Genomic DNA, 144,179 nt, shown 5'->3' with positions numbered 1-144,179 from the left:
AAAATGTAGAAATACACTTCCTTTTACAAAAAAGAAAATGTCTTCCTTGATATAATATAGTGTAGCCAAGTATCTTAAGCATGCACTGTGGTAAGTTACTAACAGAAACAGACCTAATTCTTTAAACAATGCAAGCCACAAACTCTTATAATCTGATAGCTCCATTTTTAACATGGATTACATAATATGTTTGTATTACCTGAAACAAACAATGTTGTAAATGAGCAGAGGCCACAGGGAGATATCTGGCTAGATACAGAGGTAAAATTTTGTGAGATTTAACTACTTTAGGCTTGTAGTACATAGTACGTATGCGAACTGATGTGAGAAAATACACAACCTGATGTGTAAGCCACCATCAGTGGCTTGACTGGCTTCATGATACGAAAAATGAGGAAGAGTGGTCCTATTTAGATAACAAATGCCTGGGCTCTTTGTCCAAAATTCAGATTGAACTTAAATAATTTTAAGGTTCAAAAGCATGTAGTGATCTCAAACGGTATGTACCATTCTATATTCATGGGATTTCTAGCTAGAGCTAAACAGAGTAAATGCCAAAAAAAGGTTGTTCTGAATTAAGCAGCAGAAGAAATGACCTGTAGTTTTGCTGGAATGTCTCCTTGTGTTCAGTTTTGTATCTCTAAAAGGGTCGGGTAGTATGAGTGAAATTCACAGAAATATCCTAATTCTGTAAGTGTTTAACTGAGCTGTGTACCCATTGAATTTAGTTTGATCGGGATAGAAGTTAGACATAAAACCAAAAACATAATAACCAAGGTTTTCATAGAATCATAGAATATCCCGAATTGGAAGAGGCCCATGCTGAGGCCCAGTGATCCTCAATGGGGATCACTGAGTCCAACTCATACGCATTTTGCATGCATGTTTAGGTTTCTTTTACAGTAAATATTATATAAGCTTAGGACATCTGTGGAAATTACTACCAGCTTTAGCTGAATTTGTTTTAAGGTGAATATAAAATCATGACAGTCAACATAAGGTACAAATTTATTCATCTTCTAGCATATAACAATATTCAAAAGCCATCTGGACGTGGTCTTGGGCAACCTACTCTAGGTGGTGCTGCTTGAGCAGAGGGGTTGGACCAGATGACCTCCAGAGGTCCCTTCCTACCTCAACCATAATATACTAATATCTGTTATCCAATATACTGCTTGGTGGCAGTTAAACTAAATTTCATGTACATAGTCACAGTTGTATTAGTAATAAGAATAATAAAAAACATACTTCACAAATAATAATAATAATAAAATGAATTTGTGGCTGTAGATAGTAAAAGATGTTCTATACATCTTAATTGAAATACTTGGAAGTTTTTTTTGGAGGAGAGGTCTGTCTGTTAAAAGTTTCAAATACCCTTTCATTTCAGGTGGTAAAGGTCCCTTCATTTAGATATTTAGTCTTGCAAGGATTGTATACCAAGAGGGGAAAAAGGCAAAACTAGGAAACAAAGCCCAGGAAATCAAGACCCGATTATCAAATGTTCTTTGTTTTTATAAGAGGAGTTTGGAAAAAAAAATTAAAATACAAATCCATTCACTTTCTTCGTAAGTAATGGCAAACAGCTGTTTTTCTGTGTTTGTAGTTCTTCTGAGTCATTCACAAGTGAATTTCAGAACCACTTCAGATTCAGATTTATTTATTTCCACATATATAAATGTGTTGTCTATGCTGAAATAACTTCTAGAGCTTAAGATTCATTAGGACTGCCAGCGCATGTTCAGTATTTGTTACAATTTGAAAAAGAATACCAAATGCTTCTCCCTGATCCTTTAAATAAAGACTGACACCAGAGGTAGCTATGATACAAGTAGTTCTAGACTGCTACAGTAATGAATATTCAAGTTCCATCCTAGTTCAGATGTGTTAATTCACTGTTTATTTTGTAATATGCATATACATACACTTGTGCATTAACATAATCAGAGAATCGATAAATATATTCTTTCTTATTTACACAGTTGTGCATTAATACTGTCAATGTATTCCTTTGTAGGTGGTAACAAACATATCTTTTCCAAATTACTCTATCCAAAAGATTTCTAGAATTATAACTTTTAAGTAAGCTCATGGTAATTACAGCAACCAGCTGAATAAAACATTCCTCTTCTTCAGCTCTGAAATTTTCTCTCAGCTGGCTTACATGTACCATCTGAGTCAGGCTTAAAATAAAAAAATAAAAAAAAAAAAGATGTGCAAGTTCTTTGACTCGAGCTTTACAGCATATGACTGAAGTAAAGAACATCATCTCCTTTGTTCACCAGGTTTTTTTTATTATTAATATTTCTTTCTGGTCTTCTACTTTTCTGCTCCTCCAATAAGGCTAATTACAAAGGAAAAAAGTTGAAACTGGTGGAGAGAGATCCTTTAAAGCCATTCCTTTTGCAGAATGGAACAAAAGAAAGTACCAAGGGCATGGATAGGCCTTGAAAAAAAGAAAAGAGAAAAACCACCTAATGAGGATGTTGAGATAAGTGCTTGTGAAGAAAACTGGCAAAAAAGGGCTTTTAGTCTAAAATCCATAAATAAGTGGGCATTAGATGGGTACTAGAACATTTTTAACAAGAGAGGCCACCAAACTGTATCATCCTATGCAAGAGCTACAACCCTAAAAACTCTTCTTCTTAACAAGGTAAGGGTTTTTCTCTTTGAAATATTAATTTGAAAAAGAAATACTTGAAAATTAAGGAGTATTATTCATGTCTGTGAATCCATTATAGAGGAAGACACCATCAAAGCTGCTTTAGATATAATTATGAATGCTGTAGACTTTCTAAAGGTCAAAGATCCTAAACAGGATGGAGAAATTGTTCGCAGTATATGATGGGTCAGGCAGGATTTGACCTCCAATCTCTCATTGGGTCTTCTAGGCTGTGCTAAAGAAGCAGCATGTACAGCGTCAACTAGAGAAGAGTTTAAGAATCAAATCATTTGCCCATCCTCCAAACCTATTTCTTAATACTCCTGGGTAATTGGGCACTCAGACGTGCTTGATATCCATAGATGTGCAGGTCAGGTGTTTGAGACTCAGTCTAATTACCAGCGAATGACTGCCAGCTAAGCATTGTCCATTTCAGCTCTCAGTACTGCTCTTGTAACACATAAAGGAGAAAAACAAATCTGAAAGGGAGAGAAGATAAAAGGAGAGAGAAAAATAAACTATAGGACCTGATCCAAAGACTGTAGAAGTTAATGGAAAGTCCCATTAGCTTCAGAGAAGTTTAGATTAATCCCCATTTTTAACAAGCCTGGCAATTCTTTATCCCATCATGCGTTAGCTCTCCTTTCACCCATGTGTTCCAGGAAGTTTGCATGTTCTGCTGATCTGACTTTTGAACACCTTCAGTCAGATCTGATATTTACGAATCAGGCAGGGAGTGATTTACTTTAGCTTATTTTTTATTTTTATTTTTTTTTTCAGAAGTTTCTCATAATATGAAATGTTAAGGACTTTGAGAAAAGATTACAGGACAACAGTGGTCTCAAAAATAATACCCCTTCAGCTTTTAAATCACTTTGGCCATAACTTGAAATCTGATTTTTTCACTGTCTGTGGTATGTTTTGATCATAAACAAGAAAAGTATTAAAATTCTTAGTGAAGATCTATGAACAAAGTGTTTTCTAAACACACGATGTGCTTTTAATGCTGTTCCTTTCTTATTCACCTTTAGTGAAACTTCTGGCACACGTTCTGTGCTGCAGATGGACCAGCAAAATACACATGTATCTAGTGATCAGGTGTTCGAAGTTGATTGCCAGCTTGCGGCGTTTGGTGCAAGAGAGGATTCACCCACAGGTGTCCTACACACAGGAGAGTAATCTTTTGGCACTAACTTTTCCCAGCAGGCTACCTGTGTGGCTGATAGCTATTGGCCCTTTCCTGGGACTTGCTGCAGCATTTCCCAAATTCTGGATCGATGATGAGCAAATAGAGTCGCGTAATGCCAAATGCTGTGTTATCTCCTGCAAGTAATTTAGGTTTATTTATTACAGTTGACAGTCTGATTTACTGAATAGCGAAGCTGAATGAACATGAATCTTGGATGTTTTTTTTTTCTATCAGTGATTTTCCTCATATCAGGGGTTTTCCTGAAACATCGATCATCAAACTGATGTTTTATGAGTTTTTAGAGCACAGATACTATGATAGATAATATCTTCTGCACACTGATTAATAAATCTGCAACATAAGAAACAGTAAGAGTATTTTTGTGCTAGATCCAAGCCAGAGAAATATAATAATATTCCTTACTGGTGAGACAGTCTTTTATTTTGCATTATATGGTACACTCAGTATCAGTGGAGCATCAGAAGTAATTCCATAATTAAATCCTGTTCATGCTTGCTTTTAAAGCAAAATTATAATCCTTCTGATTCACACATTAAAGATTGAGTTCAGTCTCTGAACAACACAGTAACCCAGCAGAGAACACTTGATTTTCTTTATCTCATCTTAAAAAAAAAAAAAAAAATTACTGACAGTGGCAGAGGAAGTGCATATAAATGCTCTCTTATTGACATTTTGCACATTTTTCTCACATATGTTTGAGTTCAATTAACTAAATAACCACAGTTGCCACAAGCTGCAAACTTCATAGACTGAAGTAATGTCTTAAACGCATTTGAAAACTGTATATGCAGAGCCTTCCCTTATTCACCGCAACCTACGTGAGTTTGGTCAAAGCTAGTCAGTGGACCTGCTGAGACTCAACAGTTCTCTCTCTTTTCCATGGGGAAAGAAATGTAACTTGAAACAACAACAACAAAACCTTTTTTTTTTTTTTTTTTTTTTATCAAGATGTTATAGAATTTATGTCATGAGATTCAAGTTGAGGCAAAAGAGAAAAAGTGTGGATCAAGTGGATGGTGCTGATTAAGGTTGAGGTAAAATTAAAAAAGGAGAATGCCAAATGTTGTTCTTCTTTTAAATATAATTGAACAAAGAACAGGACAAAAAGGCATATTGATAATAAGCTAAGTAATTTAGTTACTTATTTCCTTTTCTTTTGTAATTTGTTTGTGTCCAAACTGTTTTTTTGTGCTAGTTGTGCTAAATTCCTTTTTGCTTGAAATGCTGTTTGTGCCATATTTCATGACACGAGGGAATACAGAAGGCTGGACTGAGACCAGTTATTATTTTGGACCTTTTCTCCCTTCGGTAATGGAACAAACAAGGATTTTTTATTCCTAACCTTCTGTCAATACATTTTATTTTTCTTCAGTAAGGACAGTAAGGTTCTTTTAGTATATTAGTATTGTGACTTTTCTGTAGGATGGAAACAGTGCCGTGAGTTGTGTAATAAAGACATTCTGAAATGCATATATACCTGAGCATTTCTCAAATGCTCTTTTTCATAAATTCATCTGCTGATTAAAAACAGGTACGAATTTTGATCTATCCACTGTGGCATCTGTTGTCTTGTTTATATGTATTGTGTCATACCACGTTTCATTCACTTCCATCATCACTGCGAGCAAATTATTTGTACCTGGTATAAATCAGGACAGCAACACATGTCAAATAAATAAAAAGAGACTGCATTTTTGCTTAGATGGCTTCTGTCATTAAGGAGAGGCAGCAACTGCTCTTGTATTATCTACCTCATATTCAAAATTATCTTGTTTATATACAAAGATACTCAACTTACTTTCCGATAGCTTCCAATGCAAGTTAAGAAAGAACAAATAATTTATTTTTTTTTCATTTTATTCTCTTTGCCATAATCATTTGATTATCTTAAAATAGATAGAAATTACAGCAATAGCAGTTCTCTTGATTTTGGCTTTATTTTTTGACTTTGAATGGAATTATTGCACATAATGAATTACTAATCTATGATTTTTCAGTGGAGGTTTTCCTCATATTTACATTTACTTACTTACAAGTGCCAGACATAGCTGTAGCCGTCTTTAGTTATCTAAGCAAAACCCTTCCCAAGTTCATCATAAGAGACTGTACTCTCACCAGCCCTCAGTTGCCTGCCTACATCAGTAAAGCAGTGCCATCCATGTTTTGAATTAGTGCAGTTCAATAGCTGTATTTTTTGAAAATGCTTCTCCCTTGGGTTTCCATTCTGTGCTCATTTGTCATTTCATGAAAATAAGGAAAAAAAATGACATTTTGGATCATTATTTCTGTTTTTTCTATATAGAAGAGAAAGTAGGAGCAGGTTGGATTGCATTTCTTATGCCTTTGTTTATTAATCTTAGTGAGTTTGATAATGCTGTCTTATTTTGGCCTCTTGAAATAGTTCGATTTAGGAAGTGTTGGTGTGATTTTGTGCACACTGATATCGAAACCAGAACAGCTTCATTAGGTTTCATCTTTTCTTGAGTCTACTTTAGAATGCTAAACTTTTACCTTGGTATTCTGGGCAGCTGACGTTTCCCTGTCTCAGTCTTGTGGTCTTGTGTTGTCTTGTGTTGCTTTCATTATATTTCAAATCACTGGCACTCTGAGGAATTTTGTTCACCTTCACCTGCACAGTTTACTTTTTCGTTTTTTTCTTTTTTTTTTTTTTTTTTTGTATGCTCAGGCAAAACAGTCTTTCAATCTCTACTTGAGGAAAAATAGTGCCAAATCATCTAGGACTCTAAAGACTCTAAATTGTAGGAGTGATTTCAGCAGTAAGACAAGTGACCACTTTTTTCCTGGATAGAGGCTCCACTCAGTAAAACATATCACTTAATTGGAAAATGTACGTGGCCGATATTTACACAGTGAATGCATGGGATATCATTATTTATCAGGCTGAAGGGTCGATTGGGGATATATGAGAGAAAAAAAAAAAAAAAGACTTTGGCAAATGACATTCAATAAATGACATACAAATATTAAATGACTTATTCTTATCTCTGAACTTGTCATGAGCAAAAAGATCTGCTTGTGTTTACAGTTGAATTGGGAAAATCTTGGTGACAGTGTGATCCTAACCATGGCATGTGACTTTTGGAAAAAAAATTGGGCTTCTTAGTGGGCCAGAGACCCATTATTTTGCCACAATATGCACTTTGCCTTCTCTGGCTTCTTGCTGAAGAGAAACTCATACTGTTGGTTGGTGCTTTCTTGTTTTCCCAGCCTTTCATACTGAAAAGATGAAGACAAAAAAACTAATAAGAAGATATATTGTGTTGTCTTTGAAGAAATATTTGGCTAAGTGCAGTAATACACGCGGAACATGGTGGCAATCATTCTATCTGAACGCTTACCACACAGAGAAATTGAAACTTGTGATACAGACCCTGGTTCTCTGCTATAGCTACAAGTCACTCAGAGTTAGTGTAGAACAGCAGTACCTACCTTTTAAATGATTTATGACTTACTATTAAGCATCAACATGAAGTATTTTAACAAGGCAGTCACCTGGAGAATACAGTATTTCTATAAGAAAATGAATGCCAGGATGTGGTGAGTCTAATAGTATCTAATATTGTGAATTTGTGTTAATTGAATCTACATATTCTCCTTAAGTGTCAGTTTTGTGACAGGTAAAATCCATGAAAACTCTTTGTTACTCCCTTAGATTGCTCCTTCTGCCCCTGCCCCTCACCCCAGTTAACCACTGGCTGTGTCTTGGTTTTAAAAATTCATCTATTAATTGAAGTAAAATTGGATGGATTGTAATGCATTTTCAGTTGTGGTTCTTGTTGTCGAAAATGTGCAGGATGTGTGGTATTAAAATGCCTGCCAAAAATGTTGTGTAAACCAGAATGCCTAGCTATTTCTTGCGTGTGTTTGGAGCAAGAATGAAGATATACAGTTGAATGGAGGAGCGACAGAAGTGGCCTTGGTGGAAGCTTGGAAAGGTGCTTGACTGTAAATGGGTGGTTAAGGGAACCTGGTCATGGAAAGAAACAGAAATTCTCTGAGAGTAAGAGCTAGACCACACTTAGTGCCGCTCTCTGTGCTGTCACAGTGGCTCATATTGCAAGCTCATGTATTTGATTGCAACCCCCTGAAGTACCTGCTGCTGGCTCACATTCAGCCTTTTCTTTGGTGCAGAACAACTGGTTCCTACCTAGACAAGAAAGCTTAGACTGGAAATGCAGAGCATGTGTGATAGTTGCCATACTTTTGTGGTTCACTTAAAACTCAAAGATGCTGCTCTGTCATCAGCCTTCTCAGGCTTATCTTGAAAGTCTCAGGAGATGTCTCGTGTTCTGAATACAATATAATGGCCTCCCCAGTTGGTGGACAGACAGTTCATAAAGTCAATCTGCTCTGAATCCCGTCTGGTAGTGAACTTCACTGAGCTGGGGAACCTCAGCTGAGCTGAGGTCAGGGTGCCCCTTTCTCAACCTCTCCTGAGAGGACTTCTACTTTCCTAGTTTCTGTTAAAATGGAACATTTTTCTTCGCCAATTGCAGAGCTTCTGCAAGCAAGTAGCAGAGTGAATCCTACAGCGAAGTATACAGAGGTCTCAGCAATCCTAAGCCTTTTGGTCAATGACTAGTGACTGGGCTCCCCATGTGAGAATAATTTATGGCCCTGTTTGGAACTTGATATGGTGCAAGCACAGTACAGATGTTACCTGGCTACTTACCAGGTAGCTCAGGCTTGAAATGGATAGCAGAACCCTTGTTAGCCTTCTATGCCATGCAACAGATGTGTTGCTTCCCCCGCTTTCTTGTTATCATTACCCAGTGTTTGTTAGCCCTCCGTGTCACTTCTTACAGAAGCATGTGAGTATACGGAACCTCAGCTTTCTGCCTCCCACCAAGCTTGTGCTTATTTAATAGCAACTGTGCTACCAGTGACGTCCAGAGCTTCTCTCTCACAACATTTTCAGGACACCCACTGCAGTTTTTTGTATGGCAAAGGCCATGTAAACTGACACTAAAGAGCAGGTGTTTAGGCACCTGAAGAGATCTTTGCTGAATCCTAATTAGTTATGTCATTGTGTTTATCTTTCACAGGGTCCTGATATGTGTGTCATCACATATCTAGGCATGTGTGAGAATGATGTGATTTCACTAGCACACACTGGTTTTCCTCCTAAAGCAAGTTTCTGCAGGTGCTTTAAAAAGCCACTGCTAATGCAGGCCATCTAGATCTGGACGAATGTGGAAGAGCCTTCCTTGCTGGGACTTTACCTAGACCTGGCAAGATTAGAGTAAGGAGCAAAGAAATTCTGGGTCCTGTAATTCTAGGGATGTCGGCTTCAAGGCAGAGGAGCCAAATGGCCCTGAAGCTTCTTGCTCGTGTCATAGATTTCCTCAAGCTGTGTTGTGCAGTACGTTTGTGTGGGCAGTTCAGTCCCGAGTGAGTCAATCTGGAGCTGAGGTTCTCCCAGAGTGTGCTGAGAGATCACAGCTCTACACAAGCATTTCTCCATGTTTAATCCGGAAAGGCCTCTCATTGCTGAGTGCAAGAGCAGATGAGATAACTCCTGGTCCCAACAAGCCTTTTAAGTGCCAGCCATGAATGAATGTGGCATGACAGTGTGGGCACAATTGGCTTTATCCATTTGGCACTGTGAGCTTGATTCTGACAACCAAGAGCTCATAGACATACCCATAAAATGCACCAGAAAGAAGTGAGATCACTAGTCACTTTTCTTGTTGATATAACAGATTTACAGTGGTACACTGGAACAGATCTATTGCACCCAGCAATAAAGAAAATCAAGGTATATTATGAGTTACGATTATAAAATTACATTCAAAGATGAGTGAGCTTCAGTCCATTTTTAGTTGCTAAAATAATCTCAGTTTTATAGCACATATAATATCATTAGCATGTATCTTGTAAGACACCTGCAGGTTTAATAACCTTAGCAGAATTATTAGACCTAAGATTCACATTTTAGTTGGTGCTGAAGGACAGCAATAAGTGCTGCTTTACTAGCATTCAGACTGAAGAATGAAACAGAAATAGGAAAACAAAAAAAAAGGAACAAAAATGAAGCTAAAACCTGGGGTGGCAAAGCCAACCAAAGGGCAGCTCTATGCAGCTCTCTTTCTACCAGTACCACAAGGCTTTAGCCTTGTTGAGTCTTTGCTTCTGGAAAAGGTTGGATGGGGTGAGGTATTCAGAGCTAGGTCTGCTTTACTTCTTTTAACTGACTATGCTGCTAACTCTGTAAATAATCACACGAGGAAAAATCATTTGTGAAAAGAAACTGTATACTCAATGCTGCTGGACCTACAGTATATAACGCATAGCATTTCTAGCAAGTGAAGCAGAAATGAGGGGAGTAGAGTTTTCTGATTGGCATTTGGCTGAAATCTTTAGGAGACATAGATGTTGTGTATAGCACTAAAAATTATAAGGTGTGTTTCCAGTACATAGTGCTGTATTTGTACAGATACTAAAAATATTTACAAAAATACAGGGTAGATTTAAAAAAAAAAGAGGTATATATGGACTTATATACTATGTAAGATGCGCTTGCAGTCAATAAATTACCATGTTAATTACACTAATATATGTAGCTGAACTTCTGTGCATATGCTTATACAACCACAGAACCAAAGGTCTGAGAATACGCTCATCTAGGTGAAGGAGATTTTCAGTGACCATCCAGATATGGCTACTTTGAAAACAGAATGATTCACATCTACATTACACAACACCACCGGACAGAAAGGCAAAGAAATGCCCTGTTCAATGGGTCTGAAGAACTTCCTCTTTTAAAATTTACCATGTATTAATTATGTATGACATTTCAGGGAGTGAGAGTTGTTTGTAGCCTATGGCAATGAGCTAGTGAAATGAGACATTACTGAGATAGAGAACAAAAATGTGTCAGCATATAAAATTACACAGATATTGGTAGCCTAGATACATTTGCTAGTTTTGAAAGCAATGTTTGATGTTGTAAAATGAAATTTTTGCGTGCTGGTTTTAGGTAGCAGTACCACACTCCTTTAAAAATAGCAATATTGAAGTGTTTGGATGAAAATAAGTTGAATTCTCATTTTGTAGCATCACTGCAAAGAGAAACCATAAATAAAATATCTTCTCTTAACCTATTCTGCAGCTAATGATGATAGAGCTACTGAAATGCATTTCAAAAGCAAAAAAAGTATAGAAACTCCTTATTCAACAAAATAATGATAAAAACTTATTTAGGATTTATATGCTGCATGTAAATATTTTCTTTGTTTTTCCCCTCATTTGGAAGAATATTTTTCTCTAGAGTTACAAAGCTCTCTAAGCTACAAAATTCAGAAAGATTTCCTTCCTTCTCTTAGAGGAAGGGTCTCAAACTTTCTGGCAATTATTAGCTGTATTTTTACAGTATGGTGGTTGTTCTTTTTATATCTTTTGATCCCATGGAAAGAGAAGCTGTCTCTCTTACAGCCAAAGACAAGCTGTTGAAATGGCTGCCAGCAGAACTGTGGTGTTAAAAAAACTACCCTGCAAACTGGAAGCAGTTGAGTCAGTGGGAAGTCTTTAACATGCCTCCTACCCTACCCACTTGGGTGCCTGTCTCCCTCCTGAAGTGTGAGCTTTGCGAGTATTAAAACAGCCACTCTAACAATAATATCTGAAGAAGAGTTCCTTCTAGCACCTCTGCTATTTTAATGACTTCATGTTTCACTTTTTTTATGTTGCTGTGATTTCCATTGTCTCTTACCAGAATTAGATGGGAATTCCTCAAAGTCTTAGGACTCACTGCTGCACTGTGCAAGATGACCCATCTTAAGGGTGTGCAAACCTCCTCTGAAGTGCCCCAACCTTTTCCTCATCTACATTGTTAAGGATTTTTGCAGTCCTACAGCCCATCTCAAAGATAAATTGATTGGAGAAAACAAAACAAAACAAAACAAAACAAACAGCCCTTATCTTAGCAAACAAAATGTAAGGTGGGAATAGCTGTTCCTACAATACCTGCAAACCATGGTTATCAGCTAGAACATCAATGTTCATCTGCATCCCTTACAGTATTTTGTTTTCACTGCTGCCCCTGTTTGGAGTGCTCTGATTTCTGCTGCTCTTATTCAGGACTGCCAGACCTTCCGTATTCTCTATTCTTATAAGGGGCTTCGAAATTTGTGGGGAGACACCACTAAATTTCATCCTTACTGACTTTTTTTTTAGACTTTGTAGAATTTTCCAGCTAATGGGTCTCATATGTTTTTAAATGTAAATGAAAAACAAACAAACAAACAAACAAACAAAAAACTGTTTGTGGCAGATTTTAATTAATTTTACAGTTTCCAAAGTACTTCACATCTGTCTTCCAAAAGTAGTGTATATTGTACTGTTTATAATGATCCAGTACTGAGATCACGTGCTTTACAGGAACTATGAGTGCTTTTAATTTCAGGGACTGATTGTACTTTACACTCAAACAACCTTTACAGAGGTTTCTCCGTCCTTACCTTCTACAATATGAATGCACTTACAGTCAATTATATTCATACTGATGTATTCTGTTCTCTTCTTCAAAGCTTTTGCCATTGTGTCCGTGCGCCTTCCATCAGTGTGTTAAGCAGTGTACAGATGGCTGATGTCTGTTGTGTTTGTTCTTGGATTCCAGAGAGGCAGCGGTGTGTTCAGCAAAGTAAAAAAAAAAAAAAATGAAATGTTAATTTTGAAAGGGTTGTATTAGAGGAGGAAGTACAAAAGTACATACTCTAACTTGAATAGGCAGGCGTGAGGTTTCTGATGGTCTTCAGAATTTTATAATATTGCAGCAGCAGTCTGACAAACAACAAATAAAAAACGCAATTTTGGAGAACAGGTCATGGTTTAGAAGGAAGGAGAAATCACTTAGTCAATTGGACATACCGTTCAAAGAGATGATATGGAAAATGTTAGTGTTAGCTTGCTGGAATACATACCAAGCTTGGCAGTTGTATAATCCAAGTCCTGAGCTGTTTGATTCTACAGACCGTGGTTTCTTTTATGATAAATGTTTATGAAATGTTTCACTCTTTAAAAATGGATAAACTACAGGAGAATTCCACCTTGTCAACTGAATACCCCAACGTATGAGAGGAATTGGAGCAGCGGAGGAAGTTATGGTAAGAGCAGGCAACTGTGAAGAAACTCTAAAATCTGAACAAAAGCAAGTGTTTAGTGATAATTTGCTCACATGGTGACATTAACTGACAGCAAATGGAATTTAGTAAAGTTATCGCTGTTAAAAGTGAAAACCATGGGGGTTTCTTTAAAACAACAGCAAAAATTGCTCATCCATCTTCAGTCAATATAAAGCAAAAGAAAATTTGAATAAAATGTTGAAGAAAAAGTGACTGCACTCTGGGCATTTATATTGCATTCCTCTGTGTCATATAGAACTTGTTACTGTGTTCTTTATTGCACGCAATAAAAAATGGAGCTCGGTTTTGACAAAAGCTAGGAAAATATCTGCAAAGGTTGTTTCTTGACAGCAAAAAGGGAAAAATGGTTCTTGCTTACTTAATCTTCCCAGTCCTTTATGTCTACAAGGACACGCATTACTTCTTTCTTGTTTCCATGTCATCTTCCTCTTCAGCCCCTGTTAATGTCTTCTCCTGGTCTTATCCTGCTGTGACCGAGCATTACAAAGTTTTTCACGCCTCCATGCGCAAGTCCATCAACCAATTAGTTTTAAGAGCACATGATACATATAGATGGCATGGCAGCGGGTTCAGACCTAGGTCAGCATCCTCCAAGCTTTCAGCCAATATGAAAAAAGTATAGGCCTACATTATCAGTTGTATCGATTTAGAGAGAGGATTTTTCGTTGTGGTTTCTTTTTCAAACTTACTCCCAGCTGTGCTCACTGTTGTTATTCTGATTTTCATCTTGGCATTCACCACAGAATTTCATAACGTAACAAACCCTGATTTTCCACAAGCACCTGAAATGTATCAAAGTATGGGTCTCATACTGACTCTTCACAGGTTTTTGTTGCACATCTTGCATGTACGTTATAAAACAGTAAAGTATTCACTTTTTATGTCTAATCAGCTTCTGTTTTCTTCCTGAAAGACATGGAAGACTTGTGTGGAAATCTCTTGTTGGCCCATGCCTTCTGTGGTGGGTCTGCCTTCAAAATACATCTTACTTGTAAAGCAGCATAGAACACAATGGGTGTTGGATTTTAATTGATCTAAAGTGTAAGGTTTTTCCAAGTCCAAATGAAAATAATCAGGGATCAATTATTACTGACTGTATTTAATATGGATTGAAACAAAGTTGAATAAAACAGTGAGACATTGTACATTGGAATGAACCCATTCGGCATTTTGATGGAAGCAGTGAATCACTGTAAAAATATACTGAGTGTTTGGGATCACATGCATCATAACAAAAAAAAAAAAGGAAAATGCCTTTCTGATAATTTAGGTGTTTATTTTTTCCTCCATTGCTATTGAAACTTTCTGTTAGGAAAAACTTTTCTGTTGAGCCCTTTGGTCTCTTATTTTATACCAAAGAGGGAGATTATACCAGCATCATCTCTTTAATTTTATTTAGTATGCCAATGTATAAATCTGTTTGTTTGGCTGTGATCTACCTCTGTCTTGCATTAATTTGGTATTTTTTCTTATATAATTTCTGGTTTGTCATTTGTGGTCACTGTAAAAATATGAAAGCATCATTATAACTGAGAAGGAAGCCAAATAGTTTAAAACAAATAGAGCTTTATATTATTATAAAGTTTTGGGATTAGAAAATGATCTAGTTGTTAAAGAAACATAAAATTGGAAGCAACTCCATTCAATGTCTGCAACTAGAAGGTAGAGCTTATGGAAGAACAACTGTCCCTCATCCTATTTCCTTTCATTTTGATTTCTCCTTTGCTTCACCCTTGTAAAGATGTCTCTAAAAGAAAGAACAAAATAAAACCCCAAACCTTCAGCCTCCACATCTAGACAGGGGCATTTTATAACACAATCTGAATCTGACTGTCTACACAGAATTAAAAGTGAGCATCCACCATCAGATACCTAGCCAACAACTCAAAAAACATCTGGGAGGCTTTTCAACTTCAATCACATTACCTTTTACTGCATATTGGACTGTTACTGTATGAGTAGCTTCAAGAGATATGAGCTTGAAAAAAAATTAAACTATAAATAAATTTTTGACCTTCAGTGTACATACCAGGAGTTAAAAGAGGAAGTTTACCAGAGATATTGAATAAAAATCATCCCACAAGTTTTCACATCCCAAAATCAAACTATCAAAACAGATTTCTATCTTTTCTGGAGAAATAGCCTCTGTTGTTTTGTACTTTCTCTGAAGCAAGTTGAACTACTGTAACTGCATATTATACACTAAATAAATGCACTGTAATATAATGCACACCTTGAAATACTTCTGATAGTACTTAAAAAAAAAAAAAAAAAAAAAAGATTTGTGTATCCTTTTCTGTGAGTGTTGATTATTAGTGACTGTGACAGAATGGAGATTGGTAAATGATGTTTCTTATGGAAGTTAAAAAAGATTGCTATCCGAGATAACAATCTTAATCCATGTTTAGCCATCCACAAATGATTTGATATTTTAGGAGTAATGCCGTCTGTGGGCAAGGGAAATGGAAGCTGCTGGGTAACCAACCAGCAGTGTTGATTGTGAGTCTGCCATAGTTAGCAGCTCAATACAAAATAAAGGTGTTTAACTTCGGACATAATCAAAGCTAAAAAATACTATCTTCTGCTTTCCCTTAATTCCCAAATTCAGTGAACTCAATTGTTTTTGCGAGTCATCTCCATGTAGTGTGAACATAGACAATTTGTTCTTTTTTGACAAAAAGAGGTGAATTTTGCCTAAATAATTGTAAAAGGAAGTGTGGAATTCTGAACTAGATAGTGCACCTTTGTGGGAAAGGTGGTCAAGAGACTAAAGTTGTTTGTTTGTTTTTTTTTTTTGCTTTCTGTTTACTTTAATTGAACTATTGACCTTGCAAAAATATTCTATGAGTTTTTGTTTGTTTGTTTGTCTGTTTTTAGAGTGGCTTTTGGTGCCTCAGCTTTGAAACATGGATGATCGGACCCAGCTTCTCTCAGCCTGCTAGGTTTTCTAACTCACCGTGCTGGAAAACACACCAATCTTGGGAAATCAAGCTAATGTCTCTCAGCTGTGCAGAAAAAGTGTGAACAGCTCTGTCAAATGAGCTACCCCATCTCCTTTTTTCCAGGCAGCATCTTATACTCGAGCAGTCACTTCACATTTGCCATTTGAGCAGTTGTGATATAACTGCTGTTTTATTGCCTATAGGAGAGTTCCTGTAAGGAATCAGAAGCTGGTCTTTCAGCTACCCTGGCCAAAAAAGGTTTTAGTCACAGGACTCTATTACTGGTGAATGAGTAAGGAGTCCTGACAGGATAACAAGAGAATATGAACACACAGCTCTGGCCTAAAGGTTGCTAATTGACCAAGTGGTAATACGAGGGGATGTATTTTCCAGCCTTGAAACTCTTTACCCCCAGATAAGTATATTAAATGCCATCGGTTAACCCTTTGAGTGCGGTGACCCAGTGCTGCTAGGGACATGTCTGGTGTGATAGACCCTTACGGTTCCGAATTGGTGGTGACATATAGAGTACAGTCGTAGGTCCAGGTCAGTGTTCCTTTATTGGATGTGAAGATGTCTCTGGGCATTTAAAAGGTTAAACACTAAATTTTAAGCATACAGCTACAAAGCACACGTGGAAAAAAATAAAATAAAACAAAAGAGCAGTCAGGCAAGAAATTAAAACAATAAAAAGGCAAAGAAAAATAAAATCTCAGTGATTTTACCTTGGAATTGAGTAGATTTTTATTTTTTTTACTTCTGTATTTGATATTTTCTCTTTTCTCCAGATTGTTTCCTTAGCAGTGAATATGCTTTCTGAGATATCTTCAGCTTAGTTTCTTCCCATACAACTTCTCTTATCCCAGGTATTACTAAATTTATGGAAAAGTATTAAAGCTGTTAGGTGAAGTGGGGACAAATTTATGAGTAAGTTAGAATTCATAAAAAAATCCAGTCCTATAAGGTTTATTTTTGTTTTTGTTTGTTTGCTTGTTTGTTTTTCCTGTGGCACCTTTCATTTAATTTTCAGGCAGAGTATTTCTGTTGTCAAGATGTTTTATTTTTAATCAATGTTTGTCCTTTGGTTAATAAATAAATAAATAAATAAAATGTAAGGTTCTACATCAATCTATGTGTATGGAAAAAGGCATTAAAGGTGTCAAAACTGCCCATCCTGGGAGGCAAGTACTGTCCTCTCGGCTTAGCAGAGGCTAGAATTTTCTTTGTACTTAGGTTATGCAGGACTTTACCTCTTGCCTAATTTCACTGATGTTGCAGGGGTTACTCATCTAATATGGCACCAGTCAAAAGATACATTGATGGCAGACTCAGCCATGTGGAAGCTGTAGTCATTTGACAAAAGTAGGCATTTAACAAAGGTTTTGTCTTGACTGACATAGAGGTATGTATTTATATTTTACAGTGTCATGACTAATTCTCTTGCTCCTGGTGGGTATCTTACAAACAATATGCACTTGGCTACCAGAAAACATTTCAGTTGCCTTGAGGCACCTTCCATTGTTACAGTCATGGATGAAAAATTACAAACTGGTTGTTTCTTACTCATCTTAAACTGTCCAGAAATGACCTTTAATGTAATAATATAAGCTTATAGTATAATAAAATATAAGTGTTGAGGATGACTACCAATTTTAAGATCATCATGTTTGGAACAGGCAAGAGATTTTTTAAAGAGAAAATATCTCATTTTTATAATTTCAGTGTAAGGTTTTTTCGTAGGTTAGCATCAAGTTTTTTAAACTTAGAAAGCAACAACTCACAAGCTACGTTGTCTAGCCTCAGATGTGAGGTGTGTTACACAGCATCCATTAAAACCCGCAATCCCCATCTGAACTATTCCAGAGAGCCTTTTGGGTAAAGCCCAAGAGCAGAGATAGACGGCAAAACTTCTCCTGAGATTTGTGGTCATGAGACATCGCAGGCTGTACGTGCTGCCTTTGAGCATGAAGGGCTGGTACAGTAATGAATATGGCACTCTTTTTAAAGAGGAACACCAAAAACTCTGGGGAAGAGAGGGAGAGACTCAAGCTGTGATTAGGTAACTGCATTACATGGCAAATGCACATCAACAGTTGTATAATGTATGGTGCATTTAAACTTCCCATTGAAAAAAAAATCCATCTTTCAAAGCACTGATCACTTTGTTGATCACATTGCACTGTATTACTCAGGCTGGAACAACCTGATTCTCTGCATCCACCTTGTTTTCAGCATCCCCACTGGATGACTGCCTGAGCTGCCTCAGCCTGAGCTGAGCCTTTCTACACATACTAAGTGGCAATCTGGCAGGTGATATTCTAGGAGAGGTCCCTCGGTTATGTGCCACCTGCGTACACTGCAGGCTTATATATGTGCTTGGACTCAAACTAAAAGACAGCATGAACCTGAAGTTTTCTCCTCTCTGCACAGCTGACAAGTTTGGATTTGAGGCCTTGCCCAAATCCTGGAGTGTCTGTAACTGTCCAGGTTGCTGCTTGTGTTCTTTTTGGTGTCTTGTAGCTTTATATCCACACTTGTAAGAAGTTTTAGCCTACCTGGAAACAGCAGAGGAGCATGGCAGCTGGGAATCCACATCTGAGTGCCCACCAACTGCAGCTCAGTTGCCACCACTATTTATTGTGTAGATGAATGCCCGTCTCCCACAAAATGCAGTACAGGTACCAAATAAAAACTGCATGTCTCACCTTCAAGGCAATAGCTCTGCTTGTGTTTCACTGCCTGTCTTGCTTACAGGATCCCACCTTACAAGCGTACATTGATGAGATACATGGTTTCCTGCCATGCAGTTGATTTCTGTGGTTGGCTTGGAGACATTCTAATAACGAAAATGAATGAAAGCATTGTATTAGTATCCATGTTAATTGAAACCTCTTAAAAAGGTACATCTCATGTCTTTAGAGTGCAAATAATTAATATGAATATTGAACGAGTCTTCCAATTCAATTTTTCATATTAAAGATATCACTTTAAATGCAACTGAAGCAACTGGTAGGGTGGGTATTTTCTAGAAGGAATAAAAATATTCCCTTCTTGAAATGCCAGTTTTTAAACAGAACCAGTTATAGGTTTGTCTTGCATACTCTGAACTCCAGAGCTACTTACCATCTGTGTTCTGCCTTCCCCAGTGTAATGCACAACCAAAGTCCCTTTCTTCCATGAGGCATCAGAGCAGGCCAGTCGGAAGTCATACTTTTTATATTTGTTTTAATTGGTTTTGGTTTCTGCATTATAATAAATTTAATCAGATTATGGTCACTTGACCCCCAGGGGCTCAAGTCTAATTTGCTCCTACTGCCTGGTCATTGGTTAACTAGATGTAGACATGAACCATTCCTGGCAGGGTTCCCTACACATTAGTTTAAGAAGCCATCATTTTTGTATCCGTCACCCTTGCCTTCATTCAATCACACCTCTAAGGTTTGCCAATTATACAAGAGGTAGAAATTCCTCCTATCAAATTCCCCTTTCCTGTGCATGCCATCTTTATCCCATCACATAGTAAACATCATTCTGAACTCCCTTCTTCCTCCTGGGGGTAGGAAGGTGTGCATTCATGCACGTACCAGCAAAATTTGCGTGCACGTACTGACTATAACTTGCTCTAACTATAGAGCTCTTTATCCATTGCTCCTTTGAAATTTATTAACACAAATCAGGACTGTACATCAAGCAGACAAACCAAGAACATTCAGATCTGTTTTTTACATCTCTCTTTTAGCCTTATTTTCTGAGGAAACAACACAGGCAGTTTCCCAGGAAATGTGTATGTGCTAGTCTCTCTTCCCTGAACCCATTGACCAGCTTCAACCAAAACTGATAGAGGTCTCAAACCATAAAATTCACCTTGTGTGGAACAAGTCGTCTGGGGTGTGTGAAAGACTATCAGCGATCTACAAGACAAAGTCTGCATTGTGAATTCAATTAATATTAGATCCCAGATAATGCATACAGGGGGAGGCTATTTAGAAAGACCTAATATAGAATAAGCTTTAATTACTGATAAAACACAATACAAAGACAGATCAGGAGATATTAGTTCTGCTTTATATGAAACTACCCATTATTTATTTTTTTGTTTAAGTAGCATACCTTTATATTCCAAATAAAGCTATGTGGGTGATCAGTAAACGGTATAATCCTCAGCTTTACCGTACACTTCTTTACGTAGAAAGTAACATAAAGATGACCTAAAATGTGAAAGAGTAATTCCTCTGCTCTTTTATTGTTCCTTGTTAAGAACATTGTACTAGAAGGAGACATTTCACTACTGGGTCCAGTTCCTGCTAACAGTGGAGATCACACCATACAATCCTTTTAAGGAACTGACCAAGCTCCACATAGGGAATGACAGTGTTTCCTGCCATGCATCTTGCTCCTCACGGGGCACACTTGATGCATTGCAAGGTCTAGTTGATAAAATGAGAAACTGCTATTTAGTATTAGTAAGGCTTAGAAATATTTGGTTCTTACTTACTGGTAATGTCTATTTAGCCCAACCATTTAAGATGGAAGTTTGCTCTGTAATGCTTCCCACACTTCACCTCTTCATTTCAGGGCCGAAGTTCAGTCACAGGAAATGATTAATGAACCTGGAGTTGTGGGAATAGTAGTGATACTCCCAAGGCACAAAACAAGCACTCAAAAAGTTTAGAACTCTGTATGAAGGGATAATGTAGAGATTTGAAAATACAGTGGAGATTGTAAGAATAAGGGGGAAAAAAGAGTTCATGGCAACCTCACACTTAATATGATAAAACTACCATTGCTTAATTCTTTGCTTGTTCCTGAATCCCTGTATCCAGAAAAAGAAGTCCAAATTTTAAAAAGCATTTCTTATTTTCATCACTTCTTTTTAACGTTTTTGTGTGTCACACAAGTTTAATTTTTCTGATATATTTTAATGCTTCCTCAACCAAATGTAATTAGCAAGCATGAGGTGCTTTGTTCTTTTGTTTTCTTTCCCTGTTGAGCAAAGAGTTGAAGAAAACATTCCTGTTTCTCTTAGAGTGGTCTGATTCCATTGCCTTAATTGGTGTTGTTCCTAATTTAAGAGTGTTAATGTGCTTATTTTCTGATGAAGTTTATAATAGATCTTTAAAAAATAATTGCCATTTTCCACTCTAATTAATGTCTGATTCTGTAATCAGAAGATAACTTTTCTATCCTACTACTTCACTCACTGTGAAACCTTTCATACTGTTCTCTCTCTTTTCTTTTCGGATGTCTCCCCTATAAATCTACTAAACTTTTAGGATTTCATTACCTCTTCCATGTATTTGTTCTCTATTTCTCTTATTACTTTGCCAAATTTGTTCCTGATTTTCCAGTATTTAATAAATGCATTTCCAGTCATACACTACAGAAAACTGGCATTATATTCTGGCCAGCTTGTATAATTATCAGATCACAGCAGTTAAGGGTTTTCTTGAACAAGTAAAAAGTAATAAAATTTTCACAGACAAAATCAATTGGTTCTGAAATCACTATTTTTCAGTAGAAGGATGGAGTAGCCCATATGAGGAAATACAATATGGAGAGAAGCAGTAAAATCTTGCCAGGAAGCTTTCAGAAGCCTTGGGTTTCATAACATATAAGAGAAAACAAAAGACATGAATCTAAAATCCAGAACTCAAAAAATGGAAAGTAACTTTCAGAAAATGTCTGCAGTGTTAGACATCTATCGAATTTGGGGCAGATCCAGTAAGCTGGTGCATTTCTAATTCATTTGTGAGTTTGTTCATATCTAAACAATGGACACAGAGAGAAGAAATCAGACAGAGATGGTTTAATTTGCTTCATTATTAAAATAACATAAATAATATTTTTTCTATATGTAATTTTTGTTCAATGACCATGACTTGTGTGGAAGTGTTTGCAAATTACCAGTACCCTACTATCCTCAAGGAACTCCACAGCTGCTTTGAGCTGTTATCAAAGAACATTTAACAAGTTGATGAATGCTATTGTAAGGCTCAGCTTTAACCTTTACTTTCATTTCCAGATGTAAACTATTCATTTGTGCAGTGAAATCACTCTTAGCTGTATGAGGTACTAACAATCTAACACTCTTAGGCCTGCTCATTCATTGAGTACTCCATTCAAAGCCAAACAAGAACAATAAGTAAACTCGGAGGAAAACTGTGAGGATGTGAGGGGCTATTTAATCACTAGGCCCACTCTCATAAGCCCCCACAAATGTTTTGATTCTTAAACATGCAGATAGACATATAGTGCTATCATTTGCAGGATTCACCAAATAACAGCATTTGTCAGGACATCTTTTCTGTGACTCTCAATTATTTGAGAAGTGAATAAAAGTACGTTGGGTGTATTAGCAATGTATCTCTCTTCCTCGAGCTTTATCAAGAGTTATCACGCATTATAGTTTGGTGACAGTGCTAGAAAAAAGTGAAGACAGAACTGACCTCTCGTAGCATTTTTGTGACCATGGGGCTCACACAAGCAGCTTGGCATCTGCCGGCACATCTTTAGCGAGTTGGCAGCCCCAGCGCCCTTTGCAGGTTGCAATCAAACCTGCCTTCTACAGCAGCCTCTTTCTGGCTGATTAAGTTTAATGTAATTTTAATTAAAAACCACAGTGTCAAAGGGTTTAGCTGCTCGAGAAATGAGCACAGATTGTGGCACAGTGGCAGCAGTCACTTGGAAAATGGAAATGCATCCTGACAATATTGTGTAGGGGCCAGATAAACAAAGCTGCAGCTACTGTACCTTGCAAAAAGCTGAGAGAGACCATCATTGCAAGGAACCTTATTCAAAAATAAAGTATAGAGCAGTTCTGCTTCTTGTCTTTTAGCAATCATAAAGTGCATCTCAGCAACTGAGTAGAAGTAATAACTGCCAAGAATTAATTTCAGCCATTTCTCCCTATTTTTACAGTTGTTCAGGGAGATATATAAATGTAGATTTCATATTTCAGTCCTTGTTTATTTTAAACAGCAAAGATTTGCTTCACGCAATAGACTAATACAACTTTTCTCCTTAGGCTATAAAGAAAAAAAATCCTGAGACCAGAGGTTTTACCAATGCTGAAAGCAGGTTCCATTTTAGGGAGTGTTTTGCTTTTATCTGTTTCCAGCATTTCTTGTCCCTTGAAGCAGATCACAAGGAGATTTTAATACTTTACATACTGCAGACATTGAGCAACATTTGGAGAATGACCAAAAAAATCACTCCACTGACAAAAGGTTGCATCATATCTGCAAGATTTAATTTCACTAAGTCCCAGTATACATAGATATTGTTAATAATAGTTTCCCAAAGAAGTATCGCTGTAATATTTTATTTTCTTAGTTGCCATATATTTCAGCAAAGAAAATTTCTTTGGAGTTATTAAACACCCTTGTCTTGGCAGGAGTTGCTAGTTTTTAAACTTGCCCTTTGAATGCATGTATTTGTGAAATGAAGGTTTGATCCAAAATCCACTGAGATCAGTGGAAAATCCCCAGTGACTTAGGCTTTGGATCAGGTCCTGAGAAGTATACAAGTAAATAGGTAGGTATTGCAGTAAGATTATTCCCCGGAATTCCTTTCAGCAAGAAGCCTTTTTATTGTTCGTAAATGCTACTGATGCTCCGGGGCCAGAACCCCAGGAGAATTCCACCTAGTGACGTCAATTCTGTAGAGGAGAACTTCCTCCGTCCCCTTTTAGGTTTGTGGGACATCTTCGAACAGATGGAGCCTATATAGGTGGGATGGGTTCCATCTGAACAGAAGGGTCACAAATGCACCGACTGAGAGGATAGACAGAGCTATGGGGGAGAGTTTAAAGGAGTGGACAGGGGGATGGGAAGTCTGTACAGAATCCAGCAGAGAGGAAGAAGCAGCTAAAATAAGCAGATGGGTAGACAAGGGGAAACAATATTAAGGACTGAAATACGTAACACACCTGCAGAAAAGAAGAAAAGAAGGTTGAGAGAGAAAAGCAGAAGACAGAACTTCTGTTGCAATACAATTAAAAGTCATAGAAAAAAACTTGTTTAAATGACACTCATAAGAGATATAATGAAAAAAAATCTTTTAAAAATAATAATCTTGCAAGAGAAGGGTTCCCCTGAGCATCACATGGTTGATGCTGGTACTAGAATGTATTTGCAAGCATTGAAATTGCTTTGGTACATAGGGGACAATGAGCTCAGTGAAGGCCTGAATAACTAAACTAAATAAATAAAAACTAAACTAGATAACTGAATTAAACTAAATAATTAAACCTAATAAACCAAAATTTACTGAAAAATAAAGCATCTTGGACATGAATATATGAAGGTATTATGTATTCTTTGCCTCTGAAGAGGAGAACAGTGAGGGAAATAAAGGAAACAGAAGGCAACCAAAAGAACATCACATCACAAAATCTGAAATTCAGACCACCTTAGAACTAAAAAGCCAGAGAAGGACAGAAAAAGATAACTGAGTATAACCAGATGATAGCAGATAACCTGCAAAGTTTAAAAGAAAAAACAAGAATAGAACTTCATCAGTACAACTAAAGACAAGTTTCACTTCCAGTTGACACTTCCAATTGACCAACACATTTAGATACTGGCTTAAAGAGGACTTTCACCCTTAGCCTGGCTATACTATTAAATGAACCAAAATTGAGGTAAACGTAACCAGTTTTGATGTAGTAGTGGTTATGGTGTGATGATAAGATTAACTTTTTAGTATAATTTCATCAAATAGAGCTCTTCTTTCATAATGCAACCAAAAATCTCAGGCTATTTCAAATTAAGAAGTGCTACCATCCGCTATACCTACTATCACTTTATGAAAAAATATGCAATATGTTGGTTTTTAAATAAATACTTTTAGTCCAACACATTTATAACTTGTAATTACAGATAATTCTGAACTACTAAAAACTCAATCAAGTCCAAGTTTCACACCTGGCCTTATAACGGACGAGAGTGAAACCCCAGAGCAGAGCACAGCTGACCATATAAGAAAGGTAAGATATCTTCAATTATTTGTAACACATTGCTATGTACATAAGAACCTTCTCCTCATGGTTGTTATCTCAGAAATCCTCGGGGTGCCAGAACCACTCAGCTTTGCTTCTCAGTTCTCTCTGTGCTTGTGAACAAGGTTCTAAGGATATTCCATATGGAAACATGCAAGTGGTGCTTTTATGATCACCAAGGGAAGATGTTTCCCTGAAGCCTTTATATGTTTTCAGGAAAAATCTGAGCATCTGCCTGGAGCCCATTTGAATCATACATGCAGTTCACCTCTACAACACAACCTGACTATGAATCTAAAGGAAAATGCCCAAAGGGTTACACTGCACAATAGCGGGATATATACAGCATTTCATTGCCATGCATATAATCCTTTTTATTTATGAATCAAGACTTAGATACATATCCATAATAGTATAAATAGCTAGTTATATGTAATGAAGCAATGCCCTAATTAATACCTTAGCAATAATAGGTATTTTAGAACTTGTGAAAAGTCAGAATATTTGACTTTGAAAATGTACCGATGAGAAATACTGTTATTGCCTCATTACACATGCTAGGGTAAAAATCAGAGGGTAATTAATAGCCTTCTTCATCCAGTTATAAAGGCTAAACAAATGCAAGATGTAACTATTAATAGGTGTTCCACAGGAGATTAGTTATAGAGCTTCCTTTCTGTCTTTCTGCAACAATAACAAAAAGTTGATACTGAAAAGTGCTTACTTTATACCATTTTTTCAGCCCTTCTAAATTAAATTAAATCCATTCAACATGGCAAAAAAGCCCTCAGGCATAATTCTACACACTACTTGTTTGCAGTATTAAATATTCAGTATTTTTCCTTTTAAAAGCATATTTTTACAATTGTAATAAACTTCCTTGCTAAATTATATTTGGGTTTGCATTTAACCTTGTTTGTTTTCCACGCTGTCAAAACTATGCTTTCCATACTCATCACTCTTTCCAATATGTAAAAGACTGAGATGATTTGGAAGGAATTTTTTGAGTAGTATTTTCTTACAGTATTGAGTTTACATGTTTTTTTGTTTGTTTGTTTGTTTGTTTTTATAAAATATAGAAGAGTGAATAAATGGGTGTCTTAGTCCAAACAGTAGCTTGAGTCTTATATTCTCACGAGCATTCACATTCACAGTTCTACTTGGCTGTTAGTTGCCTATTTAGTTCAATCTGATCTGTACATTTCATACATTCTCAGTTGACTGACAATCTCTCCAGTTTTCATATTGGAATCAAACATAGACATTTGGAAGTGTAAAAATCTTTAAATCCTAACATTAGGACAATACAATGACAACTTAATTTGGATTCCTAAGTTTTTGAGTCATACTTGATCTTTATTTGTGGGCACAGTGACTAATTTCAGTAAGGACGTTATGGATCAGTTTGCCTTCTGATTTCCTCTATTTATCTCTCAGATATTATACTAGTGAGACTTTTAGAAGTAGTCAGTAATGTACTAATTCTCATCTTTGAATAAAAAGACTGCTAAACAAATATATAACTCGGTTATAATTCTACTTCTGCTTATTAGGAGGTTGATATATTCTATCCACAGTTAGGACAAGAAAAGATTTAAGCAGTGCAGCTCTACTATCTTTTTCAAGGATACAAGTGCTGAATTTTGAAGGTTTAATGTACATCAGAATGGATTCATGGTACAGTATAAAATACATGGTGAACTCCCAGATTACCTCATTGCCAAATTTCAGTTTCCAAATATGAAGTAGGTAAACAGCAGAACTCTTCAATAAAACTTTTTCAATACCAGTAAGGCTACTTTACTTTCCCCTTAGAATTTCTTAATAAATCTTACCACTAGTCTACTGAATCAGAAATTATATTTTCTCATTAACTAATTATTCGTTTAATAATACTGAGTTCCAACTGTCAGGATACAGCAATGGCCAGGGCACTACAGGCTAGCAAAACAGGGGCCACTCCAGCCAGGTCCTATCCCTCTGCCCCCATCAATGGAGCCAGGTAGACCCAGAGATGATGGCCAGGTCAAGTGCTGAAATCACTGAGCAAGTTCATGATGATAAGGCAGGTCTGAGGTCTGTGTGGGAGCCTGGAGTCTATAAAAGACAGGCAAAATGCAGAGAGCATGGAGAAGTTTCAGCATATATGGAAAGAATAGATATTTCTGATCAAACATCAGCTGGAGCCGGAAGAGATGGCTGCTGCTGCAATGGATTGAAGAAGTCTAAGGGCAGGAGAATCACCTGTAGAATCATCTTGTAGCTGTAACAAGAAATGAGAAGGCAATGCTGCTCACTACAATGCTGGCATGCAGATGCAACCTTGCATGTTGTTTTAATAACCTAAGTATTAATAACTTGCAGCAATAATCACCTTACACTACTCTGGCTACTGAGTATAAAATATTATTGATTTTCCTATATTGGTTTGTTTGTAAAACACAGTTTGATTGTTGTTGAGTGGTAAAATTATCCTTTCTCAGAAAAGAAAAACACTCTGACCTGCCACCCTCAAAAGACTGTTGACCTGTAGGCTTCTATCCATCTGAAGCAAGGAATGGGAAATAGTGTTATCCCACTAGAAAACACAGGTACTTGAATCTTTCTTCAGTATTGGCTTACTTTGAGGTTGTTATCAATTCATTTTCATAATGCAAAATCATGAAAATAATGAAAGACATTAACATCTATATAAATACATAAAACCAAGCTGTCATTCACAAGATCATATCTATTTTAATTTCCTGACCACAAAGGAAGTTGTATAGAGGATAAATTGGTACATTTTTTCTTATTTGATGAATATGCTTTTTTGTTCAGTTCTCCTTTTAGAGTAAAATATTAACATCTGGAAGTGGAATCCTCTAAAAGGGTAGAATTTTACTATACTATCAAGCATTAAACAAGGTCAATTCTGTACAAAATAAAGAAAAACCCTCTCCAAGGATCTTATATCAGAATCCTGATCTGCAGTGTTGGCTCTTACGCCATCCAGTTCAATTCATCCATCTCCTGCCATGATCTTGATGTGCTCTGAAATTTCACCAAAGTATAGCTGGTCGCAAATTTCACACTTACCACTTCATACAAGTGAAAGGTCAAGGGCTTACAACAGTTGTGCAGCTCCTTATCAGTACCACAAAGCACAGATGGGCATGGAAGTGACTGCAGGTCAGATCAGCTGTAATTTATACTAACTATACTGAGTCTTTACATATATATCTGACTACCCCCAAACAGCAGAATATATATGCTTGGACATTTATCACTTGTCTTTCTTCCAAAGGTCCCATTAGAGCTGGCAATGCAGGAATTTATTTATTTATTTATTTATTTTATTTATTTATTTTTAATACTACTTCATTTTCAGTAAGACTACTGTTGATTACTTTAATCTTTATAAGTCACAGAACTGAGTTATTGGCTGTTTCCTATAGTGAGCAAAATAGTGAGCAAAAGCAAACTTAACATTGATGACTTAGTTTTCAGTCTTGAATTTAAAAAAAAAAATAGGAACTGAACGTAACAATATTTTAAATATATCACTTTCTGAGATGTAGGTCTTTTACAGTTAGCTTTGTCCTACAAAGGCCTCAGTTAAAGATTCACAACTACTGTCAGCCAAAAATATATGAACACCTCTTTGTCCTGAAAAAAAATCCCATTAATATACTTCATGAATTTTTAAAACTGAAATAGTTCATTTTCCAATTTTGAAATGTCATGTTTCTAAATTGATGTAATGTTTTAAAAGGAATTTGAATATGTGATGATCATAGAAAATGATTGTAAAAAAGCCCTTTTGGTGTATAACCACACTACGTTTTGTTTTCTAAAATTGACATGCAAACTAAACAACTGATTTTCTTCCTAACATTGTTTACCCAACAGCACATTTCAGCACATCCGTTCATTTCTGATTAAGAGTCTGTTATGTTTTTCATTACTGGTGGCTGATTAGAATTATATTATATATACTGTTATTCTAGCAAAGATTATTCTGTTTGTGCAAGCCATTTTGTAATTCATATTACCACACTATAAAATGTGTAAAAGTTCTTTGGAATAGCTTTTAATCATACAATATAGCAAGAAGCTAATTTTTACATATGCCATGCAAAAGCACTTCAGTTCTTTGTTAAATGACAACAAATCAGTCCTGCATATCCAAAGTAGCCCTGTTTACAGATATCAATGATACCTTTAGTTTCTAATGCCACATTTTGGTAAAAAAGTTTTGGAGTCAGTGACGGTTACTTTCTTAGTAGGCACTACGTCCAGCCTGCCCAATACATAATACTTTAAAAGTCTGTTCAAACAAGATATATGTATTTTCTCTTGGAAAAGAAAAATAGTTTGAGATTTCTTCAAGCATGATGGTGGCCTAAGCTATATCATAGTACTTTTGGACTGTTGCAGTACAAATCAAAAGTAATGAATCTTGTCCTATTATGTCTTCAGATGTATCAGATGGAATATAGAAGCTCACTTACCATGCATTGAACACATAACTGGAATAGCTGCTAGAATAAATACTAACAGAAAGCAAGCAGAAGCCATCACCAAAACTAAATTATTGGATACTTATCTGACGTTGACCTTTGGAATTCAAGGAGAACAGGATCTTTTGAGCACATCTGCCTATCTATCACATCAAAATGCTGACATTACTACATGCATGAAAATACTTCCTAAAAGAAAAGAGCAAAGATTTGCCTCAGGTTGTTTCTCCACTCAGTGAGAACTTAACTGAAATTCAAATTGTGAAATAACAAATCTAACAGAAATTAGAAGTTATTTTTCTTTACCTCCCAGTGTGTGCAGTAACTTAAAGTCAAACACCAACAAGGAAATTGGCAGCTGGCATTTTAGACTGTGAGGTGTTAGACATCTGGTCCCATAAAATAAAATATTTATTTGATTTGTCTAAAGTATCTAAGTTAGCAGATTACTAAGACTCATGAAGATTTTGCTTTCAGGAATACCTATTTGTTGTAATTTCATCAAGAGTATACATACCATTTACTACGTACATATCTTTTCTAAGCCAGATAAGGAAGTTCAAAATAAAAGTTGCCTTCAGAAACTCCCATATGTTTTTGAGTAACAGTTGCTGTAGCAGGAGCCAAGTGGCACACTCAGCTTTATATAACACTGCCTACATTGTGTTTTCTGTTACAGGGTTTCTTTCACTCATTCCCTTCTCTGTGATGAATATGCTGGTCCCATTAGTTAGAATATCCAAAGGAATTTCATTTTTCATGAAATCACATTGCTAATCATTTCTGCAGTATTCCTGATGTCTCACGACATTAAAAGCTTATTTTTAAAAGTTTGCTGTTGCTAATTTTGGCTTTAGCAGCCAGATAATTTGAAGACACTACTGCTCTATCTATCCTTCAGTATAATGCTGAAATGGTTGAATACCACCTCTTAATTGACAATATGATATCTGAAATCTGCTAATAGCCTTAAATATTGTTCTCTCCTGAGCAAACCATTTGCCTGAGAATGTTTCATCACTAGGCGATAAAACTAAAACCAATCACCCAAAATGAGACTTCATATAGCAGCAATGTCTTTGGCACAATTCATCAGTGCTCCATGTTTCTGATCATCTTGCTTGGGGATTTTGATATGCTCAGGAGAACATCAGTGGTACCCTTGTTTTCTAACACTGAGGCTTTACCACAGAGAACAGCAAGGTCTTCTTACCATTCCTTTTCACTGTTTGAGATTCTCTTGAAAGTAAAGGCTTACGTGCTCAGGTTCTTGCACGTTATGCCCTATGGGCACTGAAATGTATTCCAAGACAGTGCTGTTCTCTTAGGCTCTTATGCTCATTGGCATGAAGTCATACAATCCTAACCAGGATTTTTTCTGCTGGTGTGCATTATCAGTCAATAAAAAGCACCTCATGCATTTTGCCCATGCAGAGGAACACAGTACTTTAAGTTCATTGTGAGCAACAGAAATGCGTATATTTCAGTGTCAGTGGAAAAAAAATCTATAAGCAAATCCAAACTTCAATCCCTTCACAAATAAGTTTCCTGTAATTTACAACCACAGATATTGAAGAAGGGAAAGAGGGACAGAAGGAAGGAAGGAAGGAAGGAAGGAAGGAAGGAAGGAAGGAAGGAAGGAAGGAAGGAAGGAAGGAGGAAAAGAGAGAAAGAGAGAAAGAGAGAGAGAAAGAGAGAAAGAGAGAAAGAGAGAAAGAGAGAGAGAGAGAGAGAGAGAGAGAAAGAAAGAAAGAAAGAAAGAAAGAAAGAAAGAAAGAAAGAAAGAAAGAAAGAAAGAAAGAAAGAAAGAAAGAAAGAAAGGAAAAGAAAGAAAAAAAGGAAGAAGGAAGGAAGGAAAGAAAGGAAAAAAGGAAGAAGGAAGGAAGGAAAGAAAGGAAAAAGAAAGAAGATAGTCTTACATCACAGAAGACATTACAAAATCAGAAGGACTCCAACGGAGAAATCACCAAGTCTGCTAATACTAATGACAGTTCCCCATTTAGGGGACTACCACATAATACAACATGGCAGAATACAAGAAGGCACTGCAGAGAGACTATGATGTAAAACCTGTTTGATTCCTCTGTTTGCATGATCAAAAAAAGCTGCAGACTGGAAGGGTAGATGAGAAATAGACATGACCAGACAGAAGCATTTATAAGTCTTGGACTCAGACACTAGGGCAGGATTCAGCTGTCTAAATACAAGTACTTTCCATTTGAGCTGCCCTAGAGTATCCAAGATATCCACACATATGATCTTTGCCAACAGGCTTTAAACCAGGTATGTCAGGGTGTAGTGATGACAGGTTGCAGATAAGTGAGGGAACAGAAGTTGGGACAGTAAATATATGGGACAGGGTGATGGGAGCAAGAGAGCCCTCAGGACAGAGAAGACAGGTTAAAAGAAAGTTTGCCTCAAGTGCTTGTGCACAAAAGCACGCAGGCTGGGAAGCAACAGGAGGAGCTACAGCTCCGTGTGCGAGTGCAGAACTAAGAAATCAGAATAACAGAGATGGGGTGGGATAGTTCAGGTGGCTGGAACTCTGTGTTGTTTGAGTATAGGCTTTTTAGGAAAGGCAGGCAAGGCAGATAAGGAACGGGGGGTACTATCTATGTGAGGGAGCAGCAAGGTTGTAAGGAGCTCTTTTGGGGAACAGAAGACAGCCTGACTGAGGCTCTATGGGTCACTATCAGAGGAGAGGCCTCTGATCAGTATCTGGAAATGAATGAAGTCTTCTTTACACAACTCAAGAGACTCACCAGATGCAAAGCCAGGTTCTTATGGATTGGTAACCTAGCATTGTTAGCTTCTGCTGAAAAGGACCTGGGGATCTAGTGGGCAATAGGCTAAGCACAAACCAGTAGTGTGCCCTGTGCATACTGGGATATATCAACAGAAGCATAGCCAGTAGGTCAAGGACAGCTCTTATTCCTCTCTGTTTGCTACTTGTCAGAATCTGTCTGGAATGCTACCTTTAGTTTTGGGCCCCCCGTGACAAGAAAGATACTGATAAACTTGAGCAGGTCTAGTTACAGGGTTTTTTAGAGAAGGTAGGAGGGGACATAGCAGCAGCTTTTGGATACTTAAGAGAAGGATACCAGGAAGACAGAGCCAATTTATTTACTGAGGAGCACAGTGGGAGAACAAGAGCCGTAAATAGAAAAGCTGTAGGTTATAGATGGAAATAAAGAAAAATAAATCCACTATGGGCTTAGTTAAACATTAGAGCAAGGGCCCAAATAAACCATGTGATCTCCATCCTTGGAGGTTTTCAAGACTCAGCTGAACAAAGCCTGGAGTAACCTTATCTGAATTTGGTGTTGACCTTTCTTCACATGGAGTGTTGGAGTAGAGACCTCTTAAGATTCCTCCACAGCAATAATTATGTAATTCTGTAATATATAGGTAATATTTGGTGCAGAAACCACAAGAGACTTTAGCTCTTCTGGAATGATGGATGGAAGTCACCATGGGAAAACCCAACAGCACCTCAAATGGCTTTAAAGGCTTGTGTTTAGGCAAATGAAAGCCTGCTTGACTTTGCAAAGTGTTGAGGAGATACATCTGTCTTCTCAAGTGCAGTATATGCAGAGAAGTATATACTTGCCTCTTCTTTTTCCATCTCTCGTTAGCTGTTGTACCATTTTGGAATTCATTTCAAGAGAGTTTATCATCACGGTCTTTTGACCAGATGGATAGATTTTTCTGGCAATTCCTAACAAGTAAAAATCTCTTTCCAAAATGCCACTCAAACCAAGGCTCATGTTTCAAGGTTGAATCAGCACATTCTTGATGGATTTCATATCCATACTGTAACAGACACCACTGAAGCTAAAAATAGGGACAGAAGTAAAATAGATTTTAAGATGTTCAATAAAATAAATAGTAATTACGTAGTAATGAAATATGATGTGACTTAAGATATTATTGTGGACGCTACACAACTAAGTCTTTGTTCTGATTTAATTTAAGTTAATGAGACTGTTTCATATGCCACTATATTAAGGGTGTATCTCATACAACTTCGCTGCCACTGGCCTTGTGAAGGCTAAGATTTTGTGTTCACACATATACCAGTGAGATGGGTTATTTCTTTCAAATGATTTTTGTTATTTATGAAAGCTTTGGAGAAATAAGATGCAGAACAGGGATTTTTTAACTTCACCAACTTAACACAGCTCAGAGCAGGCCCAAGTTTTGTTTCCACTATCTATATATTATGCTGTAGTGTTGCCTATTAAGTTCAAGCCGAGCAGAAGGAAAGGATGAATTTGCATATCCATTTCCATTCAAGTTATGGACTTTTAAATCCACGTTGCTTGTGTCTATAGACTAATGAATGCACCATTATGGACGAAGCTTAGTATGTCACTGCACTTGGCATGCCCAGGTTTTTGCTCGGCATATAATATTTTGAGAGCCATTTTTTTCAAGCATAGCGTAATAGGCTTTAACTTTGCTAAGCTTTTCTGCCAGGCCTCCAGTGCCCTGCTGTTCTATTATATTGAACTTGTAAGCAGGACGCTCTGCCAGGCTCACCCAGATTACTGCTGCAATAAGGGCCCTGCTGAGTGACTAGTGTCATGATAAGTGCTAGGGAGGGAGTTCACCATCTTGGCATACTGTTCTCATCTTATTAAATTCAGCTTTGTGGAAGCAGGGAGTCTGCCTCTCGGCCTCACTGGCTCTGGCTCAGTCCAACTGCTACTGTCAGACAATATGAAAATAGGAACCACCACAGCTAATGGCAGGTGCTGCACCACCACAGCTGAGGAAAAAAAGAGAGCTTTCTCTCACTCTCTCTCTCCCCCTTTTCATTTTATAGGCACTTGACTGGATTGATTTGAAAACATTTAGCTTTTTAATATTATTATAGCTCTCCTACCCACAGATACTCGCTGAGTCACTGTTTGTTTTGAACACGTTTATTCTGTTCACTTTGCACGGACTCTTTTGTTCTTGTTTACCTACATTAGGGAAATGCACTGTAGCAACAAGCCTTTGGAACAGGACTGATGCCATCCAGATTTGGTGAAGGATGGCATTCTAAGGATCCAGTCCTGACATCCCTATTCAGGCAAAACTGGGTGTTTACCAGGGAAAATTTCTCAAATTCCAGTCCTGGGTTTGTACTGGGGGTGAAGCAAATTAGCCATTCAGCCTCCCCCAGAACTCAGTGGCACCTGCTTCCTGAATTCTCATATATTGTTTTAAGATCTAACCCTTAGTTTTGGGTGGAGGTTTCAAGCAGCTGATCCTTTGCAGAACCCCAAAATGACCAGCTGTGCTCTGAGTGAAAGCTGCACTGCTGAATGCAGCAGGAAAAGTGCAACATTCACAGAGAGGAGTGAGAGAACAAGGGACTGATAATGTGTTTGCAAGCCACCCCTATGGAGAGAAAGAAAATAAAAACCACTGGTTTTATAGTATGAACATGCACAGTATTAAGGGATGGCTCCATTCTGAATATCAGTTTCTAAAAGAGTATGTGCCCTTTATTTTTGAGTCTAAAACTCTTCTCAGTTAAGAATAAAAAAGCCCTTGGCAGGGGTTTGAAGAAGGCTAGGTAAATTACTTCTGCACTTGCTGGTACCTCAGCATTTCTAGTCTTCCTTGACATCAGCAAATACTTGTTTCTCACTGTTCACTGGTAAACTTTCAAAGAACCCAATTATTGTCACTTCAGCATTTTGTAAATTGAAAATGATCAACACATGCAGTGTAACCTTTCTGACAGAAATATTGATGTGGTCCAGCTACAGAAGTCACTGTATTGCAAAACCAAGTTGGGATCGATAGAAAACCCAGATTTTCAAATGCATTTATGGCAGGAGTTGCTAAGTCTGGCAGGTTGCAGTTCAGCAGCACACTTGTTGGCCACGTCAGTCTTCATAAGAGTGACAGGTTTGATTAAGCTCTTTGAGAAGCTGATGTAAAAATTCAGACAAAATCAGATCTTTCTGCCAATTTGCAATATCACATTCACAATCCATTCCAGACTCATCAAAGGTAAGGAATAAAGGACTTAACATTTTAATCCCCCCTGAGAAAATGAATAAGGAAATTATGTTTCCAAAAACTGTGATTTTTTTTTTTTTTGAATTAAAAACAAGAGTGGAGAACTGTTAGTGAAGCTGACTATCATGAATATTGTGTCACAGACATTTCAGATCCCAGGCAATTCACATGCAGGGGAATTCTTGTCAAAATTCAAGGGCAAATGAAAGGATAAACCAAATCTGTCTGGTAAAGTTCATTAGTTGGACAAATCCAATTTATATATACCTGTTCTTCATTTCTGCATCACATTCATGAGGCTGTCATTTGCAAAGGCTTTAAAGTGTTCCTTCTAAGCTATGCTTTGTTTTCTGTATTTTTTTTCTTTCTTTCTTTGTGTGTATATATTTGCTTTTGTTTTGCTTTGTTTTGGTTTGGTTTGTTTTTCCTTAAATATTTTTATCCTTATTTACTGTGATGGTATTGGGGAGAGGGGTGAAGATGAGGGTGAGCAGTTGGTTAGGGTTGTGTTTTTTGTGTTGTTCTGGTCACTGTATGGTTTACAGAGAGCAAATTTACAAGAAAAAAAAATAAAATATGATTGATTTTGAAGAGATTTTAACTTTAACTTTTCTCTTTTTACCTACCTCTTTCTTTATAGACTTAAAAAGTTTACCTAAGGTCAGAGCAGCTGATGAATGGGTTACAGTGGAATTGCTGCCGGAAACCAGAAATGTAACCAAGGGGTAAGTGAAGAAAGCTAACAAACAATATCAAATGAAGCTCTGCATTACGTGAAATTGGTTTTATTGGTTTTGTTTTGTTTTGTTTTGTTTTTTATTATTTTTATTATTATTATTATTATTTGTTGTTGTTTTTTCTTTGAGAAAACACAAGGATTCAGGCTTAGATCTTTGCCACTGAATCCAGGCTTGGAATCAATAAATGGGGGGATGATTGTGGCATGATTCAGGAAATATTTTATGAGGAGTGCATGGAATCGACTCCAGCCTAGAGCTGACACTGATGTCTAGTCCTTGTGCCTGCAAGCGTGGAACAAAAAAGGTTGTAATTTAAGTGGTTCAATGGGAGTTTCTCCTTCTGTCAGATTCTGAGTGATTAAATGGCCTTGGGATGTCACTGCAACAGACGTCTCTTTGCAAGGAAGGACATCAACTCAGGATTCAGTTGTTTCCAATTTTTCATCATTTTTTATTGAAGAAGAATGCCCCTGAGGTATTCCAACTGTACAGCAAAACTGTACAGCAAAACTGTAACAGGATAGCAGAGCTGGAAATGGTGTTTTCTGGAGTAAGTCTGGATTTTGAAACTTGTTTCCGTCTCCAGTGACTCTACGCTGAAAAGTCTAGTACTTTTAAATTGCGTGAATTGGATGGGCAGGACATTCTGAATGGAGGCAGGCTTAAAAAAAGTTTTTGCATTGTTCTTTCATTCGTTGCATAAGGGTAACACAGAGTGCATTACCAAAGACAAGTGCCAAAGACTGTACCATTGCATTTCACGTATCTTTTGTCCTGGTTAGCTGACAATCTCTTTTTATGAAAAAATTTGTCAAGCACAACAGGCATGTGTTAATTGTATAAGCCTAGGAATGCCTGTGCTATGTTGGGAAAAATAATCAACATGAAAATTGAAAAAACGGACCAATCATTTAGTTATTTTAATAAATCAAATTACTTGTGTTAGGTTTTCTATATATGTATATGTATTTCTAATTATATGAAAACAGCATATTTTGGATATGGCACTTTGGAGACAAATATACCCTTACAGTATTTGTAACTGAAAAACTGAATCATTATACTAGCACACGAGAGAAAGAAAGAAAAAAAAAAAAAAAAAAAAAAAGGGGAAAAAAAATCTATTTCACTGTCCAAGTTGAATGAAATGTGAAAAATAAACAAACAGCACAGATGGTAGAACAGTTTAAATTTTTAATACTCTTCCAGTGTTAATTATTTCCGATGTTCATAAGAGCATCATAGCAACATATATTAAAATGTTATTTCATTCTAAAAAACAGCAACAACAAAACAACAACAACAACAAAACCTTTAAGCAGATGAGCAATTCACAATTTTCAGCAAAGTCATATTTAAAAAATATTTTTGGAACATAATCAGTTCAAGTTTTCCTGGATAAATATTAAACAGTCTGCTCAAATTCTTCATTTTTGGCAGGATCTTATTTCTGTGTACTGTGGTAACATATCTGAAAACTTACAGTTCTGTATGCTCATTTCTTTTATTAATTTGCAATGTCCAGAAATGAAAGAGTAGACAGGCAGAACTTGAATTCTCAGTAACTCCTGTCATTGTTTTTCAGTATTCTCACAAACAACACAAATTTTGGAGAGAATCCCAAATGGCAGGTGTTGACACTAAGTAGAGACAGGAACAGCCTTCTTGTTAACATATTATCTACTCCTCACCTACCACTGCTCTGTTACGAAACTCATTGACAATGAAAGCTAAACAAAGTATCTGAAAACTAATTCAGTAGTGTTACAAATATTTCAAGGCAGCTGCATAAACCTTTCTGCAGCTTAAATGCAAACCTCTGAAGCCTTCTCTATGCCTAGCTACATTGGATAACATCCAGGCAAGTATATTTTCTTTCCAGAGCAAATTTAAAGCATTCTTTGCAAAAGGTGGTGTCCTGGAGAGATGAACTGGGAAAACAAAGACAGATGGAGAAAAGCAAATGAATCAGGTACTCCTGCTTGTGCAAGGAAGTGAATGAGGAGGACAAGTAGTTGATATTACCTCAGCAGATCCACATTGCTGTGTAGCAGACCCATTAATAAATTATACAATACTGGAGCATACTACACATTAGCATTTGATCTAAATAGTCTCATCTCAAGTCACAGGAGATGGAGTCTCCTATGAGCCACCATTTCTTTCTTTCATCCCCATGAGAGGTACTGTGACTCCTAACCAAGAAATATACTAGTTTATGCAGTGTTGCAAGTAATGAGTGTCATGGTATTTTAACAGTTTTTCAAATTACTTTTTCTTTTGATAGTAAAATATCAAATATGGAGAAAGCAAACATTTGGTCCCTTAATTAAGAGAAGAATACAGCTTTTGCAGGCTTTGTTTTTGCATTCAGCAGTTTCCCTCAAACCTAGAGAAACAAGCACCCTTTCAGGTCTGTTACTGTCCTATTGTCCTCCAATTCTACATGTGGCTGTGGTAGATCTTGACAGCTTGGTAGGTATTGACAGGTTTGTCAGGAATGTCATGGGCTCAGTTCTGTGGAGTTGAACTTTTCTTGCCAGAAGGAATAGAATGGTTGACTGATTCCACATTAAGTGCATGTATTATTTATAGCAAGAGTAGCCAATCTGCATTGTTCAAAGGATTTTTAGGGGAGGTGGGAATTACTGGACATTTCTTAAAAGAAGGGTAATTTTAATGTTCTTTTCCAACATCATCTAATGTGGATTATTTGTTTTTTGCAGTGAGATTTTTGATTTCCTTTTTCCATATATGTATTCCTCTTCCTTTTCTTTCTTTCCCATTGGCAAGAAAAAGAAAGCAGGGATAAAAGAGAAAATGAAAAACAGAAGCTGTTTGAACCAAATTCATACCAATGACAGCTGTAATTGGAAAGAAAGGAGAAAGGACAAAAGAAAATATCTCAGTCAGTGCCCTACAATTACATAATCCTTCTCTTAATTGTTCCTACCTTTTTTTCTTTTTTGCATGAAAGCCCAGAGCACATCTCTTGTTCTCATAGACTGAAGAGCTGTAGAACTGTTTTGCTTGAGATCAGAGACAGGTATGAGGCACAGACTATGCAGGATATCTTTTTATGTAGAGGACCCCAAGAAGGATCATCCTCTGGGAGTTACTGACTACTGTCAGTTTGATAGGGCTTTCTTTTTTCTTTTCTCTTTTAACTTGAGGATTGTAATTCTACATTACCTAGCTGGATATTGATGTTCAACTCATCCTAATCACTCAGCTATTAAGGAGGTGCTATACCTCCATGATATACCTTTCCTCTCCTCCGAGGGAGCTAACATCCACATTTTCCATATTCCTTTTGGAGACTATAACCAAGGTAACAGATAACAAGATTACAGTTAGATAAGTTTTGCTGGGTAAATGCAAAACTGTAGTTTCAGCTTGTTTCCAGGCTACTCATTCAGGGAGGAGAGGATGCTTCACATGTACCCCATTAGTGTGCTTTAGCTGGTGTGTGCCCCAGCTGAGATACCTTATAATGAGCCTGATTTTTTGGAAAATAGCCTTTGAAACTAGGCCTTTAGCAAGATACACTACTCCCTGTCAGATGCTTGACAATATGCTGCCTTGTTTTCCTCTGTAATTTCTACAGACCTCACTGGGGACTATCTCTGGTGACTATCACAAAACCCTTCTATATTAAATGATAATTTAACTGCTACCTGTGATAGATGCACATCCTTTACATATCAGCCACAAGAGGGGGATGTGGAATACTCACTGATTAGTAGGTTTTAGTCCGGTGTTTCTGACACTTGTCAGTGTTATTGGTAGCTTCTATGATTTTTACCATCCAGCCACTTTTAGCACCAAGCTTATTTTCCTGGGGAACATGGCTTTCAATATTCTATTTTCAGCTAGGAGCAACCTTTAGACAGGGTTCATATGGAAACATTCTGTCACCTAAATTTGACCCCTCCTTTACTCCTTGAAAGAACAGTTACAGTTGTTTAACACTTTCAGAGAACCATGCAGCTATCTCAACACCGAAGAAGGAATTAGTGGTACAATAAGATTTTTTGAATAAATAAATCCTAATTGATATGTAGGTTCTAATTACAGGGAACCAGATTTAAAGCAACTGTACTGTGATAGTAGGATGGTGCATACTGTAGAAAAATCGTACATGAGGGCAAAAGAAATAGACAATTGCTTTTGGGGACTGTGTAGATTAGTACATCATTGCATACTAACAAAGTGCTAATTGCTCCTTTTGACCACAGGCCCAGTTTACAGAGCTTTAGCACAAATGTGCCCTGTACACTAAATTACAAAACTAACACTGCATTATTTCTCAGTACAGCTTGCAAATTCTTGTAGGGCAGTATGCATTAGCCTTAATTGGATGCAAAGAAAAAGGATGGCATAGACATACTCACTTGCAATTTAGAAAGAACAGCCCTGGTGCTAATTACTCATGTTGCAAATGTTGCATTTGCTTTGTGATGATAGTACTAAAAGCAAACAGCACACCTATATTTGTATAATGCCAGGATTATGTTTTAGTATTGTACATGATAACTACACAAGCAATAATTTGTCTCTACTTGATATGTTAGCTAAACAAACAAACAAACAAAAAACCAAAAAGCGTGAATTACTTTAAAGAGGTTGTTGGTACTGACCTTAGAGACATTTTAGAATAGCAGCAGTTTAGAACATTTGCCAATTATTTAATGACCATTTTGCAATAACTGAGAAGGTAAAATGGAACTATGTAGAATAGTCTCTTTATCTTGAAGATATCAGAAAACAAGATGTTTTAGTTTGGAAAAATGGCATCTCATCTTTTTACTCCTTTTAAAAATTCAAGAATTATTTGTTCACAGAGCTCTTTCCACCCCTCAGCCAGGATAGGAAGAAGCATCATGACTGGATGAAAGAAGAGGCAGTAAGAGACACCATTGGTTTGAAAAGACCTAAATCTACAGGTGTCATTCCCATTCTGCTGCACATCACATACACCTTTCCTGCAACAGACTCGGCCTGTGTCATCCTGCTAACAGGGAAATTTGAAGGTTGGGCTTCCTTCACATATTTGTTAGGTCCCTCTCTTCTTATAGGCTTGGACTTCTTATAGTGTCCTTCTGACTTCTGATGTGTCCTTCTGACACATCTTTAGATATGCAATTGGGCACTAACTCAACTTATTTTCTACTCTCTTTTAATTCCAGCACTTTTCATTTGGTATTTGAAGACCTTAGTACTAGAGGCCCAACCTGACAATTCAGGCATGCATTGTAATGTTTTAGGGTAGGGCATATATGACAGTATTTTAGTAAGGAGACAGTGTTCGGAAAAGTGAAGATGCTATAGGGATTAATTCAGACTTGTGAAAAGAATAGACAAAATATTCTGTTGGGTTTCCTTTCACCATTGTTAGAACAATGGTAATACTGAGTAACAAAACGTCTACTCTCTGTCTTTTTCAATAATTAAGTTGATAAAAAATATATAAAATGTAACTGAAAAGGACAGGTATGTGTCACCATAAGGGTGCTCTGTGTCACAAAGCACGTATGTGTTAGCTCCAACCAAAACAACCACCCACTCAGGGTACTGAAGGGTAGGCATGCTGTTATGACCCAGATTCAAATGGTGAGAGTAGGAGTGAGAAAGTGAAAGTGTTAATAATACTTCAAGCACAGAGCTAATGAGAGGGGAATTTCTGGGATTCCCCTTTCTTTCTTGTTCTCTCTCAAAAGAAAACTACAGAGTTCCCTCAGAAAGAAAAACAAGAAAAAAGAAAAAAAAAAAGCAAAAAAAAAAAGCATCTCTGGGTTATGAACAAATACTGAACTTGAAGACTGAGTGATGTGCAGCACAAATGTGTGCCTATCATGGCTGAAAATATGCATGTGAATACTGAAGAGGGGTAGATGAACGGAGAGGTATAATAACCTCAGAGGATTAATGACATTTTGACTAGTGCTGAAACACTTTTTGAGAATGGAAAAAGATGGGGAATTTAGCATACTGACATACTTCTTTGTTTGCTGCAGCTGACATAAATTTGAAATACAATAAATCCGTTGCAGCTGTCAACACCAAATCCAGCAGCCTGCCCCACCAAATAGCTTGCACAATGGCTTTTTGGAGAGGATGGAGCATATGCTTACCATACTACTGCAAAAAAAAAAAAAAAAAACTCCTCTTCCTTGCTCCTTCATCTTCTTAACTCGATTCATTCTGATTAGAATAATCATGGTTATATTGCTGAAGTATTTAATATTTGGTATCTTACAAAAATGTTAGGAAACCTACCAGCTCAGATAGGCTTTGTATCCACACGGAATGTGGTTAAGCAAGTAACATTAGCAAATTCAAGCATTTTACAATGGTTGCTCTTTTCGTTTTTAATGAAGTTTAAAAATTAAGGAATTAAAGCTCGATCAGACTCTAGCAGCTTCTGTGCTGAACAGCACTCCTTGTGGATCCAAATTACTTGCTCCATCACAAGGAGGTGACTCATGGAGGTAGATTCTACACAGCAGACACAAGAATTGCAACATTGAGGTCTCTGCAAAATTCTGTTCCTCAGGAATTCCTGTATTCAATGTATTTTCCCACAGAAAATGTAGAGCAGTAAAGATAATCATGTGGTAGTTCTCTCTTTAACCTGTTAAAACTGCATCGGGTTAAAGGGCTACCACTATCTCTTTCTGTTCATATTTTCTTCTTTTGATGTAAGCAGCTTTTTGGTCAGTAAGAATGAGAAATGTCGGTATGTGGTTGCTTGCTTACAATATTTAAAGTGACTCCAATAAAAATGACTCTTGCAAAACAGAAATGATTTATTTACATTATCAGTTGTGCTTGTAGAGAGACTCCCCTAAGGTAGAGCATAAATGAATTAAAAGTGGGGAGCAGCGGTGGCCTGCCTTCCTCTGAAGCTTTCCTGAGGTGCTGGAAGGTTGAGGAGGAGAAGGACATTATCTCCTTTTGTGAAGGTTCATGTCAAGGCTTTTTCTCCCAGTGACTGAGCACAGATATTGAAAGTCTGTTCCATCTCCCCAAAGTCTGATGTCAACATCAGATGTCATCCTTAGCAGCAGCAGCAGCAGCCGCCGTGACAGTAAAAGGCAAACAGTGGAAGACGTAGCCAAAATGTTGAAGTCCCTGCTTCCCTCCTCAGGGCTAACAAAGCATGCAGAGACCTACATTCTGAGCTTGGGACACAGCTGTTAAAAGCACTTTAGTTTTCCAACCTGTGTGTCTGGAAAACTTCGTGATTGCAAGTGATTCGGACAAGTCTGGCTTTTAGAGCAAAGCAAAACTGGATTCTTAAAGTTTGAAGGCGTAACAACTGAGCAAGAATGGCAGAATTTCACACCTCTTATTTCAGATTTTCAAAACAGGCAAAATAATGTGCCCGCTGTTTTAACTCAACTTTGGTTTTAATAAAAAACAATATATGGCAATATATAGCTATATAGATGGAATTAAATGAACTGTACTATATACCCCAGAAACCATAACAAACTACACTGGTATAGAAACCTTCATTCTAAGGAGCAGTTTGAAAAGTATTCACTTCACATAAAAGCTGTTCATTAGTCTCATCACATTTCCTGGAAGAGTGGAACTGTTAGCAATATAGAGCAGTATTGGAAAACACTTTAAAATGACTGTATCCAAGAACTGGAGTGAGTTGCCTTACAGTAGGTTGTCATGCTGTTTCTTTTTCTTTTTTTTTTTTTTTTTTTTCAACTGCCATCTGTGCTCCAGCATTTAGGCTTTTATTAAAGCAAAAATCAGCTGTAAGGTTTTGGTCTCTTTCACATTAAATTCAGAGTTTAACATTCAAAATTGTTCCCTCAGAACAACTGAGAACTTGATCATGTTGTTTCAAAGAAAAACTGAAATTCCATCCTCTTCTTTTCCAGATTGCATGTGATCCTCATCAGTTTAAAATGTGAGCAGTTCTAGAACTACATGGAGTCATCTGGAGGCAAAACCAGAAATCAAATACAAAATGTTGTAATGAAGCTTATTCGCTCTTCTGCAAGCTTACCATTGCATGCCTGAGAGGTCAGGATTGCTCCATTAATCTTAGCAGTACCAACTTAATGACAGTAACTGAACTGTAAATATTATTAACCATTTCATCTTTGATCAAATCATATGACGTTAGATGTACAGAGATTGACATGAGTTTCCCAGTGCAGTAAACATGAGTAATTGAAGGGATAAATTACTAACTGTCTGAACTGCTTGTTAAGAAAACTTCTGAAATTTCCTGTGATAATTTAAAAAATATGTTTTAAATTCTTGGGTAGTTTGGTGGGTGGGTTTTTAGAGCAACACTATTTTTTTCCATCCTTCCGTTTGTATCATTTTAAACTGTAGAACAACTCAGGTGGAAAACAAAACTTGCTAATAATTATTATTACTATTTCCATCATTATCACTGTCCGAAATATTGAGGAAACTGTAGTGGTTCAGAAGTTGGTTTTGCACTTCACAGGAAATAAGCCACCTGGTGGTGCTGGTATCAGTGTATCTCCAACTTGTCAATGGTGCTCAGGAAGTGATGCCATCACGAATTGTTGCAAGAACATCTGTAGATACAAAAACAAAATAATCTGTGAAGTAAATTGCTTTCCATCCCCTTCTCCCTGAACTGATCTTTTTATTTTGGGGGGGAACAGAGATTCTTTTTCAAACATTTTAATCAAAATTGTTGTTATTATTTTTGATGACAAAAATACTTACTGGCTTCTCATATAAAACTATGGTTTTCTTACTGTTTCAAGAAACTCTTCAAAATGTCATTGACAAAAACAGGCTCAGTATAACCCAAATTAGAGCCCTTTCTGGAAGTTTTCAATCTGAAATTCTTACCCCTTTTTCTGTATAGCACTATCCATTGGATCTCTCAAATATTTCCCTTCCAAAACTCTGGGATTTAGGGAGACAGGAGAGAGGGTCTCCTATCAGAATACTAGCCAGTCATGACCTCATTTAAGTTGTAAAAACTGAGATTTGTGAAACCTAAATTAATGCTTGCACAGCCCTTGAGAAGTACAAGGTGCAGTATAATTGCTGAGTGCAACATATTTGTTAATTAATATGATATGGCTTCAGGCAACATGAAAACAGCAGTGTGCTCACACCCTTCTTCTGCAGGAGTCACCAGAAATCACAGGATTTAAAAAAATACTGTATTGCTCTGGCCAATTCACAGGAAAAAAAATGGTGTGGGGGAGCAAGCCTAGCATTCTGAAACACGACTTTGCTAAAACACACAATTTCCTGGGATATTTCTATCAGATGTGATACTTTAAGGTTAAATGTTTACCAGTAAACTTCTTATTGCCTTGGAAATAGGAAATATCAGTTCTGTTGGCATTAAATAAAGTGAAAGAATGCAAGGCTGGGCTCATGGCTAGAAAACAGTATTCTGAAGATTGCTTTTCTTTTACTGATACAACACAGAATGAGGCAGTGCTGATAAGAAGCAAAGGAGAACTTTGGGAACCGAGGAGCCAGTGACTTGACCTGGTGGTGGTGTATTTCATGCTTTTTCCAGGTAGATTCCTTAGAAATCTGTGTACCTGGTAAGTAATGTTTTATTGAATTGTTCTCTTTAGATCGTCAGTGGAACAGAGTGAGAAACTGCAGTGTGCAACGGCCAGCTGTGTGCTGCAGCTGCAATTCTTCCTCAGTGTAGGTCTAGCTTCTTGCTGAATGAAGACTGGAGAGATGACAGTGGCTTAAACCTCCTGATCTTCTTTGCTAACCTGCAGCAGAGATGTCCTAAGGTGAAATGCTGATTCTGTTGTCAGTGGCAATGCTCTTGGTGACTTCCAAGGAGCTGGGTTTCACCCTGATTTGTGCTCTTAGAAAGGTAGGCTCTGTGAGAATGGTGCTTTGTTGTGGTTGCAGCTGGGGAACATTTAAGCAACACAGAACTATGTTTTTTACTTGGAATCAACAGACATTTTATTTCAGGTCCATGTGTTTGGCATCTCTGTTTCCCTGCTTCATGGCCATGATAGAGCTCACGTAGTGTGAGAAAGCCAGAGCTAGCTGTTCCGTACATCTTTATGGGTTCTGATCCATAGAGGTTTTAAGGATTTTGGTGACTACGCTTGCCACTGAGCCACAGGAACAAGCAGCTGCAATTGCAAGTGCTGTGCACTGTCAACATTGTTTTGTTACATAGCTCAGACTGCTTCAGTCTCTGAAGGTTTTTTTTAGGTTTCAGTAGATAAATAAGTGCAGAGCAGAAAAAGGTGATATGAAATGATGTTCAGAAAATATGATGGTTCCTCATCAACACATATCAGTGCAAAATCAGATAGTAAAGAAAAGCTATTTTCGTCTAGCCAGTGTAAGTGAAGGAGAGTATCATTTCACAGTACAAAATAGCTCTGGAGTTACCAAGGCCTTATATTAATTTGGCTTATATCACACAGACTGGTGTGCACTAGTAAAAAATTAACAGCTGGGTATTTTGAAAGGAATGGTACATATTACTTATTTGTGGGTTTCATAGTGGAGACATTTTTTCTGATATTGGAGGTACTTTTATATGCAAAACTTCACCCACAACAAATGACTCAGACCTAAGAAAGCAACCCCTGTAAGAAGTCTGCTTGGTAAACGATGAGCTGGCAGAGACATACTGATTTTATAGAGAGAGCAGTTTGAATACATCTTGTATGACTAATGGGATATGTTATCACTGTCAGTCTCTCTACTGAGTATGGCATGTGTACAATATAAAAACGTTATTTTGCAAACCTTTTATGTAGATATTCAGCAATGCATTTACAAAGTTGGTGGAAGTCTCCTCAGCTATTACCTTTATTACGTTGTAACTTGTTCCACTTATTAATACAAATGCAACACAACAGTGTGAGGATTAATATTTTCAGCTGTTAATACATATTTTTACATTAGATATGCTTGTCCTTACAAGTACAAGCTTTGTGGGGACCTTTTTCTTAGCTACATTATGTACAGCTAACCCCAGCTGTTCTGTGTCATGACAATACCTTTACAGATTACTGCATTGGAGGAACCAAGGGGAAAGTAGCTAGAACACTGAATTTCTGATGAGTTTAACAAAGTGTGATGTTCAGGGGTGTTTTAGATCATCTTCTCTGGTTTTTAATGTACAGAGGAGTTTAGAATATTTAACTCTTACTGTGAGTATCTTTATGTTAAAAACAAAACTTTAGTATAGCTCTTTTTAATCAGCCTTTGACGTAGGCTGACTTATAAATGATTCACATCAAATAGCTATACAGTTTTAAGTAGTGCTGAAGTCAAATATGACATAGTAGCAATGTCACCTAATAGTCAATACAGATCAGAAGGTACGGAACAAAAGTGACTGATTGATCACATTGAATCCCATGTTAAAGAAGCTGAAATTTCATTGATGATTTAACAAGCAAACAAACAAAAATAAATTGAGCTTTAATTATGCTTACCCATGAAGACTGTGGTGAATTATGTAAAACAAAGAAAAGTAAGTGCTACAATAGCAGACATTCATTTGAGAAATATAAACACCAAAAATAATCACATTCATATCACAGATTTGGAGCATACATGTTAACTCCAGAAGGGATGATGCATTTCCAGAGACAAGGGTTTCTAACGTAGTGAACTGAAAACTCTTGGAATTCACTATGGCTTTAAGTAGGTAGTATTACTTATCATTTATAAAAAATTCCCATGGATGTTTTAGAAATGTGATAAAAACCACTAGCTCTCCCTGTGAAGGAATACACCGACCATATCAATATATCAATTGCAATGGCTCTTTTAAATTAAAAAAAAAAAAGCTGCATTTTTGTATGGAGGAAAAATGTGTCAAGCAGAGTAGTTATAAGTCTTATTTAAACTGTAAACTATGATTACTTTTCTCTATAACCAAGTATATCTCTGCTGTTAATAGAAATACACTGCAAGTGGGTAAGTCTGTTCAATTATTGCATAAAACATGGAGTTCAAGTTACTGTGTAAGGAGCAGAAATTCTACTTCTATGATGGGTTTTTATTTTATTTTTTTGGGGGTGGGGTTGGTTTGTTTTTTCTTTGGTTCTTTCCTCCTGTATTCTCTTGGGATGTGATTGATGCCATCCCAGAAAAAAAGAAGCAGCGCCAGAAATGGCACGGTTCTAAGGCAGTTGAATTACAAGCCAGGAAAAAAGAAATGCCAGTTGGACAAACACAGGAAGTGTAACCGTCAGCTTGTTAGTCATTGTATCTCTGTCACAAATGAAAGTAGTATAAAGAAAGTCTGTTGTTTCTAGCTTGTGACTACATTGAAATATTGCTCCCATATGATAATGCTGAAATCGTTATCTCTGCTGTGTTGGTGGTAGGATATTCATTTGATTTCATTACTATTTCACGTGTAGATTCATCATTTGGCATTCCAGCTTTGATTACGGAGAACTAACATCTAAGCATGCCCACCTGGCAGGTAGCTGTCCAGGCCATGTTACCCTACCTGGCTTACAACATTGTCACAGAAAATAGTGTCAAAATAGAAGTGAAGGTTAAATATAGCATGGGTGCTATTTCTGTCCTTGATACAAGGCCTGTTATTTGTCATAGACAGAAATTAGGTTGGCCTGACCCGATTTAGTCTTAACAAATGTATCTTGACTGTTGCTTTTCTTTTTATTATATCCAGGGCTTGGAAATATCTCATGTCATTATTTGTAGAGCTGAGTTAGGCTGACCAGCTGCTGAGTATGATTGTGTGGTTATGTTACCAAAATAAACTTGGAATGGAGTGTTTTCCTCCTTGCACCTCATTTGCTTGCTCCCTTTTCCTTGTGTGGCTTTGATGCCCACACAGCAACACACGCCAAGTAAAATTAAGGATTTGATCCAGCAGAACTAACCCAGCCGGGAGGAGAGGGGTAGAGAGGGAGGTAGGAAGAACTTTCAGGCAAATCAGTTCCTTGACCCCACTTAGCACACAGATGCACAAACACCAGTGCTGACACTAGGGAGATGGCCAGAAGTGTAGGACTAAGCAAAGCTGCCCTGCCCATTGACTGCCTGCACACATGTAGGGTTAAAATAATCAGCAGTCCTCTTTCTCTCTGTGCATGGTGGCTACCTATTTCCAGTCTTTTCGAGCCTCTTGTATCCTCAAGGTTGTAAGCAATAATTGCTAACAGCTTTAAAGTTCCTTATCCAGTTCCCCATGAGCTCTAGGCCATAGCAAACTTCATCAGGTGTATATGATGTAAAAACCTCTAATTTATCAAAGTAACCTCCAAATTGTTCTCTCCTTTTCATAGCCAGAGTACTTGTTTTACATCATTGTTTTAGTTCTCTGATCATTGGTAACCTCCTGAGGCTGCAGTTTTGTGTTTGTTGACTACATGGTATTCCTATCCCAGTTGCTCTGGTGTTTGTCATGGGACATCACCCTCCAAGTTGTGCTGGTGCAAGTGGTTGGGAGTCAGTTTTTGGATTAAATCATGGAATTGATCCAAGTTGAAAAGTCATGTTTTATTAATTGTTTTATTTTAACCCAAGTCCCTGAGGGGACAGCATGCCAACGGAAACAAGCCAGGGATTGGGAATACCTTAAGCCACTGACCACTTTCTATTGTGAAAAAAAGCCCCTGCAAAGACTTCAGCAAAACAGCTTCAGATTTACATGATTGCAGCTGAGATTAAAATCTGGCCTTGATGCATGAACCATCTGTTTCCATCCCAAGAAAAGAGACTCAGCAGGAATATTTGTAATTCTGAGGACAGGATTCTGGTTTAATTCCTGTAGCTGTGTATCACAAATAACTCTACTGGTGATGCTAGAGTTGTTTTCTTGTTTATTCCAGCATACTTTGTTTCTGAACTTTCTCTCCAGAAAATTACAGAACGAAAGACATACTGTGGGACTGACCTGGATTTCAGTTTCTTCATGTTTACACCAGCATAACTTCAGTAGAGTGCTCTGGATTCATACCAGTCTAGCTCAGAATATAGATTTTTTTTTAAGCAATATGAAATGCATATAATTTCGTCTCAGTAACTTTGGAGTAATGTACCTCAACACTGCTGTCTTGGCAGTCTTGATTAAATGTGACATTTTTTCACTCCTTGAATTTTGCCCATACTTGAAGTGATCTGCACAGGGAGAGTATTAACTTTGTGAAGTAAAAAACACATACATGCCTATATTTTGATTTTCTGTAAATCAAATGAGAATGTATAAATATAGAAATGAAAATATCTATAATAAGATGCATTTCAATTAAAATGATCATCAGTCAGGGATCTCACCTTGCTGACCATTGTGTTTGCTAGCAGGTATGGAAAAAGTTTTACTCTTAAAAGGAATAGTATAATTTATTGAGTAATAATTAGTGAGTAATAATTTAGTGAGTAAGCATTTTACTATGTTACTCAGTTTTCTGCTGTTCTTTTTTATCTGTTTCTAATACTTACGTCTGGTTCCCAGTGGCACCCATTACTTAACGTACTGCTGGTTAGATGAAGTATGCACCTCTGTTTCTTGGTAAAAATAAAATTAACTCAGATCCACAGTGTTCATAAGACATGCTGAAAGAAAATGTTATCCATTGAGATAATAGTTATTATCTAAAAGACCATAGTAAAACATATGAGAGATGAAATGCCCTATACTTTCATGTATATCTATAGGGTCATGTGTGCACATAAGAAGACTTACAATTTGGAGTGCCAGAAAAAAAGTTGTCTTCTGGATTGATGTGCATACCATACCTCTTTGAACTTGAACATAGCACAGGATATACTTGTTCAGTATTCATTTGTTTTAATACTGTCTTTTTCTGTCACATCATTCCCCCTTCCCTCCTATCAGAGTCCTGACTTCCTCCATTTCCATCTTGTACCATGCTCCTTGCTGCTGTTGAGACTTTAGATTTGCCTACAAAGACAAATAACAAATACATCACAGAAAAAACATCAGGTTTTGGGGGTTCTCAGCTCTGGAGCCCAAATACTGGGGATACTTACAGATGTTTCTCTCTTTACATCTTCTCCACTTGTAGCCTAAACAAGTCTTGACACATTCCTCCTTGCATGGCCATGCAGGAACCATCTGTCTCATTTCCAGACTTAGCTTCAATCTATCTGTTTCTGCAGCTTCAGCACACATATCCTTCTTCAACTTGCAGATTTACAGACCTGATTCTCCATTCAGGCAATTTTAAGTTGGTCCTCAGGCAGGTAACTTATATTTTTCTACAAATTTATGTAAAAGTTGATGAAGATTATGAGAGAAAATATAATGCTTTCCCTCCCCCCCCCCCCCCCCCCCCCCCCCCCCCTTGCAGGTCTCTATGATTGCTGTGATATTTAAAGCAGGGCACAACATAAAACTTAAACTGTTGGCAAAAATCAGTTGTACTGATATTTTTTATATCTCTATCATTATTTTAAACTGCATTGTGGAGCAAGGACTGGAATTGCTGAATGCGCTACCTCACTGTATGTGGTGTGACCAATATAAATTTATATATGACTTCACAGAAGAGTGTCCTGAAGATAGGACTGGAAGAAGTTGGACTATAGGATGTACTGTACAGCAGAAGTTTTGGTTAGTCTTTAAATATATGACATGAACACATCTTTCCAGAGAAAACTTGGATATTTCTGTTGCAAAAGTGCTCCAACCATTTCAGCTGATTCTTTTCTTCTCTGGCTTAAATCCCCAGTTCAGTAACACATATGGGGAGAGCAAGTTTCCCAGCACAGTAACAAGAATTTGGTGAACAGAAATGTCTGTGCTAACTCCACATAAGTCTTGGCACAAAATTAAATGTGGGACTGATTGAATCGGTTTCTTCTCATAAACCTACACAAACTGTAGATATCAAGTATCTACAAACCAAAGAGGGGAAAAGTAAGTGCTGAGAAGGTTTCCTTAGGATAAGCTCTGGAGAATAGTAGTCATACTGAATTTGCAAGCACTAATTAATTTGAGACACCCAGAGTCTGCTGAATCAGTACAAGAGTACTAGCACACACTGGCATCAACACTGGGTTGTATAACTTGGACCACATCCTGGAAGGCAGTGGCTATTCTATGAAAAGACTACAGGATTACCTGTACACCTGATAAAACAAAGGACTCCCTGAAGGACTTTCTGACCAACTACCTAGAAGCCATTGGTGCTTCAGCATGATCCTCTACTTCCAAGAACACAGTCAGTTCTTTTCTAAGAAATGTTGGTTATAGCCAGCATCTGTGCCGGTCAAACCCATATCAGGGATAAGGGAATTTACAACACTTCTACACAAAGTCAGAAATCTGGTAAGGCAGAAATGGGTTCTATTCTGCTGGTTTCCTTGCTTTTGTTTTCCAGTTAAAATAAGTGGAAACAAATGAAACAGCAAAGTTTGAATGTAAAACCATTCAATAGATAGATTCAATTATAATACTTATTCTATACAGTACTAATCATCTCTATTCCAAAAATTATCCATAACAGTGTCCAGAGTAAATCAGATTCAAGGCATGTTGTCCTACCTTGAAGAGTAGCTAATACTAGATACGTTAAAGAAAGAGCAAGAAACCTGGCAGTATATTGCTAGGCAGTTGGTTGTGTAGAAGAGTGTGCTTCTAAAACCTCTAATTGCTGGTTGATATTTATATCTGAAATTATTATCTAAAGTTCAATATTTAACAATGTAATTCTGTAGTCTCATTGGTCCCATTTATATCTAACATTTTTGAACTTTTCTATACCTTTTGCTGTAACGATATTCTATGATAAGGACTCCATAAGGCAATTTTGCTTTGTGTGAAAGGTTTCCTCTTGCCACTTGACAATGCCACTGAATTTCAGTTTGAGTGAATGCTCCCTTGCTCTCATACCAAGAGCATATTACTTATTATTGGGATTCTTTTCTTGTGTCCTCCATTATTTGTCTTCTGTTTAAGGGAAACAATGTATAGTCTTTCAGTAGGTTTTTACTAATTTTTATTTCTGCTAATTCTTCTCTACCCTTTTTGATAGAGTGAATAAGATTGTGCACAGTATTCTGGATGACAAGTCACTTATTTAGTTAATTAAATTACAATATGCAGGCATGCATTATACTTTTTATGTTCTATTACTGTTCTGTTTCTTGTATAGCCCAGCAACTGTTTACTTCTTCCACCACCAAAACTTCATAAGTAATGGTCTTTTTTGATGTGTGCACAGTTTTGGTTGAGTCTTTTTCTGAGATAGAGTCAGTTTAGAACCCACGAAAGTGAGCAGTTCCAGTGATTTCCTTTAAAGTGTGCTTAAGAGATTTGCCAGCATCTGGTTTTGTCTGCCATCGTATTTTCTATTCACTCAACTTGCTTAAGGCCTCCAAAGTTTTTCACAGTTTCTCTGGTCTTGATCAACTTAAATAATTCTGGAACGTCAGTAAAACCCTTTCCAGATAGTTGATAAACAACAGATGGCCTAGGATGGAACCTTGTGGCACACCACGGATAACCTCATACCATAGCAACCATTTTTCTTTCTTTTTGTTTCTTATTACTTCATCATTTTTTTGGTCTGTGCAGCTACTTTGTCTCCTCTTTCTCCTCCTCCTCCTTCTCCTCCTGCATGTCTGCTTAGCTTCTTTCATTGCTCTGTATGAAAGAGTTGGACAAAGTACTGTACACTTGCATAAACATGCAGTACCATCACATGTAATGCAACAAACACAGCACACCGCTGAGGTGCTGGGTTATACTGGTATGATTGCATTTGTTGGCATTAACCTGTACTCTTTCCATTTGAATCTCACAGTTTCCTCCGTTTCTTCTCATATTGTTTTCATAAGAGCTTTATGCTCTTGCAAACTATCTGTACAAATGATAACACCCGTCTTAAGTTATACCAGTCAGGAATTTACAAGTGCTGGTTTGTAGCTGAGTACAATATATTCAACCACAATGTATTCCAAAATTCTTAATCCTAAACTAACCTCTCTATGATCAGCTCCTGACTCACAGTTCCTTCTGAAGACCACATTGCCAGCTCATCCCTTACCACTTGTCAGTGTTTGCTTCTCTAGCGCAGGTAGTGTAACTTCCAGTCTCTCCTGGCTATGGTGTTTAATCTGTCTGTCAGAGAGCCTTATGTACTGTATATCAACCAGGCTGTACTGACTTCAGTGATGTTAGATTAGTCTACAGCACCAGATGGCCTTCTGTCTTTTTGGCACTCTTACAAAATGGCCAGTCTTTCTGCTCCTGGGATGGTGAGTGTTTGCACAAGGAGGATGTTGGCTGCACTTAGAAGTCTTTCATTTTCTTCAACAATGTTTTGGATTTAGAACAGGTAGAGTCATGGATGATGAGGTAGCACACTCTGACCCAGTCTACCCCTTTCAGATCAAAGGAGCATCCCCGAATGCTCCCAGTAAAAGAATCTACCTTGACTTGTCCACTGCATCTGGAAATTATGCTGTAGAGCTTTCTCTTCTGGGCGCACACAGGAGCTCAGAAAAAACTGAGATATTGGGAATGCAGGGTAAGCAAAATAAGGAGTAGAAACAAGAAGAATTTGTCACAGACAGCTGGGGATTGTTCACTTTTGCATGTTTGATTTGAGAGTAAATTACTAGCTGAGCCAAATCTTCAGTAGAAAAGTGACTCTTGAATAAGCAGATCCATCCCCCTGGAGGATCCTGTCTGAGACACAATTGCTGTGAAAGCTCCCATGCAACTCTAATTACAACACCTGTCTAGGAGGACAGGAGCACAGTGCATAGAGCATCGTCCCCTTTGGCTGTCCAGCTACTGCAGCAGCTCTTCCATTTGCTGCGGTAAGCAGTTAGCACAGGCTCCAGCGGCTTTGAGCCTCTCTAGTCCAGAAAAGAAAAGTGAGCTTAGCTCTGAAGAACACAATTATATACAATAGTTATAGGCAGTCACAGTGTCACCCTGCACTTACATCATACATGTCTCTAAGGACAGCTGCATGTCTTTTTGCAAATGGGCATACTGGAAAGCACGAACATATTGGAAAGATTCCAACAGAGGGCCACCAAGATGATCAAGGGACTGGAGCACTTCTGCTGTGAAAGGAGGCTGATAGAGCTGGGACTGTTCAGTCTGGAGAAGAGAAGGCTCAGGGGGGGAATCTTACAGATGTGTATAAATACCTGAAAGTAGGGTGCCAAGAGGACAGAGCCAGTCTCTTTTCAGTGGTGTCCAATGCCAGGACAAGAGATGATGGGCAGAAACTGGAACAGAAGGCTCCATCTGAACACCAGGAAGCACTTTTGTACCGTGCAGGTGATGGAGCACTGACACAGGCTGCCCAGAGAGGTTGTGGAGTTACCCTCCTTGGAGGTCTCCAAAAGCCATCTCAGCATGGCCCTGGGCAACCTGCTCTGGGTGTCCCTGCCTGAGCAGGGGTGTTGGACCAGATGACCTCCAGAAGTCCCTTCTAACTTAAACCATTCTGTGATTCTTGGAAATTTTGGACATTTTTTCCTATCCACAAAGCTAGGGAGAGATGATCTCTAGCAAGGCACACAAATGGGCTAAAAAGGTGGAGATATAAGTTATGACAAGGAATTTATAAAAATGTAGAAAACAGAGTGTAAACTTTGTTTTTCCCAGGAGGCAAGATCCTGAACTCTTGCACCTTGCCTTTTGAATGACCCTCACCTCAGCGGTCCTCCTTTTTTCAAAAATGACCTCACACTCGTTGTCTGGTCACCTTCTGTCGAACCAAAGTGAGAAAATAAGATGGCATTAGATCTATTAACACATTTGCTCTAGTGAAATGGAGAGATGAGGAGTCAAGGCCTTTTCATGATCTGTGCTGAGCTGATGCAACAGGCTCTGCTGGGGCCCTGAGGTATGGAGCAGTACCTGGCTAGGAACACTCAAAACTTTGTTGTCCCTATTTTTTTGGCACCACAGTCAATACAGATCATTTTGTAACTTCCATCGTAAATGACAAGGCAAATTATTTGCAGTGAGCTCCTCCTGTACAAGTGGTCAACACACATTTCATTGCAGAGCCAGCAATGAGTATATCAAAAGTGAAGACCTGGTACTTCATTAATTCACTTTCCTTCTTTTTTATTTTTTTCCAGCTGTTCTGTTTTCAATATGTAGTCAAAAAATCATCTTCAAGGGAAAATCACATTTTTAGAAACATGTTCATTTCATACCATACAGCAAGGCAGTGGTAGATTTCTCAATTGAGTTATCTGAGAAAACTTATATTCTTTTGGAAACAAATCACTTAATCCTGAGGACTGTCTAGGCAAATTCATTCATCATCATGTATGGGAATTTCAACGTGACAATTGGGAATTAGTCACCCAAATACAGAGAAGTAGATCATCCTTAAGGCTCTCTTAAAAACTGCAGCCAATGTCATCAGAATATTTTTTCCTTTACGAATAGAACTTAACAAATGTGTTGTTCCTATGTTCTGAAAAGTCCACTGGGTTATTTTCCCTCTGTAGGGGCAAAGGTGCTGTAATAACTTTAATACCAGTGTTCCCTATTTTATTATTCCAGAAGGATTTTTTTCAAATATCCCATTTGCCTATTTTATTTTATTTTATTGAATTCATGGCAGATGCTAAATTCAGTACAACCTGAGAAATCTTTTCTTTCTAATGTGTAAAAGCAGCTGTTTGAAGCTCATTATTATATGGCCACAGCTCACATAGTGTTCATAATCCCTGTAAGAGAATGTGATCTTCAAAAATGGCCAAAAAAACTTTGAACTACAGAAAAGCTACTCATCCACAAGCAATCCTCCAGTCTACACAGAAAGGTGATCCTAATTCTCTGGACTGTATGCTTGAATGTGGTTTAAGCAAGTCTCTTTCTTCAACTATGTGTAGAACTACGTAGAGCTTGAGCTACAGCAATCTCTAAACAAATAAAACAAAACAAACAAACAAAAGCCTTTACCAAAAATACCCATCTTTTACAAATATTATTTCCAATTAGCAAACAAACGAGGACATTAGTATTTACTACAGATTTTGATAGCAAGAGATAATGATTGGTACTGTGAAACAGGGTTACAATATGAAACTGAGAACTGGTATCATCCATTTCTACCATGAAAATTACTCCAAGCAATTGGGGAGTTAAAAAAAAAAAATAGAAAAGTTTACACTAAGAAGCTGTGAAATAAAGAATTAATTTATTCTTCTGTCAGGCAGACTCTTCCCAGCAAAGGCTCCTTTTGACTGACTGAAAGCAAAAGGGATCATGTTATTTTGCCTTCAAATCCCTGTTGCTTAGATAAAGCACAGCACTGAATTGAGAGGATGATGTTTGCTTGTTGTAAGATTATGGAAACTGTGTGCAATAGAAAACTGGATGTTAACTGGGTGAATGAGTAGATTCTGAGCAATAAAGCATCAGTGTATGACAGCAGAACACAACACCGAAGAGGTATCATAGCACATGGGCTTCTCTAGACCAGAAAGGCAATGTGGATTAGATAAAGCCAGTCAATGTTCTTTGCTTGTTGTAGCCTCAGAGGGAAGTTGAAGTAGAAGAGATTTTTTTCTGAAATACTCACAAGCTAAGTTATTGATTAATGCTAGATATCCACCTCTTCAGATGAAATCCCAGTTTGCTTTGCCTGCTTACTAAGCAAAAATTGAATAAAAGGTCACTTTACTCAAATCTAGCTAAATAAATATTTTTAAAACTAAATTAATTATGCTCCTATGCTGAGATTTTTATTATTTATTATTATTTTTTTTATTTATTTATTTTTATTTGAGCTTTATGGCCAGCCAAGGATCACCGTCAGTAAGAAGACTATCCCTATTTAGATCAACTGGCAAACATAAAACCCATCTGTGTGTTGCTTAACAGGTGCCATTTTAGATCCATGGGGAGCAAAGCAAGCTTTGTACAGATGGACAGTCATTCATTGGACCTTTGCTAGCAGCAGAATATTTATTCAGCTATTGCCTACCTACTGGCTCAACATTCGAAATATCCAGTGAAAAATGTTTCTGGTGGAATATTTTCATGAGGCAAATAGTAGGAGGAAGTTGAGGAAATTCCATTAAAACTGTTGGCTTACAATCACTAACACTCCCATTTCGATCAAGAACTACAAATTCTGGCAAATGTACTGGGCAGTCACAAGATGCTACCTAAAGGCTGTCATTATTAATAGGAATACTATTAAACTGTATACTTTTCATGGAAAGGAAGGGAGTTCCTTCCTTGAAAGCAGTTGTATAATTTGGAATGGAAAGTGGCAACTCCCAGACAGTATGCCAGGTACTGAGGGACTGTTGGGTCATCACTTCAATTCTTTTCTTTTGTTTCTGTGCTGGATGGAAATTACTATTTCTGTTGTTGTTATAGTAAAGGTAAAAAAATTATTAAAGGAAAGTATTTTTTAAAGCTCTGGGGTAAAACAAAAGCATAAACTTTTGCCAGTTTTGTGTTACTGTGATGAGATTTTTTATGCAATATCTGCAAAGACAGCATCCTGGGAATTTGGAAAAGAGATATTTTGCATATAGATTAAGCTAGATACAGTTTATAGAAATACTACTTGCAGGTAAAGAAAGGGTCAAAGCTATATTTACAAAAATGGAAAGCACATAAATATTCATATGTTGGAAGGATAGAAATATTTTTTGTTATTTTGGTTAAAAGAAACTTCCCAAAGTATCTGGAGTGCATATAGTATACCAAGTAGTTTACTAAAAATGAAATAGTCTGTATATTATCAGTCTCCTGAGATGGAACTCCTAATACAAAAATGCAACAATCTATTTAGTTTAATGAGCTTGATTGCAAGTCCATGGAGATGCACCCAAATCAGAGTAGTCTTAGCCTCATGTCGTGGTTCCGCTCGAGTGGGCAGCCGAGCTCCACCACAGCCGCTCTCTCACTCCCCCTCCTCAAAGAGGAATGGGGAGAAAATATGTGAAAAGGGCTCAAGGATTGAGATAAGGACGAGAAAATCACGCAATAATTATTGTAACGGGCAAAACAGACTCGGCATAAGGAGATAGTAAGATTTATTGCCTACAACTAACAAGTGAGAGAAGTGAGAAAACAAAGGAAAAAAAAAACAAAAGCACCTTCCCCCCCCCATCCACCCTTTTCCACCTCCTCCCCCCGAGCGGCGCAGGGGAACGGGGAATGGGGGTTATGGTCAGTCTACAGCACTTCTTCTCTGCCGCTCCTTCTCGGTCACTCTCGTCCCCTGTGCTGTGGGGTCCCACCCACGGGATGCAGTCCTTGATGAACTGATCCGGCGTGGGCTTCCCACAGGCAGCAGCTCTTCCAGAACTGCTCCAGATATGGGTCCGTACCACGGGGTCCATCCCTCAGGAGAAAACTGCTCCAACCTGGCTCCCCTACGGGCAGCAGCTCCTGCCAGATCACCTGCTCCTGCGTGGGCTCCTCTCCACGGGCTACAGGTCCGGCCCGGAATCTGCTCCGGCAGGGGTCTTCCACAGGCGGCAGCCTCCGTCGGTGCAGGGCCACCTGCTCCACCGTGGTCTCCTCCACGGGCTGCAGCGTGGAACCCTGCTCCACCGTGGTACTCCATGGGCTGCAGGGGGACATCCTGCTTCACCATGGTCCTCACCACAGGCCGCAGGGGACGTCTGCTCCGGCGCCTGGAGCACCTCTCCCCCTCCCTCTACACTGACCTTGGTGCAAGGCTGTTCTCCCACTCCCTTGACTCTCCCGGCTGCTGTGTGGTGCAGCGTTTTTTCCCTGTCTTAAATATGCTCTCACAGAGGCGCAAAACAACATCGCTTATTGGCTCGGATCTGGAAAACAATGGGGCCCTTCCCAAACATGGGGCAGCTTCTAGATCTTTCTCACAGAAACCACCCCTATGGCTCCCTGCTACCAAAACCTTGCCACGTAAACCCACTACACCTCAATGGATCATTATTAAGTTCTGGTACTTCTCCTGATAGATAAACATTAACATCTCTGTCTTCTAACTTCAAACCTCAAGAATTTGCGCTATGTTTTCACACTGTTATAAGGGTTGCTTTAAAGAGAAGTAAAACGGCAGATACCACAGACAAGGAAGTGTGTGGAAATCAAAAAGGAAAAACAGAAATAGAAACACCTGCAGAAATCACTTTGTGCCCTTCCCTGGACACAACAGGATGCACTGTAACAGACAACCATAACAGTGGATTTCCATAGTAGGTATGACTAAAGCAAACATTTAACAAATCAAAACAAAAACCCCTAAAGATATATATTTTACATATTTTCCAATAATAATAATAATAATAATAATAATAATAATAAAAACAACAATTTTCTGGTTGTTTCCAAATATAAACAAAGAAGAAAATTAAACCACAGTAGAAAACAAATGGCAGTATATAGCTCTTATTTAGGATACAGATTCATTTTCAGAAGAAAACTTTAAGGGTTAAGTTTTAAAAGCGCCCAGGAAGACATAGTTCTCATTAGCCTGTGAAGAGCTGCCTGTAGTAAAGTCACTGCACTTACAGATGTGTTTGCACATAGATAGATAGATATGTGCTTTGTCCCTGGGTTTAAAAGAAGACCCTGATGAGAATTATAGCCGTTTATTCAGGAGGGAAAAGGAAAACAGGGAACAGGTTTCTTTATATGCCAGCAAGTCAGACCACGAGGTAGAAAATAAGGCACAGCTAGAAGAATTAATATTACGTTTTAGAAAATTAACTTCTGAGATTACCTGTAGAGGACTTCGCTATGGCCAACATGTTTCTGAAACTACTCCACTGGGCATTTCTAAATTATAAGCATCCATTGCTCAGACATAGTAAGGAAGAAGTTCAAATCAGCAATAAATCTACATTATAACTACAACAGATCAGTTTTGATGGTGTTAGCCATGATTTTTACTTATGGCCTTCTCTAAGGCATTGTAGCTTGCCAAGGATCATGCCTACAATGCAAATACAAAGTAAAGATGACTGCACAAAAAGATATTTTCAGGTAGTTCTGTCTTCGTTATTATGAGGAAGAATGCTGCTTCAGATCAGCGTTAGAAAAAAACTCAAGAGACTGCTGGTGGTCCACAGCTGACCATTGCAAAATACCCTTTGACATTAGCACCAGAGAGTGGGGCCTCTGCTCTCATCCTGTTTTTAATGGCTGCCTCTCCTGCCAGGAGTCCTCAGACTTCCCTTGTGTCCTGGTAAGCACCAGCCATGCAGCCCTGTATTCCTTTTTCTTTGCTGTTTGATGATCAGCTATACACCACCATGCGTGTACTGGGGGGTGGCTTCTCTCATGCCCCCTCCCCGGTCCCCCAGGCAGGTGTGAGAGAGCCCTGATTTGGTGAAGGCTTCTCTTAACCATCCTCTTCTTTCCAAAGCCTGATCTGCTTCCTTTTCCTTTAGAGACCATATGAAGCTTTCTCAATATGTTCCGTTGTATTTTATATCTAAGTTCACTGCTTATTTTGCATTGCAAGTTCATTCATTTTCTTTGGGCTTGCTAAGTGCAGCTAGTCTGTGCATGGCTCATTGAATTATTTCTAAGCATCTACAGCCAAACCTCAGCCAGAAGCCCCTGCTGAAAAAGTGGTATTTTTCTTGCTTGCATTCTGTGCATAAGGAAAGTAATCATATTTGTGTAATTCATGCTTCGAGTTCATCCAATAAAAAAGGAGGTTCTTCAACCTGTTGTGTTTTTTGTTTTTTGTTTTTTGTTTTTTTTTTTTGTTTTTTTTTTTATCCTCCAAGTGTGAAAATTAGATTTATCAGTTATTAACTTGTTTATTTTTTTAAGGTATCTAGCTTTGTGTCACTGTTGATTTCAGTATTTGCAAACTGGCTTTGTCATTTTATTGATAGCACTTGAGTGAAGAACTCTCTGATAATATATGCAAACTCACAGCTCTCAACAAGCTTTACAGCTCCGTTAATGAGGGGATTAACAAGAGCACTGCAATGTATTTAACCTGCGGCACTAGCTCTGTTTCAATAAGACTTCAACAGCCTATTAAATGGAGTGGGGGCTCAATTAACCCAGACAAAGGCCACTCTACAGAACATGGCAGGGAGGACCACAGTTAGCATCTGCCTAAGCAGCTTGTTCCGAGCTGGAAATAAAGAGGGTGACATGTTCTCGCCCCAAGCTATGATATAACTGAAATGGTGATTCTAGTTCATCTGGGCTGACTGAATAGGTGACGGCATTGAAACCCACCACTATCTCGCCATATGACAGTTTGTAAAATCAGAGTGCACTCAACGGTCACCCCAGAGCCTCCTGTGTGATAGGATGGAGGTATTGTTCAGGGCTTGGTGGGAGCTTTCGCTACCGCAAGGCTGCAGTGCCGGCATGGTGTTACGTTTGGACAGTCGGGGAGCATCACGTCAGTAGATCTTTCGGGGAATGTTATGTTTTAAGTCTCCTGCTGGAGAGGGACTGGACATAGAGGTGTTGTTGGTCTTTGTGTAACCTGTTATTTCATTGGGGGTTAGTATACAAACTGAAAAATGACACGTAAGCAGGGTGGGAGAGAAACATAATTGGAAAAAAAAAACGCAAATACAGTAATAATATACATATGCTTCTCACTAAGTTTTTGCTTAAATTTCATGAGTCTGTTTTAAAAGGTGCTACTCACACTTATGGTTAGACTTGTGCTGAAAATGCTTTACTGGTTAAAGATCTATTTTTTTCCCTTGTTCAGGGTAAGGGAAGGAATGCTTTTTGCTGTACCTGGGACAGGAACAAGCCGATTTATGAATACCAGGTATTATTCTATTTGGTAAATCTAGGTTTAGTTTTCTCAATAGATAATGTTACAAGCCACAGATTTTATCAAGAAGTGGTCAGTGATGAAAGAAGGTACAAACAGCATTAAGGTGTCATTATGATGCCCTGGTGAAAGAATCTAGAAGCATAGTGTCATAATAAATTGAAAATAATGCTAAGTGGTTTCTCTTTCCTATTGGATAAAGTAGAAAATAACAAAAATATTTAGTTAACCACCAATCAGTTGCAAAAATGCAACTAACTTGTAATTATCTACTGCAGACTGCACCAGAGATACAATAACTAGCTAGGGGAGGACCATTTGTTCCTGGATTAAATGTTAAGTCTTTCAGAAAACATGTTACACATAGCTATATTTTTTCTGTGTAGTGAACCTATGCAGCAAGTCCGATCAAAAGGGTAAGATAAGTTTTTTGTTGTTGTTTTCATCTACTCCTTTCATTAGGAGTGCTGTGTGTTCCTTAGAAAAGTATATGCTTGTGAACATACATAAAGCAATAGGCCTTCTGGTAGAGCTTGCCAGAACCTGATGACAATGGCCAATAAAGATACCTGTGTTATCAGCAGAATTAGTTGAGGAGTACCAAAATATTTTTGAATAATTGTACTGACTTTGGAGAGTGCAAAGTTGAGTATTAAGTCCATGGCTAAGCTGAGGATAAAAGTATATGAAATTAACTTATCCATTTCTAGTTTGAGCTATCCCAAATCTGTTTTTCATAGATATCAGGCCCGTGAATTTATCTACCTTGTATATGGTGAAAAACATACATACTACCTTTTCCCATGGCTGTTTATTCTAATGTTCTATATATTTGACCATCTGTGAGATGCAAGCACACAGAAACATAAGAATCCTTCCCTTTTCTGCAAGTTACTTCTGGTTTTTCGATTCTTGTGAAATCTTAGGTCTCAAGTCATCCAAGACAGAAAACATCTGCATTTCTAATGTAGGGGAAAAAAAAAAAAAAAAAAAAAAGACAACTTTTTGTATCCCCTCCAGAGGTAATTAAGAAACACAAAAGAGCAGAGACCCAATTACTTTTGCTTTGGGGTCAACTTTAAGTACTTCTGATTATCATAGTAAGGACACGTGCTGCTAATTTTATACTTTTTTATGGAGAGTAATTTTCTTTGCTTGGATCTGAATGTTTTTACGCTTTGATGATGAAATAGGTGAATTACCATAGCAATGTATTGATTTCCAGCAGAGAAAAATAAAGGGAAGTTATTAAACGAACACCGGTTTTCTGTTGAGATGTATTTGCTTACTTTTTTAAGTCTTATCTGATGTTGATAGGGCGTTATCCTTTCTAAGCACATCTAACTAAACATGCCTCATCAGTAGAATACATATGTTATTAAAAGTTCTAGATGCAATGTTTATAAAAATAAAAGAAAAAATAAAATTGGAACAACAAATTATATTGTTAAATAATGAGGAACTACATTCTGTTTTCAGCAAGTGTGTTATGTAGTTTCTGCAGACTTGTGCATATCTTACTACTGTTTGTTTGGATTCCTTGGATCTTTGATTTGGAGAGGTCCCTGTTGTGCTGGGAATGGCACAAGCATATAGAAATTAGAATGAAAGGATGGTGCATGCGTGATGGCGTTTTCTAATTTCATTTTCCTATCCAATGTGCTCCATCCCCAACAGTGACAATAGCAGATACTGTCTGGGAACAGAATGCAAGCCTAGCTATTCGCTGTGGTCCATTCCCTTTGTATTTCCACAGCATCCACAACTGCTGGATAAGGGATGTTAGAGAAAGCATCCCGTCTATTTTAGTGCCTGCTTATGGACCTGTTGTCTGTGAATTTATCCAGTCCTCTTTGAACCTGTTGATACCTTCTGCCTCCACAACATCCTATAGCCACAGATTCCAGAAGCTCATTACAGTTGTTTTAAAAACAAAAAGAAGTGCTTAAAAATACTTTTTAGAATAATTTCTTATTTGATGTGGAACAACTAGTTCAAATAGTGTGGGATTTGCTGCATAACTGCTCATCTTGCCCACTGTCAACATGAGCATCTAAACTCATCATTCAATGCTCCCCCATCTTGTCCAGCTTGACAAGTCCCAGCCCGTTCAGTCTCTCACAAAGAAGTAGCTCATTCTACTTAATTATTTTATTTGCTATTCTTCATGCTTCCTCTAACCTTGCCACATCATTTTTAGGTACGGAGACTGGAACTGCAAACAGTACTTAAAGAAGGTCCACAGCTACATCTTGCCTATCACATGCATCTTTTTCTACTCATTCTTGCCTAGGAAATTCGGTCATTGAACGATAGTAATGGTTTAATCATAAGAAGACAATAAAACATTAGGTAAAGTGTTATAATGATAATTAAAAAATAAAATCTTAGTACATGTTGCTCTTGCTCCTCTTCAAAATCATTTTTTGTTACCAGGAAAAGCATGCACTATAAAAGCAACCCATAGATCTTTGCTTTCTGTTAGTGCCATGCTAGGTATACTGGCTTCCAGCCAGGCCAAGTTAACTGGAACTCAATTAGCATCTTTAACACTTTTAGGCAGTTATTTTCTTTACTTTTATTGGCAAGTAATTCCCTGTGAATTGAGCTGCACAAGAATGAAGATGTATGGTAATTTCTTTAACTTATACATGGCATTTAGCAGAAGACAAAATCAGTGTGGTATTGGAAGTGATGTGTGAACAGAAAATGGATGAGTTTATGACAAATAATAATATTTCGGAATGTCAATAGTATACATGTAGAAACCAAATGAAGTTTGAATCAGAGGAATAGCCATTAGTAAATGAATCAGATTCACTGCTATGGAAAAATAGAAAGTGTTTGGTTTAAATTCCGATCAGGAGTCAAAGAACAGAAACACTCTGTAATGTGGACACTTGAATGAGGGGAGAAAAGAAAGAGGGTGAAAGTGAAACAGAGGATGATATTTGAAGGGAAGTAAGAAAAGAAAGAAAGAAAAAAAAATGAATGAAAAAAAAATAACACAGCAACAACAAAAAGAACAATAAATGAAGATATACCTCCCAACCAATGTATACTCATGATTAATAGTTATGGTTTGTGAAGTTAAACCAACATTCCCTTATTTCTGGCCCTTCAGGTGAGAATTGTTTCCTACAAAGGATCATCAGACCTGGTGTGAGGTTAGATTGTGCAGCTTTTGCCTGTCACAATAAACCATGAGCTCAGGAAGAGACTGGGAAGGCTTTGAGCAAAGAAAATGAATATCTTTCTGAGATACTTGGACAGCTGCCAGCTCACGCATTAAGCTCTTTTTCCTTTTTTTTTTTTTTTTTTTTTTTACAAACCAATTGTTCTGTTGTTTCAAGTGCAAATAGATTTCATCCTCTGCCTGGACTTCTTGTTTTTGACAAAATGAAATTGCCAGCCTAAACGTGTGTTTTGTTTTGTTTTGCTTTTTTTCCTATAACCTCCTGAAATATCATCATTTACCATGATGTAAGTCATAGAGGAAGAGAAAGATGACAGTTATCATTAAAGAGAAACTCAGATACCGAAGAATCACTGCTTGATATGTTTTCTGTGCTTTTTTTTTGTTTATTAAACAGTCATTTACAACAAACATAATAGCTATTAATTATTAGTTAATAATCATAACACTGCAATCTGTTTCAAAGCTGAGTACTGCTAAATACTGTTAAATCAACAGTATTCATGTCTTCAGAGAGTTAAAGCTATTAGTCAATATGAAATCTGAAATTTTACTATTAATCATTCATATCCTGAAAAATATTTGCAACAGATGCCAAAGATGTTATTAGGTATGTGCCAGTAAAGCTTGTCTTGCTGATGGTTTTCAAATGTTGTAAATTACTTTATTATTTTCAGAAGGATATGCATATGAGAAAATGTGTGAATGATCTTGAATCTTTCAGCCAAGTAAGAAGTTGCTTTACTAAATCAGACCTGTGGTTAGAGTACATCCAGTATGACAATGAGTGACACTAAGATGGCTCTTATTCCTTATTCTCTAATCATTAAGTTTTGATTAACCAGGTTTAGCATCCCTTCAAGGCTTTTGTTATTATTTATGGTGGTATCTGGATTCTCTTGATATCCATTTAATAATTTCCAATCCCCTATTGAATCTTATTGTGTTCTTGTTTCCCTGGGTTCCTGCAACATAGCTCTACAGTCCAAGCAGACCTTGTGTGGATAAAGAGAGAAAGAAAGAGAGAGAGAAAGAGAGAATGAAAGAAAGAAAGAGAGAGAGAGAGAGAAAGGAAGAAAGAGAGAGAGAGAGAGAGAAAGAAAGAGAAAGAAAGAAAGAGAGAAAGAAAGAGAGACAGAGAGGAAGGAAAGAAGGAAGGAAGGAAGGAAGGAAGGAAGGAAGGAAGGAAGGAAGGAAGGAAGGAAGGAAGGAAGGAAGGAAGGAAGGAAGGAAGGAAGGAAGGAAGGAAGGAAGGAAGAGAAAAAAATGACTTTTTGCAATTTTGGATATCTTCATAGGTAAATGAATGTCTTTTCATTGTAGAGTAGAACTTTCCTTTACTATACATTCTGTAAATACACTTGCACTTTTATTTTTATTTTTTCCTGATTTCTCCTGTCACAAGGACCTGAATAATAGGACCTACATGTAGATAATTCCCTGTCTGCAGGTAACAAGAATGAATGGATTAGGCTGAATGTGTCATGGTTGTTTCTGTCATTCTAATCAGAGAATTTACATAGGATTTTATCAATTAGCATTGTAGTTATAGATAGTTTATGTTAATAGGACCTAGATCAGTGGTCATTGATGACCTTTGTTTTTGTGTCACATTTACAACTCAAGTAAAATTGAGTTGAAAGAATAGAGATGGGAGAAAACCAAGAAGTATGTTCTCCTCAGCTTCAGCAAACTATTTATGATCTTTTGTCCTCATTGAACCTTTATCCATTTTTTGTTAAGAAAGTTTTGAGTGTTTGAAAGCATGCAAATCCTGAATATTTATGAAGAGAGACATGAGGTCTGTTGTACTTATGATCACATAAGTGATTTTAATTCTTTTAGCCACATGTATTGAATGTGAGAATAGATGCTAGCCTATGTACGTTCAAATTAATACCTTAATTAGGCTTTGGATTGTTGAGCATAGTAACAATAAAAATGAATAGCTTGCAGCTAACAGTTACCTCGGGTAATTTGATGGAATGATGGTAAATTGGTCCACTGGTTTATAAAGTTTTATACACACATGTATAGACAGGTACATTGAAGACCTTTTTAGACCACCATAGATGGTGGTAACAATTCTGTAACAGTTATTGTGCACAGAAGCATAATAGGCCTGAGTCTCTTGGTCTCCTCTTATACTGTGAGGATCCAGTAGTGCCTTGTCAAGACCCAGTTACAGATGAAAAAACCCTGACTCTGTTCAGCTGAGTCTAACTCCTGCAATGTTTTTATATTGACCAACTCAACTGCGATTTGACAAAGGGGAAAAAAAAAAAAAAGAACAGAGACAAATGTTCGTGTTTGTAGGGAGAAAGTTCGAGTGGCCAAAGCACAGCTAGAGTTGAAGCTGGCTGTGTCTGTGAGAGAAAATAAAAAGGGTTTTTTTAGATATGTAAATGGAAAAAGGAGAACTAAAGAAAACATAGGGCCGCTCCTTGATAGGGAAGGTCTCCTCACAGACGATGACGTAGGCAAAGCAGAGACGCTTAACGCCTTCTTTGCCTCTGTCTTCAATGCCGATGATGGGCTTCGGGACCCAGGGTGCCCTGAGCTGGAGGACCGGGACGGTGGGGATGACAAACTCCCAACTGACCCTGAACGTGTGCGGGATTTGCTACTCCACCTGGATCCCTACAAGTCCATGGGTCCGGATGGGATTCATCCCCGGGTGCTGAAAGAGCTGGCGGATGTCATCGCGGAACCTCTATCAATTATTTTTCAACGATCCTGGGAATTTGGAGAGGTCCCTGTAGACTGGAAGCTGGCAAATGTTGTGCCAATTTTCAAGAAGGGTCAGAAAGAAGACCCTAGCAATTACAGGCCTGTCAGTCTCACGTCAGTGCCTGGTAAAATCATGGAGAAGTTGGTTCTCGGACTCATTGAGGCGCACCTGGGGGACAAAGCAGTCATTGGTCCCAGCCAGCATGGGTTTGTGAAGGGTAGGTCCTGCCTAACTAACCTGATTTCCTTTTATGATAAGATCACCCGTATGGTGGACCAAGGGAAACCAGCTGATGTGATTTTTTTGGACTTCAGCAAGGCTTTTGACACGGTTTCCCATAGGATCCTACTGGACAAAATGTCCACCATACAGCTAAATAAAAACATCATACGATGGGTGAGCAATTGGCTAACGGGCAGGGCCCAAAGGGTTATGGTAAATGGAGCTGCGTCAGGCTGGCGGGCGGTCACCAGTGGGGTCCCTCAAGGCTCCATTTTAGGGCCGGTACTTTTCAATATTTTTATAAATGATCTGGATGTAGGAATAGAGGGTATTTTGAGCAAGTTTGCTGATGACACCAAACTTGGAGGAGTTGTGGACTCAAATGAGGGCGTAAAGGCCTTGCAGAGGGATCTGGACAGGTTGGAGAGCTGGGCGATCACCAACCGCATGAAGTTCAATAAGAGCAAGTGCCGGGTCCTGCACCTGGGACGGGGAAACCCTGGCTGCATGTACAGACTGGGCGATGAGACGCTGGAGAGCAGCCTAGAAGAGAGGGATCTGGGGGTCGTGATAGACAGCAAGTTGAATATGAGCCAGCAGTGTGCCCTGGCAGCCAGGAGGGCCAATCGTATCCTGGGGTGCATCAAGAACGGCATCGCTAGTAGGTCAAGGGAGGTGATTGTCCCGCTCTACTCTGCGCTGGTGCGGCCTCACCTCGAGTACTGTGTGCAGTTCTGGGCACCACAGTATAAAAAGGACATGAAACTGTTGGAAAGTGTCCAGAGGAGGGCTACGAAGATGGTGAAAGGCCTGGAGGGGAAGACGTACGAGGAACGGCTGAGGTCACTGGGCCTGTTCAGCCTGGAGAAGAGGAGGCTGAGGGGAGACCTCATCGCAGTCTACAACTTCCTCGTAAGGGGTTGTCAAGAGGCAGGAGACCTTTTCTCCATTAACACTAGTGACAGGACCCGCGGGAACGGGGTTAAGCTGAGGCAGGGGAAATTTAGGCTGGACGTCAGGAGGGGGTTCTTCACAGAGAGGGTGGTTGCACACTGGAACAGGCTCCCCAGGGAAGTGGTCACTGCACCGAGCCTGTCTGAATTTAAGAAGAGATTGGACTGTGAACTTAGGCACATGGTCTGAACTTTTGGGTAGACCTGTGCGGTGTCGAGAGTTGGACTTGATGATCCTTAAGGGTCCCTTCCAACTCAGGATATTCTATGATTCTATGATTCTATGAAATAAGAAAACAATGAAAAAGAGAGAAAGAAACAGCTGTAATGAAACTTTCATTTTGGCTTTATAGTTTTGCACTGTTAGTACGTATACTGCGGCACTTTCTGCTTTTCATGTTGCATACATCACTGGTGAAAAGTGGAATTTTATTTTTTCACAAGGGTATCCTACAGGCCAGATCTGTGCATGGGCTATTAAGGAGCAAAATCTTAGTACTTACATGTATATTCTCACTGAGAAAATATGGCTGCTGCTTCTTGAATTTAGATAAAGTTCCTTGCCTGATGTAACAAGATTTTGTGAATAACTGTTATAAAGATCATTTGCATATGTAATACTACCTCCAATCATTTATTTTCAGGGAGGATGGATTATAGTGCTTTGGGTTGTCCATTCATGTTTGCCAGAGGCCCCGCTCAGGCCTTCAGGAGCTGCTAACTGCCAGTGTAATTTTGAGTAGAATGTCAGAAATTTAACTTGCAACTTCCTAAATTTGAGTAATCCTAAATGTTGTTTTGAATTGGTTTTGACTAACATAGATAAATCTTCACCCCTTTTTACCAATGAACATCTGCACCTATAAACATCTCAGCAAGACACAGTTACTGATGATGCCAATGTGAAGACCAGTAGGGGGTTTAATATCCATGGGGGAAAAGGGGGAAGTTTCTATTTCACTTCAGCTCATATTAATACAGTCTCTCTCTCTCCTCTAAGACATTAAATTCTTCCCTGCAGAGGCAGGTGCTGGGGACAACCTCCACTTCATAGCCAAGCTTTTGGCTGAACACAAATCTCTGAAGATGAAATGCAACTTTGCTCTGTCTGCATTTTGCTAACTCAGTCCTTTCAGTCAGTTAAAAAGAAAGGAAGAAAGGAATCTCCTAAATATTATTTTAATTAAAATTGTTACCTATATCAGTTTCTACTGGGTGGAAACTGTAGCATTCATTTGGCTCATCAGGAAAAAAAAGTACAATTATAAACTGTTATTTTTCTTTTGTATTCCTGGCAACAGCAGTGATATACCACCATGATCCTGAAAACAGTGAAATAGTGACCATAGCAATAGTTTTCATATCCCTTTAGCCCTATAGAGTGAGGAAATGCAGATGGTATTTCTTTGCCATCAAGGGAAAAGAGACTGACACTTCATAATGTTAAGACAAGACTGTCAGACTCCACTGGAAATAATGAAGCTTGACAGTTCCTCGGTTAATACTGCAACTACCGATCCTGTAAATTTCAATTAGCCCTGACAGCAGTAGGGTTTAACGTGATGTTTATGTGAAGTGGTATGTTGGTAGCTTTCCTTCACACTTACAAGGAAAAGGATCTCTTTATCTCTCCCCTTTCTCTCTCTCTCACACACACACACAGGGTAGGGTTCAGCCTTCATCCGTTTAAGTATCTCAGACTATACACTGTATACAAAATTAAGACTCTGGCTATTCAGAACATATCAGTCCAGCTTTGCTGCCTAAAACTTGCCACAAAATATTCACATTTTAGTATCTAAGATTTTCACAGATTCTCCACTAACAGAGCTCTGTGGAGCTTTGCTGATGGCAAGGCATCAACCTGAGTTCCACCTTCCTGCTTAAACCTGATGCTGGTGTCCCACTGCTGCTGACTTCTCCCCTAGGAGATGCAAATTCTACCACGAGTAGCTTTGCTGGTGAGACCAAACATGCTTTGTCCCCCCAGTCCCTTTCCCTGTGGTGTGAACCAGTACAAGACCTGTGACACAATGTGATCACAGCTGTGCAGCCACTTTGTTTAGATCACTATGAATGTCCACCCTAAATTCTATCAGCAAAACACATTTTTTCACTGTATTTTCTATCAGTTCCCAGAATGAAATAAGCTTTTACAGGCAAGAAGCACTTTTTTAACCGTGTCTGTGCTAGCACTCATGCTGACATTAGCGATGCTGCACTAAAATCACACCTCTAACCAACTCTGTGCTACCCGCTGCTTTACCAGCAAAAGTTTCTAGTGCAGTCCTGCTGTCATGTAGTCCTCCATGTCAATTTGGTGCTAAATATAGGTGTTATGTGTGAAAATTTTGGCCTACCTACCGTGCTTAAGAGAAGTCAATGATAAACCTCAGTTTGGCTAAGGTTCCTCTAGCAAAGTGCAAACACATTACTGACAAAAACAATTCATATCTATGCTTTAAATGAGCACAGATATTATTTTTTTAAACAACATGCAGACACCGCACACATAAAAGTGTGGGACAAACTGCACGTAGTAGGTTTAGACGGCATTGTGTAGTGTGCTTCCATTGGTGGCGTCCTTGCTAGCTGTCAGGAGAGATGTTTTGTGCATGCGATCACTGAGAGCTCGGCCTGCTCTCTGCTTCCACTGAGATTAGCAGGAGATGAAGGTGCAGAGTACATTGAACAAAGAAAAACTAGCTCTAGGACTACGTTCTCTTAATAGACCACAGCTATTAAGGGTAGCAAGAGCCTGAAATTGAACCAAATTTTCAAGTTACATGCTACCACCGAGGCTGGCCTCTTGGCACCCTTTCCCTTCCCCTGTGCCTGCTCTGGTGTGCCTTTGATCCCATGCTACACTGACTGAGCTCCCCAAACCAACAGAAAATTATGCAGCAAAAGAATCAATAGTTTAGCGCTTAATTTGTGAATCAAATTAGCTCCAGAGCTGGTGTCATGGAGTGGGACTGTGAGGCTGGGAGAGGTGATACAGGGGTGGGAGATGCTGGTAGTGGTGGAACAAGGGGGAAGCAGAGCTCTCCTTTTAAGGAGATAACTTTTGGCAAGTTATTTGTGCAGCGTAAGTTTCACTGATGTTTCCAGCAACTTTGTATGTAAGTCTGCTCAAATCTCATTTTGATATATGATTTTATCATCCACAAAATCAAGAAGGAATGCATAATATTTTATGATAATACAATGAACCTAGTTTGTATTATCAGCGTTCTGACTTTTCCATAGGTCTTAGACACCTAATGCAGCTGTAGGTAGAAAGATTATTTGAGTTGTTCGACAATTAGGATTTTCATTTAACTGAAAAGTTTGCCATTTTAAAATGACTCTTGCATCAGTTTAACATAATCAGAATGAGATTTTGAAATTTAACAAATCCTGAAAAGTCACAAATGCGAAAAGGCAAGCATTTAAATCTTAAATAAACTGACATTAAAATAAAAACTAAGTTTAAGGCTAGCATAGAACATTTTATCATTTCAATCAAGTTGGAAATGAGGGAAAATTAACCAAAATCACTAGTTGCATGTGGAAACTATTAAAGAATTGCATACTTCTAGAGGGAAGAAAAAAAAATATTGATGTACATATTCGTTATTGCATTTTGTGTGTACTTTAATTTATCCTGTAGTCTGTCTGTCTTGTATCCTTCCTTTCTTCCTCTTCCCACCTCCCTTGTAACTTGTTAGGTGATTTACTTAACACTTTGCAAGTGCCTCTCCTGTGTTATGCATATTCAATTTATCAGAGCTTCTCAGAACAGGTGTCCTCAAGAGAGGAAGTCTTTTCCTTCCTAGCCACACTTTCTCTATACAAGCAGCAAACTGCAGTAATTGTCTCAAGAATTTAGAGAGTCAGACAGTGAAGAAAGTCCTCCTTTTTTGCCTTGTCTAGCAAATGTGCTGATTCACTACCATTACTTATTTCAGAGCATTTGTTCCTCTTCAAAAGCAACTCTGACAGTAAGAAAAGTGTGCGTTTTCCCTCGCTGTTTGATTGAAGACTCATACTGCCCTTGCAGTCTTTAAGTTGAATTTCTTGTAAGAATCAAATTTTCAGAAGTACGCAGTTCTGTTGCAGCTTTGTTCTTCTGAATTAATGAAGGTTTTATAGGTAGCTTCAGTGGGACTAAGTCACAGCAAACAATGGGTACACTGCAAAACACAGTCCTGTATCTTGCATTTTTGTTGTTGTTTTCCTGCGTCCCTCCCCACACCCCCATTTCTGCAGACAGTTTCCAGGAAGAGACAGCTATCAAGTGAAGTTGTGTGATAGCGTGAGTGTTGAGCTCAGAAAGAAGTTTCCCTTTCTTTGAGACATTTTATTCTTCCAGCCTGTCTTGCACCAGCATCATATTACTTTGCACTGCAAGAGTATTTGCACTTTTCTTCCGTGTTTGCACTTTAGCATCTCTTTACGGCATTGCATAATGAATGTCAAAATAGCCCATGAAGGTTCCTGGCTCAGAGAAGCTTAATATTCCACCTTCTGATTCCAAAGTGTGCAGTGGGGCATCTCATTGGAAAGCAAAAAGCTGTTCTGCTTTCTCAGGAGTTTTTGGTACCTTTTAACTTCAGATTCTCAGATTCTACTGTGGTGTCACCTGGTTCCAAATTTTAGTACATGTGGATATCTGAACAGCATGGAAGTTCGTTGTTTTTCTCCTTTCCCTTTTCCTTTTTTTTTTTTTTTTTTTTTTTTTTTTTTTTTTTTTTAGTGATTCCTTTTCACCTTTATTGTACATCAAACCCAATGTAATAAAGATAAATGAAAAGCTAGTATGATGGAAATCGATTACAAATTTTGCTGTTGAATGTAACTGAGTCAGGATTTCACTCTTTCCAGTTCAGACGTAAGTGTACCTATTTGTACAGATACAAGTATGTCTACCTAGAGAGCTGACTAGCTGTCCACAGTATTCTTGGGTCCTCTGTAACTAGTGGCTTGTTTCCTTTCTTTTTTTCTTTTTCTTTTTCTTTTTCTTTTTCTTTTTCTTTTTCTTTTTCTTTTTCTTTTTCTTTTTCTTTTTCTTTTTCTTTTTCTTTTTCTTTTTCTGTTGTTATTATTTTTATTTTATTTTTTGATTAGTGAGCTGCACTGAGAAAAGGAAGTAGAACTTTCCTATTAAACCTAAAAGTGTTGTTGATAGCAGGGAACTTCTATCTTTGTACCATGGAAATGTTTTTTATATGTTGATATTACAGTGGTCTTATTTGATAATGCTTTTACCTATTTGATAAGGTTGAACATGACATTCAGATAAAAACATTGCATGCAGCACATTGTGGGGCTATTATGGAGAGCTAATGAGCACAGCTTGACATTCAACAGACAAAATTCAGAGATTTTGATCTGATGGCTTCTCGCAGCTTGTGCCACACTATGATAGTTTCCCCTGGCCAACCTAACACCATGCAGACAGTGCTACCTTCTCTTCTGCCCTTCACAACACAAATGCCATGTGTTGCAACATTGGTTTGCTTTCACTGCAAGAACACTTTTGTACTAAATAGAGCTCACATGATGAAGACAAGCCTGGATTTTTTTTGTATTGCACCATTTTATAAAAATCTCTCACAGAGCACGTATAACTTCTTCCAAATAATTTCAGGCACCTCGTAGTACCATGGTAGCTAACATCATGAGCAGTCCTTCTGTTTGTGTGACTCATGTTTAGAGGGTCCCATCAACTTAGGGACCCAAAATTAGACAGTTAACACTGCTGCTTTGAGAATGCACCATACTGCAAAATACATACATGTATGCATGTGCTTAGCTTGACACAGTGTAAGTTCAGTTCTGCAAAACAATGAAACTGTGATCTTCTGGTCCAAGCAGCTCTGTCCCAAAGCATGTATGTTAATAACATATTTGTTATCTACGTGTATGATGAAGGTTTCATTCTGTGTGAATGCCTGGACTGGAAGAGGAACGTTGCAGACTACAGGATCTGGGTAGCAGATGGTTCTACTCAGAGCTACTGTGAATGAGCAGCTTTGAGAAATCAGCCCAGACTTCCAGATTTGTGTGTGCACAAATTTAAGCATCAAAAACTAGAGATACTTGTAAAAAATATGGACCTTGACTGTGCCATGATTTTCTTTGTGCTATCTGTCAATGGGAAAAATACACTTCACATACTGAAAAAGAAAGCACATGTTTATAAAGTCACAGAAACTTCTAAAAGTTTGCTTATCATAACTGTGAGAACATTGAAAGTAAAAATTGGTTGCATTTTCTGTCAGTGATGGCCTGTACTAAGACATAAAAATTGAAAGTAACATAACTTTAAGGCAGTGCAGCAGTTAAGAAAAATAATTTTTTTAAAAAATAAAGGTATGGAGAAATCATGAGACTTCTTGAGAAGTGGGCTCTGATGATTTACCTGAGATGGTTGAAGACATTATTGACACAAATACCTGTTCTGCTCATTGACTGGAGTTCATATCTCCATTTGTAGGGACCAGAAAGGAACTCTTGCTTGTACTTCAGCACTCTAAGGCCTCATTTCTGCACAGGACTGCCAGACCACCACTTCTGGGAATGGAGCAAACGGGAAGGATGAGGGTAAGATTGTGAGGTAGGTGAGAGCTATCAGGGAAAGAAATTTAAATGACTGTTGTCCTAAATCTGTCAGAAAACAAATAAACAAAAGATATTGTGCTGTAAAGATGAACAAAAAAGGGTCTTAGTAATTTTCTTTCACTATATAGGGTCAATATTCTTCAAAGAGTAAATGAGCAATTTAATAGGAAGAAGTAAATGAAAGAATTAATCCTGTAATACAATTTTTTATTTTTTTTTTTACTTCAGCACAATCTGAAGTAAACAGCACCATTGCAATAATGCTGATATCTTTTGATTGACCATAATATCAGTCACATTGGAGTCTTGCAGAATTAAGGCCCTTTTTTATTGTTATTTTTATTTTATTTTTATTTTTATTTTTTTATTGTGACTTGGCTATATTCACTTTGAGTTCTCTTTTTACTGCAACACAAGACAGGATGAAGTGACAGGACTGTGTTTTCTCATTTATTAAAAAGAGTGGGAGGGAAGAACAGAAAAAAGGACAACAAAGACAGACACCTGCAACAGGCGACATTGTGTGGGATAAAAAAGTCATGTTAAATGAGGTTTCCCTAGTAATGTATTTGCTCATGCTGGAATATTTTCTGTTACTTATTTTTCCCATTTATATGCCTTTTGTTTGAGTTTACAAACTTTGTGCATAATAGGTGGTACAAAGACATACCTGTCTTGTAAAACCAAATTGTAAGAGTGTATCCTCACACATCATTTCAATTAGGTGGGTTATTGTAAATATTTGGTTGGTTTTATTTGTTCTTGTTTCAAATGTCTGAATGAGGTTTTTCAATCCTCCCTTTCATCTTAGGAGGAGAGAGACAGTTACTGATATTATGATAGCATTACAATATATTGTATATAATTTTAATTATATATAATATAATGATATTATACTAAATATAATGATATTGGGAGCCTTAAGAAGCTCCAAATAAGTATCCATTCTGTCCTTCTTAGACTCCTGATGTTAGAGGGACTTAATGCTAAGACAAAAGGAAGGTCCCTTTGGCATAAAGGACTTAAGTTAATGTTTCTAATGTAAGGTGGTCAATGCCCACTTTTGGCAGTAAACAACTGCCAAGTGGCAAGAGAATTGATCACTGCATACATGCAGAGAAGCGTCTGTGGCTTTTCAACATGCCCCAGACACTGGGGTTTCACAGCACATGTGGAGTAGAGTGCCCTGACCACGGAGAGCATGTCTAAGAGTGCTGGAGTCCATGCATGCATCAGGACCGATTCATGGAAAGCTAAACGCATACTGAAAAGTGTTAGCCTTAATGCAGCAATGCCTGCATAGTAGGTCTTTCCCAGATATGATCAGATTCCTATCATTTTCTTCCTGATGGACATTGGCAGGTGTGAGTGAGTTCATTTGGTCAATGTGAGTTCCAGGTTGACTATACTTATCTGTACTTGTTATTAACATCCAGGATTAATGTTACTCTGGGGTATAGACAAAGTTTTAGTTGTCCTCTTAGCTTATGCAATGGTTAGGATACATTAGTGAGCAAGTTGAGAGAATTGAATGGGACATGTTTTTCCAGCAATGAGACAGCTAGATGATTTCACTTGTAAATAACAATCTGGTATTCTTTAAAAATTAATTTTAAGATGAATGGAAGTTCACAGGGAAAGTAAAGCATCTGACTACTTAATTATTTGTTGAGGAAAAATAAAATGTTCTAGGGTACCTAGTTTGTTATACAACTGTTGACTACAACAAAAATTTAGGAACTATTCCTCTGACAGTAGTCTGTAGAGACAAACTGAAGAAGGAAGAGCTGGGAATGGGTGAGAAAGTGAGTGAATGCTATGAAGTCTAAGCCTCACTTTATGTTACAGAAAAGAACAGAGGATTATGAGCACCAAGATTAATTTAGGTAATCATCCAGATTGGAGGAAGAGTGTTAAAAGGGGTACAACCCCTCCTCTGAATCACTGTCTCAAAACCCAGTATCAAAAACCTTACAAACCTTGAAAACAGGCAAACCTTCACCCTTTCTCAGTGTGAGACTTCTTTAAAATTTGTTGAAGTCTCTGAATTTCATAAGGTGGTAACAGAAGGAAAATAATTTGTTTATGCAAGCTAAATAAAAATGTCTGTTATTTGGCAGTAGGTTTGTCCCATTCGCAAATGTTTGTCATTTTATGTCCTGATCTGTAAGTCCTGTTTCCAGACTGCAAACATGTTGATGCAAAAGTTCCTCCTGACACTATTCAGTCTTGCTTGTTCCAGATTGTGCTGCATGGAAGAGACATTTTCCAGCACCTGTGTTCTCACTGGTGCCTTCAGCAAAGCCCTGCAGATGAACCATTAGAAATACATGCTGACCTTAACAAAGAAGGAGCCGACATACTTCACTCATAAAACTCAGAGAGCAATCAGATGGCATCCCAGTGACATTCATCACAGCTGCTGGCAACAGCCTTTAATTCATCTGGTATTTAACCAGGGTGAAATGCCCTGTAGCTATATCATGTTTGTTGGTGTTAGATGAACCCAGCTCATCGCTTGCTCACTAAAGTTCAGGATTTAACACCAATCCATGGTTTACAGGCAGTTCATCTCCTATACAAAATACTTCTCTCCTCTTTGTCCTTTATTATATTTTCTGTTCTCTGCAGCTTGTTTTCTAAACTCACTTCTGCTCACCTCCAACATCTAAATGAATAGTTTTGTCTTGACTTGAGAGCTTTGTTACATTTTGGCACTGGTCACGTATGCAACCCATCAGTGACATGATTAAGGGTGGCAATTACAGGGAAATTTTCCAGCTTTCATCATTAAAAGGTAAGAATATTCAAGATGTGAAAAGCACAACTGTGTTTTTAAGGTTGAATACTTAATTTTTAAGTGATGTGGCTGTAGCAGCCTTTTAAATGATGGATGGGAATGGTAGCTAATTAAGAACAATAGCTCAAATAATTAATAGTTTTGCCTCACATACTCATTGACTGCTGAGTCTTTCAATAAATTAATTGGACTTATTTCAGTGTGATTCTGATTCAGAGAAGTCACTAAAAGCTAATGCAGTTTTCTTTACTGGGGTCTAGAACAAAATCAGTGGGTATTAAACAAGGCCAATTAAACATGGTTGAAATCCTACAGGAATATGTTCCCTGATTTTGTGAGATGTATGTCATGCTCTAATGCATACAGGACTTGTTCTAGCTGAATGCTCTAATGCCAAAAACTTAGAGAAGGAAAACTTTGTGGATGAAATCCTGGTTCCACTGAAATCTAAAAGCTCCTACTGATTTTAGTAAAGGTCAGTTTCATGTCCTGTATAACTCTAGGTAAAAATCACACCAGAGGCTCAGTGATAAATTTGAAGGAAAAAAAAAAATAATAATAATGTTTGTAGGCCATCTTTACCCACTTCACTTACACTGTTTCATCTGCTTTGAATGTAATATAGCTTTCAATATCTCTAAAAGACTTTTTAATTTATTTTTTTTTTCTCAGAATTCACAATCTGTGTAAAAACTTATTATTAAAGACTTCTTCTTCTTCCAAAGGCCATCTTCATCACCTTCATTAGGTTAACTGGGAGCCCTAAACAAGTAATCTTAGAATGATGCTGGGGGCAGGAGAGAATCCATGTTGCTCAGAGATGGATCTGAGGGTAGGGGCTATATAAAACGTTAAAAATAGTGAAGTACATTTTATGAATCTCAGCATTCAAAAAGCTTGACTGAAGGTACCCAAATCGTTAGATATTAAGTAATAGTAAATTTGAGTACTTTTACAGCAACAGAAGACTTGGCTTCTGTCCTGAAGAGTGGAACTTGATTTATGTAAACTGAACATCAGTTACTGTAAGATTTGTGTTAAATCTATAACAGATAACACAACTGAACATTGTTAAAATTGTGGAATTAATTTTGGTAAAGTGCCAAGACAGCACAAAGTGGAAGATGTAGGAAAGAGAGAAATCAAATATATCTTTGAAATGACATGATGCTCAACTTAAAATAGTTGACCAATTTATATTTCATATAATTATATTTCATACAATTGTGTTCCTTAAGATCATGCTCATTTTATTCATAATAATCTACTGTGATAAATTTAGCATTTTGCCATTTTTTGGATTAACAGCAAAATTGATTTTCACAATTCTGTTTATTTTTAATAATTGTTTACTGTGTTGTGCAGCTAAGCATATTCCTTCTGGTGCTGGAGTTTTAAACCAAATTGCACCTTGACATTTCAAATGTGTCTTGTGGTTGACTCCATATGAATGTGTTTCAGGGACTCAGATGAAACATCTCTGAGAACTGATAGAAGAAACATTCACAATTGCAAGCTATGGCCTTTAAATATCTTAATGCTATGTGCCCAAATTCCAGGAAATCTTAGAAGCTTTTCTCTCTTGAAAGAATGGCTCTGTGTTTAAAAAATGAGGGAATTATTTATGTTCTTCTTGCTCACTGACAAAAATATCCACAAAGCAAATGGAGATGTGACTACAGAATATTCTATAGTTCTACATATTCTATATCATAGTAACTTTAACTTGCACAAGAAAGCACAAAGAGGACGTGCATCAGCTTCAGTGCAGATTGCCAACTTCATTGCTGCTGGACACCCTGCTCTTTAGTGTAGGTGCATCTGCTTGTGGTGCAGTTACTTCCAACATAGACACATAGCCATGTTTTAACAGCCCTGGTGCAAAGGGTGTGTTTTTGTGTTCATCGGTGCTGATCATCGGTGTTCATAAGCAGATCACCTGACACCGCTGGATCGTGTATTTTCATTCTTAGGCTGAATTAACTGCAGAGTAAGGCAGAGACTTTGTGTTATTCATGGACATCAGGACAAATTTCATACTGAGTACCCTGGAACTCCATGTACTGCTTTGTGGCTGCTTGCTGGGACAGTTTTGAGGGTAGTAAAAGTCCACTGGTTGGTTGATCTTTGTATACAGCAATATAACCATGGCTAGGACAAGTACTTTAGAAACTGCTACTTTAGAAGAGATACTTACCTGGATAGACTGTCATTATCAGTAAAACTCCTGTGGTGTGAACGGTCACTCATATAGTGCTAAAGGCCCGGATTGACACCCCCAAGGTGAGTCAGTTGTCTTTGGTGAAAGTGTCATCATTACCCTTGCCTTCCCATTCTTCCACCAGAGACTAGATCCCAGAGCAGGAAGAGTAGAACAGAGTTTGCTCCTCAGCCTAATTCACAGCCTGCTGTATTAACCCAGAGCAAAACCAAGGGTGGGTTGCATAAATACGACGGCCCCTCTTCCAAAGTGTCTGTGCAAATTTCTACTTGACCATTCTGGCATCCATGTGAGGGGGATTGTAACCTCTGCTAGGAGGGCCAAATGGGCAGGGCGGTGCGATAACTGTGGGGTAGCTGATCCACCAGAGATAGAGACCAAAACCTTTGGGCCTCAGCCCTTTCGATAAAGCACTCTTTCCCCTGATAAGTCATTCACACATCCATAGCAGGGTAAAATGACGCTGTTATAGGCAAGCTCTCTGAATCTATGCATTGGTGTGTTCAAATAGGCCTGTGTGTGATGCCCACACAAATTCATACTGAGTTATCAGATATGACTATTTAACATAGTGAATGTGGAACAGATAAAAGAGCTTATTTGCTGGTACCAATTCTCTACTGCCTGTGTGTTGACACTTCCCACACTCCAGTATTGGTATTTTATTAACATGATTTCTTTTCGGTCTTGCTATTCTGCAATGACCCCTTTAAACCTAAGTAAGGCTGGCAGTGCATAAAACAGTATGAAGTGCATCATGGGTTTCAAATACACATTTATTCTCAATTGTATACAATAGGTGAACTCAGGATGAGAGAAAGACCTTAAAATATTGTTAAGTGCACATGTAAAAAGTATGTATCTAGGTATATGTGTTTCCTACACATACAATAGTACATATGAATATTCTGAAGGTGTCCTATAAATAAAGGGATGTGAATGCAATGAAAGATGCTGTTCTCATGGAGATGAAAATGGCAGGTAAAGTGGTGAGTGAAGCAAGAGAAACAAAACAAAACAAAACAAAAACTAAATGTCAAACCACCTGTCTGGAGTTTCTGAAGATGTATTTTACATTTAGACCAGAATTGGTGATGAAGGAATCAGGACAAAGGATATTAAAATAAGTTTGTATAGGTGATTCATTAGAAGTTCATGCTCAGATCAACTCCACAGTGGTCATACTCTATCTTTGTGTGGAGAGGTAAATTCTGTGGTTTTGAAATATCAAGAGTTCTGGAGGAGTTATCAGTTTGAAGGACCTTGCAAGGAATATCAACAGAAAAGATATCAGTACATTTGTCATTCTTATTGTGATTATAGTCACAGTGTAAAGATGAATTAAGACAGTATTTTCCAGTAATTACTTCTCTTCCATCACTTTTGAGCTTGACTATTGTATTTGCTTTGAGTTTTCTTGGGTTCGCTTTTGAAAACTCTCCTTATTTGATGTTAAATTATTATTTTTTATTTCACTTTTTTTTTTTTTTTTTTTTTTTTTTTTTTTTTTATAGCCAGAAGGCCAGTTAAGCCAACTGTTAATTTTAGAATTCTTTACATAAACAATCTGATGAATATTTTTGAATCTGTGGAAATTATTTTGTAATCATATCTGAATAGGAAAATGTAGCTATGTTCACAAAGAATGATAGTCTCAACTATTAACTCCAGTAGCAATTACTCTAAATAATACAGTATCTCTAACAAGAAATATGAATCATACAGCTTGCCTGAATTTATAGTATTTGCAGATGCAATGACATGCATTGCTCCATGCAATGACAACAAAATATTTTGTCTATCAGTGAATTCTTTTTTTTATTGTCTATTCTAAACTTTCACTTGAGTATTTCTCTTTGTGCAAATTCCATACCATTTTGCTGATCCTGAGCTCAGGCAGTATTTGCATATGGTGTCTCCAGTAAATTAGATTATAACACTGCCAGCCCTTGCTGTGCAGTGCAGCTTGCTGCTGCCTTCGCCTCTCAAGGCCCTGGGACGTCAGGTCTGAGAGTCACTGAGCAGGCAGTGCTGTCGCTGCTGCCACATCAGCTCTGATTGAGTCTGATTCAGCCTGCTGCTACACAGTCACTTGAGGGGAACCTTGCAGGGATACCAAAGCAAAAACGCTTCTTGCATCTCAGATGAAGATTTCTATTTTGGACACAAGGATCTCTCCTTTCCTCCTGTGGGATTCTAAGCAAAGACCACTGCCTGTTATACCACCTGCTGGATGGAGCTGCTCTAGGCTATCATCTCCCCAAGTCCCCTTTTGTGCAGTTCTACTTTAAATCTGGTGTACTGTATATATACAAGATATGTTCCCACAAAACAACAAAATCATGGGTATAATTATAGATAAGCAACATTTTACTTCATGCAAAGTCAGCTGGTCAGATCATTCCAGGAAGCAATCTTTTTAACCAAGGTGTGGCACATGAATATATTTTGCCCAAATTCCAGGCTTTTGATGTCTCTTGCATTCCTGCAAAATGTCCTGCATTTCTTTCTACACTGGAATGCAGAGCTACATCTCCAGACATCACCATCAGCACCAACCTACCAAGGCCAAAATGACCCATCAGAGCTGAAGCCAGCACATCACAGCTGCTTCTATGTATCAGAGCTTACAGATCTATAGGCTAAATTGTCAGTTGTCCAAACTTCCCAATTTTGGGTGCAAATTTCACCCCTGGAAATGTACCGGGTGTTGTGCCTTTAACAATGGCAGGCAGAAGAGTGTGGTGAAAAGCCAATTTTGAAAATGAGTCATTTGTAAGGTGAAACTTCCAGGCTCTCCCCTTTGAGTTGTGATTCAGTTCAAATATCAGGGCAAAGGAATTGGAGTTGATCATTCGGTTATGTTTTTGTTTGGTGATAAACAAGCTGGCATTTTTGACTTAACTGTTTAAAGTTTGTTCTTCCCGGATGGACATGCCTCCAAGGATGGATATCTGTTGCCTTTGAGGTAGATTTTGCAATTGTCATTGGCTGAGTTCTTGATTAGTGAAATCAAGAATGGCTCAGACCCTGTTTGTCTTATCTAAAAAGTGCAGGGCAGAGCGCAAGGTAAATGTTTCTTATGTTCCTTCTGCTGGCCTATCTCCATTGCAGGACAGGGAGGGGTTTGTTTGCCTCATCAGCCTGTGATCTGAGGGTTTGTTTTGCAAAGGAGAATGTGGGGATGGTTTCCTTGGGTTCCCAAGCCTGAGGCAATAGTGCTGGGAAACATGCAATTGGGGCCCATTCTTAATATTTGCAGAGTGCCTCTTCTTTTTGTTGTTATAAGCAAAGCCAGACATGCAGGAAGGCAAAAGTATGTGAAAAATAGGTGTTTTATATATAACTCCCTGCATTAAAAACAAACAAACAAAACCTAACCCAGTCCAGGTCGACCTTTGTTTTATGTTGCCATATTGTACTTGCTCTTCCTCTTCTCAAGATGACAGTCCTGGGATCTCGATGCCGACCTGTGGAAGATGGGTTCCCAGACACAGCATCTGGCTCCTTGTGTGAGTCCTCAGGCAGTCAGTTGTGTTGGTGGCCGTGGAGTTGCCTCTGGCTCTGACATGTGGTTGCGTTAGTCGCTTGATGGGCTCTGTGGCAGCTTTGCTCTTCTGAGCACTGCCTCATTCTGACTTTTCAATCTGAGTCAGTTTGCTCTTCTTGATTATTTTTGTAGTGATCGTTCTCTTTAGGAGTTATTACTCTTCCCTCCCAGTCTCTTGTGTTCCTAAGGCTGACTGGAATAAGAACAATTTCATAAACCGCATATACAGCCTGCTGCCAGACACAGCCTTTCCCATTGTCCTGGTCCTGAGCTGTCTAATAGACAGAGTAACTCTTATTTTATTTTATTTTATTTTATTTTATTTTATTTTATTTTATTTTATTTTATTTTATTTTATTTTATTTTATTTTATTTTATTTTATTTTATTATTTTCCTTTACTTAGCAAGTTGAAGCACAGTTCTTACTCGTCTTTCTTGTCTGAGCAACTTAGAGGAACTACATATGGGAGTAAGGAGGTTGACATTGAAGGTGTGGGGATTTGTTTGTGTGAGTGAAACAATAGGGATATAGGGGGTTGACTCCCAAAAACGCTTGCACAAAAGGCCAGAGGAAGAAAGCACACACTGGGTGCTCTGTGCCCTGACTTCTGCTGATCCTGGTGTGAGAGTGGTACACAGTCCGGATACTGCAGATAGATCCACATTGGCACAGAATTAAACACAAGCCTTCTCTTTAGTAATTGATATGCAACAGTTCTACTTGCTAATTAGATTAATGTTGATGATTTATCTCTCTCTTATTGGCAGGCCCTAAACTGACCCAAGAACAGAAATTGTAATCCCCTTCTGCATCCAGCCTGAGCAATTTACCATAGATCAGAGCCTATAGCCATTAAAGCTGCAAGTGCACAAGGCGGGTATGTAACTCAATTACAGGAGGGAAAGCTATAGCTGTCTGAAACTGATGTGGAAATTGGGTATGGCTACTGCAAATCACTGTGGAATTATTCAAGCTGGTGTTAAACAAGCAGCAGGGCAAATTAGCCCTGCATTGAGCTGCATGCTGCTGTGCTTACACAGCTACTGGTGCCTAAGTTAACATGTTTAAATGCAGCACAGCTATCCCTTCATAACCCTGTATCTTGCTTGTAGCTATACCCAGTTGGAGACCAAGGAAAAGGAACTGCTTAAAATAAGTTGTCTGCATTTCTGCAAGTTCAGTGCCTTGTCTAAAAGCCCGGGAGCCAAATGTGAAGCAGGGAAAATCCTACTTGCTATTAACCAGTCCTGACTTTTGTCCTTGAGGCCACCTTTCTGCAGACTGCTCCTCTGGAGCTAGAGCCAAGCAGTGCTGCATTAGTGCTTCAAGATAAGCCATGCCATGGTTGAAAATGCTTTGTTTTTATTTGGTAGAGGGTATGCAGCACTGCTCCATGAGTAGTGGCATGGGACCCAGTAGAAGGCAAGAATTTCTTGGACTGGATTCAGTTCCAGTTGTTGAGGCTGGTACATGTACTGAAAGCATGAGAGATGTGTGTGAGGTAGCTAGAGAAGGTCTGGGTAGGGATGAAGATGAGAAAAAGGGTTTACAGGCAAAAGCAGCTTTATAAAACAAATATCAGAATAAAGAAATGCAGTAGGTTCTTTTGACACCATGCAGGCAGATGATCACGACACCCATTTTCCTCCATGAGAATTCTCATGCTTTGTGTCATGAGTAGTCGTGATGTCTGTTGTTGGCAGTGAGACGGAGATTTACTGAACACTTTCTGAAATTATACATCAAATACTGAAAGTTGGATTTTCAGTTAGAACTATACAAACACAGCCTGTTTGGTAGAAGTCACAACTAATGTTAAAAGTCTGTTTATGGCAAAGCTTCTTGCCCTGCTGTAATTAGCACTTGTGTGGTTTTCCTTTTTGCTCCTTTCTCAAAAATCAGCTGCTTCAGAAATAGTTATAAAAGGCAGAATGTAAAAGAACTAATGACCTTTCTGTATGATAATGATTGCTGGCTAGTAGCTTGAAGCTTAGATACACAAAGACTTTATTAAGCACCTACTTTGGGTCAGGCTTGAAAAATATACTTTACAAATGTATGCAGATTCTTTGTCAAATGCTACATTTTCATACCATTTTTGACTGAGCAGAGAAAGACCATCTTTAAGGGGCTGGCTTACCCATCTGGGGTCAGTGTGAAAGAGTGGAACAGATTTTTTTTATAATTATTTATAAGATGTCTACTTTCATAACACTGTTCCTTGAGTGTCTGACAGGTCGGGGGCCCCTGCCCTTCCCTCTCCATGTGTTGGTCATCTGTAATGATTCATTCCCAGAAAGAGACAGAGCAAATCTTAAATCCATGTAGGTTCTCCTCCCTCCACATGACATCCAACCAAATTGCCAAGGACATGGATTTTAAGGCTTGAGGGTATCGGGAGCACAGCATTTTCTCAATTCTCTTTAAGAGTCAGATGTTGTTTTCAAAGGAAATATCATTTGCAAATTATTAGTATTGTTTATATTGATCCTATGTCCGCACCCTGACAAAAGCTCCTCAGAGGTGTATTCAGGTTTTGATACACCTCACACACACTCCTGTGACTACTGCAATAATTCTTATTGTTTGATAAAGCTGGTGGCCCCAATCATTGAGCTAGGTGCTGCACAAACCTTTAGTGTTTATCTATAAAAGATTTTACATTCCTCGCTTAAACGGCTTGGCTGATTGACTGATAATGAAACAATATGCTAGGCTGCAGAGACCTCTGATCCTCAATCCAGAATTGAAATGTTAGTGGCTCTCTTTACATTTACTGTAAGTGCTCCAGAAAAGATTGTGTCCTGGGAGAAAAAAGTGCAGCATTTAGCTCTTCCAAATACATTGGGAACAAACAACCTCAGTTTAAAAATGTAATCTAAACTGCCAATCTAGTTATATCTTCCAAGAATTGATAAAGTTTATAGTCTAAGACCATACTTAAGGGTGCTCTTGCAAAGCCACCTGAGGTAACATCACCACACCATCCATACATTAAAACCCTGTGCAGAATTTGAATAAGCAACTACACTAATGTTCCTCTTCTGTTTCACAGTGCAAGTTGAGTCAGGTTCATCTGAAGAATAACTTCTTAAACTGCTACATATATACTTGCAAGAGAACATCTCACTATGGTTGGACAGACAAGACAGGATCAGAAAAAAAAAAAAAAAAAAAGTGATGAGACAGGATCAGACAAAGATAGACTGGTATTTTTATGGTTTGTTTTTTTTTTTTTTTTTTTTTTTTTTTTTTTTACCAAAGTTGCTAAAAATTGTAATTAACACATTTCGTGACTATAGTGGTTCCTCTGTAAGCACAAAAAAAGCTGCTTCCTGAACATGGTCTTGTGAGTGGCACCTGCATGCAGTAGGTGAAGTGAGGAGGACTGGATTTTTTCACTTCTATCCACTATCATGGAGCGATGATAAGTTAAATACTGGATGAACACATCAGATATGACTCTGTGTCTAGAACTGTAAACTACAGTCTGCTCTGTGCTGCTTGGAACAGATAAATTCATTGCCTGTACTTAGCTTTGATTATAATATTCCCCAGCTGCTCTACAGGAAAATAGAGACAGACAATAATCCCACACAGGGGCTGACCTATAACAAGGGCATGTTGAAAATTTTCCATCAAGTTCCCTTCTTTTCCATTGCTAATGTTTTGACTAGTTGGCATTAGTTGAAGATCTCCTCAGACCTGGCTCTTTCACAGGGGAAAACGACTTGTTCCCAATTCTTGGCAAAGTCAGTATATTCTGGCAGCTGATGAGCCTCCACTGTCGGTGGTTGCTTCTCTTGGAGAACCTGTCAATGGAAAGAGGTCAATGTTGGAAGGGAATGGCTAGGCAAAGAAGGCAAATGTTTGTCAACAAAGATTGAGGCTGACAGGAAAATTCATCCTTTTCTGAGGATCTAAAGATGATGTCATATTTGGTCATGTTGGATGTACTTTTTATATCACGATGCCTACTGGTTTGAAAGGGCAGAATGTCTGGAGCAGGGTTCTCTGGTTTCATGTCATGCCTCAACCTTGCTTTATGCAGTTCAAGCGATATATGCCACCCTCTTTCTTTTCTGTCTGTAGTGGTTTTTGGCTCTCATGTGCATGGCATTGCAGAGGGAGGCACTTGGTCTTCTATTTGGTAATGTCTTTAGGGCATGGCAGCACAAAATTCATAGAAACATGCCACTAGAGGGCATCTGCACGTCCTCACAGCTGTAAACATGTTCACAGTTGCAAAGGAAGATATTGAAATATTGAAAGCCAAAATTAGGAGGTACTGGAGCTCAGAGCCAGTACCATGGCTCCATATGGAAATTCCACACACAATTTTTCTAATGAACACACCACTCTGCTTTGCATCCTGAACAGAAAAATTCAATGAGATATTTTAGTCAACAAAGTTTAAGATGGTGACCTTCAGAGGTGACCAAGGAATAAAGTTTGAGAAAACTCTTATTACATAGAAGAAAAAAAAAAGGTGCTTCATTATTTTCACCATGGAGCAAATTAATTGTTATTTTTTAATAAAGCAATAATCCCAAACATCCAAATTCACAGTCTTTCATATGTGAGATAGTTAGTCCATAGCAATTGCATGTCTGGTTTTCTTGTATTCCTCATGGCACTGTGAAAATGGCCAACTGTAAAATTGCCAAATGTGTCAAACTGGCCATGTGTACAAATGCATCCTTAGTTCATCTGTGCAGTCATGGTAGCACAACTTTAAAATCCAATCACAGATGCATCTATAGGGGTGAATGAGTATAAATTCTATTTAAAGCCAGGCCTTAGAATAATGGATAGGATTAAACAAGCAAGTTGCAAGGGGAAAATATCCTGTCAAGCCAACAAATCATTCTGCAGCTCTACAGAAAATAGAAAATGAATTTCAATGACAATAATTTGCTACTAGAGGTGCTATCTGCTTTTGTATCAGAATGGTAAATATGTTTTTCAAAGAAGAACTGTAAAAGAGCTTATTTATTAATGTGTTTATTCACATGAACATACACTGATTGACACTGTTCTTGTAGTTAAACGTAGGGATATTCTTATAATATCTTTCCGAGTCAGGCCCATAGTAAAGAACAATTTATTTAATGCATTGAAAGGAATTTAGTGTTGGAATATTTTTCTTCAATTGTATTAGTATACCAAATATGGGTAGTTTTCAAAAGAGAGAGAATATGGAGTTCTGCTTTCTTAAAGCTACAGTTTGCTTTGCTTTACTTTAGAATGGTGTTTAAGTGTTACATCTTATTTTTCAATGGTTTGGAATGTGCCTCATTAAAATTATCCCTAGTGGTAATAAGTTTAATCAGTTTAGTTTAACTAATAAAGTTTAGAGTTTTACATAAATGAGCTTTTGAACAGAGAATTACACTATTTCAAGTTAGAAATACAATAAAAGGGATGAATTTAACCCAAAGTTGATAATTTTGTGTAAGTTTGCATTGTTGAATAGCCCTAAAACACCAGGTGTGGGGAGGATGCCAAGGAGACTAATTAGCATCTTCAGATCCTGTTGTTGACATTTTTGGTTGTAACACATCACATCTTGCCCAAGAGTGAATTTCGCCACGCACCGTGAGCAATTCTGTTCTCATGGTAATTCCAGTTGCTCCCAGGTAAAGCTAGGATGCAGCTGCCACTAGCCTGCTACACCCTGAAGAGACTGGGAGGAGAGGCAGGTTAAATGGCCTTTGAGAGAGAAGGAAAAACTAGTTTTGCCCAGGTCCCCCATGAATACACCTGGAATACATAGAGATGGTGAGGGAAGTCAGGAGAGCATTCCCATTCTCTGATGTGGTGGCCTTTTTTGCTGTGCTTCAATTCTCCCCTGAGAACTAAAGATTTACATAACTTACAAATTTTCATGTAGGTAGGCTCCCTTCACAGGTTTTGTTGATTTGCCTTTGTTATTCCTTTGCTTTTCCAGGTGCTGCACGTAGCTGTAGCTTCAGCGTGGTGTGTGAGGTTTTCTAAACGCTGGGGAGCTCAGCTGGGAGCTGCAGAGTAGTCTCTCTGCCACGCTGCAGCAAGAGGACCTGACACAGCCAACAGCAAGTTAGTTGGACACAGTCCACAGCAGGTCAGTGTGGCTACAGCTTCACACATATTGAGTTGTTTTCCTGTGTGTGCAGATCTTTTCTCAGAGAGACAACCCCACACAGGGTGTTTCAGTCCTCCTCATACTCTTCAGTGCTGCCATCTCCAGAGAGATGGACAAGGATTTGAGTTCAAGTATAAAATAAAACCTGAACGGTCTCCACCTTACAGATATGATTCCAGGTTAGACGATCCAAGCCTTCCCATCCAGAGGTCCTCAGGCTTGCTCTCTGCAGCTGAGAAACAACATAGTCCTGCACTAATGCAGGCCAAGCCTCATCCCTTCCTTCCCACATTTCTAAGCGGGGATCCTAAGACGGGTCATACTGTGCCAAATCCTTTACAGTGGTTTTGTGATGTGAGCTAGTATCTGCTGGAGATGCCGAGCTGAGATGTGAACTCGTTTCACAGAGGGCTTGACCTGAATTCCCTGAAGTGAGAATCTAGTCCTTTTACTCGCTGAGCTCCCTCTTTCTATACTTAATCAAATCCTAAATCCTCTGAAGTGAAAAAATGCACATTTTGTTTTCAATGACTTGCTGAAGCTGAATGCTTCTCACAACCAGCAAGGCCTATGAAACTAGTATTTATTAAGGATGAGTGATTTCTCACACTTATTCTGTTTCTATCCAAGACTGCCAACTTGGTCCACCTGGGCCTCAGAACTGAGATATCACATTTCCCACGTCTCATGCCTCCTCTACACTTGCCCTGCATTATTTATTACAGCACTGAGTGCTCCTGGGGTCCGCTGCCAGGCAGGGCCAGGCTCCTTCAGGCTCACCTCTGCTGTAGCCGAGTGCATGTCTCTGCTGCAGGCAGTGCTGCATTCGACACTCTGCTTCTGGAGCAAATGGGAACTTAAAAAAAGCTGCAAGCACTCAGTGGAAAAACTCAGAGGAAACCAGGAGTCAAAGCAGCAGCCAGGGCCTCCAGCTTCTGACTTCTCAGGAAGATAAGAGGGAGTTTAATTGGTAATTGGCATCTCCCTCAGAGCTGTTTTGGCTATCGGTCCTCCCAGGGCAGGCGGGGGTGCAATATCTCTGCTGGCAGTGACACCCATAAGGACTGAGTTGATCACATCAGTGTAATCCAGTCGGGACTTTCTGGACAGGTTGGGACCACTGTGTGTAAAGGGTTTCAGCAAAATTTTGCTCGAGGGGATTCCTAAACTTGCTTGGAGGGGGAAACAAAATAGTGCTGTTTAGTACAAATGATGTGTTGCCATTTCTAAGCTGCTAATCAAACACCCTCCCTGAATCATTCCCAATCAAACATGTATGTGGTTAACTAAGGCTCTAATTTGGATTTTTTTTTTTTTTTTTTTGTGCTGTCTGTTGTCTCAATGAAATGAGAGAGGTAATGACAAGATCTGCACAGGCACTTTATTTTCCCTGCACCTATTATATTTCTGTAGATTGGGAGGAGCAGTGGCTGGTTGCGATAGAAGGAAAAGGTAAAACAAATGCCTGCAACTTGGGAAAATATGCTCTAGAAAAGGTTATAGAGGTGTTAATTTTCACAGTGTTTATTCCAGAATAGTTCTGAGAGACACACAGTGCAGCCCCAGTCTCTCTGTGACTGTGATGAGTGTGAGCTGCTCCATGAAAACTGCTGCTGGGATAAGACCTTCAACTACTGCTGGCAACAAAGGAAGATGTGGGCATGTGGTCCATCCTTGGACTGCAGAAGAGGGGCAGACACTTCCCAGATCTCTCAAGGCAAGTTTCATATTTTAAAGTTTTGGGTCACTTCTTTAATTAAAAAGTTATGATTTTAAAAAACGTTTCCAGTCAAATGCACTGCAGCACTGGGAGATGGGGTATTTTTTTGTCTGAAATTTGTATCATCTATCAAAACGTGCTGCATGAGAACAGCTGGATCTAGTGTCTGAGTCTTCATAACCGAACTGAACACTTAGACTGTCTTTTTTCATCAAATGTGTGATTTAACAGTGCAGCAGTAGATGAATCTAGGACAGTCTCTGAATTGCAGATTTCTGTACTAGCCGTCTGCAAAGTAGGAAGAAAAAGAAATGACAGGCTGTTGGCAGAAAAATACGATGTTACTACAATAAGCACACACCACAGTTCATTTGATGGACAGCAGTGCCTACTCCCATAGAAAAGGGTTGGGATTCATGTAGATTAGTTCCTCGTGATATATGCATAGAAATCCAAATATTCTCTTCTCAAAAACACTGGTTGCTGTATTGTATTTCTCTGGTCATTTACTAATATTAGAAGTGACAAACTGTGAAACCAAAGTTGCAGGAAAGGCATTGTATGTTTGCAAAAAAAATCAGCTTGCATGAGTCCATCGTGCAGTCTTTCCTCCTGCAAAGCTTCCCATAGCTCTCTGTGTGTCTGTGTGCATGCCCACGCACGTGGGTTCCTGATTGCTACAAATGGCTCTGTCCCTTTTCTTTTGGATCTGTCAGAATGTGGGTCTGTACAATGTTCGGCTCTGTGCTTGACTGAAAGCTTGAGAAGTTTAAAAGCTTTTAGAAGAGTATCAAAGAAACAACATACACACATAACTGAAAACACATGAGAGATGAGAAAAAGAGAAATAATGCAGCATGCAGTAACATTTGGAAGCTTTCTCTCTTTTTACCAGTGTCAGAGAGTCTCAGCAAGAAAGGGACCCCTGTAATCCACAGGGCCTCCATAAGAAACACAGCAACAGCTGAACTGTGTATGAGAGCTGAGGCTTCAGGGAAAACCTCCATGAAAAATAAAAGGAAGGGGAAGAAAAAGAAAAAACACACTTTTTTTTTTTTTTTTTAAAGCTTTGTACAGATGCGATGACAATTTGATGAGTCCTCCTGCTTTTTTTTGCTTTCATGCAAACTGATAGGCTGCTCTTGGGAAAGGTCTACAGTGCTTATGAGGATCTTATTGTTTGCTTTAAGTTACAAGCTGACTGAAAAAGATAAGAAAAGCAGCATTGTGGAAAAGGGAAAAGGTGCTTGGCAATGTCGGGAATTATATGTTGCTGGTGGCGCACACACTCAGAAGTAAGGACCACAGGCAAGTTCACACTGTTGAGCAAAGCTGTAGTGGAACCGGTGTCTTGCCAGTGCCCAGCACTCAAAAGACTGTAAGACTCTCCCAGAGTCGTGAGATTGTTATAAAACTACATGTTTTTTTCAGGCAATGATGTACGGATGTGATTTGCTTTCTGGTTTTTGAACCACTGTGGGTTGCGCTCTCACAGTTTTCCCTGCAACCACAGAGATAATTTTTGTGTTTTTTACATGAAAGCTGTTCCTTTCTTTTGGCTTCTTTGAGAAGAAAATGGAGAGTGCAGCCTTTTAGAAAACTAGCAAATGTGACAAGTGTTGCAGTACAGTCACAAACACTGAAACTACTTCTATTATGATGATTCAGTTTCTTATGGATAAGAGGACTCCTTTTACGCTTCTGTTTTGCTTGCTTTCTAAGGTTTCTCATATATAACATTCTCTTCCCGTGCTGTACCAGCTCCACCCTGGCCCCAGTGAGAACGGCTAGGTGTGACAGGCCTGGTGCGGTCAGCGTTACCTCTTCTGCCTTCCTGCCAATCAGTATGGGAACGGACCTGCAGCAGCATTGATGATGTGGATGAACATCTGAGTTTAAGCTGTTTTAGGGGGTGAGCAGTCACAGTGCAAAGCCACACACAGTCACTGTGTGCATTGCAAGGGCTTCTGAGGACTTGTCTCTTGATATTTACGAGTGTGGTAAGCTTGAATGCTCTGTGATCCTTTCCTAGTCTTAGACAGGACTTATCTTCCCTCTTATCTCATCACAGGACTGTGGAAGATGGAGAACTACTGGCCACGTTGAACGGTTTCATGTTCACAACCACTGCAAAATGAAGGGGTTAAGAGCCCTCCACTGAGAGTTTCACTCAGGATTTCATACCCTAAGGCAGGCCAGGGTGGCTGGACTGAACTACTCCAAGTGGAATGAGGTAGGAGCTGTATTGCAGGGGACACACATCAAATTAGAGAGCATGTGTTAATTCTGCAGCTAAGATATGTCCCTGGGAAAAAATCACTAGTGACCAGATTTTGCTTTTTACTTGTACAGCTTCTCTGCTACAGGGTTACTGTATAAATAGCAGAATCCTGGAAAATCTATGGAGAAAAATTTTTGTTGATTTGACTTGAAAGAATACTTCGAACCTGGCCATGCAATAATGTACCTTAATCTTCATGTTTTAGTCCAAAGCATGTTGGGTCTATTTTCTTGAAAAATATATTTATTTACAACAATTTAAAGTAAGTGAAGGAGGGTGTAAAACGTGACTGCTCTCATGTGGTAGTGTTTCACACCCACAGGTGTAACAGGTGCAAGTGACTATATGCAGGACAAGAAAAATCCAGGCCAGTTGTTGTTAGGTCCAAGCCAGGACCTCTGTCAAGATTCTTGAGCTTGTCTACCATTGAAAATACTAATTGGTGGAAGTGTACAATAAACCCTCAGTGGAAACTCAGATTATATTAGCAAAATGCTTTTGCAAAACAGCCTTTTTGTAAATCTTCCATGGACAACAGAGACAATGAGTTTGGTCTGGGGACCTGAGTGGTGACCCATACTTAAAACAATATTAAAATAATTAAAATAATTATATATATTTTATATATATATACTTTTTTAAGATTAAAATAATCTTAAAATAAGATTAAAATAATTTTCTTTGAGGTCATGAATGAATCTGCTACTAGGTTTCTCCTATAGCCACACAACGTGTAAAGAGTGCAGGTTTTACTGTCAGTTTTCAAACATGGAAGATAGATAATGTGTGGATAATGTTTGCAAAGATTGCTCCTTTGTGAGTGTGGCTGTACATTGAAATAAATAAGCTACAATAGCAAAGGGTTAGGAGTTTTACCCTTTGACAGCATGGGTTTTCAACTCCTAGCCAGCAAAGCTATACCAGCAAAACCTTTCAGTGGAAACCAAAACACTTTTGCTTAGCCTGTGTAGACAAGACATCAGAGAAAGGCTGCAATCTTTTGATCAGCAGTATAGCAGCCTGAAAGTTCACAAGGTGAGAAGTGCTTCTCACCAAGAATATACACTGCAAACTGTATTTAGAAATAGCATTTTTAATTAAAAGCAGCATTTCTGATCCTGTTGGCAGTAGCTATGGGGCATAAGTGAGGATATCTTTTCTGACAGGAGATGTTTGGGATCTTGATGTAAGAGACTGTAAACCAGTCTCAAGCCTGCTTGAATAATCAAATTAAGAACTTTTCTTCTTAGGCATACATTTCTGAAGTGGCACGTGCAGGTTTGGCACAGAGCACTCGTTATTACCAATAACAAAGCTGACATCAAAGACTTTCCTAGGTTATGGAAATTTGTAAAGACGCAAATACAGAACCTTCATGTAGATCCTGGCTGTGGCTTCACAAGATGTTGTTTGTGGTGTCGTGACCAGCTTTAAAAGTTCCAACTCCTTTTGGTTCCTGGAGCCTGTTCCCATCTTTGTGCTTCTGTAATCCCCCTACTGTGCTGCCACGCTCACATAGGATCCAGGTGAAAAGCAAACCAAATACTGTTATTTTTAGTTGGGATAATTTTACTGATCTACTTTGCAGTGCTGCCCTGTACACGGTGATAAAGATAAGGCATGTGTGATAGCTGCTGAACTACAGCATGAAGATGACAATACGTCATTAGGAGTGGGGTTGGATGTGGGTGGGACCATCTTCCACCAGCTTCGTGTGGCCAGCAGAGCCATGTGAGACTACACAGTAGTGGGGAAAGCCTATCACTGAAAACCTCATTGGGATGGCCTTGCCTCTGGGACTTGCACCCCTGGCTCCAGAAACCACCATACAGGACTCTCTGGCTTCCATCCCCAACTGCAATCTGATTTTACCCAATCTTACTCAGTGTTTTGCTTGTACAGAGATTTCAATGGCTTTGAGGACCTGCAGCATTAAGAGAGGATAATGGAAAAGCCCCCATTTTGAAGAAAGACATTTCTGGTTCTTTTTTCACCTCTCACTCCAGCACAACCACCAGTGGAACAATTGGATCTGCTCTTCTTGTTTAACATCACCGATTTTATTGGGAATTCATCTCACTACCATCACTGTAAATTAGAGACTGGTTTATTCCATTCAGCTACTTATGTCCAATTCAGAAAAGCTGCAGTAGTCACAGATGAACCTGAAGCTCTCTTTGCTCGTTTCAAGTGTGTCACCATAGATCATCCCAGCTGAAAGGCCATATGCCACTTTGTGATACGTTCTCTCAGTTACTAAAATGCGTTAGAACTTAATGCCTCAAGGCAAAAAGATGAGTCTTATGGATCATGCTTAATCTATTGCAAAGCACCAGGTAAATGGACAATTCTTCATAAATTATGATTGCTTTAACTTAGTTCCCACTAATGAGCCACTGAAGAAGAAAACAATTTTTTTTTTTATTGGTATTCAGTGTTTTCAGCCACTGGCTCAAAAACAATTGACAAAGGATATTGAGTTCAATGTCAAAACATTTTGCATATATAAAGGCAGACATTTCCCCCTCAACACATAAACACAAACATATTTACAAACCAAGGAGGAGTCTTTCCCTGTGCTTTTTGTTTTTTTGTTTTTAAAAAAAGCTTTTAACATTAATTTTTTTCAAGCTATATTTACAAAACCTAGAAAAGTTATTTAATTAAAAAGAGCAAAAGGAGACCAAAATCTCCATTTAATCACAAGACTTGCAAAACTAATACTTTAAAATAACTTCAGTTCAGCCAACAATACCAGAGCTATTATAAAATTACAACATTTAGAAATCTGGTGCTACAAATAATTCTTATGTTTTCATTTTGAAAAGTGATTGGGGCAGAACTTGTTTGTGTTGTGTGCTGTAGAAATATAGAAGGCTGGTGCTGCCTCAAAAAAGTCTGCTGAAAGAGATAAGAAATGCTATTTTTGGCAAAAGTTAGGAAAACTGGGATCCTCCTATTAGCTCAGGAAAAGCAGACCAGTGTGCAGGATTGTTCAAAGACACGATTCCTCTTTCAGTTATACACTAACACATAAGGCAAAGCGAAAATGAATTTTGGTTCTCCTGACAGGATTAAACAAATGTCTTTCTTATAACAGTAGGCTTATTTTATTCCTGAACTATTAACCAAAATAAGTGGCAGAGAACAATTAAACCATTCGTCTCAAATTATGATTCTAATGCACACCCATGGTCAAGCAGCTCTCATAAGTTCTTCATTTTCATCAGCATTCATTTTTAAATGGTTTAATGCTGCCTCGGATTGCCAAGTGCTAAAATATGAATCTTCACACTTCTGAGTCACTGATGTAACTAAACTGTGACTTCAGCATCAGAGAGTTTCCTGGGAGTAATGCAAGCTGTGGCCACGAAAACATCTGAGTCACGATTTCCAGGGTAATTCAAGCCCACCTTTGTCAAAACTGAACAAACTCCCACGTTCCCCCTCTTCACCTCACCATCAACCCTCGGCAGCTCCCTTCAGTGGTAGCTGGGTGGTTGGCACCTCGGTTTTGGGCTTTTTGTCAGCCTGAAAGTTACTCACTGCTGCTGCCTCTTCCGACAGCATCTGCACTGGCTTCCATAAAAGTGTTAAAATACAGGTTTTCATCAGAAAAGCACATTCCTCTTGACTGAATATCCTCAACCCATAGGTGTCCATGGGAGCAGGTAGAGCAGGAAAGCCATTTTAGGTGTTGGGCCTGTTAGCTGAGCACACCTGGTGTCTCACACTTTCCCAGCTAGACATGTGATGTGAAGAACCACAGCTACATCCTCAGCTAGACCTTTTTGAAGCAATGGGCTGTAAATAAGAAAAGATGGAAGCTATAAATCAGTAGACGAAAAATATTGTTTCTGGTGTCAGTGTAATGAGCTAACCACTACAGCAACCACAATAACTGGGAGAAAAATGAGAGGATATTTTGTCACATTGAAAGAAACGTGCAAAGCATCCTTTATCTTTCTTCCACTCTCCTCCAATTTAGCAAAATAAAAGAAATTAATCTGTAAAGTTGAAAGAAAGGTCTTTCATTCTTTTTTTTTTTCTTTTTTTTTTCAAGTCTCTGCTTCTGGAGTCTTCTAGGATTGTCTGGGCTATTTAGATTGCTGTCTAGTTGTCTTTGTGATAGGTTTTCCTTTGTCTTAGAGCTCTGTAAAACCACATAACGGGAGGATACAGGAAGTAGAGGTGCAAAGAGGTGGATGTTGTCCTCACAAGGGCCTGTCAAACCTCAAGGTTGGAATGCAACACATCCTTAGGTGAACCACACTCCTGGCACACTTTCTCTGGGGAACCCTTCTTCTGCAACAAACATTGTACAGGTTCCTTGAGATGATACTCAGACCTGGATGTCTTATTAGTTCTCACTGGACGTTCTTAGGCAAGACAGACTTGAATTGTTCACTGACTGTCATTCTTGCATCGGAGCCTCTGTTCCTTTGGCAGGGATGTGGCTGCAGCAGGGCAAATAAACATTCCTTAGCAGGAAGGAAAATTAGGGAGGAAAATGCTTTTGAAATGCCTTCTCACCTCATTTAAAGAAGTATCTAATTGTCGTTAGCAGTTGTAAAGCACTATCTATATTACATCAGTTACTCTTCTTTCTTCCATTTCTTTCCCCTTTTCATATCAAATATATCTGATTTACAAAAAGAAAGTGAACCTAATCTCTCCCAACCTGTCCTGTAAGTCAAGCATAAAACAGTTGTATTTGTACTAAACCCACTCAAATAATCGCACAGTTCTGGTTATGATTATTTTCATCAGAACCTGAGACTGTAGAGAGAAATCTGGAATTAGGGTCAGATGCCAGAGAAAGAGGCTCCTCATGTCGAAAATAAATCACAGAGTGATCTGTGTCTGATAAAGGGTTAAATAGTCTTGATGACTTCAGTCAGACCAAGTTTGGGTAAGGAGATCTGGTTTCGTAATACACAAGATAAGGACCAAAGAGTTCAGTAGAGCTTCCTTCAGGAGCAATTTGTAAAGTACACAGGTAAACCTGTGAGTCAGCTGTTCTTTTGCTTGCACAAAACAAGCAGAAATCTCTTACGGAGGCCTTCAGTGATCTGAAAAAATCAGTATGAACTCCTTTTCTTCCTTCCAAAGGGTAGCACATAAGTCCTTTTTTGGTACTCAACTGCTTTCTTTAACTCAGATAATTCATTATATATAAAAAAGTAGTTGTAAAAAGAACTATTAGTCTGGGAGATTTAATATTTTGTACATCCTGACACCTAATTGTTCGCTGGGCAAAGGGTACCAATAAATATTTTTGACTAATGCTAAACAAAATGTATGTCTAACACCAAAGCAGTTCTTTCTCTGTGAGGGCAAGCCATATCCAAAGTTGCCTTTTGTGTTTCGATTGGTGGCAATTTGTACACTAAGTACACTAATAGGACAATTAAGCCAAATACACAACTATAAGAAAGTGAAATACTGGTTCTGCTTAGATTGCAAATGAAGTTATTCATTTCTTCTGTAGACTTCAGGTGGGTGCCTAGATTTGCTAAATGGTTAAAATTCTTCAGGTGGAGATGTTGGCCTTTGGCTACAATGAAAGTGGTGCAGGCGAACACCTGGAGAACAGTGAGAAAAGCTTTATCTGAAACAGGGGTGGGTATTTGCCCTTTGGAGTTGGCTGGCATGATCTCCTGGAAAAATGAGAGAGCCTTCATTCCTCTGAAACTCTCCTTGTGCTTACTGCTATGGAGCTGCACAAGCAGGTAAGTCTCTTTTCAGTGCTTCTGGTGGAAAAACAACGTATGCATAGTTTCTTGGCTGCTGCTTGTATGCTGCAGTCCCTTGGCGTGTGACTGTACCATCGTTTCCTGGTCAGCTTCCTGGCCCTTTTAGAGTTACTTGCATTTAAATGGTCCTAACTTGGCTTTGAAGTTAATATTTCTTTGAGGGGAATGAAGTGATGTACTTACGCCTTCGATTGTTTGTTTGGTGATAGTTGTTTGCAGGCCTGGCTTAGTGAGGAAATGGAATTCGTGGAGTTTTACATCGGCAATAATAACCCGTAGCATCACTACAGCCTCTTCTGTCTTCAAAGCCCTGTGCAAATACGAGCTGATTAATCACACCTGAGCGCCTGATAGGCCATCGTTTTGAGAAGAAAGCGTTTTGTTCCGCACAAAAGCAACGGTAATGAGGAGCTATTAAAACACACTATCCGTTTACTCCCCCAGTTTCTAAATAGACTGAAGCTTCACGTAACCTACAAGCAAAATCGGAGGTGCATAAATTGATGATTTGAGGAGACTTTTTCCCTCGCCCTGTACCGCCGATGTCCAACTATTTTTTTTCTCATTGTCTTTACGTTTCCTAGCATTTGAAAATGAAGAGGGTGTAAACCAAAAAAAAAAAAAAAAAAAAAAAACAACCTAGGAATTCAACTTGTTATCCACCTGGCCGTTAAGGTAATCACTGGGAAAAGGCGGTGTTGTTTCGCGAGGAGAGCCAGACAGGGACAATAGCCCTGCGTACAAACTTTCCCCATTCACCTCAAAGGGTCAGGTTCTAACACCTCATTAAGATGGCTTAAATGCTAAAGCTGCCGTTCTGACGTTGATTATCATATCAGAAACCTTCACCGAATGTATTTAATTAGTAAAGCTACAAGCCCTGGCATGTCTTCATGGAGGAGCAGGTTGCAAATTTAAGCTATCTAATAACCGGAATCGCAAGTCAAGTAAGGCTGGTCCACAGCTGGTTTTGTCAATGCTACGTCAAGGCACTGAGTTATTCTTTCTGTTCTACGTTTTCATGCTCATGTTCTGTAGATCCCATTTTCTCTTATCCCGTGTTCATTTTTACCCACAGAATGCTCATCATTAGGAACACAGCTGTACCCCTGCCAGAGGTAGCAGTTAAAATTTCATGCAATTAGGTGTAATGTACAATTTTGAAAAGCAAATTTCTCCCTCTTTCTCTCTCCTTCTGAAGTCTCTTTGCTACAGTTAATATTAACTTTTTCCTTTGCATCTTGTTAGTGTGATTTCAGCTCAGTTAAAACGAGGCTTTATTGGCATGATAAGCTACACAAGTGTCACCAAAGTGCTAGGGAGGAAAGAATCATGCTACTTACTCCAAGCGTTAACCCAGAGTGAGCAGCACAAGGTTGGAGAGCCAAGCCCTGTTCAGTTCCCAGCCCTGTAGACTTGCAGGGGACCAACCTGACCCTTGTGAGAGTTAAGCTGCTCCCAGCAGTACTAGGATCTAAGGTGGAGAGGGGACGAGCTGTGTTGAGCAAGGAAAATGCCAGGCCTATAACACCTGCACTGTAGCATTTGAACTCCCTTGAATTGCAGTCAGGTGCTATTGATGTCAGTGTGTTACAAATGCCTAGGTGGACAGTTCAGGAGACTGAAATTCATTAGTTGCCTTTAAATAAGCAGGTGGACAGATAAGATCTCTCTTTTTCTACCCCATTTGCTTTGCCCATCCCGTAAGTGCTCTCTTTCAGGTGAGCCTATCCATCTGCATTTCTACAAAACAGCACATCTAAACTAGCATCTAGGTGCTGTCTGAGAGGAATTATATATGATAATGCTAGATTTTTTTTAGCACAATAACTTCTCATTTTCTCTACTTGCATCTCCAAATCATTTAATTTGCATTCAAAAACATGTAGTGCCTTACCTCTACCTGTAAATAGCACTTTACTAAAATTCAAAGACATCCCCTCCGGCTCAGAGAGTCGCTGCACTGCAGGTTGGACAAAGGATGGCTGTCTTGTGATGCTTGTACGCTGCGTTAGGTAAGCACTGTTGGCCACTGTTGGAAAGGGGACACTGGGCTCAGTGGATTTAGGTGTGAGCTGATAAGAGTATTCTTACTTATTCATGCAGTAAACCTGAAACATCAAGGTGCCCAGCACAGGTGAACAGTCTCACCATGTTACTGAGGTTGGTCACATTTGGCTAATGCCAATTTGGCCACGCCAGCTTCTGCCTATGCTGCATGTTTGAAACAAAAGGGCTTAGCAGAGCTTCTTGGGGTTTTTGCGCTAGCACGAGCTTTTTCCCATCTACAGGCACCGTGGACACCTGTTGTTAGCACTGGCTAGTTTATCTAGTGTAAACAGAAAGTAATTCTATTCAATCTAATTGTCAGCTTGTCTATTGACTCTGCTAACAGAGAAGCCAAATAGTGTCAGTTACTAAGAATATTTTTAGGAGAGAGAAGTGGAAGGAGGAGGAATGAAGCAGACACGTGAGGATGTATGGGGACTGCTAATCCCTCTGACATTGAACAAAAGCCAAGCTTTAAATGCAAATGATCTTGTATGTAGCTGGTTTCTTGCAGTGGAATCTTTCTTTACTGGATTATCCCATCTTCCTCTTCCCCTAGGGGGAATGTCAACCAAAACCAAAGCTGCTGATAGGCTACCTGTTGTAATGGTCTCATAGTCATATTTTCTCTTGTTCCAGCTCACACTGGCTGACCATGCACTTGAGTTTAAGCAGTCAAGTACACGTGCATTCACAGGCATGGGTGTGAAAGTTTGTAGTATATGGACCTATCATAAGCCATTGATGTGGCTCTTTGAACTGAGTCATGTGGTAGCTCCACTGCTGAAATGAGCTCTTCTTTTTCTTTTTTTAACTTGAAAATATTCCTTCAAGCTCACCCACATCTACAGGCTGTTCATGTTTAATTTCCATTTTCTCTGCATTGTAAAATATATTTTTTATTTATTGGACTTCTGCAAAGAAGTTCAGAGTTCCAAGCAAAGAAAATGGGGGGAAAAAAAAAAAAAGTCCCAAACAAGCCAAGAAATTTGGTTTCTTTAGCTGCTGTCACATGGTTCACCTATGACAACAGTTCTTGAGGAATAACCCAAGAGGATTTTAATTATAACTGTATATGAGTTCAGTGCTTCACTTAACCCCCATGGACTCTGAAATAAAGTGAAGTTAAAAAGAACAAGCACTTTGACGTAAGAATTGCTTGTTTGTGTTCAGACATGAGCTTTTTCAGAACAGATCCGAGATACAGTAAGACCATGCTTAGATTAATTCCTAGTCATTAACACTTAAGATACAAATTTCCAGTCCTTACTCATGTTGGGGAGCACCTATGTGAGTAATACGTAGTTTGAGTAGAAGAGCATCCTTGAGTGACTCAGTGTTCACCAGTGTGACTAAGAGTTACAGTCAGGTCCCTAGACACTGAAGAAAGAATCTAGTATTCTTAATGTTTCAGTTGAGTATGCACCCCCCATCGCATTAAAAATGTTAAACAAGATGTGCCTGTCTTCCACTGGGTAGCTGACCTCTAAGGAATTGCTCTTTTTGTGGGGAATTGCCATTCCCTGTGCACTAACATATGGGTTTCACAGATTCTTCTGAGAAGGAAAGCTGTTCCAGGAAAATTCAGAATATCACATTAATTTATAACCTGATAACAGAGCAGGCAGAGCTGGGAAGTGCAGAGCAAAGACTTATAAGATACATCTTCTCTAGTATAGAAAGTAATTAAGAAGTAAGTAATGATGTAGATATGGTTTGTTGAGAGCAGGAATACAGTCAGTGGAGAAGACATCTTTACACATCAGTTACTTTAAAAAAAAAAAAAAAAAGATTTCTTGTAAAAGAGAGAGGAGGACTAAATTTGCAAAGAATCAAAAGAGAAACTAGACTGAGCAAAAAGATGGGGAGGAAGGAGAGGGTTGCGGTTACAACACTCAAAGAGGACTAACTTAGAAGATCTGGGTTCACTTTCTTGGTCTCCCAGAGGTTTCTTGTGCACATTTGGGCAAGTCACTTAGCATCCTTGTACTTTGGTTCTCTATTTGTGCAAAAGGGCAGAATATTTCATTTGGACAGAAACCTCTTCTGGTCTGGGTTTACCTCTTTGTCACCTGTGCATATCCATTACATGTAGCACAGTTATATTACACAAGACATCCTACAATCCTATAGAGAGATTTGATAAGCGTGTATGTGCTTTAGTACAATTCCATCTCCCGTAACAGCCTGAAGGCATCATTTCTCTTGAGCCCTCAGTACTAAGTCTCTTGTATCCAATGAAAAAGGCCAACTTCCACAGAAAGGCATCCATCCTGAAACAGATGAGTAAACACAGGAGGCAGAGTAATTACAAACTGATCAGCAAATATATCCAATTTTTGCAAGGGATGACACATTTATGCTTCTCCTGCACTCCCTGGAGCAGTTTTTTCTAGGTACCAATACAAACCTTATCACAGTAATAGCTGTGGCTTATTCTTTTGCAACACTCGTCAAGGTGTAGAAAGGAAAAGCAGCATTCTCCTTTAATGAACAGGTAGAACTGAAGCAAAGTCTACATTCAAATTCAAATCACACTGGGGACTTGTTACAGAAACAGGAATTGAGCCTATATCTCTTCAGTCTGCATATTACTTTATTTTCTTCATATTACTTTATTTTCTTCAGCTCACCTGAGCTTAGACAAAATACTAGAGAGCTTAGCCTCAGTAGTGAATAAACAATGGACGGAGTCATTTCCCCTGACATCTAAATCACCATTGCTGGAGGAGCATTCATCTCTCCACTGAATATACGAAGAACCCTGATCAGATGCTTGAAATTAAGTTATATAAGTACTTTACTATACTGTTTACTTATTCATTGTGTGATTCCTTTTTCTCCATAAGCATTCTTTGCCACAGAGCAGTGGTGTCCAAAACCTCAATCTTGCCTTAGACATTGCCAAGAGACATTCTGAACTCAGGATTCCGGGCAAGTGAGGGAAAAGACTTTTGAAATATTCAGATTCTTTTTTCTATGAATGCTAAAATACTCTGCTACAGATCAGGGGTTATAAACATGTTGCTGATTGTGTGAAGCTGCTTTAAAATTCATTAATCATTAACAAAAATAGGGTGGCAGGAAAAACATCCTGGTGAAAGAGAGAGGATTTGACCTAGCATTACCAGTACTGGGGGGGAGAGTAGAATGAATCTGTATGCTATGCACTGTCTCACACCTCCGCTGTGTTCTCTGGAGCTCTCTTGGTTTCAGGGTAGTCTAGTGTAGATAATTCCTATTTCTTCTTCTTTCTTTTTTTTTTTTTTTTTTAAATGTTGTTTTTAGCTAAACTACAGTCCATCTGCTATCAAAAGCATTTAACTTCATTTTCACTTTGTAATATCTTGAACTAGACATTACAAAATGGTTCTGAATTACTGAGGGCACATGTGGATTGTTTTCAGCAGTACACAAACACTCTATTAAAAGGTGAAATTATGGTGTAACAATATTATACCTTTGTGTAGCCTTTGACATCACTCTCATCCTCCATCAGACTAGTTTTGTTGCTTGCCGTGTACAAAATAAAATAAGAAATAATGAAATTTCCTTGAAAGACTTTCAAATGGAGAAAAATCATTGCTGAAAAATCATAGCAGAAAAGTGAAATCTGCACTGTATGCATATTGTCATTGGAAGGATATTATACATGTAACCTTGGGTATTTTCTAAGACAAGAGTTAATAAAATAGCACACTTCCAACAGAATTCCTTCTTATATTTAAGACAGTGCTTTTTTGTTGAACAGATTTTTTTTCTAACAAATGCTGGTGATCAGAAAAGTAGCCAATAAGCAAACTCATCTCTCTATTGATATTAAAATCATGATGAAGGCTAAAACATCTTAACAGCAGTGACTCTTCACTACTCTTACTTTTAACAACAGCTCTTCATATAGGCTGTATTTTTGTTTCAGCACAGGTTGACCCAAGCATGGCTTCGCAGTGAAGCCTGTTGTGGCCAGCTGTGATCTTAATCTGAGCATTGGGCTTGATGTTGCTTATCTATGAGCAGTCACACTGTAAAAAGAAAAACAGGCAAACAATTCACTGCTTCCTGTTATTGCAAGGGTCCTGCTTGGTCCTCTGGGGCTCATCTCGTGCTTCTTGGCCCTGAGGAACATGGCCTGCACTGGGAGTCTTTGCTAAGAAGCTGCCATAAAACATGCCTGGTGCTGACACATTGGGAAAGTCATGGGAAGGCATTAGAGGGCTGTTAGCATTCCAGTGGGTTAGCTGGTGGCTTTGCTGCAAAGCAAACAGGTTGCTAACTGGAGTGGGACAAATACATGCAAGCCTTAATTTCTTGAGTGAGATTGGTGGCTGGAGACACCGAAAGCATAGCTAAGCTTAGACCAGAGGTTTCTGTGCATTGACAGGGGGATGAGTTAGGGATAATAATGGAGCACTAAACTTGATTAGTCTGCAACCAAGATACTTGAATAACACCTACCAAAAACCCCAAATCTTGTCCTTGTTGACTTTAAGCATTATCTGGCCCTCAAGATGGGGGTGTGGGGTTGGAGACAGAGAAGGTGAACATAATGGTTATACTGGAGATGATGTTCTTGATGATGCTCTTGTTTCATGTGAAGCATGTAAGGGAAAACAAAATTACTCTTCAAATATTGCCACATGATTCATTTAGTGAAAATGGAGTGTCATGTCAGTACTCTGCCAAATTTAGGAGACTAAAGACCCACAGGAAAACCTTTGGAGTCCCCAAGGGCACTAAAAATTGTAATCCAACTCCTTGTGGTCTTCTGTTGGTAGAGCTGATTTATCTTGGTCCGTGTTATGTCTAAACAGGCTTTTGACATGGTTTCTCTGGCAAGTGTGAACTGGGTTTCCCTTCCCTCCCTTCCTAACTGTGTTAATGAAAGCCTACTAATGAGCCTGTCCTTACTTCACTTTAATTTTAACGAACAGTAAATCCAGTTACAGGACTCCTTGTGTGAGATCCATGTGTTGTGCTCACTCCGCAAGGTTCAATGTATTTAAAAAAAAAAAAAAAAAAGTGTTGAAGGTAACTTCATTCTGACAGGTTTTATGCCAGATCAGGTGTTGTCTGTTGTGTCATGGCCACAGTGAAACCAGTCATAGGGCAGTTTTACAGGCATACTGTGAACCCCAGTGTCCTTAGGAAACCTGCTTTGAATTTACCATGCAGTGAGGGTATGGACATATATAGCTGGAGCTTTAAGTCTGCACCCTAAATTAGGCTCACTATTTCATGCGTCCAAGTCCAGTATTTCATAACACGCTATTTACGTTTCCATATGACAAAGTGTTGTATTCAGTGTAAGTTATTCTGTCTAGAATCAATGTAAGAATTTTAGCTACTGTATTTAAAGATGTGCCTTAATGAAGGGCTGGTTTAGCTTGCTGGAAGTTGGTAAGAAGCAACTTGACCTCCAAATACAGTGCGAGTATACCCCACACTAGAATACTACACATTATTCTGCTGCCTACATGGGGAGAATACAAAGGAGGCTGGAGAGAGCACCCTGCAGTCAAACACTTTAGAATCAATATTTTATTAAAGAGAAAAATGAGGAGCTGCTTTGGTGTAGTGTGTAGGTACAGAAGTCTTCAACCTAACAATCAAAACACAAAGACTCAGTGGATGAGAAGGAAAGCCAATTACATTTGCACTGGAAACACAGCGGGGTTTTTGTTTGTTTTAATTGTGAAGAGGATTAATGACTGGTGGAAACCAGCAGCAGCAGTTGTGGCCGTTCAGTCTCTTGGTGGCTTCATAACAAGGCCGAAAGACTTCTTAGTCAAACACATGTTCCTGGTGTCAATTTAGGGGTAACACTGAGATGCTGAGCAGTGTGTATGTGTCAGTGTGTATGATATGATAGCCTTAAGAGCAATAAAGAATCTGTAGAAAATACTAGTCAGCTGGATAAATAGCCTCATATTATCTTTGGCACTCTGCAGGATTGATTGTGTGTAGACAAGCCTAGGCCTGTCTGGCTACATCTGTGTGAAAAGACCTCACAAATACGTTTCCTTCAGACCTGTATTTGGACCATGCCCTCTGCAGTTCTGCTGCAACCAAGTCTAAATTCTTATCTACTGCATGGAAACTGTTAAACTGTTGGATTGGATCTAGCTGACAAAAAATTAAAACAGATTTAGGATGGTCCTGTTTGTGTAGCTGTAACTGTTTGAGGACCCTATGAACATTAGTATAGATGTGGACATCACCGTTGATTTGATTTGATTGACAAGTGTGTTACAATTTGCTGTGAGAGTGTACAGACATGTTCCTTGCCATTTTGCTGACAGATACACTTGGGAATTGTTTTTTGCTCCAGTCAGGACATGCCGTTATAACATGGAGCATCACCATGTGTACGACTAGGCAAACCTTTGTCCCCATAGGCAATGTGTTGCACAGGGTGCTAAATGGATATCAAGTGTCTGGTTTCCCCAGTCATTTTAGGGAGATTTGGAACTATAATCTGTCTCTGAGACAGAAACTTCAGCTATCAAAATACTTTGCTTTCATCTGTACCATGGTCTTATTGACAGTCATTGGTGTAATGATCAACACAAAAAGGATGCAGTGACGAGTAAGGGCCCTGTGTTCAAGCTGGGCAGTAAAAAATAGGCAAATGTTGTCTCCAGGGAGTAGCTCAAAGTAGAAGTGAGACTACTGTTTGTCATAACTCCGGCATTGTCCATTGTTGTGCCTCAAGGAGCTGACAATACAGCCCTTGGTGCAAGCTTACACAGTGCAAGTGTAACTTCTTAATCATCTTATGCTTCTTGTCCTGTACAACACAAAATGAGAAAGCAAACTCCTGGCAAAAGCTATGGAGATGGAAAATTACAATAATCAAGCCTGGAGAAGACAAAAGTGTGAATAAGACTTTCAGCAGAAGTGTGACTGAGACAGTGTTGAATATAGGGCAATATAGTGAAAGTGTTAATAAGCAGATTTACAAAGACAGGAAATGTGAGAAACAAAGGTAAGCTCAGGATCAAAAAGAGTAGATGGATTTCTTTCTGCAGACACAAAATGGCATCAAAGACTTAAAATCACCAACACAAAAGTTAATGACTTTTCTACAGTGGCCACAACTAGGATGAAATGGAACAGATAAGTTAAGGTAATAATAAGATTGATCCTTGCAACAAGGCAAGCAGAACCTGCTTAACTTAAATCAATTTACAGCTAATGGATATGTACCTGCCTGTAATTCTCATTGCTCAAAGAAAGTTGACAATTTCTGAGCTGAAAGCTTCAGCAACGTGGTAGAACTCCCTGAAAAGTTTCGTGTCAACGAATTGGCATGATGCACTAAGAGGCATTTTCTAACGAATTCCTGGCTGGCTCTTTTTTCCTGGGTTTTCAAATGCTGTTGCATTTTCTGATCCATTTGCATTGCTTCAGGTCAGGGCAAAGCTGCTGTGGTGTACAGAATTGTTGCCAAGGGCAGCCTACACCTTCAGCAGCAGTACCACTGAAGCTGTCCCCACTTTGAGCACCTCAGTGCCACTCCTGTGCCAGGGATTTCACAGGTATGGCTTTGTGTGCAGCAGTATAGCACCTAGATAAGGCCCCAGTACAGCTGATACCTGCAATTTTAATGTGGGATCAGTTGCACTGTCTGGTTCACCATGTTACCTTACAAATCTTATGTCAGTTCAGGTGTTGGGGATAAGAATTATGGAGCAGTATTTCTCCATTTCCAGACAGTAAAGAAATTTCTGCTCCCAGACACCCATATCATGTTTCTAGTGGATATTTCTGCATTTACCCAGGCTTCTGATTTTTTTTTTTTTTTTGTTATTTTTTCTTTCCCCCTAGTGGCAGTATATTCAGTATACCCAGTATATTCAGACCAACCAAGGCTGATGTGCATCTATTTTAGTAGTCCAAAATGGTGCTTCAGGAGCTCACCTGTAAGGGGACCAGATGGCTGTGTTATGAGAACACCAGCACACACTGGTGTAGAGTGGACTGTTGAGCAAAAACAGCCCTGACCATCCCCTTTAAATTCCCTCCCCATTGTCTGTCATCATTCTTGGAGAGGAACCATGGCTCCTTCTTAACTGTGGCCGTGATACATCTTTCAAATAGCACTTCTTGGTTAGGATGAGAAGCACGGCTGTGATATCCCAGCTGTCCTTTAACAGAGGGATTGTACAGGCACATGAAAACACGGATGGCCACTGCAAAATTGAGTTAAATGTAGTTTTGGAGTTTCTCTATACTCAAAGTTTCACCTGTCAAGGTTGGGACTTTGACAGTCACAGTTTCCTACTTTTAATATATTTTTCTCTCCCCTGCTGCTGTGTGAAGCCACACAAACAGTGGGCAAAGCTGACAGAGTGGCCGGGGTGGGGGAACTGAAGCTGGTGGTACACAAAGTGCTGCCAGGTGCGCAGCGTGCAAAATTGGAAACCTTGCGTCTAACAGTTGTTCCCACCCTGGTCAGGCTACTATTCAGTATTATCTTTTATCACTATAAATAAAGACTTGCCTGAAAGAATGTGAGCTTCAAGTTTCACAGTGCTTTTTTCAAGCGGCATAGGTGGAGATCACAGAGGAAGTCTGTGGCCCTGGTAAGACCTCTGGCCTTGTCAGCAAAAGCTATCAACCCAGATAATACGTAAAAACGGGCTGTGCAGAGCCTCCCGAGATCCTCACAGTGAATAAGGCTTCCAAATTCAGAACATGGAGCTTCGGCACAGAGAAGGACAAGTGAGGAGCATTACCCTGTCACAGCCCTGGATAGCCCTGGCACCCCTTAGCTACTATATGAGAGGAAGTACGAGTGAGTTGTGGTCAGAGTGAGGGGCAGATGAACCGCCACAGGCAATAGATCTGATCCTATTTCTCTTTGAGTTTAATCATAGAATGTCCTGACATGGAAGGGACCTGTAAGGATCATTGAGTCCAGCTCCTGCCATGACACTAGAGCCCTAGGAGCACAGAAATTCATAGGAAGGTTCGCTTTTTAAAACAGGCAAGGTGAGACCAGTACCTAACTGAGTCAAGTCGCAGCGAGGTGAGCAGTGCCATTGCCCACAGATTCCCTCTGAAATGTTGTGGTTCTCAGACCCAGCTCAACACTTGCCCAACCCATAGCTATTTGAGCAACCTTGACACAGTTTTCTGCCCTGGGGACAGAAGGGACCTGCGGTGCTGTCTGAAGCCTTCTGTCCTTTCCGATTTCCAAACTGCAATGGTCCCGAAGGTTTCTTGTACCAAACCTTGCTGGCTGTGCATATGTGAGCTGTCCCAGAAAACAAACACATACACAGGCATTTTCTGACTCCCTAGGTTGGATTATTCTCCCCAGAGATTTCCAGCAACTCTGTTTCCATCCTAGAATGGCTGTGACAAAAAGAGGATTTGCTGTGCCAATGAATTCAGAAGAAAAGATGAAAGGGAGGGCAAGCTCTAAGATTCCTTGTGGATGTTTTCCTTCTGAAGCCTCTCTCCCCCCCTCCTCCCCAAACCATGAAACAGCCCCAGTTTGGTTTCCAAGATTGTGTAGCTGCTCATGATTTTATACGAGTTCCTGAATGCAAAGCAGTATATCTTCTCGGTATGGTTTATACCGAGATGGCTGGCGTAACACCTCTGAGGTCCTTCTATCTAAATTGGCCTTCATGGGTTTCCCATCAAGTTATCAATTGTTTCTGCGCTGTAGTTGCGGGATATGCTCGCTGAGCCAACAGGCAAACATATATGCTGTTTCCTGTTGAGTTTAGCTCAGCTATGGTAAATATGACCACAAAAATGTCTATATTCTGCATCAAAATAGTAACATTGAGTTTCCTACTAAACCCACAGAAGCCAGGAAATTCACAGCCTGTTCTAGGTTACAGAATTGAAAAAAAAAAAAGGCACTACAAATACCAGTATTTGAACTTCAGGACAGAATTATAGTTAAATTTTATTAATAGCAATTTAAAGGGAAGGGGGCAGGAGGAAGGATTCCCAATAGCCACAGTAAAATATGACGCTGCCTTTTATCTTCCACCTTTACTCAGGAAAACTCTGACTGAAATCAACTGCAGTTTTGCTGGCGGGTGGGCTGTGGGGGTGAATGTGGGGAGAGCTGCAGGATGGTCCCAGAGCAGCACTGGAGCAGCCCATGGGAGGCTGGCACTGCTTTGTTTGCTGGGCCCTTGAGGAGACGCAGTCAACACTTAGTTCCCACTTCTGTCTGCAATTTGTTTGCTTTTGACATTTTGTTGTTACAAGAGCTTAAAGAATTTTTTTTTTCTGCCCTTCCAATTCTTTCTGTGGGGCTGTTGACAGCCTTTGGTGCATACACATTTCCATTGTTTTCTCTGCATAACCAGTTAGTCAGATTTGCCCATTTGTTTGTGGGTTCTTCAACTGGCAACAAAGAAGACTTTTTTTTTCTTTTTTTCTTTTTTCTTTTTTTTTTAACATAGGAAAATGTGATGCAAAACCACAAACAATATTAAGGGGGATTCAGGGACAGGTGTAGTAACCAGGGCTGCCACTTAATTTGTTTTTGAACTGGCCTAGATTTCAACTGTTTCTCTGTTCTTTTAAGTGTTGCCTCAGAGTGTGGAAAATCAGGAAGGCACTAAGTGCTCTGCATGTTCTGAGCATAAACAGGAGATGAACAAAATTCCCGAGAGGTGAGCAGGAAAAGCATAAGGAAGGGGGAAAGAGGAAAAGACAGCCAGTGCCCCTTCTTTCCAGCAGCGATGGAGAACTCCTTGGGGGCAGCCCTTCCAGCACACTGCCTCACCCACATTACTCTGGGCATGCTGGCCCATCTGCTAAGGTATCACTGTGTTTCGGGGTGGGATGGTGCCTGGAGACACCTGCCAGTGCTGGTCAGAGGTAGTGCTAGGGGAATGTGTGGGATAATCTTGGAATAAAACTGGCCCTCCAGCCTACACAGCCTGGCCAGCCCTGACCTGGGAGGCAGTAACAGCCTGCTCCCATTTGGAGCCCCTTCACATTAAGGTTTGGAGGAAAGCACCAAGCTTGTGTTGATGTCCCTGGTGCCAGGTTATCTTCAGCAGGTGATGCTGAGGTTGTGGGAGAGTAGTGAGTATCTTGCCCAGTGATTTTTTTCCGCAAAAGCAAGAGCAGGGCTTTGGGACAGTGGTGAAGGCATGCAGCAGATTGAAAACTGTGACCACTTTATTGTCAGAGGTGACAGAGCTGGCAGGGTGACTTGGAGCATGCCCTGAATTGCCTCTTTTGTTTGCTGGTCCTCAGACTGCAGAGCTCAGGCACACCAGGGCAGTCAGGCTCTGGTATTGGTGTTATTTCTCAGCTGTGCAGAGCTCTCCCTGCCGATCCTGTTGAGGGTAGAGTGAGTTAGGAAGATCTCACTTTAATATAGTTATAGGCACGTGTTTGGGTGCGCTTGCATCTGTGCATGTGTATTAGGCATAAATGAATTCACACAGATTTAGGAGAACCTCTAGTGACACAAGTCCCATTATAGAGCTAAACAAGTCAGCCAAATACTACGGGGAACAATACAGGCATGTGCCACATTTTCTGCTGTATTGAACTTGCATGTGCTGAAAAAAAGACACATGCACAACCGCATCCATTATTTAAAGTGCACAAAATGAGTTGCTACCTAAGCCACTGATCTGCGGGCAAGCGTGCTGGCTGTGTGCCTACCAGCATGAGGTGAAAAGCAAGGAGGGAATAAGCAGCGGAGGCACCAGGGGCGTACACAGTCATACGTTCCTCTTTTTAACCTCAGTAACCTCTTTGCTCCCACTCGTAGCCCACATACCTCCACCCTCACCCCAAGCAGCCAATGACTCTCTGAAATGACAACCCTGTTTGTTGGTTATATGGTTCACGATGACTAATGGAGACTTGGTTTAATGAACTACAGCATGCTTTTTTTTTTTTTCTATTGGTGGTAAAAGTAAATGAAGAACTACTTACCAGCTGCAAACAGGGACTGTTTGAGCTTAATATTGCAGAAATCAAGTGTATGAGCCAAAATGAAATTGATCATTTGGAATCAGTATTAATATGCAGAATTTAAATCTGACTGGCTGTAAGCCAGCTTATGCTAAATGACTGATGAAGTATAGTGTGAATGACTAGTTCTAGGAATGTGAGTAAACAGGGAGAAATGGGGAAAACTAGGGGATAGGGAGGGAGAATTCAAGTAAAAAATAAAACAGTAAAATATTTGCACAGAAAACTATGGTGCTCTTCAGGGAAGTGTTCCTTTTTGTTCAAGTAAAAAACACATTGCCTTTTTCTCTATACATCTTAAAACTTTTTTTTTTTTCAATTAAATAGTAATCACTATTCTTTCCTATAAAAATTAAAACATATACATGATGAGGGGAGATGGGAAAGGTTAATGATTTTTTTTTTTTTTCAAAAAAAAAAGTTTTCTTTTTTTTTTTGAAAAAAAAAAAAAATCAGTTTTCTTTTGCTGTTCCCTTTTTCCCCCAGAACCTCAATTATTTTTCCAATCACTTTTGGCTTCTTGCTATTGACAAAATTTTGCAAATAACTGGGAGAAGCCAGGGTTCAAACACTACATTGATTGTGTGATAAATATTCTGAGCTATTTAATTGCATGAGTGAATAAGGATCTGCTTGATTTTTCATTAAAAAAGAAAAAGCCAAGAAGCTGCAAGCAATGTGATTTCAGTATCTAGGACTTCAGAAGTGCCATATTTATGAGGCTTACAATAATCTGTGCAGGCTGACAATGCTGAAAGTGAGCAGGTACTGACTGTGATACATAGACCCTGATGTACCAAAATGTTCATTTGCAAATTTACATTTTTTACAGAGTATATATACGTTTGTCTCTTAAGCAATGCTTCAATCCCCCAGAAATAGCTCTAGTGCATATATTTGCTTGTAACACTTCATAATCAAGGGGAAAAAAAGTGTCCCTCCTCGGAAGCACATACTACAGGAGCCATTAGCTGAGTTCCTTGAAGCCCTGTGTTGAGGAACTTGTGTACTGACTGGGTTTCAGTTAAGTTTCTGGGGAGCATTTCCTCCTAGTCTGGAAGTGGAAACATCGATGTACACAGCGAAAATCTGTTCTCGCAGTATTTCCTGCCTATCTCACAGCAGCAACTCACAGAAATGGTATTCACTTTTGTGTTCGTGTGTTGTTTAGAAGCTGTGAAGGATTCAGATAGCCCTTCGGACAATGCCCAAGTGACCCAGCACTCAGCCAAACTGACCGTAATCTTCTATCAGCCCTGATCATCAGGTCTTTAGGTGAGAGAGGAGTAAATGTGGTTTTTGCTCTTAAGTCAAAAACTTCGTGTCCTTGTGTTTCCTTTTTTATATTAAAAAAAAAAAAAAAAAAAAAAAAAAGAGGTGATGGCAGGGTGGGGAGGTTGAATGGGAACTGTGTCAAAAACAATTGCAAGCAGTGAGGCTTGCATGAAATTTCTTGGTAACTGCAGACATCTTTGCATTCAACCAAGGCATTTGGTTGTCAAATGGGCATTTGACAAACAATTATTTCAAGTTCACTCATTTCTCCTCCAAGGTGTTTGTTCGGGGAGTGCAGCGCTGTCTGTTACTCGTGCACTCTTCCACTTTTGAGGCTCAGAATTGTGTTTTGATGTAATCAACTGAAGTTCGGGTGATCTGGAAACAGTCAGCGTTTCTGAAAACCAGGCAGCAGCTGTTGGGGCAAAGGGACAGGCTGACTCATTTCTGGATACCGGTTGCTAACCCTGGTGTTGCATCCAGCCCAGGCAGGTGTTGGGAAGGAGGAGGAAGAGGAGGTGCGCGGGCAGGAGCTGACACCAGAGGGTTGAGATTGCAGCGGGGAGGAGAAGGCGATGAACTCTTGGCAAGGAGGCTGGCAGTAGATGCAGCTTTGGCATAGCCGGAGAGGTCTGTGAGCAAGGATGGGCCTGATACGTGCTAGACAAAAGGGCTGGCGGGTGGCCAGGGGCTCTGCGAGGAAGCAGCGTGTGCTTGTCCTTGGGGGTGACTGTCCTTGGCACCCAGCCTGGGGGCCTTGCCATTGTCAGCCTCTCCTTGATTGCCCAGCGGGCCTGGCCAGGGATCTGTTGTGTGTTTTGTTTGTCATCTTTTGTTTGCGACTTAAAGCGATCCTGCAGAGGGTAATTGCGCTGTTTGTTTCTGACAGCCTGAGCAAAGCATCCTCTGCTGTTCATCAGCCCTTGCTATAGCCTGTGTGGGAACCTGCCAGGAAGCCCGCACCGGCCTCAGGTCCCATGGCCCAGACCGAGGGGAGCCAGGGCCACGATCAGGCCGGGCCCTGCCTCCTGCCAAAACTGCACAGCCATGGCTGGCTCTTTTCCCCAGACCTCCTCACTGGGTGGTCCCTGGGGAAGGGCAGGGGAGGACCCTGGCAGCTGAGCGTAGAACAGCCCGAGCTGCCCAAGGAACAGTGTTTTGGCCACGTGAGGCTTTGCAGCCCTGGCTGGTGCACCCTCTTCCTCTGCCAACCTGCTCATCCAGGAGCCAGCCTAAGGGCTGGACCACCAGCCTGGCTCTGCCTTGGCACCTCCCTGTCCTGGATGAGGAAGAGGAGGAGAAAAAGTGTAGTAGAGGAGCAGCAGCCCCAGGAGGCTGCAGCATGCTGCATTGACACTACCACTACCACCAAACGCCTCATGCCATGAAGTCACAGCCACAGGAGGTGTGTGGTGAAGCTGAGACCCAGCTCTGTCTTGTCTCATGGCCCATACAGCACGTTACGGTGCCCTTGGCCTGCTGTGTGACCGTGTGGTCCCGCCATGTGCCCACGGGACACTCTAGCCCTTCCTGAAAGAAAAGAGGTGCTGAGATCATTGTCCACTGCCCCAAAAACATGATGGCCTAGCCATCACCTTGGCCCTGGCAAGGTGAAGAGCTGCTGCACCTCTAGGCTGGTGGGCATCACGCTGACCTTGCAGACCCCTTTGTGATCAGCTGGCAGAGACCGCGTGGGAAACCTGTCAATGCATGAGAAAGGGCTGAAATCAGTCACGTCCTGAGAAGTACGAGCTGCTTTCCAGTTTGCAAGCAGCAGCGTCCCCGTGGTGGTTCGCACCTCTTCGAGTATTTTTAAAAACTTTCTGATACGCTGCCAGTTTATAGAGATGTGGTTTCTCTCAACCCTCTGCTCTTTTTAATGCAGGGATTTTTAACATATTGATGTAGAAATGCTTTGCATTTTGATTTAGTAACTTTTCTACCCCCCCCCTGCCCCCCCCCCCCCCCCCACACACACACTTTTCTTTCCTATGCCTGTTTCGTGCACAGCTCTCGCCCATGCACCCAACCCTAGTGATTTTTAATCTATATGAAAGGCATAGAGAGCACTGCTCTCTCCCCATAGCAGGGTCTCTTGGTGATATAGCCCCACTAATGCAGGGACTGTGTGTGCCCAATCCTGTCCACATCACCTAATCACGAAACCAGATCTAATTCAGAGGGATTTGGCACGCATCATCTCCAGCACTCTGGAACCCTTTTGAGCTTACTTTTCCTGCATTAGAAACTTTTTTTTTTCAGTTTTTGTTTTCTGATGTACTAACCTCTAGCCATTTTTAAGCCATTTTAGCTATGAAGAGTTGAGCTACGTGATGTTTCCAACCATTCTGTGATACATTAAAATGACTTGCAGTTTTCCCAATTTTCCTATTGCATTTTTCTCCTCAGAAACACGGAGGGTAATCTGTTGGTACTTGGTTTCACTGCAATCTCTCTCACCTTAATCAAAGTGTTAAGACTGGAGAAGGAATGTCTTTCTTAGGTTAACACTTTGTTGCATTTCCATCATTAAAGCTACATAACTATTAAAAATAAAAACATGTCAGGCTGTAGACCTTCCAGTTAAGGTCCTATCTGTGAGAGTCAGGTATCCCCATTCTCCTGTGAAGAACATCCATAATTTTCCAGCCTGAGCAGGGACTAGAACAGTGCATTCTGAATGCAGAAAACAATCAAAAGCCTTACTTCGTTTCTTGATACATATATATGTATGTATATATATATACACGTGTATTTACAGATATATATATATGTATTTACAGATACATATATGTGTGTGTGTGTGTGTGTATATATATATATATATATATATGAATTAAAAACCCCTCCAGGCTCTATCTGTGCATGAAAAAAGAAGCTTTGTCTTCTGTATTTTCATAAATTTACTGATCACGATTAATACTAGGTTTGTAATGTAACTAATACTAGTAATGTAACAAATGCTAGGTTTGTAAAGTAAATTACGTCATTGTTTTTAACAAACTCAAAGAAAGAAAATAAGAAAGTGAGAATAATAGTAGCAGGTCAAACTATATTCAGAGATTTTTTTTCAGACAGTATTTTGCACTCACCGTAAATTATTGTGAAGCTGTTAACCTCCATTATGGCATCAAGTGCTAGTTTGTCATAAATCAGTGATGAGAAAAGTGTGTGAACACAGTAAGCATATGTTTATACTAGTGATAGAGTTCATTGTATGTATACAGGGGGAGAGGTTCTTTTTTGCATGATTTTCAAAGGGGAATAGGCAGATTTGTGGGATTTTAACTCACATAAGGCTACTACGAATTCCCTGAATCTTATATTATTGGAAGATGGGATGATAGTCTCTGGAAGTATTAGTACAGTACATGTTTTTCCTCTTTTGATACACTTTTCTGTCTGCGTGAGATGAGAATAAACGTGGTCTAACCCAGGACAGGCTTTCTAATGTTCTTATAATATTTTGTATAATTTTTCAGGAAAAACAAAACAAAAAAGCACATTAAGCTCTTTGCCTCGTGTATCTGGTTCCATTCATTTCCCAGTGATCCTGTAGTACGAAAGCATGAAAGAGAACCCGGTATAGTCTTTCATTCTTTTTGCTTTCTCTACAGATTAAAAAAAAAAAAAAAAAAAAAGTGCAAGTGATGATAACGCACAATGGATTTGGAAAAAAAAAAAAAAAAAAGCGATACTATTACTGATAATTTTATATTCTAGCTAATACAAGAGAATGAAATTATTTTAAAGTTACTTTAAAAATCAGTTACTTTCTTTTTGTTGTTTGTTACTAATTTTGTTGTGGAAGAAGGCAAATTTTTGGCATGGTCTCTATTTTAGTTGGACAAAGAGACAAAATGAGAACCAGTACTCTGAACTTCTTCGAATTTCTAAGTATTGTCTCTGAGAAAGTGGCAAACTGGTTTGGAAACCTTCAAACAGTTTAGGAATATTAAGAATCTACTTTGGTTTAGAATCCTTTAGGCAAGGGATCAATTTAAATTAAAAAGACTGACAATGGGTTATTTGCTGGTTTAATTCTGTTTCCACATCTGTTTGGGTCATGTCTTGAAGCTTCTGGGAGCTGAAGATGCTTTCAAACTAAATTTTTTTCACTGTGGTTTTGATTTTTGGCTTAAATGCAGATTTAAAAATAAATAAATATTTTGCAAATTTTCCTTAAGATATAGGCTCCATTTTAACTGAAATCGTTTTGAAGTTGCATTTATGTTTTCTAAAGCGACTACTTCACTGTTTTCACTGTCTTTTGAGCCTGAAAGCCTGTGGGAACAGCTAATTCTGAGCCCTGATTTTTGAATCCAGATTCCTGTTTAATGCTAGCCCTGCCATCCTTTCAGCCTGTCATCATGTTTCTTTCTGCCTGGGTGTGCTTTTTGAACATCCTTATATCTTTGAGGAGGGAGTGGTGATTGAAGTTATCCATAGCTCTGAAGAGCTTTTGGAATGCCATTAAAGCTTTGTCTTCTTTTGATGAAAACTTCACTTCGGTACAAAAGCAACCTTTTCAGACGCAACTGAGGAAACTTCTCCTCAATGAGAAGTCATGGGATCTGGAAAGATGACTTTCGATTAAGTAAATATTTGCTATTGTAGAAACACCTCGCTGTGCTTGACACTGTTGGAAAGTGAATTACTCAGTAAGGGAGCTCAGAAGTTGCAAGGGGAAGGTGGAGAGGAGCAAAGGAGAAAAGCTGGGACTTGCCTGGAGCAGTGACCCAGAGCAGAGCCCAGTGTGAGTTATCTCAAAGAGAAAGGGATGTGTGATCTATCCGTCTATTTAGTCTCCATTTCATTCTGGTCTTTTTCCATTACTGCACTTTTACAAATATGAAGTTCTTACAAGTTTCAGAGTCTTCTATAAACCAGTTCAATCCTACTGGTTATTTTCAGCCTGATTAATGAGAGAAAAGAAAAAGGCAAACCATCTTTAATTTAAGTCCTACACCCACTCGTAACCTTTTGACTGAAACCAAGAAGATACCCCATGAAAAATCCTGTTGTATGAAAATCCCTCTGTGCTACCCACATGCTGCTGGGGTAGTTCAGTTTCTGAACTCTCCACAGGTAATTTTGTTCAGCCTTCAAACACTTGAGCTTTGCACCAAGTGTTGGTTTAGAAGTCCAGTACAGAAATGACTTTGGACGGTCTGAGGGGAATCTGAAGCGGGGAAAGTTGTACTTGAGTTGTTTGGTTTCTTCTGAAAGGACAAGGTAGAGCAGTGTTAGACTCATTATAGTTCATGGATGAGCCTTCTTGGTCATTACTTGCAAAATTGCAGTTGCTTTATCAAAGCTTCTTCAACAAACATATTCTTGATGTTGAAGTAACTGCTCTAGCACCAGGGCAGTAAGGTTTCCTCATACCTGCTGGTTCCCCTTAGATTAATAGATGTTACATCAGAAAGAATATTAATCAGAGATTAATATTAAACAGATGCTATCTTCGTGGATTTCCCAATGCAGTTCTAGGATCTGTTTGAATGAGAGCACATTTTTTGGATGTGTTCTTGACTTAAAGCCTTGAGGAGAAAAACTGAGTGCATGTTTAGCAGTTCATTACCTTCTCTATTGCAAGGCACAAGTCTAGACTGAAATAAAGCTAATAATTTTGCCTATGGGCTGAAAAAGAAGCAAAGGGGGGGGGGGGGGGGGGAAGACCTGATTTAAGTGTTCCTTCTTCTCCCAGTCTTTCTCTAGTGGTTTGTACCCTTTTGGTTAGCACGTGGCTGCACAGAGGGTTGAAGCAGGTCTTGGCACAACCAAGGGAACAGCAACTTTTGCCACAGCAGTTGGGTCAGCCCCTGCCCAACCAGCTGGGGCTGGAAGAGGGACCTCTAAAGATGATGAAGACCCCATTCTGCAACCTCAGCTCCAGCTGGGCAACAGGGAGGAGCACGTGGCCAGAGGGCTCTTAAAACTGGCAAATTGGCAAGTGATACGTACCTTGAAAGTGAGCATTGGCAATCCAGTCTTGTTCAGTGGTATTATCCAAAAGCACCTCCCCTCAGCTCTTAGCCATAGCACAGTGTCCTCCTTTGCAAACTAAATTGAAGAGCCCTCTGCTGCCAAAATTCTGGTTGACAGGGTGCTTAAGCTGCCCAAGTGTACTGAGTATAATAAGGCCAATTTGTCTACTTAAACTCGTACACCCCCCTGCTGACACTCAGATCAGAATAAAGGTTATAGAAATTCTGTAGCAACTCCCATTGAAGAAGGGAAATAACATTTCCTGTACAAGATGCTTTTATATCAACTTAACTGCATTTGCATACGAGTTCTTCCTGGAATGTTTCTGAAAAAACAGACTCCTCTCCTGCGTGGTTAGCACTTCCAGTTTCTGACCAGGCTTCAGAGGAATCGAAAGAAGAGCTGGCTGTGCAGCCAACTGCTGATCTAGGTCTCAACATCAGTCTCTAGATCCTGTCATTTTTCTGTTAGATTTTCTTTCTTTTTCCCTACATTGTGCATCCCTGTATCAAAATGGCTTCGCACAACAGTGAACTAACTTCTACTGAAAATACATGGCATAGCCCAGGGGCGGTTTCAGGATGTGTTTTCTTCTTTGGTTGAATGTAAACCACATGAAGTGACACCACGAGTTTAGAGTTGAGTTCTGCTCTGGTCTTATTTCAGCTCACAGATGTCAATCGCCTTTGGTAGTTGCATCATGTACTTTGGGCCAGACTCCTGCCCCACTTTGCTTGAACTATACCACTGGAGTTCAAAAGCACAGTCATGACAAAATAGCCTAGACCAACGCAGTTATGGTGACTCGTGTCACTGCTCCGCCCTCTCTGAAACCTGGTGGTTGTATACTTCCCTGGAGCAAAATAAAGAGAAACCTGGTTTCTGCCCCCTTAGGTGCTTAAGGCAAAGTGTTGTCTTGGAACAGGGATAAAAACAAAATCTTCTCCCAGCAACATCCCCTGGGAGGAGCTGCCTCTGTGCCTACCAAGGCTGCTGCCATCAGGCAGAGACAAGGACAGCATCTGAGGTGGACTGCCCAGGCTGCACCATGTCTGCTAGGGGCTGTCAAACTGCTTTAGCCGTGTTAGTAACACATTATAGTTTAAAGCTTCTCGCTTGTGCTTTTCAAATGTCAGATCAGAAATCCTCTGCCAGCAGCATTCTCACCAGAAGCAAGCTCTGCGGTTTAGATAGACAATAGTTATACCAGACCTTGAGGTGACCATGGTTTATCTCCGTATCTGCACTTCTGTCAGTGCTGTTGGTGCTCTGGGCCTATACTCAGAAGAGATGGAGTGGAGCATCTGACAGCAGTATTTTACCAGGACATGTGAAAATGGTTAAATATATCTAAAGAAATTTTTCTTCTTTTATCCAAATAACATGGGAGCTGTAGATAAAGGTAAGTCAGTGGAAACGGTGGATAATTCCTGATTCTAATTATATTTTGAGGAATCAGGAAAAATGAGGCATAGGTGGTGGAGATATATGTGGTTGTATCCAACAGGTGGGAAATAGACTGTACAGGGCAGGGTGTTATGGGGAGGGGATTCAAAGGAAGTTTCTTCCTGCTTCTCACAAGCCCAGTACAGCAGTGTCCTCAGTGGTGTCTCCTTTCACATTCCTCTTCCATCTCTTTTCCATGAGGTGGTAAATTGTCTTTAACAGCACAAAACCCACACCTGTGGTTTTGTGGTGGATTAAAAATCAGCCCAAGCAGGGATGACTTCAGCTGTGCCATGCTGGTGGCAATTTCTCCTCCCAAATGTGCTGAAGTGATGATGCAGTCTGTCCCATCCATTGCTTTATCAATAAACAGTGATGGAAAACTACAAACACTAAAGCAAATGAAGTACACAAGCAGAAGGAAAGCCTGAAATACCTGAAATTGGGCTCCTCTTTTTTTTTTTTTTCTTTTCTTTAGCTGTAACTGAGTACTCGTGGCAAGCAAACGCACACTTGCCTTTCAAACTCAGTTAAATCTGTGGTTGTGACGGTGGCTTTCACAATTTCACCACAGATTGAGTTGGTTGGTAGAAAGAGTACACCCTCCTTCATGCTGCTGGAGACCCCCATCCGTTTCTTTATTCTGCCCTGGATTTCAAAGTGCCCGAGTATTCTAGTATGGGCTTGTTCTGTATTTCTAACAAAAAAAAAAAAAAAAAAAGAAATTTTGTCCCCTGCAGTTAACTTTGCAAACAACAAAAGAGAGAGGTACCACCCAGAAGAAGGGAAGCCTCAGCATCAACATGGCCTAATTCTTTGGTTTCCTGTTAAGAAATCTGCAAGAAGAATTAGCAGTTAGGAAGCTGATTGGATCTGATCTGTCTGCAGGATTAACCTGAGGCTGCTGTTGACTTGATTGAATGGCTCCATTGCTGGACATCAGTGGTGTTTGGAGAATTCATTTTCCTTTTGCTTTTTAAATCATGCCTGAGCTGATTTTGCAATGCTGTCTCACAAGGTAGAGAGGGAGGAACCTGAGAAACTTTGAGAGATATTCTAGCCCTGCCCTTCATCTCCTTTGCTGTGTGCACATAGAATAGTCACCTCCCCAGGCACAAGCAATAGCGAGTGGATGAACCTTCAAGACATGTCTTAGTTAACTCGGAGAAGTTTTAGCGGGGTGAGGAAATGGGGGAACAGAAGAATGAAGCTATTATAGGCACATACACTGCAATTAAAATTTTTGAGCTGCACTAGGCTGAAAAAACTTTCTAGCATATAAAGCAGGTTTCTATGAGAAAAATCCATGTTCCTACTTCCCCTAATGAGCAGAGATGCATCCAGTTTGCCCTTTTCCTCCACTTTTCCTTGAATGTTTCCTTCCATGAACCAGAGTAAGAATGCTGCATCCCCTCTTCACATGCACAGAGAAGAGTGAAAGCCTCCAGGCCTGGCAAGGACCTAAAATGTCTGAACAAGGACATTATTTAAGCAGGAAAATAAAATAATAATAATATAAAAGAGGAGGATGAGGAACCCTGTTATCAAATAACTTAGACCTCAGCACTTAGTCTGCGTAATGCTAAGCACAGAGAAGTTAGCTGTTGTTCGCTGCTGCATTTTGACTTTTAGGATATGTGAAAATCATGTCTCACAACCTTCAGAGCAGAAGCAGAGCAGCTATTTTGGGTTGGGAACATTATGCTGGTGTTGGTTTTGTGTGGTGCAAACAGGTAACCATATCCTGAGAGAGGAATCATCGTGTTCAGAATGTATTTATTTTGTACTGTGAGGCTCTTTAAACATGCAGTGTTTATTTATCCCTTAAACTGCTAGTGTATCTCTCCTTCCCAGCTAAAAATTGTCCATGTGACATTGTCATTTAGCACTTCCAACAGAGTTGGTAATACAGTACATCTGTCATGAACAGGATTAAGATTTGGTTTCACACCTCACTTACCTCTTAAATCTTTAACAATAACAAAATCACAAACTGTAGGCAGCATACAAAAGTATTTATGTTTTCTAACCAGTCAGGATATTTCAGGGCTTCCTAAAATCTCAGCATGAGAGCAAGAGCCCTGTCAAGAGATAATAAGGAACCCATCTTGAATTAATTCTGATCTAATCAAATATGATTTGATCTGATCTAATCTAATCTCATGTCTACCCAACCAGTAGGACTTCATTATGCTATCTGCAGGCCCGATGCTCACACAATGGCTTGGGAAGTTACTCCTTGCTTCAGCCATGTGTCTTTTGATAGCCGTGCTGTTAGTCTTTGGTTGCTGGTTTCAGGGATTATACTATGAATCAGGGAGGCAGATCACTCTGATACGGGTACGAAGAACTGCATTGTGTTTAGAAGCAGCAGATCTAGTTCTTTTAGGTGCTCCTTTCCATTGTAGAGAGCTGATGCAAAGTAATTTTAACAGTAACAGCTGGTCTAGTCTAAGGAAAATAGCAAGAAGGAGGTAATACTGATACTAGCTCAGGAAGAAAGAAGGGATAAGCTTCTGGCCACATCAATATTTTGCTTTTTGTTTTTAAGTCTGTTATTGCCAGTTGTTTTTATTGCTCTAGTAAAAAGTATGGCTTCAAAACAGCTGTGGCTGTTGCACTCTTCTGCAGTTTCCCTGTTTCTTCCACTCTGAAGCATTGTCAAGCAACTAGGGAGTGATGTCAGGTCCCTGGGGAGACTGACAGAGCTGTGGGACAACTGTCTTTGTGGTCGAGGTGGGGCAGGTTCTGGGTATGTGCCAGGTGGACGCCGTGACATGGACCACATGTATGCTGCATGGCTACCAGAGGCATCTGGAGAAACTGTGGTTTGGGCACATGCTGTGAGCAGGGAAGGCTGGCTGCTGCTGTTGTGCGAGGACTCCTGACTCCAGCAGTGCCAAGGTGCAGTAGCATGACAGAGGAGAATCACAAGTGTGAAGTGCTTTAACATCACACGCCAGCAACTTTTGCCAGAAAAAATACTCTTGATTAGAAGTGTGATTTTTTTCAACAGCATACTACCAAATGTCCTTTGTGGATGCAGTTACGCTAAGGAAAAAATAATAGCTTTGGCTACTATAGCTTATTTTATTCTTTTTGAGGAGGGCGTAGGTATGCTATATCTTACATAGCTGGTACAAAGCACACAGGGCATAAGGGGAAACCTCTTCTGTAAGCAGATTTGCCAGCGTTTGGATCCTGCATTAACAGTGCTTCGTGACTGAGTAGTCTACCGTGCATGCAGGAGATAGTGCCCAGCAGGGAACCACAGTGCTGGCACTTAGTGAATTGCATGCTAGCCTCTTCTCAGTGGGCTTTGCAAGACCATCAGCTACAGAGATAGAAGAGAAGGGATTTTGCCTCCTACTGAGAGGCTGTCAGAGCAAAATGAAACTACATGAATGCTTTTTTCCTCTGCAGTAGACAGGCTGCATGAAAAAGGAGTCTCAAAGGCAAAGGGTAATGGGACCAGTTACCTGCTCCATGTGAAATGTTCGTCCTGTTGAGCAGCGTAACAAAACACTTCAGTGAGGATTAGTTGAAAGGCTTTGGGCAGAATTCTCTTCTTCTATGTGTTTTCTGTATAAAAGATCAAGGATGTGTCTGTCCTGCTCACAGGTCAGGACTCTGTTATACCAGAAAACTGACAGATTCAAACCAGAAAGGTGTTCCTCATCTCAGAGAATTTGTGGTCTAACAGCTGGGCAAGAAGCTCTGAATGGACACCCAGTTTTCCAAGTGGTCAGAAACTGAGAGATTTCTGTTCAGTGCCTACTCACCTAATAAAGAATAGTGGGTTGGAAATGGTGGTGTTGCCAGTTAGCGTGCTTTTCTGGAAATGCATCTCATCAAAGTGCAGAGCTGAGAGAAGAGCAATGAGGGCGAGTGCAGGGGAATTCATTAACCTGATCACGTTAAGGCACAAACTGTGGCAGCCAAGGGGGACAAGCCTCAGGGGGAGATGGTCACATCTCTGTGGGGTGGTCTCAAATCCCTTTTGGACATGTCTCTGGCATTTGATGTGGTATAAATGTACCTTTGTGCTGAGTGTGGGGAGGGAAGATGACTTTTGAATAAGAACTGTCACCTTTGGCATGGAAACCTGGTCATGAAACCCATCATTGAAAGTGCAAATTACAGAAGGGACAGCTGAAACTCTAATCTGAAGAAGGCTGCACATCTGCAAGGCTGCGAGCAGGTCATGTGGAGCACAAGAAGAGCTGCACAAGCGCCTACATGGCAGGACTGCAGTACTGCAAGTCCAGTGAGCTGCTCCGGATCTCACCTCTCCTGGCCATAACCCCCTGAGATCTGATTCTTCTGGCTTTGCACTCTGTGTGATCATTAACACTGCTGCCAAGAGCTTGGTTAGTGGGTGTAAAATGCTACCAATTAGTAAGGCATCATTTTACCACCACTTCACACCACTTTGAAACAGGAGTGTGGGCTATGGAGCAGTCAAGAACCAAGCCTGGGTGTTCAGTTCATTAAAGAATGAGTTGCTGTGTGAACAGGAAATAACAAGGATATTCCACCCGTGCTGGACCTGCACAAACTTCCTGAGCTTGAGCCAGAAGGGTTAGGAGAAAAGGAGAGAAATAGAATAGGGAAAAAAAATATATTCATTGCCAGCAGAATAAGAGTAGAGAGTAAATTTTACTTCCCATTTTCCTGCTCCTTTGCAAAGCTTCAGGCAACACCCTTCTCTAATATATTTAAAATTTGTGTAGATATTATTGTAGATGTATATGCACACACAAACGTATATGTAGGTATGTGTGGGGATAGAGCAAGCTAACACTCTTCTCAGTATGTTTTCCAGGGCAATTCTGTTTGAAAGACAAATTCTTTTGCCCTTTCATATGGGTTCTCATGCTGTTTGCATGCATCTTGCATGCAGAAGGTAGGTACTTAATTTTTTCCTAGTTTAGTTTGGTTTTGGGTACTTTTTTTTTTTCTTTTTTTTTTTTACTTTTTTTTTTTTTTTAAAGGTTTGCTTTGCCGTAGGCCCTGAAAACAATAATAAAAACTACTCTGGCAGTTGCTTCCATGTGGCTTGCCAAAGGGGTGTTAAGAAATTTTCCTGGTTGTTCTGTATGTGTGAGCTGCAAAGAGGTGATAAATTGCTGAAGGAAATTAAAGTGGGGGGTGGAAGCTTAAGTTTTGTACTCTTCTGATTTAGGCAGCCTTGGATTACAAACTGCTGGTTGTGTTGGAAATCAAAAGGTTATTTGCTCTTGCTGACTTACCCAGGAGTGCTGCAAAGACAGATTAATACATAAAAACATCACGCAGCCTCTGGTGCTCTCTGTGCTTGGTGCTCAGGTGCTGCTAAAAGAAAGCACGGTACAGCAGAGAGGAGCAGCTGAAGTGGTAATCGTAGTACTTTGGACAAGCAGTCATATCTTGTGGAGATTGCCACAGCTTTATGCCACCCTCCTCTTGCTGCAGCATGGAGGCACCAAGAACCCCTCAGGAGCCCCACAGCTCTTGCTGGGCGGCAGTGAAAGTGGTTTTAGCAGCCCGAGAGTTATTTCTGGGACTCTTTTAAGGCCAGGTAGCCACTGGTGCCTCTCGGTAAGAAATGTTTTGCTGTGAGTGGGAACTTGCCGATGGCAGGGAACTGGTCACAGCTCAGTTATTTCACTTTATCTTACAGTGCCCTCAGTGCACCCCTTGTTTCCAAAATGAAAATCTTGTCATTTATGCAATCATCTGTGGTGCTGTTTCATGGGTCCTCACAAAGATGCAAAGATGTTTGTTTGTTTATTTCCCCTCTCCCCTTCACCCAAGTCCCCGGCTGTTGTTTTGCCTTCAGCAGCAGCATCTGAATGGTCTTAACGCTGTTCCTTTGCTAGAGCAAAGACATTTCAGACTTTCTGCAGTGCCTTCAGAAGGAAGAGAGGTCAGTGGGGACACCGAGACATGGGGCTGTGGCAGACATAACCCACTGTTTCTCAGCAGCCTGCGAGGACACCTGGCCGGCTGGGACGAGTGCTCAGGGCAGCGTGTGGCTGCACCGCAGGTCAGGGCCTTCTGGCCTTAGCTACGCTGCCTTGCCTCAAACCTGCCCAAAGTGTGCTTCAAACCTGCCCAAAGCATGCTTCAAACCCAGCCCTGGTGCTCGGCTGAGAGTCAGGAGGTGGGAGAGCTGCCCGCAGCCCCACACCATGTCGCGCAGACCGCTGCCGCCCTGCCCGGCTCCCCGGGGAGGCTTCTTGGAGGTCAAGGCCAGTGCCTGCGGCCGCAGTTCACAGTTCAGCCCCTTTCTGCGACCTGTTTTTCTCTGCCCTCGGTTGTGTAACCTGGGAGCTGGTGAGGTACAAGCCGGCATCCTGCTGCCCGCTTTTGGGGTGTTGGTGGGGGCAGCAAGGTGGAGGCAGTGTCACCTACAGCCTTCAGCGTGCCTCAGGTGTCAGTAACTCTCTTCAGCCTGCCTTACGCAGGTTTTCCTAGCCTTGCTGCCACTGGCAGGACCGTGGTGGAGAGGGATGAGCCTGCTGAGGTTATCTTAATGCAGTGATGTGAAGGGGCAGGGGTTTCCCCGGCTGATATCCAGACTAGAGCTGCAATGCTGATGTCCCACGACTGCCACTTCCTTGTGAGACTATCACTGCTGAAAGGAACCATCCTTTTTCATCGTTTGCAAGGCTGTGAAAACATACACATGCACAAACACGTATCCGGGAAGAGGCTGGGGTGAGATGCTAACGCTCACCTTCCTGCAGACGTGTGCGGAGCGGAGGTGCTGGCTCAGCCTGTGCTGCCTGCCGTGGGGTACAGCAATGCAGCCACCAGCCCCTGCTGCCCAGGGGGTCCCAGCTCCTTTGGGCCAGGTCCAGGCTAGAAAGCTGCAGAGACGGTGAAGGAAGAGGAGGAGGATTGCATCCGCCCTTTTTCTCTTGTTTGCCTTGGCCCCATGAAACACCCCAAAGTGAGACTGCCTGGTAAGGAGTGGGCTGAATGCCAGCCGGCCAGGAGCAACCTGTGCTGAGGCTAGACACCAACACATAGGAAGGTATCTTCTTCATCCATCCCTCCGGGAAACAGGAATTAACTTGGGGGAATCTCCTTTCAGCCTGTCTGCCAAAATCCCCTTGTTAAACTAAATATTGCCCTATGACAAAGAAAAGGCGAGTGTGCAGAACTATTCAAAGCAGCAATGGCAAAACATTAAAACTGAAAGTAACAGCATGCTGCCCTCAGATCTGCATCACTGGCTGTTCGCTTCCGAACCATGGGCCCCTGTGCAATGCTGGCAGTGTGGGGAGGATCAGGTGGGAACAAGTGGGAGTTTTGGGGTGTACAGGCGGTGGCACAATGCCATGCACAGTGCTGGATCTGGGCATGGGACATCTCAGAGTGTCTGTAGAGACTGGTTCTGTCCTGAAACATGGAAAAAGAAGAGTGAAAAAAAATGTTGTCCCATCAGATGATGTCTGGTCAACCAGCATGAGTTGTGAATACGTGCGGTAACCGGTCTGCTGACACGACAGAGTTTTGCTTGCCAGCAAATATACCCAAAAGCTCAGGTTTCTGTCACAGCGTAATTTATCTAACAGTCGCGAATAGCAAACTGATATAGCCAAAATTAAGTTGTTCCCTCGAAGACAGAAGGAAGGGAAGCTTTGTTTTCTTAATGATTTATCACAAATACTGCACTCTGCCCTTGCACAACGCAGCGTAAACTCACTTGTAATTTGTGCTAGAGGGCGAAAGTCAGCTCCGTGTCTCTGCTTCACTGTAAAGTTTTAGTGGAAATCCTTTCTGTGCATTGATCCCATGTTTTTTATGCATTAGTGAGCATTCATGACATCAACGTTAATACGGAATGAGCTTATATTGATTTGTTATATTAGATACTAAAAAACAGTCACGAGACCGCGATTTGCTAGTGTTATCTCAACACCTTGCATGGAGCTGCAAGGATGGCTTGGTGACATATCATCCTTGACACATGACACATAGAGGCCATGCTTCAATCAACACACCATGCCTCCGGGCAGCGTGGTGTTGCAGCCTCTGCAGGGGAAAGCCACTGCCTGTGAAACCGCCTCCCTTGCAACTAGTGGTGATGGCAGTGCTACGGGGACTGCGGGAAGCAACGAACCAAGCCTGGTATTCAAAAATCGAATACAGCAAAATACAGCAAGTTTCCTGCATGATTATTGATGTTTCATTATCTGCAGACAAGTCTAAGCAAGTCAGAATCTGCTTTTGTTTTAATTATTTATTCTGCAAGTGGTTTGAGGTGTAATAATCCTAGTAGCTCTATCAGCCCTAGGTCTGGGCATAAACCTATCATAATTTGTGTCATTTCATCTTAATTCTGATGTAAATCACTTTGTTTACTTGAATTCTAGTTACCTTGATTTACTTGAGCATGGTATGCCCATGCGATGTACCTTAAACCAAGTGGTGGTAGTGAGCAAATACTAATGGGGTGATGTTATAATTAATAAAATTAGTCAAGGTGCTAAAAAAAAACTGTATTATTATTATTTGCTTAGAAGTGGGGTCAGGCTGTTTTCATAAGCAGTAGCTGAATCTGGTTTTGCTGCAGAGTCTGACTTTAAGTGTCCATTGGCACAGAAACGGCAAATTTCATCGCTGCCCCACACACCTCTCTTACAAGGAGAAGGCGAGGTTGACAAAACTTTCCTGATGGTGTGACTTGTTGTAAGCCGAGCAGGAGATGCTGGTGGAGGTGCTTCTTCATGCAAATGAGACTGCAAGCCCAAGCTCCCCTTCCTCCTATGGAGGAGGTAATGCATGGCCGTGAGCTGGAGGTGCCTGTCTCGTGAAGCAAGCGCTGACTTTTGGCCATGCCAATGGTAACGAAGGGTTACAGAAATGCTGAAACTCAAAAATACAAACACAAATATCAGACCTCCAGCCCTCCCACGGGGTATTTCTAATTGTCAAGTGAATGGATGAGAAGTGTCATGATAAATGTCATGTATCTTGTGGGTTGTTACACAACAGTGATGGGGGGGTGCAGAAAGGAGAAAGTAAAGCGCTGTGAGAAAGCCAAGGCTGCTCGTCTCTACTTGGGAAAATAACAAGCCTTTCATTAGAAATGCCTCTAATAAATGTTGTCTGAATGTGTAGGGAGGCATGGCTGGTCCCAAACATGCTGGGTGACTATAAGGGCTTTGCACCCTCCAACTCTTGCCCGTCGTGACCTTGTCTGGGTGTAGCGACAAACAAGCAAGAAGCAGGGCATGGGGCTCCCCACGCTCGGGGAGCTACAGCTCTGTAGGTGCAGGCAAGCTTTGATTTTGTTTGGTGACTGCGGTAAATGGCAGCAGTTTTGCTAACACTACACACTGCTGCATACCTGGCGTGGGAGTTACCCTGGGCTAGTGCCGAAATTTGCAGTGTCATGAGTAGTAGTGAGTATGCGCTCTTCAAAGCCCTGCCTACCAAGGGAACTTTCAATGGTTTGACTTAAAACAAGTTTCATACTGGGGAAAATACTGTACAAGCACTTGGTTTCAGTTTAAACACAGTTTATTTTAATGTCATCTCAGGGGAGGGAGAAGGGTGGTTTTTTGTTTGTTTGTTTGTTTTTTAACCGAAATAAGTGAAACCAAATATAGGGTGTCTGTCTACCGGCAATGTGCTGGAGTAATTTCAGGCCCTGCAGTGAGACCCAAGCAAATTTTTCTGGAGTAGTTTCTGAGTTTCAGCCGGTGGCTGTCTGCCTTTACCCCTGCCAGCACCTCCAGCCCGGAGACAGGCAGGGCAGCTCTGGGTGCTGCTGCACCAAACCACTGCAGCTGCTCATCGGGGCCCCTCGTGAGCATGGAGACACTGATTACAGGTAAATCCTGTCTGTTAGTGTGCTCAGAGGTGAGTCCCAGACACCCTGTGATATAAGAGTGTATTTTTCCTCTGGGGCAAGAGCTGCAGCTGGATTCATCAGGAGGACTGGGATGTGAGGGCCTTCCTCAGGTGGGCTGCATGGGGGATTCACTGCCAGGTGAGATGCCTCATCTCTTGCCACATTGGGTGATAACGATGCCATTGACACCCACTCCAGCTCTAACCTGATCACCTCTTCTGGGTCCAGCTGGCTCTTTGAAGATACCTCCTCTCCCAGCTTGCTTTTCTCCCCGGTTCCCCTGTGGTGGGATGTGCCAGAGCCTCGGGCTGGGTGCTAGGGGTGAAGGGTCTCTGGTGGGACACTGGTCTGGGGAGGGACAGAAATGAGCTCTGGATGACTTGCTTCTCTTGGTACTTCAGGCCGAGGTAGACCACAAAGTTTGAAGGATTTGGTGCTGGATAGCAGGTGAAGTGGTCAGGCTACCAGAATCTCCCTCAGGCAAGGGCAAGAAAGATGTCCCCCAGTGGTTATGGGGGTGTCCATTCAGGCAGAGAGTCATGTAAGTTAGGGCTGGAGGACAGAGCTGAAACATGAGGGTGTTTAAGGTGTGCTGGAGTAGATATCTCTGCTATCATCTGTTTCTCACTGCATAGTTCAAGTCTGTTATTTTCCAGCTGGAGGTCTGAATTTTCTATAGGCCTTGGAGAACATCTCCCATGAGAAGGAGGAGGAGATGCCTCCAGGCTAGTCCTCTGATGCCTGCAACCATTCATGTCCTCTTGGAGGGTGTTCACCAGTGTGGTGCTGCAGTTCCCTGCTGTCCTAATGGGTCTGTTTATCCAGAAGTCTACAAACCACTGTGTAACAGACAAAGTGGCTAGAGTTAGCTCTCAGTAAAACAAGGAAGGAGGGGGTTTGTGGTCCCCTGCCTCTGTCATGCGGTATTGCTGTGGTGGGAAATCCCATAGGGAGAGAGGCTGTAGGGTTGGGGAGCAGGGCACAGTCATCCTGCTGCTTTCTGAGGGAGTTTATCCATGCTCTGTACTGGCTCTTGCTCACAGGTTCAGAGCCTGCCCTTGTTCACACCTCCCCTTCACTTTGCAAACAGCAAAGCTGAGACAATGACGACAGCCACTAAGAGAGGAAGGGCCAAGTACAATGTTAATATTGCCAACCTGCTGCATGAGGAATGAACCATGCTTGTATGTAAGTATGCACTTCTGAGAAAATCCACAAATTCTTTCCTCATACGTGATGATTCTTTTTCCCATGTACAGCATTAGTTTATCTTTGTTTTGTTACTTCACACATAAAAACATAAATTAGTGGATTCACAAAATGTCAAACAGCAAAGTAAAATCAGCAGCTGAACTAAAGACCTCCACCTTGAGTGGAGGTATGGTCTTCCAAACTTTGACCATGTGTTTTTTTAATGTACACTTTTCAATGTGTGTTTTAATGTAACATCTTAAGATTTTCTCAATATATTTGGACTCATTCCATAATACATACAGTAACTGCTTTTCAGTGAGGTCCTGGGTATGTGAAAGATTCAAAAAATATAAGACCTTTCATCAATGGCAACTTTTAAAAAATAAAAGCTGGATTATGACTTGAAGGAGATAAAAGGCCATGAAACAGGTATTTTTACTTCAGCAAAAGAGAAGATTTTTAGCTTCTAAATATGCAGAGACACTATATCAACTATCACAAATGTGTGCTGGTGATGCAGCCAACAACACTTAATTATCAGTTCTACAGGAAAATTAGGTGAGAAAATTACTTGTCTTTTTATATTTATTTTATTTATAAAATCCCAAAGATGATGACAATTCTCTCACTACAGCATGTTAGACATAGATGGCTTGTCTGTCTTATTTTTCTCCCTTGGTGATACAGACTGATAAATTCCTGCAGTGTGCACAATTTAATTTGCGTTACTCTTTTACAAATTTGTACTGTGCCATTTTGAAGACAGCTGTTCTGGTAGAGATGATGCAGTCTCATCTTGTGTGTTGTCTTAGAAATGTTTGAGATAGGGGGGAAGGAAAGCTATCTGGTCCACTGTATTGACCCCCTCTGCAATATGTGGGGTCGTTGTTGTATGTTGATATCGATGTGCTTCTTGCTTTCTTCCTCTAGGAATTAATTGGGGTCTTAAGCAAAATCGAGGCATGAACATGCTGGTCTTACTTGCAAAAGAGAGGAGGCAGAGAAAGGGATCCCAGAGGTACTGCAAGCCTGTTTTGCTGCTGAGCATTCTGTACCATGAAACCACAGCCCCATGGAGCACGAGAACAACAGGAGGCACTTGGTGCTTTCAGGATTAAATCTAAATTTGATAAATTTGACTGATGCTATTTCACCCCTTTATGATTGCTTTTAATACATGATCAGTTTCTTGTCCCAGATGAGGCTTTAATTCCTTCAAGCCAATATATCCTACACCAACAGTGGCTGTCCGTTCACTGGTGGTAAGGGGGAGGATGCCCATGGAAGTGTGTGGCATTTCAAGGAAAGCAGATCACGAACTACATCCTTTAGAGAGTGGCTTTGTTTGTCCCCTGTGTGAAATACAAATCTGCAGAGGCTGAGCAGGAACATAGCATTCCCAGGGTGGAAACTGAAGTGGTTTAGAAAATGTTAGCATGTCAGTTAGAAGGAACATGTTAATTTTCCCTTGATTTCCATCAGGTGCCAAACCATTAAGGGCATATCTGGTGGTTAAAACTGGAAGAGGTGAGAGAAAGAGGGAGAGGGGCAAATCTGGTGAGGGAGGAAGCAGAAGAAAGCCAAGTATAAGCAATCTTCTCTCCAGGGTGCTCAGGCAGGCTCATTCATGATCCAAGGCTGTTTCTTGATTGTTTCTTAAACAAGATGCAAGCAGTAGTCTGGCTGTTGGATTTGGTACTGGTGTGCCCAGCCTATTTCTGTGTTTTCCAAGAGTGCACATGCCATTGCAGTCAAAGAAATCATGCTGTCCAAGGACTCGGATCTAGTGGTGTCTAATAAAAGGCCAGGTGAAGAGAAATTTCTGCAAGATTTATTTTCCCCAGGGAAATTAACCACTGTATACCACAGCACATGTGGCATATAGCTGCCTGTCCATGGGAACAGTGAAACCAGCCCCTGATTCAGCAGAATACTGGAAGTGGTGTTTAGTTGTGATAAATGGGACTCAAGAAGAGGTCTGAAGTTGTGCATGGCATAAATGAATCAAAGCCATTTGCCAAATTTGTGCACAGACTGATGTGAAACAGAGATTTGTACTGTGACTCAAAGCTATTTTTTTCTTAGACAAGCACCAGATCAAAAAGTGGCAGTGAACGTGATTTCCAGATTAATTCCATTTGTTTTAGGTGTGCGTTACACTGTTTTTTCATCTGTTGGGCATCATGTGAAAATGAGAAAAGGTAGGCATACCTTGATATGCAAGACCAAGTGTACAATCAACATAGCAAAGTGAGTCTTCTGTCTATTATCTTTATTATGGCTGTTATTAGATCATCCTGCTCTGGGCACAGAATACAATAGCCATATAATTTGTAGTAGACAGCTAAGAAATTGTCAATCAATCAGGCAGATTTCTTTCCACAGCTGATCATGTACAGATTTGATTATGCTCTAAGTGTCCCTATACTCGTATATCTTGCAGTCTAGGAAGGACAGCACTGACACTGGCTGCTACCATGGAAGTGTCTAGTTCTTTTCTTAAAGTTAAGTCATAGCAGATAGTCCTAGAAGATTTTAACTTCTAAAAAACAAGTCTCCTTGGGATTTTTAAATCATTTGCTTCTCAGTTACTTTGAAAGTTTCCTTACTTGAAGAAAAGAAAAAAAAAAAATAAGAACTGGTAAGTCATATCTAAATAGCAATACTTCCGGAAAACAGAAAAACAGAGACCTGCTGGGTGTTGTTCTATGTTCTCAGACATCACTGTGTTTCTGTTGGAGGTTCAGAAATTGGTGTGCAAATACCCAATACCCTTTTCCATTAAACCCATTAAGGTCAATAAACATTTCTCTTTAAACAGCAATGCTCCCAGATGGGAGAGCTGAAAGTCCAGCCTGCTTATCTCTTTTCGAACTGGTGAATCCTTATTACCCTCTGAAAAACTGGATTGTAAGTCAATCTCATCTGTAGCTATTTCATCCTTTGACAGTGTGGTTAGGGCTCATTTGTTTTCTCTCCCTTTACTGCCCAACAAATTCAAACACACTCGTTCACCCTCTCACATGGTCACACTAGAATCTTTTTTATTATTGTTGTTGATGTTTTACTAATATTTATCTAATATTTCTAGCATTTGCAGTAATTTTCTTTTTCTCCACTTCACAGTTGGCACAGAAAACTACAGAACCACCACAGTGAACAAGAGTGACAAAGCACGGAGCCCCTGGTCCCACCGGGGTCAGCAACCACCAGGGACCTCTTGGCTGGTGCTGACTGAACCAAAAGGAAGAATCAGCAGGATGATAATTTTGACAAAATGGAGGGCAGAGCTCTGGGAGGTGATGTTCTGGCCTTACTTGTAACTGCACCCTTCCTGTCACCCATTAATAAGCAGGTTTGGTTTGTTTGTCCTTGTGCCATATTTTGGTTTGGTAACAATAGTCTGGGTGGTGGTAGAAACACTTCAAATGCTGGCAATGTGCATCTTGCTATAAGAGGTAGAACTATGCTATTGTTGTTTATTATTGTTGTTTATTATTGTTGTTTATTATTGTTGTTTATTATTGTTGTTTATTATTGTTGTCAATTAAGATTTAGAACCAAATCACCACATTTGATGGGAATTCCTCCTCTGGCTTCAGGGGGTACTGAGACTTTGTGCTGTTTCAGCGGCTCTCCAGAGAAAGCTTCAGTTTATTTCCAGGCATGATGCATCCCAGTTGGTTTAGCAGGAAGCTGGCAGTGGTGGATCTTTTAAAACACACATTGCAGGAAAGAGCAAAGGACTGTAGTGCGAGAAATTGAGGTTTTGTGCTAAGTGTGAAAAGTGGAAATTTGTCTCTGCATCCAAGGAAGATGTGGCCTGTTGGGTAGAGCAGAAACAGAGTCAGGGCAGATTTCTGCATTTAATTTCTGGCTTTGTTATTGTCTGTGGTGAGACTTCATGTGTGCTCCCATCTCCTATTTTTAAGATGAAGTCTTTACTTGCTAAAACAGTGAAAACCAATGGCTCTGCAAGAGCTTTGGCTGATAGACGCAGACAAAACTTGTGGTGTCTTCTGTCACCCATAGCAAACTGTAACTAACCTTCTTTCAAATCACTCAGTTGAAATCCTAAATGCCTGATTTAAAGAAACTAACAAGTTTTTAAGCTAATTTTTAATGTAACAACCTTTAGAAATATTGGGACCTATCCCCATACTTGCCCTTCCTCCTGATTCTTTTTCTTGCTAGAATACAGTACATGAGCAGTGCAAGGAGGTAGAAGAAGAAGAGGCTGTGCCTCCTCTCTCCTTCCTCATCCTGCAGCCAGCAGAAAAGGCGTAAACAAACCACGGATTATCACAAATCAGGAGTGCCAGTGAGGGAAAGGTTCACGTGCAAACGCACACAATTTTATTGCCACGCAGTCACAAGAAACAATAGTTTATTCCTGTTATCAACATCTGATTACAGTTTGTTTGTTTGTTTTTCTATTACTGCAAAAATAATATCCAGAATTGGAGGAGCTGTTCTTCTGTTTTGAAGAGAGAAAGCAAGTGTTGGAAATGATGCTTTGTGACGGAGAGTTTACTCGGCTTCGAAGTTTGTTTTTCAGATCTCATGGGAAAGGGTTATTGGCACTCGGATTGTCCAATTCCAGGAGAACATCCTCAGTTAAAAGGACATCAAGGACTGCCTGTTAATCCACAGGCTAAAACTTAAGTAAGCAGAGGCTAATGTCTCTTTACTGGTTTAATTAACAACAATTACTTGTCTAAAGATAAGGTATTTCCAGTTAAAAGCCATCTCCTTCAACTCCAGAGCAGCTGAGAATAGTTCAAATTAGTTTTAGGGTAGGGTCAAAGACCAGAATTCTAGGGGTTTGAAGTTTTTTAACTGGGCAGATCAACACATATCTGCCAGAGGAGAATCCACATCTGGGTGCAAAGAGGGAGGCTGGCATTTCCATCTGCATGAGGGGGCATTGTTGGGGGGGTTTAAACAAACGACTTAATGAGGTGCCACCGAAGCACACATCTGTCTGCTCTGGAGTATCTGAAGTCTGAGCAAGCAGCTCTTTTTTGTGTCACCGACAGGGGCGTGGAGCTGGAATAAACCAAAATGCAGCCTGGTAGAGCAGTGCCTGACAGGCTCTGGCAGGATGTTACGGATCTTTGCAACCAGGGGAAGAGGAACATTTAGAAAACAAGTGGAAATATGAAGGAAAAAAGAACAGAGCAGTTGTGGTGCAAACATTCTGCCAGGCAGCAAGGTGGTCCTCCTGCTGAGGTGATGCAGGTGGGGCTGCCTGGGACTGGCTTTTGGAGATCTCCATTGAGCAGCAGAATGGTAAGGACTCATTTCAAAATGGTATAAATATTTGATCTGTTTTGATGTTGTTTGTTTTTCTTTCTTTCTTGTTGTTTTGCAACAGGAGGCAGCTCACATGGTGCCCCTCCACCACAGCATGCAGCAAGCAAGAAGTGATGGCTGGCATTGCTCGTCAGCCTGTGCTGGCAGAAGGACCCCAGTAGGCAGCCCACCCTGGCTTGTCTGCAGGGCAATTTGGCAGCCAGGGAGGATTTGGAGGGACAGAACTAAGTCCAATGACCACAACTGCAACTCTTCTTGCCACACAGGGCAAAAAGAGAGGATCCTGGTCCTCCCTGGGACACTAACCAGCCTCCCCACCCTGCTCTGGTGGCCCAAGGTTCACAGATATTTCTACCTGCTGCAGGAGGTGTTTCTGGAGACAGTTCTTCAAGAACTGTCTCCAGACAGATCTCAACTGACAGATCTTGAAACCTCAGGCAAAGTTCCTGATGACCTGAATAGTTATGAACCAAGCAGAGCAGGGATGAGGGCTATGGCTCTTACCCACTAAGATTTTGACATCTCTGGTTTATCGGCTTACTGAGAGCCCAAAGTGTTGGTTGAGGGCTCATCCTACTTCTTGATAAGGACTTGGGTCCAGTGCTTGGAAAATCCTGAGGCACAGAGCTCCCATCACCTTAGGATTTGGTTAAAGTAGTTTCTGAAATTTGTTGCTGTGTCATTTTGGGGATTTACATGCTCTGTTCTCCCCCTGCTCCCCTTCTTGGTAGCACTGCTTACATTGTGTGCTGCCTGGTGGGTCAGGGAAGAGGCTCTGCTGTGACATCAAAGTCAGGGTTTGCAGGGTCACAAGGCCCCTTTCCACGTCTTGCAGATGTGAGGGAGTGCACAGGCTCAGAAAGCTGCAGTCATTAATGGCCCATTTGCTCTGGAGAAGCCCTCACCCAGGCTGGCTGTGATGCTTAGCCTACATGCACGTGATCCCAGGGAAATGGTTAGGGAGTCAAGGGCCTAAGGGCTTTAGACCTATGCCCTTGTCCCCTTTCCTGATCATGTATTTTTCTGTTATAAGAACTTGATAAAACAGCCTTGCAGAAGTTTCTTGGCCTGTTGTCTACTTCTGCCTAACTGTTTTCATCTCCATCTCCAGTTGCATTAGGCAAAGCCATAGACAAATGACCACAAACAAAAATGGCAAGGTGCAGGTCTGTGGCCACCTCCTGTCACCACTGGCCTGCTCTCCGGAGTAACCACAGGATGAATTTACTCCCTGAGTGCAAACTGCAGGGGTTGTGCCAGGGATGTTGAGATGTGATGACGTGGTTTTATGTGCAGAGCTGAGCTTGCAGTGTGGGCAGGCAGGGGGCTGATAAACGTGTCTGTATGGCAAAAAGAAAAATTGGAGCCTCTTTTCCCTTCTAGTTTCATGTTGGCCTTCATCATTCTCTGATGCTGTTCAGCAAAAGCCGGGTGCTGGGCAGGAAAGCAGCTGCTGAATACTCCAACAAGTGGCTTGTTAGTGAGGAATGTCCTGCGGTAAGTATGGAGCAGCCTTGTCACTTCTCAGCCAACCCTCTGAGGACAATAAGGAAGGAGGACAAAATGAGTGCAGCCCTCCTGGGCCTCCCCTTAAGAGTTTAAAAGCAAAATATTGATTTTGAGTTACCCTGCTTCAACTCAGCTTCACTCTCCTGATATTTTTATTCCCTTGTAGATTTCTGACTCCATTTGTTTTTTAAAGAAATCACTGGTGAAATTGTGGTGTGTCCATGTAACATTCCTGCGCCTAAAAATATGGTCAATTGACACCTTGAAGGTTTCCAGGCAACTCTAACCATTTGTGACATCTTTAGCTGCATCTCCAGTATGTTCAAAACAGATGAAGTGAATGAATTGATTTTAGCTGTATAAAACCCTTGATAAAAATCTCTTTGTGGCCATCCAGTTAGTCTCTTGATGATTTGTAGAGTATTTGCTTATGCCATGAATTTGATCCTTCCCACCTCTCTGCTTGTTTTTCAGCGAGCTTTGCCGTGGTCCCCCTGCTCTGCACTGCAGCCTCCTTCCCCGGGGTCAGGGCAAGAGCCAGAGCCAGACAATGCTATACCAACTGCTGCAGCATCACCAGGTTGGACCTGAAGCACTGCGTATGCCATAACACACCATCCAAACAGCAACTGATGGTAGAGAGAAAAAAGAAGCAACTTTTCTAGGTGTTTTGAGTCACTGCAACCCTCAGTCTGCCCCATAAAATCAGCAGAATTGCAGAATCTGATTCAAAGCCCCAGCAAAGTCAAAATGATTCTTTGACTGGCTTGAGGAGACAGCCGATAGACCAAAACAACCCAAACCTTTCCCTTTGTCCCCAGAAAACGTTTGAACGTTTGCATATAATGAAACATTCAGTAGGCCAGGAATAAATTAAGTGCAGAATCTCAACTCCTTTAATAAAATAATCTGCTAAACTGACACTTGTGTGTGGTCCAAACGAATTCCCTTTGAAGACATATGGTCTTTTCACTGTGTCCTGTTTTGGCTCAAGTTCCATTACATTAATAAACATATAAATTGTTGATGGGCCTGATCATTTTGAGGGATTTGTTTTTTCTGGAAGGTTCCTCTGAGTATTTCCAACCCTGGAGATTCAGGCTGGTCTCAGCACAGTTGCAACATGACAAAAAAGAATTTTGGTTTCTCAGTTCCCCTTGGCAAAAATGGAGGACTGAATAGAGATTGGACCCTGTTGGATGTGGTGTTGACAGGGCTGCAGTGCTCATAATAACATATACTTCAGAAGTATAAGGTACTCTTGGTTAGAGAAGGACTTACCTGAATCCAAGAAAAACAGAGGACACTTCTGCTGTTAGTAAGGGAGGAGGAAGCAGGGTGTGAGTGGAACAGCAAGGTCTGGCTTTGGCCAAGTGTTTAAGACATGCTGAAGAGTTATGCCCACATCTGGCACCCTTGGTTGACCAAACTGATAGCAACCAATTATTATTATTATTAGCCACTAATGGCAAGTTTCTGTGGAAGTAGAGGTGGGTAAAGACTCAGCCCCACCTTGTCCTGTGTTGAATAAGAAATAGAGTATTGAATAAGGAGGTATGTGTAAGTACTGTTTTTTTCCCTACAAGACCTCCCTTTTTGTCTTTTGAGTAATGTGATGATAAGGCTGAGAGTGTAACCTATAGAAAGGCAGAGGAACATACGTATTCTATGGGTAGCTATATCAACATGAAAAAGCCACTTCCTCTTCCCTGCTTGTCTCATCCATGTTGCTGTTCATGACTTGTGCACAAGTAGGTAAGAAAGGAATGGCAGCGGCATGTGGATACAATATCTGATCTACTCTGCGTTGCAGATGAAGGCCGGACTCTCCACAGCGTCATGGTACCAAAGGCCTGCAGGCTACTCTTGCCCCATTGCCTCTAGGGCTTGCCCCGCGTTTCTGGCTGCGTGTGTGGCTTCCTGCGGAGCTGCTCTGAGCTGCACTTGTTGGGAGCCTTCTCTGCAGCCGGCAGCATGTTGAAAATGATCAAATTGTCCCATTTTGCAGCACAAGCTTGTTTTAAAAAGCTGTGGTCGTGTCAGCAAGCGCAGCCCGTCACATTCCCCCCACCCTCCTGCTGAAACTGCAGCCTGCCCCACGCTGACCACCCAGCAGAGGCAGCCAGGGGGAAAAGGGTTTTTGAGGAAGGGCCCAGCTGAGCCCAGCTCTCCTGTAGCAGTGACGGGGAGGCCTTGGGTCCCCCACGGGGCCACAGCTGTCAGAAGACAAGAAGCAGCCACCTCAACCCAACACTGCAGGTCTGGTGGGGTTTGGGAGTGGGCATGCAAGTCTGGAGGGCTGCTGGAGTTGTGTGTGTTTGGGTTTGTGTTGGGGGGTGCTGTCAAGCCGTGCCAGTTGACTTCTGAGGGTTTTCTTCCTCTAAGCAAGCCAAAGCCAATGAGGTAGCTTTGCTGCTTCCTGACCCTTTTGCTGGCACCAGGAGAGTGG

This window comes from Aythya fuligula, chromosome 2, assembly GCF_009819795.1.
Source record: "Aythya fuligula isolate bAytFul2 chromosome 2, bAytFul2.pri, whole genome shotgun sequence".
NCBI classification, from domain to species: domain Eukaryota; kingdom Metazoa; phylum Chordata; class Aves; order Anseriformes; family Anatidae; genus Aythya; species Aythya fuligula.
The sequence above is the reverse complement of the archived record's forward strand: the minus strand, read 5'-3'. Positions refer to the sequence as shown.